The sequence below is a fragment of the Talpa europaea genome, assembly GCF_964194135.1.
Source record: "Talpa europaea genome assembly, chromosome: 9".
Classification (NCBI taxonomy): domain Eukaryota; kingdom Metazoa; phylum Chordata; class Mammalia; order Eulipotyphla; family Talpidae; genus Talpa; species Talpa europaea.
The window spans coordinates 15,864,001-15,986,555 of NC_140076.1; the positions used below are offsets into that span (position 1 = coordinate 15,864,001).

The 122,555-nt window shown below is 44.3% G+C and overlaps 5 protein-coding genes across 10 annotated transcripts in view; 4 read left to right on the forward strand and 1 right to left on the reverse strand.

Annotated features, from left to right (window-relative positions):
• The window catches only part of FAM76A (family with sequence similarity 76 member A), a gene marked incomplete at both ends in the record, with an annotated part of 18,720 nt that extends 1,017 nt beyond the window's left edge, over positions 1 to 17,703 (forward strand). Inside the window, 9 exons of one of the 5 annotated variants that reach the window (XM_084241531.1) lie at positions 312 to 376; positions 2,586 to 2,640; positions 3,444 to 3,596; positions 8,183 to 8,340; positions 9,776 to 9,862; positions 10,409 to 10,540; positions 14,367 to 14,502; positions 16,954 to 17,055; positions 17,617 to 17,703. In XM_084241531.1, the coding sequence (XP_084097657.1) occupies positions 312 to 376; positions 2,586 to 2,640; positions 3,444 to 3,596; positions 8,183 to 8,340; positions 9,776 to 9,862; positions 10,409 to 10,540; positions 14,367 to 14,502; positions 16,954 to 17,055; positions 17,617 to 17,703 (975 nt within the window). The remainder of the gene's footprint in view (positions 1 to 311; positions 377 to 2,585; positions 2,641 to 3,443; positions 3,597 to 8,182; positions 8,341 to 9,775; positions 9,863 to 10,408; positions 10,541 to 14,366; positions 14,503 to 16,953; positions 17,056 to 17,616) is intronic. The other 4 variants (XM_084241532.1, XM_084241533.1, XM_084241534.1 and 1 more) reach the window with 4 other exon arrangements.
• A 6,101-nt stretch (positions 17,704 to 23,804) lies between these two features.
• STX12 (syntaxin 12) lies at positions 23,805 to 54,477 on the forward strand (the record flags this gene model as incomplete). Its single annotated transcript, XM_084242881.1, has 9 exons — positions 23,805 to 23,922; positions 40,270 to 40,339; positions 41,817 to 41,916; positions 47,060 to 47,197; positions 50,519 to 50,562; positions 52,062 to 52,167; positions 53,148 to 53,220; positions 53,759 to 53,841; positions 54,385 to 54,477. 9 exons carry the CDS (start codon positions 23,805 to 23,807, stop codon positions 54,475 to 54,477), a joined length of 825 nt encoding a protein of 274 aa, XP_084099007.1.
• A 4,756-nt stretch (positions 54,478 to 59,233) lies between these two features.
• Positions 59,234 to 76,807, forward strand: PPP1R8 (protein phosphatase 1 regulatory subunit 8; the record flags this gene model as incomplete). 2 transcript variants are annotated; one of them, XM_084242157.1, is made up of 7 exons in its annotated part: positions 59,234 to 59,289; positions 61,000 to 61,060; positions 66,779 to 66,932; positions 68,182 to 68,402; positions 70,153 to 70,297; positions 74,916 to 74,980; positions 76,454 to 76,807. In XM_084242157.1, 7 exons carry the CDS (start codon positions 59,234 to 59,236, stop codon positions 76,805 to 76,807), a joined length of 1,056 nt encoding a protein of 351 aa, XP_084098283.1. The 2 variants fall into 2 exon arrangements, with proteins under 2 accessions (XP_084098283.1, XP_084098284.1); XM_084242158.1 differs by having other exon boundaries at positions 76,457 to 76,807.
• A 17,899-nt stretch (positions 76,808 to 94,706) lies between these two features.
• On the forward strand, positions 94,707 to 108,403 carry THEMIS2 (thymocyte selection associated family member 2; the record flags this gene model as incomplete). The annotated part of the gene is made up of 6 exons (XM_084244118.1): positions 94,707 to 94,800; positions 97,260 to 97,400; positions 99,741 to 100,151; positions 104,590 to 105,656; positions 107,775 to 107,928; positions 108,330 to 108,403. 6 exons carry the CDS (start codon positions 94,707 to 94,709, stop codon positions 108,401 to 108,403), a joined length of 1,941 nt encoding a protein of 646 aa, XP_084100244.1.
• Positions 108,404 to 112,595: 4,192 nt separating this feature from the next.
• RPA2 (replication protein A2) lies at positions 112,596 to 121,679 on the reverse strand (the record flags this gene model as incomplete). The annotated part of the gene is made up of 6 exons (XM_084243431.1): positions 112,596 to 112,680; positions 113,646 to 113,740; positions 113,917 to 114,009; positions 118,889 to 119,005; positions 119,734 to 119,808; positions 121,635 to 121,679. 6 exons carry the CDS (start codon positions 121,677 to 121,679, stop codon positions 112,596 to 112,598), a joined length of 510 nt encoding a protein of 169 aa, XP_084099557.1.
• Positions 121,680 to 122,555: the final 876 nt, after the last annotated feature.

The window sequence follows — 122,555 nt, forward strand, 5'->3', positions numbered from 1 at the left end:
CTTTCATTCCACAAATGAGCCAGCTCAAATATCACACAGTGACAGTGGCAACACCTGAATTAGAATCCAGGGCTTCTAATTTCCAGTCTGAGGCTTATTCATACAAACTTTGTTTTACAATTTATAACTAGTTCCATATAAATTCTTACTTATTTCCCATATCACTATAGGGCAGCGATACCACTATGACAGGGAAGAAGTTGGGTCCAGAAACTAAGTAACTTACTCTTAGTACTCAGGTCTTTAGTCCCCTGCTGGGGGCTGTTTCCATTTCTGACTGCCTTTCGGAATTACATTCTTTTTCATTTCAGGAATGTCGGATTGCTCACCCGGTGGTGAAGTGCACCTACTGTAGGACTGAGTACCAGCAGGAGAGGTACCATTTTCCTTGACGGTGAAAGATGTTGATGGGCATTTTCCTCTTAAAATTTGTGATTGATTTCAATGTACAGATCTGTAATCAGTTACATGTAAAACACAGATCTGTAGTCAATTGCATTTCACACAGATTTCAGCAGTTTCCTATTTTAACATACTGATGGGTATAACTTGCATATTGTTCCCTATTTATTGATTAAATTTTTTAGTTACTTGTTTTTCATCTTATTAATTTTTTGTGTTTTGAACTTTTTGACACTAAGAAATCAATCCCACAACAATTAAACATGAACTTCATGTTCTCAGCATGTCTCCTGAGAATTCAGTGATCATAACAATACAAAATGCCTGAACTGATAAATTGCCTTGGGGAACAAATCATCTTCAAATTAAAATAGTAATGTTCACTATTTTGGTAAGCATTTAGGCTTACACAAATGTATAGTATTTGTAAAACTCCTTGAATGATGTATTTAAGATTTTAGTATTTCACTGTGTGCAAATTTTATCTCTTAAAACATAAAGAACTGTAAAATATTAAACTCTAGTTAATGATATGCATGTTGAAATGTATAGGATCAAACATATTGATAGCCACATTTTAAAATACATTAAAACAAGGTGGATTAAATACACTGATGAATATAGAACTTGAAAAATTTTAAGTGAAGACACTTTTGGAAATGTGACAATCCTGACAAAGGGTTTGTTAGCCCTAGTCATATTTGAAACTCCTTTGTCTTTACACTTGCTTGTGTGAATCTCATTTTTAAGAGTGTGGAAAAAACACTTTGGTTTGTGTGAATACACATCTTTTCAGAGGGATTTTTCAGCAAAGTGGTTTATTGGTTTAATAAGTTCAACTTTTGTGGAATTGCAACTGTAGGTGATTCTGCCTTAAGCAATGTAATGATCTTACAAGTAGGCCTAAAAGCCCAATTTTTTTTTAAGTTTATTTATTTTTATACAAGAACTGGGTTATAGACCAGAGTTGCGGCACAGTGAGAGGATTCACCAGAGATAGAGTGGGGAGCAGAATAGGCAGATGGACTGAAAACACTGCTGAGGGGAGCAGTGGGTGAGACAGGAGAGGTCTGCCACGCCATGTGGGTATCTCTTTGGCGGACCGGTAATCGAATCCGTGCTGCAGAGGCTGCAAACAGTAAAAGCCCCATTTTAAATCAGCTGTAATTTTAACCATAATTAATATATAGTTTTTAAAAAATTGAAAGAGATAGTAAATATCCACTACTACGATTCTATAATTTAGGATATTTGCATCTATCCATATTTCTATATTTATCAGTGTATTTAATCTATCTTGTTTTGATGTATTTTAAAATCGTGGCTATCAATATGTTTGATCCTATACATTTCAACATGCATATCATTAACTAGAGTTTAATATTTTATAGTTCTTTATGTTTTAAGAGATAAAATTTGTACATAGTGAAATACTAAAATCTTAAATACATCATTCAAGGAGTTTTACAAATACTATACATTTGTGTAAGCCTAAACGCTTACCAAATAGTGAACATTACTATTTTAATTTGAAGATGATTTGTTCCCCAAGGTAATTTATCAGTTCAGGCATTTTGTATTGTTATGACCACTGAATTCTCAGGAGACAAAAGACTTTTTTATTGTCAGTACTTATTTTCAAGGAAATATTGACAAAATATTTGGTCATAACATCTATTACTGCTGAGATTTTCATGTGCTTTTGCTTACAGAGGAGAGTGTAGACAGGAGTAAGTCTAACACGAATAGAATCTCTGAGTTTACATTCCAAATACATTTACTTTTTTCCTTCCTCACCTCAAATTTCTTAACAATTCAGCTGGATTGAGGAGAATTAATTTCTTTTCTGCTAGTCCATTTTGGTGTAACATAATATTCTTTTGGAGATTCTCTCTGTATCTAGTAATTTTACTTAGTGATACTTGGAAAAGTCATAATCAGAAAAACCTCACTTTTCATTTTAACCAAAACCTGGTTTTATCTGAGTTAATAAAAAATTAATATCCGCAAAAAAATTTAAAAAATGGTGGCCACATATTGACCTTCAGTTAACCAACTGTCCAGACTATATTTCCCTTAGGCACTTAACAATACGTATATTCTTTGGGCTTATGTAGGAGTCAGATATTCTAAATAACATGACTTTTTTCTTATAAAATCCTTTTGTCTCTCTTCCTTAACAGTAAAACCAATACAATATGCAAGAAATGTGCTCAAAATGTGCAGTTGTATGGAACAGTAAGTAGAAATTCTCTGTATCTAACAGTGAGTAGTCAGGTCTCTTAGAACCTTGCAGTCTATAGATCACTAATATAACTACAGTGTTTTTATTAGAAGAACTTGTTATATGCAAAAACTTTCTCAGAAAAATTGAGTGTTTTAGCTTTTTCAGACTTAGCAATACTTAGTGCTAAGGAGTTCTGTGTGTGCAGTCACTATGGCAGAATTATGATTATAATTTAATTTTCCTTGAAAGGCTTCAGTAACCAGTATGTAAAGAGGAGGGGGAAAATGAATCCTATGACTTGTCTTCTTTGTTTGATAACAGTTGACTATTCATTTTGATGCTTTTTTTTTTTTTGTCTCTCAGTGTTAGGGTTCGGAATACTATGTCCTTGCAGCCATTCTCCCAACATGTTTATACACTAATAATGGCAGAGAGGCCTTTTCACAAATTTGCAAACACATGCTGGTTTCTCCTAAGTTCAGTTGATATATATATAGTTCAGTTGATATATTTCTCATAGAAATATATGCTAGTATGTTTTCGTGGTTTATTTTAAAAGCAGTAGGATAAACAGTGACGTAAGAAAATAAATAAATTTAATAATAAATAAAATTAAAAGCAATAGGCTTGTGCAGAACAACACTTCATAGTATTAGGAATTGGGCTTTATTTCATCAGTATAAAAATTAATTTATGAAGTTGGGGATTCATTTTTATCATGACTAATGAACTATGTAATAGGAATAATTACTTTAAAAATTGTCCTGGTATTTTATGATATATTTACTTGACCCTCTTTTTTTTTCTCTTTAAGCCCAAACCTTGTCAGTATTGCAACATAATTGCAGCATTTATTGGCAACAAATGTCAGCGCTGCACAAATTCAGAGAAGAAGTATGGACCACCATATTCTTGTGAACAGTGCAAGCAGCAGTGTGCATTTGACAGGAAAGATGACAGAAAGAAGGTAAATCTCTTTGTTTTTCTCTTTCAGAGAAATTAAGGTGGACCCATTGTGTTAAAGATGTATAACAGAAATATTTCTGTTTACCTCCTACTTCTCTTATTGACCTTGAACATGTTTAACCATTATCTTCTTTTATCATATGGAGACCATTATAATCTAATATTTTATGAACTCATATTTCATAAGAATCTGAATTATAGTGATCAATGTCCCCTTTAAGTGAAGTGGTAATTGGCAAATTTCTATAGAACACTGTAAAAGAGAAATTGTGACTTAAACAAGATAAGTAGTCTTATTGTCAGTTTACTATCTAACTCTTTAAGTGTTTCTGTTGAAGTTAAGGTCACAAGATGATGGCATAGACTTTATGTGGATTCATGGTACCTTGGTAGAATCAAAATGGTGTAGCTCTGGTTTGTTTAAAACCTTCCAGTGGCTTCCAGTTACTATTGGAATAACTCTTTGCATGGCCTGCAAGACACTTACCAGACTTTCAGTGACATCTTCCATCACATTCCCCACCTCTCACGTTATTCCAGCTGAGCTAACCACCTTTATGTCCTTCAGACATGCCAGTCTTATTCCCACCTATGTACTGACTATCCTTTTACCCGATATACCCTTCTCAACTGGTTCCTCATGTTAGGTCTCAGCATAGATACCATTTCCTCATAGAAACCTTTAATAATTTCTTCAGTCACTCTATCATATTACCCTTTTTATTGTCTTCTTACGTGTAACATGAGATATTGTTCATTTGCTTACATATTTGTCCTCCCCCATTATATGGATCTTTATCCATTTTGTTCTCTACTATATTTCCAGTGGCCTGGCACGTGGTAGGTGCTCAGTAAATTTTTAAATGGAAGAATGCAGTATAGGGCCTCCCCTGGTGGCGCAGCGGGTGAACTCTGGGTTGCGAGGCTGCCCGCAGCCTCTGCAGTGCCAGTTTGATCCCCGGCGAGGATCCCACCAAAAAAAAAAAAAAAGAATGCAATATAGAAACTCTTTTAGTGTCCACAAGTGCTTTGGGGAGATGCTTAGGTTTTTAAGAACTGGCTCTTGCTAACTAAATTCATCAATTTACAGTGGGAAAATATAAATTCCCAAAGACCAGGATACTCCTACCTGCCAACCAAGCCACCTCTTACCCTGAATCAAGATATGGAGAAGCTGAACTCTAGTAATCAAGCAGTAGCATGTAAAATTTTGCAGTCCCACAGACCTAGGTCCCATCCTACTCCTGGGCTAACGGACTGATCCTGGGCAAGTTATTTATCTTTGTTATGCATTAATTTCATTACCTTTCCAATGGGAATAACAGCAGCATCTTCACAGTGACATAGGGAGATTTAATTGTGATAAGTATATGAAACACTTCATTTTGAGCCTAGCACACAATGTAACTCAGTAGTGATACCTACATTATTATTAATTGGATTTCACTTTAATTTATTTTCTACTTTCTTAGTTACCATCCTATCTTTTAAGGGTTTGGGTATTTTTAGGCATCCATAGTCACATGTTCATAAACTTTAGGAAGGCTGAGCTTAAGGATTGAGGTTGAGTGATCTGGACTCAGAATGCCTGATTTAAAATCTTGGTGTGACTTTAGGCAAGTTAATCTCTCAGTGCCTCTGTTTTCATGCCTGTAAATGAGGCTGATTAGACCTCATCATCGTTATGAGAGTTTTTATGTGTGACGTCCTTTGAAAGGAATATGGTCCATGGTAAGTACCTAATCAGTGTTATCTTTGGTTATTTCATTATGATAATTCAATTCTCAGACAGCAACTTTATACTTTTAAAGTTAATTTTTGAAGACAAGCTCTGAAATAGTGTCCAGTAGTTTGGTGTTCAGTTTTTATGTTCAATGCTGGTTCTCTCTTGTTAGAGTTGCCTTATTTTCAAATGTTTTTTCAGTAAAAACTTTCTCCTGGGTAAGGTATTCCAGAGTTTTTTTTTTTTTTTTTTTTTAAAGCTCCCATGTTTTCTTTTTTTTTTTTTTTTTTATTTATTTGTTTGTTTGTTCGTTTGTTTTTTTTGTTTATACATGCACTGGGTACAGTCAGAAGCGCGGGAGGGTGAGAGAATTCACCAGAGCCAGAGCGAGGAGCAGAGCAGGCAGAAGGACCGAAGTACACTGCTGAGGGGAGCAGCGGGCGGCAGGAGGGGTCTGCGCGCCATGTGGGACCCTCCTCCGGTGGCCGGGGAGCAGCCAGGAATCGAACCGGCGCTGCAGAGGCTGCGGGCAGCTTCGCAACCCAGCGCTCAACCGCTGCGCCACCGGGGAGGCCCTGTTTTTTGTTTTTTTAATATTTATTTTTTTATTTATTTATGCAAGCGCTGAGTACAGTCCGAAGCGCGGGAGGGTAAGAGAATTCACCAGAGCCAGAGCAGGCTGCAGAGCAGGCAGAAGGACCGAAGCACACTGCTGAGGGGAGCAGCGGGCGGCAGGAGAGATCTGCGCGCCATGTGGGACCCTCCCCCGGTGGCTGGGGAGCAGCCGGGTGCGCGCCATGTGGGACCCTCCCCCGGTGGCTGGGGAGCAGCCGGGGATCGAACCGGCGCTGCAGAGGCTGCGGGCAGCTTCGCCACCCAGCGCTCAACCGCTGTGCCACCGGGGAGGCCCTTCCAGAGTATTTTGAAATCAACCTCTTAAGGGCCTCCCCGGTGGCGCAGCAGTTGAGCGCTGGGCTGCGAAGCTGCCTGCAGCCTCTGCAGCGCCGGTTCGATCCCCGGCCACCAGCGAGGGTCCCACATGGCACGCAGACCTCTCCTGCCGTGCCCACTGCTCCCCTCAGCAGTGTACTTCGGTCGTTCTGCTCCCTGCTCTGGCTCTGGTGAATTCTTTCACCCTCCCGCGCTTCTGACTGTACCCAGTGCTCGTATAAATAAATAAATCTTTTTATTTATATAATAATAAATGCTTATGTATCAAACACTGTCCTCCTATTGGAATACACTGATGGAAATACACTAATGAACTGAACAGAAAAGAACTTGCTCTTGTAGAGCTTATATTCTTGTGTGTAGGTGAGTACAAAGAAGGAAATAAATGAATACAAATTTTATGTGTGAAGAAATGGAGTGCATGGTAGAGAGTGGCTGGAGAGGCTAGTTTAGATTGGACAATCAGGAGGACCCCTGAGGAATAATATTTGAACTGAAAGTTAAAATGATGAGAAGGAAGCAGCAGTAGCAATCTGAAGGGTGAAGATTTCAAGGAGAAACACCAGCTATAAAAATTCCCTGGGTCACGAATGAGCTTAGCACAGGGGACGAACCAAAACAGAGCAGAGTCAATAAGTAAAAGAGAAGGGAGTGAGGTTATACAGGTAGGCAGGGACTGCATCTAAGTCAACACAGGCCATTGTAAGAAGTTTTGGATTTTATACTCATCATGATAAGAACCAAGTTTTAAGGACAGGAGATATAATCAAATTTACATTTAAGAACCCCTCTTTGGCAGCAATGTGAAAATGGTTTATAAGATAGAAGTAGTGAGTCATTTGGGTGACTCTTGCAGTGAAAGATGAGGACCAGCAACAATGTTACTTCAATTTAAAAAAATTATGATCACATTTAAAAAGTCAGCTTTAGGTGGATGGAAGCAGTAGAGTAGTTGGAAAGAGGTAGATGGATTCAGACTGATGGATTGAGGGGGCATTATGCAAAGAGGGTTTGGTAACAAGATAAAAAGTACATTAGATAAATGATGGACTGTCCTACCCATGTTCTAGATGGGTCACAAGATCTAATTTCAGGAATAAGACTTAAACACTAGAATTCTATAAGGTATCAGCACACTTCTTCCCCAACTTGAATAATTTTAACCAGCTGTGCTCCCTGCCACCTACAGCAGGCTGCCCTCCAAAGATTTTGCAACCTGAGTATTACACAGAGATGTCCCAGCTTCAGAGGATTGTGGGTGTCCCATTCTGCTTTCCTATCCCTGAATCCAGGATTCAGGGGCAGAGCTGCTTCTGCCCAAAGGGATCAACTCTTTCTAACACAAAGTGATATGGTGGGCCATCACCAGGGACTGGGGCCTAGAAAGCTGCTAGACCATCAGTCTTTCTCTGAGTACATTTTTTTCTATTTGAAAAAAAAAGTTGAGCCTTTTATAAGCCATTTATAAGGTACTAAAACAAGTATACATTTTATATTTCATCTCTCCTCTCCCTGCTGAATTTTCCTTAATGAGTACCATGGAGATATTTGTGTCTTTAGAAATTCTTGTGGGAACTTTGTTCTAGTCTGTATTTGTTATGGTGAAGAAAAACAAAATAAAAAGATGTAAAATTAGCAGAACCTTTTTATTAATCAACTTTTTTTGTGCCCAGCTACTGAGCTTTACCTATATCAATAAATACTTGCAACAGCCTCTGAAGTAGGTGCTGTTATCCCTCATTTTGTAGATTAAGAAATTGAGCCTAAGAGAGCTCAAGTAACTTGCCCGAGGTCATACAACTAAGTTGCAGAGATGGGACTTACCCTAGAGGTTCTAGGACCTAATACCAAAGTTCTCTGCCACTGTACTTACTACATTCCCTCCTCTTTATCTTTGTTTCCTCGTCTTTCAGGTAGATGGGAAATTGCTGTGCTGGTTGTGCACACTTTCATATAAACGGGTCCTCCAGAAGACCAAAGAGCAGAGGAAACACCTGAGCAGCTCTTCCCGCGCCAGCCATCAGGAGAAGGAGCAGTACAGTCGACTGAGTGGTGGCAGCCATTATAACAGGTAGTCCAAAGATGCATGAGCGTAGAACTAGAAGTACTTACTCAGAGGTCAGATGTAATACACAGCTAGCCATGGAAGATATACCATTTGTTAAAAATTTTCCTATTCTGGGCCTCCCTGGTGGTGCAGCGGTTGAGCGCTGGGTTGCGAGGCTGCCCGCAGCCTCTGCGGCGCCGGTTCGATCCCCGGCTGCTCCCCGGCCACCAGAGGCGGGTCCCACATGGCGCGTAGACCTCTCCTGCCGCCCGCTGCTCCCCTCAGCAGTGTACTTCAGTCCTTCTGCCTGCTCTGCTCCCTGCTCTGGCTTGGTGAATTCTCTCACCCTCCCGTGCTTCTGACTGTACCCAGTGCATGTATAAACAAAACAAACAAACAAATAAAACATGCCTCTATTAAAAAAATTAAAAAAAATACTTAAAAAAAAATTTTCCTATTCTTTTTTTTCTAGTTACTAACCTCTAGAGGAATCACGTTTGTCATGTTTCATAATTTGTGTACCTTTCAAGGGCCAGAGAGACTTCCATGAGCTATCAGGATTTCTCTCACTTGGTTTGTATTGTGTCTGAAAAGGTAGTGGAACTTGCTTCACTGTCATATGTAAAATTCTCATCCTTAGAAGAGTGGTTTTTCTCCCTAGAAGAGTGGACATTTCACTTTCTCAGAGATACAGCTTTTTTATGCATTTTTGGCCAGGGTGTGGTTAGAGGTTGTTAGGTTTGTTTTGGTGGTGTCCAGTCAAAAAGATGTCCTCTCATTGTTGTCTTACACTTTGTTCCAGAGTATCTTTAGTGTTAGTAGACTTCTGACTCTGGAATGAGTACTGTCTCTGCTAGGCTCTCTGTGTGGGATCTTGGGCAAGTTCTTTCATTGGTCAAATGAGGATTAATATTATTATCTCCTGGAGTTGTGAAGATAAAATTATGTGATGTATATATAGTGATTCATTTTATAACTGGCTTATAGGAAGCATTCAATACATTTTAGTGATTCATCAATTAGTATTGCCATTATGATTTGGTTTGTTCATGTAGCATAGATTTTTAAGGGCCAGAGACTCTGATAGGAATTCAGCGATAAAAGAATTATGCTGCTCTCCAAGAATATGCAGTGGAAAGTGAGTACCATGTCAAGATACAGGCATGAGAAGCAGTTGTAATTAACTGCTTATTGAAGTTTCATTAACTGTTCTCCTAGTTACTGATAAAGCAGGTAATATTTAATTAAGACCAAGAATCTTGGGGGGCTATGGAAATGAGCTACTCGTATATCCAGGACCTATGAAATCAACACTTTGGTGAATTTTTATAATTAAAGAATCATTAGCTCTCATATAGGAGAACTACAATATTATATTAGTCCCATTTGATACACTTGCATTGTGATGTTTTATCAACCTTTGATTTCTAATGTGCGTCTCTATTTTTGCCATTAAAAGCCAGAAGACACTTTCTACGTCTTCAATTCAAAATGAAATCCCAAAGAAAAAATCCAAGTTTGAGTCAATCACAACCAATGGAGACAGGTAAGCCCATTGGATTGTGTGTGAGTGCTTCTGTTTGAAATGTATACACAGTTCCTGAAACAGAGAAACACTTTAGAGTGTGTCTTGGAGTTAGTCTGATTGTCAGTGAACCTCTTAGAGTCATTACACTAGCCACTTTCTTTATATGTTATAAACAGGCAGTACTGATATTTGTTTATAAATCTAATCTTGTCATTAAAGACAAGAACATATAACTGCATTTAATAGCAGTTGAAGTTTTCAGTCTACAAATAACTCCCTTACTAATTTAGAAGTCAATTGCTGGCTGCTTGTCATTGTCATCTGTACCTGTAGCCTCCTTCAGGCAGGCCAGGAGTCAGTCTGGAGAGGCAGCACAGAGATAAGTTGGAGTTAAGGCAGAATTTCTCCACCTTGGAGGGATAACTCATGTTTTCTTAGCATTTATATAGCCCAATGCAGACACTGGATCAGGAGAGAATGAGATGCATTTAAATAATTTTTGTTTCATTTTGAGCCTGTCTTAAATGCATATTTTTATTCCTCGCTTTCCTCTCTTCTTCTCAGCGATGCTTCCTCTTACGAGCTGCTTTGTCCTAATATCCAGAGTGCCCCATCCGTGTTGGTGCAGTGGGCTGCTTCCCAACAGAGTCTTGGGGCCAACCATTTTCCTGTTCCTCCAGGCCCGGGCATCCTGAAGTGAGACTACCTGGCACACTCTTCCCTAAAATCCTTGGAATCATCTTCATTCTGAAAACTCCCATTCTCCCTCCCAGCCAATGGTGGATATGGGACCAGAGCAGCATATAGGTTTTCCAAAGGAATTTTGTTTATTTAGGGGAGTACAAAGCATCTATGAAGTTTACTCTTTCCTGTTACCATTTTCATTAACTTGATTTCAGACTCAGTAAGGTGTCTTTTTAACAACTAGTATCATTGATTTTAAACTTCTTGAATTGAACCTTCTGGAAATGCTTAATTTAGATATTCAGGTTACGTGGGGGAAGGACCATAATAGCCATCTTTCTGATCAGCATTACTGAGTACTAGTCTGGCCATTCTGAACAAAAAGATGTAACACAGGTTGTCCCATCACCTCTACCTGTGTGCATAATCCTGCAAAAACTACTTCAAGGGAGGGACCTTTCTAAATACCCTGCTTTATAAAGGCCTAAACTAAGAACTGCAGCCTTTAAACTCATCATTTTTGTTTGTGCTGTTTATGACCCAAACCAAAAACTTAAGCCTTCTATTTAGTGTGTTTTTTTGCATCCAGTCACGAGCAATGATTGTTCTCCCCAAGTAGGATACTGATCTTTAATTTAGGTACATGGTCTTTCATGTCTTCTGGAAAGATCTTTAAATACCATTTTTTTCTTGAAGTGTACACAGTAACTTAAAAAAAAAAAAAGACCCTAATTACTTGAAAATTTGGAAAAATTTTTGCTGCCACAAAAATTACTTTCAGACATACACATGTTCCATTTGAGTGGTCCTGTATTAGCAGTCTTAACAGTCTAGTCTACTTGTTCGCTTTTCTTTTAAATATTCACACAGCAAGGTAAATTACATTTTTCCTTTTCTCTTACCTTTTTGTGGTTTTCCCCCTTTTCGTTCACTTTGAAAACATTCTGACAAGCCATTTTTTTATGGTACTTTTTTACTCATTCTTTTTTTTTCCCTGAATATTTATTTTGAGTTCAGTTCTACTAAATGTTACCAGTCTTGTTTCTGAACTATCTCTGTAGCTATTACCCAGTTTTTAATTAATCACAATCCACTTTCCTGCTCCCACTTTTAAAATATCCATGTACTTTTACAAGTATGCTCTTATTCTTTTGGTTTTTATTTCCTCATGTCTTCTGCAGGTTACTCTCTTTGCCATTGACCACTCTATACTACCACAGTCTCCTTTTTAAATACTGAGGCATATTTGACTCCATTTTCTTTATCTACTAGGCTCTCGTATTACTGGTCCTTTTCATTACTGTAGAGTTTTTAAAATAAGACCATTTCTCTACTAGTTTTAGACCTATAAAATGCCTTAGCATTTTTATTTTTTTTAAAAGATTTATTTATTTATGCATATAAGAGCTGGGGTACAGGCCAGAAATGCGGGGGGGTGAGAGGATTCACCACAGAGTGGGGAACAGAACAGGCAGACTGAGTGAAATACACTGCTGAGGGGAGCAGCGGGTGAGACAGGAGAGGTCTGCTGCGCCATGTGAGTTTCTCCCTGGCTGGCCGGGGATTGAATTTGTGCTGCAGAGGCTTCAGACTGCTTCATAGTGTGGTGCTTAACCCCTTGCGCCACCAGGGAGGCCCAGCATTTTTATTTTTTAGTATCATAAAATTTACAACTTCCCTTCTTGGTATTTTCTAGTTTGTTGAAATTGTAACAAACATTTCAATTTGAGGAAAACCTGGGTTCATTTCTAGCTTTTGTTCCCTGTGAACGCACCAACTACTTTTTGATCATACTTGTTTACTGTCCTCTTGGCAGTGAAAAGGCACTCTCGACAGTGGATGAAGTCTAGGCACACCTTGTGATTCATTGTTTCTAAAGGAATTTTTTTCCTTTCCCTGTATTTTTTTCTTCCTCTGAAATATGCTGGGAAGATTAGACTTAATTCTGTGTGTCTTTTGAGGACAGACTCAGGACCCATGAATAGGAATGACAGGGTGGCAGGTTTTGGGTCAACCTGAACAAGACTGTTTTTATACTAAAAGTTTTTGGAAAAGACAAGAAAATTCCTAGAGAAGTAAATTTCCTGTCATTGGAGGCATTTGGAAAGCAACTGAATCTGATTTTTCTGCCTTGGTAACCTAGCTTGCTTTTTTATTTTGATTCCCAGCAATTTTTATTAATCGGGAATTAAAGAGGTCAGGCCCTACATGGGACAGACAAAACTGGTTTTGTCAACAGTTTCTTGATATCAGAAGAATCCTGTCTCCAAAAGCAGCTAGAACAGAGCATTCAGAGCTCTGGGATCAAGAAGTTATTTATATTAGTCTCTTAATATATTTCACTCATTTCTCTAGTTATGGGTTTAAATAGATTCTGTTAGGTTGAGGGAAGATAGTCCCATGGTGTATTGAAACCAGTGGAGACTGTGATAGGTCCTTTCAGTATTTTCTTGTGCATGTCTTATTTGCTTTTTGTTCACTTTGAAACTTGTTTTTTTAATACAGTAATATTTTTTGCTTTTATTTTTTCATTATCCAGTAACTCCGCATATTCATCAGTTATGGAAACATCGATCCATTCTTCCTCTGACATCCTTCTTACATGTTTCATTTAGACTGAGAAAGGGAAAATTCTTACCAATGGACTGTGTCTTCCCATTCTAGCTCTAGAAATGTTTGACTTGGTAACTATGAAGAAGTATGTCCAGCGGTTCCCCGTGCTATTTGGAGTTTATCCCTGTGTAGAGAAATGCTGGTTATTAGATGTGGCTTAAGATGCAGGGAAGAACCAACAGTAAGAGTTAGTTCTGTATTGATATTGGGAGTTGCAACTGCATATTCCAGTTTCTTCTTAGGAAAAGCAGGTTTGTATTTTATATTAAAGGTTGCCCTTGGAGAACTAAAGAGCTTCCTTGGGCAATCTCTAGAGAAAGGCATGATTTGACCCTCTTGGCAGTGATTCCCTGTGTTGGGCCTAAGATACTTAGGCCAAGCCACAGAAAGCTATGGATCCTCATCCTAGAAATCATCCATTGTATGTACATACAGTTGTATCCATTGTGTGTGCATACAGAATTGTACATACAATTTCAGAACTTTTACAGATTCCCTGAAACTGAGCCCAGGTAAAAGATAGGAGTTCACCTGGCACTTGGACAAAGTGAAGTGCTCAGATACTGGGAAGAATCTGTTGAAAACCCAGGTTGTGCTGTGACTGTAGCTTGCCATCTCTTTGTCCTTTCCTCATGAAATGTCACAGATGAATTCTTGATATTGAAAGTGACAGTCAACAGGCCAATTGTAGTGTAGGGAAAGTTTTCTCCTTCCTATTAATTTAATCTTCTTTTTGCCATTCTTAAAAAGGCTTCTTAGCAGCTGTACCTTATCTTTGGAGCAGAAAACAAAGAACCAAAAAGACATGGTCTATGGGGAGCTTTAAAGAAAAATTAGTGCGCTTATAATTGATCTAAAGTCTAAGGAAATTGTCTGATCACAAAAAGTTATGACTGTTTCAATCATAAATAACTGGGTATCTTCAATTAACCTGAAACAATATCCTTGCCTTTTGGATGGCATTTATTTTGGTCCTGAACATGAGAAAAGATGCTGCAGGAGTGCTGTGGGCTGTGGCTATGGCTGGTGTCATCATCTGATTAGCACCTTGCCTGTGCAGTTAAGCACATGCTGTTGAATCTGAGCATTCTGCTTGATGCTGGGGATGAAAATAATTGCTCCTACTTGGGAGCTTGCAGTCAAGTGGCTTATGATGTGTCCTCAGGTAGAAAAATGACTGTCCATCCAAGTTATGATTTTATCCCCCACCATTTTTTCCACTCAGCTTTTCCCCAGACCTGGCTCTGGACTCACCAGGCACTGACCACTTTGTCATCATTGCCCAGCTGAAGGAAGAAGTAGCTACTCTGAAGAAGATGCTTCATCAAAAGGATCAAATGATTTTAGAGAAAGAGAAGAAGGTATGGCTTAGTCAATGTCTATCAGTCGAGAATGATGTCAGAGGGTAAGATAAGTGGTATTGGACAGGTACTTTCCATTCATTGATGCTTTGAGAGGGAGGTCAGATGACAAAATTGGGATATCATGGGACAAAGCTTGCTATCTGCCAAGGTGATTCATGTCATGGTATTACCTGGGTGGATCTATCTCAGTCGAATGGGTTTAGAAAGTTGATTTTTCTTGGTATTTGGGGGGAACTTCCACTTCTGAGGGGACAACTTGTGTTAACCAAGCTCAAAGATATGATGTATAACACTGCAGTATCCCCATATAGCAGACTACAACGCTTCTCAGCATGAGCTGCCTTGGAAGGTATAATCAGAAGGTGCTGAATGAGCATCGAGTTGAGACAAGAAGAGGTAGTCATGTAACTGGAATTTTCCTTTTTTTCTAAATGATTTAACATTGGTTACAACACTGTATATGATTCAGTGTTGTATGTATGTATGTATATGATCACACCCTTCAGATGTCTGTTACCATACCACACCCACCTCCAGGCATCTATAGTCCTCCACCATAGTCCATTGGGTCTCCTGTAATTCAAATTTTTAATGCTATTAGGCTAAGAGAACCTGATGCCTCCATCTCTAGTTTTGGAATGGCTATATCCATGGGACAGTAATGCTCAAAATATGTGGGTCAGGTCTCCCCCTTCCTTGGTCAATGTTCAGGTAGGCCTTCCTCCATGACTCTTACATCACTTGGTTCCATTACTGACAACTCCCTTCCTGAGTGACCCACTCTTTAAACATGTTGATACTTTCAGTGAGTTTTATTTTGGTCTAAGAGTCATCCTTCCTCTTCATGGAAACTTGTATATCTTTGTTCTAACTCATGTCTATTATTTCTTTTTTTTTTTTTTCTAGATACTTAGAAAGTATCTCATTTTTGCCTTAAAAAATTAGTAACAATAATATTAATAGCTCATTTTTATTTAATGCATACTGTGTGTCTGATTATTCTAAGTGCTTAATGTATATTAGCTCATTTATCCTCATAACAACCCTTTGAAGGAGGAATTATTATTAATCATCATTTCATAGATGAAGAGTGCTTCCAGTGTGTTTTCTCTCAGGGGGAAGTCAATCCTTATCAAGGGAAAGCCCAATCCTTTTCCCTAGCTCTGTTTTTTTCCTTAAGACCATGTGTTTTTTTTTGCTGTGATTCATTCTGAAGGGCTAACAAAAACATAACATTGAAATCACATACATTCTTGCCATCACGTTTCTACCTAATTTTACAGATAATGAAATGGACCCAAAGAGATTAAATGATGTGTCCAATTCACACAGCTAGTAAATGGCGGAACAAAAGGAACGAACCCAAGTCTTTCCGCAACTACTGTTCTTTCTCTTGTGCTTTCTTCTACCAGTAAGAAGGCATTTCATGGGAAGAGACCAGTATTCTTTCTACTTCACTGTATAACTGCCAGATGAAATAGGCCCACATAGATTTTTTCATGAATTAGATCAGTATGGTATATAAAAGGATTTTTGTGAACTAGAGATAATGTGAACACTTGTGTCTACTGCTTTGCAAAGTTAGGGTTTTAAAAGGAGCAAAAGTAAATACTGTGGACTGTTCCCTATAACTTTCACAATCAAGAAGGTCACACTCCTTGGCTTAGCACACAGGCTCTTCTGCTTCATGCCTGTCTCTATCCCCTCTCCGGCCACTCATCACACTCCTCCATCATTTGAACTCTCAGTTGTCTTGTACTCTCTGCTACTTCTGTACTGTTTCCTTTGCTTGATGCTCTTCTCCTTACTTCAAGTTCCAGTTGTTGTTTGTACCTCAGAATTCATCTCACACATCACTTCTCTGATTTCAATAATCTCTTTTCTGCACACCTTGAATAGCATAGTGAATAGAAGATGGCCTGAGGTTTGAATTCTAGCCCTGCTGCTTGCTGACATGTGATATTGGCCACATTACTTAACCTTTTCTAAGCCTTGGTTTTCCCATTTGTAAAATGGGAAGAATGTATAACCTACTACAGAGTTATCATAGAGTGAATGAAGTAAGGTTATCAGTTTGTAAGAAAGTAAAAATTTAGTAAATGACAGTAACTGTTACTCTCTGGACTTCAGCCATCAGTCATATTGTCTTGTAACCACTGATTTGTATGGAGGTGGTATTTGGAGGATTATTGGCATTTATTAAGTAAATGAGATTTTAAAAGTTGTTTGTAGTTAAGTATCAGAAATAATACTTCAGAATCTTGTGTAATTTTTAGGAAGTATTTAGGAAAAAACTAGGATACAGAATTCCTTGGCTCTGTTTTAGGTATGGATCTTTAGGAGAGCTCTGGATACCTATAATTTGGGGGACTATTTAGCTCTCTGCTACTGAAACATTTTTTACTGCCCAAAAGTTTCTTCTGGTCACTCTGCCTTTTTTCCTTTCAGATCACAGAGTTGAAGGCTGATTTCCAGTACCAAGAATCTCAAATGAGAGCCAAAATGAATCAGATGGAAAAAACCCACAAAGAAGTAACAGAACAATTGCAGGTGACTCTGTTTATCTTTTGTGGTAGCTCTGGTATATTTAGCTGGTGGTATTTTAAGTGATCATCTCTTAGACTTCTTTTTTCTCAAAGTATTCACAAATCACATTATTTCACTGTATGGCTGTCTTTTATTGTTTCATTTTTGGATGTGTTCTCATCTTTTCCCCCAAAAAACAGTGAAATTAAAATATGTTCTTTGATTTTTTGAATGAACCAGATGTGAACCCAGATGTCTGAATTATAAATTCTGTTTATCCAGCCCGTTAAGGCACACCATAGTTTATTGTTGCATGAAGCATCCTTTTGTAACAGTGTATCCCAGGAGACTGAAGTACTCTGATTAACCTCCAGCAAATGCTTTCTTCCTCCTGAACCAAGCCCTAGAGCTTTCTGTTATTTTCTGCCTCTAAGAATTTGCTCATCTCTCCCCAATCCTCCATATTGCCTGCCGTAGTATCTGCATGAAAACATACCCTATCCCGCTAAAACATCCTTTTTAACTGGTATATACATACGTATATATATATATATATATATATATGTATATTTTTCCCTCCCCCAGGCCAAAAACCGAGAGCTCCTAAAGCAGGCAGCTGCCTTGTCCAAGAGTAAGAAGTCTGAGAAGTCAGGAGCTATAACCTCTCCGTGAGAGACCACAAGGAGGCTCCCAGCTACAGCAGATGGATTCCTGAGTTAGGGTTGGCAACCTTGCTGTTTTCTGGGACTTGCAAACTTTCTTAAGAAATCTCTATTTTACTACATTTCTCCTTTGTGTGATTGCAGTGGGCTGAATGGAAACACCTGGTTTGTGCTGTGTTATGTACGACTGCATGCTCGAATGTGTGGGGCTTCAGTCTCTCTCCTTTCTCTTTCCTCCGCGCCCTCCCCCCCTTCACAGTACTACTTTCTCTTGTTACCTTTTTGTTTTGTTTTTTTTTTTTCAATGTGGTGGTCACTGCTCAGTGCTATGTGCAGAAAGATTTTTGTGTGTCCATCATTGCATCCTGCCATACCCATGAGCAAATCATTTGGCATTAATTACATATCACTGCCACCCTCTGAACTTTGAAAACTGCCACCTTAAGACTTGGTACAATGGAGGAGACTTTGTCTCTCCAATAAACCTTTTGCTTCAGGGTATACTCTTGGGTTTTTTTCCAGGTATATTATGTATGAACTTTGTACTATGTATAGCCAGAGTTTTTATTTATTTAAAAAAAAAAAAAGAAACTTTTTCTTGATAAAGGAATAACGGTAGCCTGGCTTGTTTTTCTTGTAAAAGTGATGCCTCTTTAAAAAAGTCCTACTGGAGTTTTTAGTAAAAGAATTAAGATTTTTCTTTCTTGTTACCTTGGAGTCTTAAAAACTGATTACTAAGGTGAAACAACTCAGTGCATAAGTATGGAGTTAAGTGCCTTTTGGAGGATTTCTGAGAAGAGTGTTTAAGATACTAAAGGGAGGTAGCAAAGATTTGAGCAGTCTGTCTTTTTAAGCAAGGACAGAAAGAAAGGTTGTCCAGGTTGTACTGGACAGTTCCCTCCCCCACCCCTTTCCTGATTGTTTTATGTGATTGATTTTAAATTCTCACACTGCCACTTCTTTTTTTAAAAAAATACCCTTTATTTGCTTGTATCAATTGTCATACTGGGTCATTGTCAGAGAAGGTGTTTTTTGTTTAACATGAACAGATTCAAAATGGGATAATATTTGAACTACAGATAATTTCTGAGGTCAGTACCAGCTCTTAAATATGGACTAAGACCTGTTGGAAGAAATGATATCATTATATCTTCTCTGCACTCCTCACCCACCCCAGCCTGTACACTCCGTGCTTTTAATGGAAATATATTGAAAACAGGTACTTCTCAGAAGCAGGTTGGCCTCAGCCAGAATTGTTTGTGCCATGTTTTCCCTTCTTGATCTAATAAGCATGTGGAGAGGGGATAGATTTGAATTCTAGTCATATTCTCAGGTGTCTTCTGTGATGTTTGTGAAAGGAATTAGGAATGTGTAGTGTGCCATGAAGCAGTAAAACCAGCTACCTTGGAATCATTAATATAGGGTGGTATTAGAATTAGAGGCAACCATGAGGACAGACATTTGTACCTCAGTCTATCAAAATTGTAGCAGTGAGTTTAACTTGCTAGGCATTTCCTAGAAGCAGATGCTTATAATTTGTGTTAGCATTGTCACAAGTAAAGCCATGAGCATAATTGGACATAGATGTGGAAATGGGTGGCTTCCTTCTGATAAGAATAACAATGGACCATGTTGCTTATATGTCTTTGTAGTAGGGGATATAATTTTCCCTTCTAAGCAAGGGAAATGGCAGTGCTAAATAGTTTTGTAATTTTTTTGAATGAGAAACTTTTAGGTAAAGAAAAACTCAGATAATATTTTTCAGACGTGTTTACGTTGACTATGGGGAAGAGATTGTGAAAAAATGACAGTCATGGTTGTTTTTTTTAAAGACTTGAGAAATTCTGTTACATGAAGTGACAATATAAAAACATATTTAGTTTTATACTATGTCTTTTTTTAAGGTCTTGGCATATAATATAAAGCAAATCCACACATTTTCTAACTTTCACAAATTCCAAAAAGGGAAGGAAGAAACCTCAGTCTTGAAATTTTGGTTTTTAAAAATCATGACACTGTTTTACCATGAAATTGAGTAGCTAACTTTTGGTAACACCTTTTGTTTATTTGTATGTTTGTAATAATGGACATTTTAAAACACAGGAATGTTTTGGTTTGTACAGACTTTGACAAATGTGTGTTAATAAAAATTCATATTGATTAAAGTATAATTGTTGGGTTTTGTTTTTTCACTTATTTCTTGCTGGCTTACCAATAGCCATATACCATTATCCCCCTAGCCCCTTTTTTTTTTTAAATTTTTAAATTTAAAAATTAAATCACCTACACCTCTGGGTGTAGTCCACAGGTGTGGGGTTAGGGGGAGGGTTGAGATGATTCACCAGAGACAGAGGGGGGAGCAGAACAGGTAGATTGACTGAAATACACTGCTGAGGGGAGCAGACAAGAGAGGTCTGCTAGGCCATATGTGGGTTATCTCCGTGGCCTAGGATGGAACTCAGACCACAGTGGTGATAGCGCTGAGATCTAACCTCTAGGCCACCAGGGAGGCTTCCATTATCCCCTCAGACCTCAAAAAAGTTTGTCCTGCTTATAAACATAAAAAAAAATTAAAATAGTCTAACTGTGCTAATAGGGAGTTTCATTTTCATCAGTGAATGAACTCATTCTCTAATGTGATTTTATTTTATTTTTTAAGTACTTGCTTTGTTCAGATGCAGTGCTAGGCCCTGAGGATACAACAGTGAACAAAATCAACAGTTCGTGTGGGGCTTCCATTTAGTGTACAATTGGACAACACTATTGTTCTTTGATTTCTGTATTTGCCATTACTCAAAATATAATACAGGGTTGGTTTTCATAATGAAAGCCTTTCAGATGCCATTTCAAGAAAAAGAGGATCTATGAGTTTCACATCTTGGTGCTAGTCAATTTTTAAATTAGTGACAGGTACTTTAAGATATTTTCACTGTCATATCCTGGTCATTCTATTCTATAGACTCCATGACAACTTATTTTCTCTAAATTAAATACAGTTTTACTTTGCAGTACTATGGTATGAATGCTTGTGTCTCTCCCTCCTAAATATGTTGAAATCCTAGCACCCCAAAATTATAGCAGTAGGAGCTGTGGGTCCTTTAGGAGGTGCTTAGGACTTTAGGGTAGAGACCTCATGAATGGGATTAGTGCCCTTACATAGGAGACTCCAGTGAGTGCCCTTACCCCTTCTACCATTTGAGGACACAGCAAGACATCATCAGCTATGAACCAGGAAAAAGGCTGGCACCTTAACCTTGGACTTCCCAGATGCCAGAACTGTTAGAAATAAACTTATTTATAAGCTACCAGCCAGGACAGACTAAAATGCAGGCTATATTTATGACCACCTTTATTGTGTGAATTATCATAGTTTACCCATTTACTCAATTTTAAAAACCACTGTAGGGAAACTATAGTATAAACAGACATCTAGTTTTTCAGGATGCTCTGACTTTTTTCATAGTAGCCTAAACACTAATCCAAATGTCCATCAATAAGAAAATGGATAATCAAATTGTAGTATATTCATTTCATAAAGTGCCACCTGTTACCAAGGAGCTAATCTCGCCTTAGAGGGTACAAACCATGAAAACTTTTTGTTTGTAAGTAAGTGTCAAAATTCATGTTAACTATATTCTATTTTATGTCAATATACATCAATAAAAATACAGGAAAATGCTCTTCAGTCCTAAAAATATGTATGAACGTTCCTGTACTTGGAATACATGTATCATATCTGAGTATCTAGATAGGATCCTCAGATAGGATGACAGGTTATGTGTAGAAATCATGGCTCTGCAATTCAACAACTCTGACACTAGGCAAGTACCCAGAGCTTCTAGAGAACACCCATTTCCTTACCTGTTACCAAGGAACTAATCTCACCTTGAAGGGTGCAAACCATGAAAACTTTTTGTCAATTAACAAAAGGACATAATGCTGAAAAACCTCATTCTCTGAAATCAAGGATTTAAAAAAAATGCTTTTAGAAAGATCAGTAAGAATTTAATATTCCACTCTTGCCTGGAAGATCTGAATAACTTTGACACAGAGAAACAGCCTCAATTTCCAAGCCAGGTGCAGAGCTTCAGATAAGGGGTTTCTAGAATACAACATTCCACATTTATCTTCATGTTGTAGTTTCCAAGGAAACAGGATCCTGAGTCCCCTTGTTAGCTCAGGCCTGATGATAATCCCTTTACACATAGCCTGGTGTGCTTTGAGGCTATCAGAACACTGCTTCTTTTAAATTTTACCTACATTCCTTCTTTCTCCCCAATCCTAGAATAACTCTATCTCATCCTGTGCTTGGTGAGATGCCCCTTGATTCCTCAGGTGTGGAGTCTGCCTTGTAGCAATGTTAATAAATTTGTCTGACCATAGGTGGTCTTTATCAGGTGGATGTTATCTTGGGGATTATGGATAACATTTGTAAAACAAAGTCACAGTGCCTGGACAGGCATTTAATGAATGGTAGTTATTTTTTTATTATCCCTGTATCAATTCAGTAAGTGTTCATTTGACTAGTATTTGATACACACACACACACACAGAGCTATGAGAGATTCACAGATGTAAAACCACTTGTTATTTTACATGGAAAAAGAAAACAAGCATAGTATCTTCAATTCCTAGGGGAAAAAAACCTTTACTAAGCTTCACTTTAGAGTCAAATGTAAATATTCCGAATACTATTTTATGGGCTAAAAAATACAATTTACATGATTTACGGTAAGATTTGACATTAAACCAAAGATTCTAAGAAATGGTAGGGTTTTAATAACCTGAATGAAAGTCCCCAAATGTCACTGATGTTTTTTTATAAGGAAAAAAAAAATGCCCATTTACATGCTGCAACAACATTCTTACTCACAGAAATTCTATGGTAGAACGCGGGGTTCATTCACCCACTTGTAGTTCCTTCCCAAATAGGCAAGCAACTTCCTCTTTGCCATTCCCCAGAGATTGCAAAGTAGACTGGGTGGGGTAGAGTGAGAACACCGGAAACAAGCACTGCCAGTTCCCCTCTGTACTCCCCATTTTGATCTCCTCTTAAGTCCTACCTCTGTCTCTCCATTTACCATAAGCTCACTAAATGTCTTTTTATGGGAACTGAGATCATCCACCCAAGTTATAAAGGAAATCATTTTCAAGTCTAGTTATCTAAGAAATCCTGGTTTGGAATATAGTTAAAGAGGTTATTTGGGCGGGATTTAGATGGACAATGCATTTGGGAATATGAGAATTTGTTTTAGGGAAGTAATAAGACTGTGGAATTAGTTCAGTGTATGTAATTTTGCTGTCAAATCTCAGAAAAGCAAATTAACCTCTATGGCCTTACTTTTTTCATCTGTAAAAGGGAAAACAATAACGCATTCTTTGCCGAGTTACCTCAACATTTTACAAATCGATTGTTCTGAAGATAAAAATAGAGTCAGAAATTGTCCTTGGCCGTGAGCTTACGAACAAGTGAATTGCTGTGAGGATGAACACAAAGAATGTGCTGAATATTACTATCATTTTATTGTTTGGTTGAGAAGAAGGATGTAGGGAGAAATGTAAGTGATTTGTAAACCATAAAAGTGCTCTGCAAATACGACCAAAGCCCTAGAGGATGGAAGCAGAGAGAGGAATTTCAATGGGGGCGGGTGGTAGGGATCGGAATTCCAGGGCTGCTGATAGTTGAGCCTGAGTTTTCAGAATTGAACAGAATAGGAATGTCAGGGCTGAGATGGTCGGTACCGTTCTATGCTAATCGAAATTTCTCGCCGGTTACCGTGCTCTGGAGAGAAACCACTCCGGCACCCAGCACATCCCACCCCAGCCCCCAACCATGACGTCATCGCCCCGCCCGTATCCCCACGCCCTGGGGCGTCCCGTATCCAAGCGACTGTCCCCGGTGCCAGCTCCAGCGGCGCCTGCGCACTGCGGGCGGGGCGGGGCGGGACGGGCGGCGCGTGCGCGCTGCGGGCGGGTGGGGTTAGTGCGCACGCAGCCGCGGCCCCGGCCCCGCCCTTTCTCTTCCCGGTTCCCGGTCAGCCTGCGGGTCCGGTCTGGCGGCTGCTTCCGGCCCGAGCGCGGTGCAGGGCTCGTCCGTCTCAGCTCCTGGTCATGTCCTACGGCCCTTTAGACATGTACCGCAACCCCGGGCCCGCCGGGCCCCAGCTCCGGGACTTCAACAGCATCATCCAGACATGCAGCGGCAACATCCAGCGGATCAGCCAAGCCAGTGAGCTGGGCACCGAATTGGGGGGCGGGGGCGCGGGTGAGGGGCCAGGGCCGTCCCGAGGGCAGGCCTGGGGGAGACTCCGGGCTGCGGAGCCCGGCCAGGAACTCGGCCAAGGCCAGCCCTGAAGCTGTCTTGGGCTCTGCACTCCGGGGGCGGCGACTGCCATCCCCGAACCTGTCAGGCCCGGGGTTCCTGAGAATCCGGAGCCCCAGCTGAAGCTGTCTTCTGAGGAGTTCTGTCCTCGGAGATGGGGCCAGATGCCCCGACCTGGCATCCTCGGGTGGGAGTGGGAGGGGGTGTGTGTCACTTCGAGAGCAACGAGTGAGTTGACTTGGCGCAGTGGTCAGCCGGGTTTTTCCTGTCATCCTTCCTCCCACCCGCCTCTCTTGCCTCTTCGGCCGATTGGGAGCTGTTTACTGACTCTGGCTTTAGGTGTACATTCTGCTGAGTCTCTGGTTCCTTGGCAATCAGCAACTTTCAATTAAGGGAAGTGGAGAGTGTGTGTGTTTGGGTGACTTAATACACAGTTCTTTCTGTAGTGACACTGGAAATCAGATACGATGACTGCTGTTTGAGGGCTGAGATGACTTCTGTTTAAATAACAAGAATTAACCGAAAACATCTCCACTGACCTTATTTTGTCTGTTGTAGCTCAAGATTTGCATATACTTTTGGTTTTTAGACCGTGAGACTTTTGTTTTCCTTCCTTATTTAGCTACTCTTTTGAACGAAACTGATACATAGAGAGAAGCTCAGGGACTTGGCCACAATCACTTAACAAGTAAGACATGGTAAAGCTGGTGGTGGATTTCAAAATGTCTTGGTTTAAAACTCCTTTTCTACCACTAGGGTTTGAGTGAGACTGTTGTAGCGTGAGTCAAATACTGTTTGGTCTTTGTGCCTGAAAATCATCTTTTAGGTCCCCTGCAGCAACTTTACTTGGAAAGAATGGTGATCTTTTTTTTTTTTTTTATAAATTTTATTGTTATATTCCCCATACAATTGCAGCCCCCCCATTCTGACCCCAATCCCTCCCCTCCCGCCCCCGCCCCCCTAAAAGTGTCTCTGGTTCATAGTTTTTTGTTGATTTTGATTTTCACTTTCTTATAGTTATTCATTTTCCTGGTCCCTTATTTAAGTTTTCTAGATTCCTGCTATGAGTGAGACCATCCGGTACTTTTCTTTTTCTTTTTGGCTTATTTCGCTGAGCATGATCCCTTCCAGCGCCATCCATGTTGCTGCAAATTGCATGTGTTTATCTTTTTTGAATGCTGAGTAATATTCCATGGTGTATATGTACCACATCTTCTTGATCCAGTCATCTATTTTTGGGCATTTGGGTTGTTTCCAAAGCTTAGCTATTGTAAACAGTGCTGCTATAAACATAGGGGTGCAGGTGTTCTTTGGAATTGATGTTTCTGTGTCCTTTGGGTAAATACCTAGGAGTGGAATTGCTGGATCATATGGAAGCTCTATGTTTAGTAGGTCCAGAAATCTCCACACAGCTCTCCACAGTGGTTGGACCAGTTTGCACTCCCACCAACAGTGCAGAAGAGTTCCTTTTTCTCCACACCCTCACCAGCATTTGTTGTTGCTAGTTTTTTTAATATGTGCCATTCTCACTGGTGTAAGATGGTATCTCATGGTAGTTTTGATTTGCATTTCCCTGATGGCAAGTGATGTTGAACATTTTTTCATATGCCTGTTGGCCATTTGCATTTCCTCTTCAGAGAAGTTTCTTTTTAGCTCTTCTGCCCATTTTTTGACTGGATTATTTTCTTTGTTGTTGTTGAGTCTCATCAGCTCTTTGCAGATTTTTGTGATCAGTCCTTTATCATTAGTGTTGGGTGCAAAAATGTTCTCCCAGTCAGTGGGGTTTCTCTTTGTTTTTGTTATTGTCTCTTTTGCTGTGCAGAAGCTCTTTAATTTGATGTAGTCCCAGCTGTTTATCTTTGCCTTCACTATCACTGCTTTGGGTGATGTGTCTGTAAAGATGTCTTTGATGTGCAGATCACGTAGTGTTTCGCCTATATTTCCTTCTATATATTTTATGGTTTCAGGTCTTATGTCTAGTTCTTTAATCCATTTTGAGTTGATTTTTGTGTATGGTGTGAGGTAGTGGTCAAGCTTCATTCTTTTGCATGTAGCGACCCAGTTTTCCCAGCACCAAGGAATGGTGATCTTCATTGTTGTTATTATTGTTTTTGTAACCTTTGTCTTACTCTGTCAATAGGGAGAACTAATTGGCCCTGAATGTCCTATCTTTTAAAGAACAATTTATCAAAATGTAGAATTTAAGAGTTGAATGTTTCTTTTTCTTTTTTTAATATCCAAAGGACAGGTTTATTATAAAAAGAGAGAGAAGAGTAAAAGACACCTGCACAGACATAAGCATGTAGAAAGAGCTGCCCCCCCCCAAAGGGACAGGTTTGTTAAAAGAGAAGCCTGCATAGTCACAGGCGGCAGCCCTGGGAGGAGAGCTGCCTCTGCTGCTTTGCAAAGGGAGAAGGTTGGTGAAGAGAAGCACCTGCATAGGCACAGGCGGGGGGAGCTGCTGCCTAAGAGATGAAGTTTCTGATGGGAAGGGATTGAGACCATGATTTGGAAGTGGAAAGAAGACTATGAAACCTGTTGAAATCCAGAAATTAAAAAATATATATATGGCCACTCATTAGAAAGCATAATACTTTGTATTCCAATTACCTTTTGTGAGGGAAGTGTTATACTAGTTAGATCAGAAAATTCTGGTTCAAGACCAAAAGTTTCTTGTTGAGGCTAAATCTAATATTAATACCTATTTGTGAAATATTCATTCTACATGTATTTGCTTGAGTATAAGGCTTAGTAGTAGGAAAGCATGAGCTGTATATAGAAAAGTAGAGTAAGTCAATTTAACTAGAGTGGTAGACTGCAGAAAGTAGTGCAAAGTAGGATTGGAAAGGTAAGTTGGGACCTGCACATGAAGGACTTTTACTACTAAGCTAAAAGGGCTTGGATTGAATTCTTCAGGAATATATAGATTAAGTTGGAAGGAAGAGACTGGAATTGGAGACACCAGTTGAGGACTGTGAAATAAAGGAAGGAATGAATAGGTGGCCTCCCTGGTGGGGCAGGGGTTAAAGTCTCAGCTATTGCCAGCCACTGTGGCTTGAGTTCGATCCCCACTTGACACAGCAGACCTTCTCTTGCCTTGCCCACTGCTTCCCTCAGCAGTGTATTTCAATAGATCTGCCTGTTCTGCATGTGAATCCTCTCACCCCCATACCTCTGGCCTATACCCCAGTTCCTGTATGCAGCAATAAATAAAATAAATCTTTAGGGCTTCCCTGGTGGCTCAAGGGGTTAAGCACCGTACTGTGAAGCAATCCACAGCACGAGTTCCATCCCCGGCCAGCCAGGGAGCAACCCACATGGCGAGGCAGACCTCTCCTGTCTCGCCCGCTGCTCCCCCCTCCCCCCTCGCCTGCTGCGGTGTATTTCAGTCAGTCTGCCTATTCTGCTCCCCACTCTGTCTCTGGTGAATCCTCTCACCCCCCTATGTCTGGCCTGTACCCCAGCTCTTGTGTGCATAAATAAATAAATCTTTAAAAATAAATAAATAAATCTTTTTTAAAAAAAAGAAGAAGGAATGCATAGAAAGGTTCTTTGGTGATAGAATTGTTAAAATTTAGCTGTTGATTGGGCATTGAACTCAGCGATCATTGAAGTCAACCACTAACATTACTAGCTAAATGTTAGCTAGTATGCTTACTTTGTGCTGACCATATGGAAAATGCTTTACATACATTATCTTACTTCTGTGAATTTATTATAGAATTTCCATTTTGGGGGTTAGGAACAGACTGAAAAAGGTTAAATAATTACCCTGCAACCAAGTGGCAGTACCTGAATTTGAAAGTAGGTCTGTCTCATGTCACCACCAATTAGCCTTTCTCCAATTTTTAATTAACATTACATTTTTGAAACATTTAACATTTCAAATTACAAATTTTTTTTTTTTTTTACTTTCTTATAGGAATACATGAAGCTGCGGAGCATTCTCTTCTTGTAGTGTTTCTTCCCCTTCTAGACTGTTAGTTCCTTTCAAGCAGGGAGACATAACTTACTGATTTTTATGTTTCTAGTACTTATTTAAGTCCCAAGCATATGGTAGATTCATTCATTCACTCTTCAACAAAAATTCTTTGAGTACCTATTACATGCTGGGGATAGAATGATAAACAAGACAGACAAAATTCCTGCCCTGAGAGTGTGATTATATTTGTCTTTGTGTATGTATATGTATATGTATTGCACACATATGCGTACATACACATGTATAACTAATGTCAAGTATTAAGTGCTATGAAGAAAAATAAAACGGGGAAAAGGGACAGAGACTGAGGAGAGAAAGAAGGTGGTGTGCTTTATTTAGTAGGTCAGTTGGTCAAGGAAGGCCTCCCTGAAGAGGTGATATTTGGTAGATGCCTTAATGACCCAAGGGGAAGTTGGGTAAGTCTCTGGGAGAAGGCATTGTAGGCAGAAGGACTCGCAAGAGCAAAGACCTTGGTGTGTTCAAAGATTAGCAAGGAGAATAGTATGGCTGAGTTGCAGTGGAGAGCATAGTAGGAAAAGAGGGGGCCTCCCTGGTGGCGCAAGGGGTTAAGACGCAACTGATGAAGCTAACCACAGCCACTGCAGCACGAGTTCTATCCCTGGCCAGGGAGCAACCCACATGGAGCAGCAGAACTCTCCTGTCTCGCCCGCTGCTCCCCTCAGCAGTGTATTTCAGTCTTTCTGCCTGTTCTGTTCCCCGCTCTGTCTCTGGTGAATCCTCTCACCACCTCACCCACCCCCGCACCTCTGGCCTATACCCCAGCTCTTGTATGCATAAAAATAAATCTTAAAAAAAAAAAAAAAAGAGGTCAGGGAGGTACCCAGGGATTTTATTATATATATATATGTATGTGTGTCTTGATGCTTAATAGATTTGAATGATTGAGGTTTTTCTACCATCTTAGAACTCTTCATCCTTCTTTCTTTTTGTTCTGTGTGGTACCTACCACATCCTATGACCCTAGGCAATGGGAGTTGGAGTTCATCCCTTGGCATTGTTTGGTGAAGAATTGAGAATTTGGGGCCTCCCTGGTGGTGGCACAAGGAGTTAAGATGCAGCACTGTGAAGCTGACCGCAGCCACTGCAACACAAGTTCGATCCCTGGCCAGGGATCCCTTGTGACCCACAAGGTGCAGCAGACATCTCCTGACTTGCCTGCTGCTGCCCTCAGCAGTGTATTTCAGAAGAACCGCCTGTTCTGCTCCCCACCCTGTCTCTGGTAAATCCTATTACCACCACCCCCCACAACTCTGGCCATACCCTAGTTCTTGTATGCATAAATAAATAAATCTAAAAAATAAAGAATTGAATTTGAAATTGATAGGGTGGCATTGCTCCTACCCAGTTATCAGGCTAGTGCCTGTTGCCCCAAGCTTTCCAAGACTTGGCCGGGGTAGCTAGTATAATTCTGAATGTCACTTCACAGACATGTAACCACATTCATATAGCCCTGCAAGAAAGGAACTGTACCCATTGAAAGTTTGAGAGATTATCTGTTCTCTTTTTCTCACCTGATAAACCATAGACATGAGTTTGGATTCTGAGCAGATCAGCCCGAAATATGGCAGGCCACTGTATGGGTGGTTATAGGTACAGCTAAGGTTGACTGCCCAGTACAAGAGGTTGTTACCAGTATGTGAGGAGTACAGAGGAGAAATACTTGACTCTGTCTGTTGCGGAACAAAGGGTCTGGGCAAGTATTGCTGAAGCAGATAGAGGAAATAGCCTCCAGGTTAACTTTAAAAAGATTAAAGAACAACACTTCTGTTCTTTAATGTTGCTCATCTGTTGATATGATTTTGTTTACTGAAAAAAATGTAAAGCTGTTGAACTTAAAACCGATGATCATGATATCCTGTGAGTTATTCTTTCAAAATTATTTTCATATTTGCCGCTTGCTTTTTATTTCATTGCTACCTTAAGTCTCCATGATCTCAACACCTGTACCAGTAGCACACTCTGTGTCTCTGTAGTTGCTCTCGTTCTCATCTTCCTGGTAATGCTCCAGCAGTGTGTCTAAAATCCTGTTTTCATGATGCCACTCAATGCCGAGAGCCTGTAGTGGCGCTCTATTGCCTACTCTACCAGGTCTTAATATTGCCTTGCTTTCCTTTGCTCTGCCATCCTAACTTATATGAACCACACTTTTCAAGTCCCTTCCCCCTTTGCTATAGGCAGGCTGTTTTTCTAAACATCTCTAAACCTGGTTTTTGCCCATTCTTTTCTTCTTTAATATCTTTCCGCTCCCCACCTCCCTAGTTATGTAAAAGCCCTGAGTAATTAATTAAGTCTTCCTTTACTTTTGAAAAGAGTGAAGTTGGGGGCCTCCCCTGGTGGCGCAGCGGTTGAGCAGCTGGGCTGCGAAGCTGCCCACAGCCTCTGCAGCACCGGTTCAATCCCCGGCCACATGGCGCAACAGACCTCTCCAGTCTCGCCCACTGCTCCCCTCAGCAGTGTATTTCGTCAGTCTGCCTGTTCTGTTCCCTACTCTGTCTCTGGTGAATTCTCTCACCCTCCCACGCTTCTGACTATACCCAGTGCTTGTATAAATAAATAAATAAATCTTAAAAAGAAAAAAGAAGAGTGAAGTTGGAAAGAACATGGGCTTTAGGATCAGCAGATCTGTGACCGAATCACAGTTTCTTTGTATACTGTTAACCTTGGCAGGCTGTCTCCCTCTTTTTGTCTGTTAACCCATCTGTAAAATGGATTTATTAACGTGGCATGATTGAAGGTGTCTAGTGGACATGTAGTTAACAGTGATGTTCTTTGCTAAGACCCCCCGCCCCCGCTGTAAGTCAGTAGTTGGACCCACAGGCTCAGGAGTCAGACTGCCTGGGCTGAAGTCCTAAGTCTTCTTACTAGCTGTGTAAGCATTGCTTTACTTCTCTATAAAATGGCTATTATCTATTTAGGATTATGAGGATAAGATGAGGTAATTTATGTAAAATGCTTACAATGGTGCCTACAACATAGAAAGTGTTTAAGAAATATTAGCTATCATTTCTTTTCCTTTGAATTTGTAACCATACTACTTACTTGGCTTTTTGTATTCTTTAACTAATTCATGTCTTTTGACCTTATCACTCCTGTTAGAGAGATCACTGTTAGGGGATAGAGTGACCATGCATTACATATTTCTCTTTAACTATAGTGCCTGGCACAGCAATGGCTATGTAGTTGGCATTCACTATGTACTTAATTGATTTCATCATTGCTGAGTACATTTTTCTTGATCTTGAGTTTGATAATAGCTATCCTTAATTGAGATCTTTTATGTGCCAGGTACTGTTCTAAATTTAGCTTCATCTTATTTCATCTTCACAACCGTTTGAGGGCTCTTTTGTTATTCCCATTTTTTTAGGTGAGGAAATTGAGGCACAGTAAATGATTACAGCCTTTTGCTCAAGGCCATGAAGCTAGGATGTGGTGGAAGCAGGAACAGCACATAGGCAGTCTTAATTCAGAGTCTGTGCTCTTAACCATCACACACTGGTATGGTAAATGGAAGCTTATACCTTTGATATTTAGTATTCATTTTCAGTTTAATTTAGAGCATTATTGTAATACAGTGGCTACTTTCTAAAAGTCAGGTCTTTATGTAGCTACATAAAAACCTAATATTCAGAGTAAGACACTGAGATGACTTCATTGTCATAATCACCACATAGGCTATCATTTTGTCATTTGGGGTAAATAATTTTTTTCCCGAATTCACATGTATTTTTTTTTAAGATTTATTTATTTATGCATGCAAGAACTAGGGTGTAGGCCAGAGGTATGGGGGTGAGAGGATTCACCAGAGACAGAGTGGGGAGCAGAACAGGCAGATGTACCGAAATACACTGCTGAGGGGAGCAGTGGGCGAGACAGGAGACGTCTGCTGCGCCATGTGGGTTAGCTCCCTGGCAGGGAGCACTGAGACTTTAACCCCTGTACCACCAGGCCGAATTCACATGTTTTTTTTTTTTTTTTTTTAAAGATTTATTTATTTATTTCTACAAGAACTGGGGTATAGGCCAGATGCGCGGGATGGTGAGAGGATTCACCAGAGACAGAGCGGGGAACAGGACAGGCAGACTGACGAAATACACTGCTGAGGGGAGCGGCGGGCGAGACAGGAGAGGTCTGCCGCACCATGTGGGACCCTCACCAGCTGGCTGGGAATGAACCGGTGTTGCAGAGGCTGCGGACAGCTTCACAGGGCTGCGCTCAACCGCCTGCGCCACCAGGGGAGGCCCCACATGTATTTTCTAAATAGACTGAATTAGAGCATTAGAGTCTGTCGAATGAAGAGAAATTTTTTCCCATTACTTTTTCCCACTTCATTGGGTTATAGTAAACTACAGTGATGGTGGTTGCCTTCTATATGACTAGACTTTGATTTGGATTTAGCTTCATTTGGAGGTTCAATTCTGCTTAAAGCTGATATCAGCTAAAAGCACATCAAGAGTACTCAATTTAGAGCAGTTCCTAGTGTGGATGTTAGCAGTAATGTACAATAAATTGATTTGCTTCCGAGTCTTTAAAAAGTTTTAACCAAGACGTGCTCTTAAAAATAAGAGGTCAATGATAGGAGAAATTGAGGCCTAGTTTTAAGAATAACAAAATTGCTTACAGAGACCTGAAGTTGCCTTTTCCTTTGCCTAGTCATCTGGTCTCCAGGAATATGGAGCATTTCGGTTATTTCTATTCAGTGTATTGTAATAAGTCAACTTGAAGTAAAACTCCTGGTTACTAGGATGCTTGGAAAATAAATTTTCTCATTGACTGATTTGACTAGAAAACCTTTTTATTGTATATTCAACCCACTTTGATAAAAATCCTTGCAAAAAGTATCATTTTACCCTTTGACATTTAAGTACACGCAAGTGGAAATAGCATATATATAAAATCATGTTTCTTTTTGTCTTTAGGTTATTATAGGATACAGTTCTTAGATGTTAAATAGATGGGTCATTGAGTCAGTATTTTTTTTAATAAATCTCTGATGTTGGTGGCTATGGAGGGTAGTGTACAGAAAGTTCTACTTCTTTGAGTTACGGTAAACTAAGACGCTACTGTCCCTATGATTTGAGTTTTGGGGTGTGTGGTACCTGAGTCTTACTAGACACTTTTAGAAAAATATCTTAATATTCAGGAATTTAGGAAATGTTGGTAGAAGTTTAGATTAATTGGTTAGTTTAGTTCTTAGTTAGCAAACGGCCCTATTATGTCCCACTGCCTTGTGTTTCCCCAGCCCCTCACCTCACACATATAACTTCAGGTAATCTCAATAAACACAGTGCAGAAAAGTCTAGGTGAAAATAAGTTCTCAGCTGAGACTATACAAAGAACAGCTGGTTATTTATAGATTTTTATATTCTATAAACATCCTTTTTGCCTCTCAGTTATTTAATATATTTTGGTAGATAATTAATAACTTGACTCTTTGTCATAGTATTGGAGTTTGTAAGGAGAGTGCTCTTTTATAGAGACAGTCAATAAAATGAGTTGTTTCCTTGACCTTTTTTTGTAAGATTTACCTTTTTTTGTCATCATCTATTCAACCAAGTATTTTCTGGAGGAGTGTGTGTGTGTGTGTGTGTGTGTGTGTTGGTTATGCACATACAATAAGTAGAATATGGTCCGTGTGTGTGTGTGTGTGTATGTTGGTTATGCACATACAATGAGTAGAATATGGTCCCTGCCCTCCAGAAACACTCCCTGCTTACACAGCATCACTGGGAGTAGAGGCCTTCGTTATTACTGAATTTTAGAACGAGCAGTGGTGTAGTGCTAAGAGCTCATTTAGTCCTCCATCGCTGCTTTTATGAGAAAAATAAAAACCAGCCTACACAAATAGTAACTGTGACAAATAGTAAGTAATGAATGTGTTAGTCAAGCTTGAGTATCATATACAATTGGTGTAAAAATAACCCAGCAAAATGAAATGACTTGCCTGGTGCCATACATCTAATTAGCATGGTCAAGTCTGACTTAGAGTTCAGGTCTCCTAGCTCTTATTCATTTATTCATCTCTTTTGCCTAAAGAAAATATTATGATATAAAAGTGAGGTTAACTGAATCAGTCCATTTATTTATGTACCCATCGAGTACCTGGCACTCTGCTAGACTCTGGTGCATACACTGGAATATTCCTGCAAATGGAAGGAAGTTGTAGAAGGAACAGGTTAGAGCAAGGACATCAGCCTATCTGGAGCAGGGAGCTGTTAAGCTAGGGAGGTATCAGATAAGCAGGGTGGAACTCAGAAGTGAAGTTCTGCCCTTTGTTACTACATTTTATTTCCTTTCAGTGTCAGTCTTTTAAAGAACATAATGTGGCTCAAAGAAGATAGCCATTGGAGTCAGCAGTGACACTTGGCTCAAAACTCTTCCGTGGCTTCCCATTTCATTAAAATTTGAAGTCCTCGCAGTACTTTACAAGGCCCCATACAATCTGGCTCCCCTGCCTCCTGGGCTGCTTCTCTTTATCTCTCTTTGCTTATTCTGTTCTAGCCACGCTGGCCTCCAGCACACCAGCCTTCTTGCCTTGGGAACTTTGTACTTAATACCCTTGCTGCTAGAAAACCTTACCAGATATTTGCCTGGTTTCATCTCTCACTTTAGATCTTGGCTCAGCGCCATCTTATCAGAGACCTCTCTGGCCACCTGTACCGTTCCTGTTCCCTCCTACCCCAATGTATTTTAACTCTATCTCAGTTAATTTTTCTTTATAGCACTTAACACTTTGTTGCTTTTTTAAAATACATCATTTTATTTTTATTTATTTATTTATACAAGCATTGGTTATAGTCAGAAGCGCGGGAGGGTGAGAGAATTCACCAGAGCCAGAGCAGGGAACAGAGCAGGCAGACTGACCAAGAAATACACTGCTGAGGGGAGCAGTGGGTGAGGCAGGAGAGGTCTGTCGCGCCATGTGGGACACTTGCGGTGGCCAGGAATTGAACCAGCGCTGTAGAGGCTGCAGGCAGCCTCGCAGCCCAGTGCTCAACCGCTGCGCCACCAGGGGAGGCCCGATAGCACTTATCACTTTGAATAAGCTTCTAGATAGCATTTGTTTTCTAGAGCTTGAAACAGGAGAGAATGAATGAATGAAATCTGTAGCTCCCATGAGCCTCAGTGTGCCCATCCGTAATATTGTATGGGTGCTTTTTAGAGGGTGGTTGGTATCAAATAATGTTTTTCAAGTATAAAGGGAAAACACTCCAGTGCTTCCTCTACTATCAGTATTTTATTTATTTATTTATTTTAAAGGATTTTTTATTTATACAGTAGCTGGGGTACAGGCCTGAGGTGCAGGAGGGTGAGAGGATTCACCAGAGACAGAGTGGGGAGCAGAACAGGCAAACAGACTGAAAGCACTGCTGAGGGGAGCAGCGGGCGAGACAGGAGAGGTCTGCTGCGCCATGTGGGAATCTCCCTTTCCGGCTGGGAATTGAACCCGCGCTGCAGAGGCTGTGGACAGCTTCACAGTGCTGCGCTCAATCCACTGTGCCACCCCGGGGGAGGCCCTACCATCAGTATTTTAATCTGACACCAGATATGTGGGTTTTCCAAGCAATTCTCAGATTTTCCTGACACCTTTGGAGTCACCTACAATTTATCTCAATTCTGACACTACCTGCCCAGAGTTAGTATCAGATCCCACAGGCTCAGTGTGCCCTTAAGGTTACCCCTCCCCTCCAGATGTCAGCTGCAAGTCCATGTTGTCACCTGTGCTTCTGACCAACAGGATTATAAATTGGAGGTTCCCGTGACTTCCTCCTCAGGTTACATTAGTTTACTAGAGCGACTCACAGAGCTCAGGAAAACATTTCCTTACTAGAGTACAGGTTTATCATAAATAGTAATTCAGGAACAGCCAGATGGAATAGATGCCCAGGACAAGTTATGTAGAAAAAGGCTCAGAACTCCTGTTCTCTCTCTAGTACAACACCCTCCTAGCATTTGTGTTCTTTCACCACCCAGGAAATTCATCAAATCTAGTTATAAGTTTTTATAGTTTAATCTGCAATCCCCAACCCCTATTTGCCTTCACAGAGGTGGTCAGGTGGGACTAATGATGTGATCGTTTTGGGGACCAGTCCCACCCAACTTTAGGCTGTCTAGGGGAACTACTTTAAGTCACCTCGTTAGCATGGACTCAGTGTGCTCAGAAAAGGGCTTTTTATGAATAACAAAACATACTCCTATCACTCAGGAAATTCCAAGGATTTACCAGATCTTTGGGCCAGGAGCCAGGACAAAGACCACATACATTTATTATACTACATCAAGTACCTAACCCAGTGTCTAGAACATAGTAAATGCTAAGGTCTGCCTTCTTTCATAAATTATTTATATGGCTCGATATTTGATAGCTTTAGTCATCCCCATATACCAGGTAAAAAGGAAATTCCTCAAGTTAGTGGTATTTATAACTTATATAATGCTCTCTTAGCAGAATGCAGTAATTATAGTGCTTACATTTTCCTATGGAGCCATCAAACTAGAACATCCTCAATAGAGGGCCTCCCTGGTGGCGCACGGGGTTAAGACGCAACCTGTGAAGCTGTCCGCAGCCTTTACAGCACAAGTTCGATCCCCCAGCTGGCCAGGGAACAACCCACATGGCACAGTAGACCTCTCCTGACTCACCCACTGCTCCCCTCAGCAGTGTATTTTGGTCAATATGCCTGTTTTGTTACCCACTCTGTCTCTGGCGAGTCCTCTCACCCCCACACCTCTGGCCTGTACCCCAGCTCTTGTATGCATAAATAAATAAATCTTAAAAAAAGGAAAAATCCTCAATAGAATATGTGTGTATATGTATATATACACACAATATGTGTGTATATAACATATATATAACTCAATATATAATATATAATTTTAATTATATATGATATTAGTATTAATATATTGATATTAATATCAATATTATATTGATTATATTAATTATATTGATATATGTTATATATGTTAACATAGATTTTATATATGTTGTATGTGTTGTATATATAACATATATGTTATATATATATAACACATATATATATTAGGGAGGTTTATTAAAAGGCAAATTTTAAATCAAGAGAATCCTATATCTATCATAAAATTGAAGTTAAATTTTTGCTAGAAAAACATAGTCTCAAAATAAGATAAAATCATAACTTGAAGTGTTATAAACCCATATATATATATTTTTTAAGATTTATTTATGCATACAAGAGGTGGGTTGTAGGCCAGAGGTGTGGGGGGGAGGTGTGTCAGAGGATTTACCAGAGACAGAGTGGGGAGCAGAACAGGCGGATTGATGGAAATACACTGCTAAGGGGAGCAGCAGGCGAGACAGGAGAGGTCTGCTGTGCCATGTGGGTCAGCTCCCTGGCCAGGGATGGAACTCGTGCTGCAGTGGCTGCTGATAGCTTCATAGTGCTGAGACTTAACCCACTCTTCCTGGGAGGCCCAATTCATACATTCCTGACTTTGGAAATGGTTACTCTTTAACACCCATGGTACAGTGACTTTACCTAGAGTGCAGTAACTTGTACATACTGCTAAGGGCAGTTGAATGGGTTCCTGGGACCAAGTCCAACATGAGTGAGTGTGTAGGCTTCCCTGCCACAAAATGCAATTCTTGAGAATTCAACTCAATTCTGTACTGTCTACCTGGAGACAGCATCAGGTTCGATACTTGATACCTACAAGACTGACTGTCCCTCTCCCCCATATCAGGTGCCAGTTGGAATCACAGGTTGTTATTGCACTTCTCCCCAATTGGCTATAAAATCGGGTTCCCAAGTCTCCTCCTCAACTTCTCTTAATTTGTTATAACTGCAGGATACCCTTGTACTCAGTAGATGACTGGTTTGTCATAAAGACACACAACTTGGGAACAGATGGAAGAGATACAGATGGAAGAGATGCATAGGGTAGGCCCAGGGAAGGGGCGCAGAGAGGACATGTCCTCTCCAGGGCACCAGTCTTTCCGCACCTTCCAGTGTTCAGCAACCTGGAAACTTTCTGAACCTTGTCCTTTTGGGTTTTTATGGAGACCACCTTACTTAGGCATGATGGATTATAATCATTGGCCATTGGGGACTGATTTCACCTACACCTCCTTGGAGGCCTGGGTCAGGGGTTGGATGGAACTGACAACTCTAATCCCCTAGTCACACTGGTTGGTGCTTTTGGCAACTAGCCCCCATCCTTAGCTGAATTCCAAAAGCCAGCTAATTAATGTTAAAAAGACATCTTTATTACTCTCAACATTCAGGTAATTTCTAGGGTTTTGGAAGCCAAATCATGGATGAAGACCAAATGTATAGAGAAATATATTTTGATCATCTGAATCATCAAATATATTTTTCTTTTTCTTTTTTTTAAGATTTATTTATTTTACATAAGAGTTGGGGTACAGGCCAGAGATGTGGGAGGGTGAGAGAATTCACCAGAGACAGAGTGGGGAGCAGAATAGGTAGATGGACTGAAAACACTGCTGAGGGGAGCAGCAGGCGAGACAGGAGAGGTCTGCCGTGCCATGTGGGTATCTCCCTGGCTGGCCAGGAATCAAACCCACGCTGCAGAGGCTGCGGACAGCTTCACAGCGCTGCATGCAACCACCTGCGCCACTGGGGAGGCCTATATTTTTCTTATAAATCACAAATATTGCACTAGGTTTTCAATTTCTACTTAGGAGTAGTCGCCAAGCAATCAACCAGAGGATTCTTGCTAAATTATTGTTTCTCTTCAGACTTAGAGGCTCCTAGTACATCAGTGTTTTGTAAGGTAATTGATGCTTCATAACTCTAGCTTGCCTTTTTACAGCTCTTGGAGACCAAATTAGGGACAAGATAGGACCATGACCCCCAGATTTTATTTTTAGGTGTATGCTAAGGAACAATTAATTGTTTTAATTAAAAACTCCAATAAGTGAGGGTTCTTTCTCATTGACTTTGGAAACATTATATGTATATTGCCCCTATAATGTATACATAAATTGTATAAGATGCCTTGGTTTTCTCATCTTCCATGAAGCCAGTAATTGAGCAGTCTGGTGTTTCACAAGAGAATTTTTCACATTAATCCTGAGAAAATAGAACAGATCCTTACAGTGGAGAATGTCTTTTGGCTGGAAGAGTCATATACCTGTTGTATATATTATCTCTTGAAGTGCTCGTGAAACTTGAAGATAAATGTGTTTCCTCTGGGCAAAAAGTACTATTATGTTCTGTACTCTGGCTACTTGTAATTAGGAAACAATGAATGCTTTTTAAAAGAAGCAAGCAAACACAAAAAGCCATACAGCAAAATACCAACGTCTACAAATGAATGGTGAATAAATGAATAAATCTCCCTCAACTCTCTCTGCCAGCCAGAGAAACTATAAAGCAGGGCCCCAAAGAGATCAGGGGCTCTATTCCTGTTGCAGAAACCCATGAGCATCAGGGATGCTGATTCTCAGGCAGGCTGTTGTTGGTGTTCCTCCCTAGATAGTTGGTTCCTCTGGACCTCTGACTTTCCTGGTCCATGACTAGGGCCTTAAACACCCAGGATTCAAACATGGCCACTCCTACTCTTAGTAGAGTATCTCGACCAGGTAGAGAGTTGTCTGAACAAAACTGTAGTTGTAGGCAGCATTGCTGAAAGAACTCTGGCATCGAAGTCTGATATGCCTAGGATTGAAGTTTTTGGTTCTGCTGGTTCATTAATTGCATACCCTTATATAAAATACTTCCTCACATGCAAACTGGAGATATAGCTACTTCAGACTGTTGCTGTGGAAGTTAATGAGATAAGATATGCAAAATTCCTAACACAGTGCCTCACACATAGAGGTGCTTAATCCGTTGTAACTTGTTATTAATAGTAAATATGTAATATCTTTCCAAAAATGTTTGCTCTAGAGAAGTGGTTGAATATTAGTGGATTTAATTTTTATTGTTGCAGGCTTGATATCAAGACCCTTCCAAAGACATAAAAATTTTAACCATGGAAAATCTGGAAATCTGGAAGTTCTTTGGGGGTGACAAAAAAACCCTGCCACCCTCTACTTAGTGACATAGTTAATCTATAGGGGAAAAGTGAACCTCACAATTAGTTTTAGGAAGGAATGTATATGCCAAGGTTTTGATGACAGCATGCTTTCTATTAGTTGTGTATACTTATTTGGGGTGTGAAGAGACCAGCAATCAGAGAAGTAGGGTGCTCATGATCAGTGTATTTTTCTTTCTAATAAATCTTCCTCCCCCGCCCCCTTTTCCCAGCTACACAGATAAAGAATTTGATGAGCCAACTAGGAACTAAGCAGGACTCAAGCAAACTACAGGAAAATCTGTGAGTAACTTCCTAAGAAACCTGGGGCTTACAAGAGCCCTTTGGGGATACACTTAGTGTCCTGGCTGCGTGGCAATTTATGTTTCTGTGAAGTCAGAATAAGCAGCAACAGGACATGCATGACAGTGGGTTCTGGAAGAGGGCAGTGAGATAAATGAATGGGTGTGATCTTCTCTGCCTCTCTAAGTCCTTGAATTCTGCTTCTTTTTTTCCCCTTGGGCAGTTCAGCAGAACAATTTAGGGAAGTAGAAAACAGCGCTCCTACCTTTCTAAAATAAACTATTTTGCTTAGCTGAGCCTCATAGATGGCAGACGACCCCTGATAATCTGCAGGGCTCATCTGCCCTAGTTGGATTTCCAACTCTATTACTGTTAGAAAATTGGTTCAGAATGTGAGGGAGACAACAGTGGGCTGGTCATAGGGACTTGTGATACTCTTAATTACATCCTTCTTGAATCCATATCCGCTTTCAGTTCTATTCTTCATCCTTGAGATGAATAACCTTTGTTTCCTGTCCTAAACAATAAAGTGAGAGAATGAGTAACCACTTTGAGCTTTTTCCAGGGAGATGTGAAATACCTCTGGATATGTTTATACTATCTGGGATGTACAGGCTCCTTATTTATTCCCTCTTGTTTTCGACTCTCTCCTTGTTTTACCTTGGAGAGCTCATAGTAGTGAAAAACTTTAACAATTGGTAGTGTGGTTTCTCTGACCTCCCTTAGAACCTTGTATAAATGGCCACAGAGGAAATGAAACCAGGAGTGGGAGGAATCCCCTGCCTTTATACTACTTTCCAGTCCCACTTAACATGTTACATATTCTTCCCTCTTTAATTTCCTTTCCTCTCTACCCCTTACATATTTTTACACAGCATAAAACTTCTTTGTTTTGGAGGGAAGAGCCAAAAAGTCAAGCACAAAGGACAGGTAGCAAGCAAGCCAAGCATAAAGCTGAACAAACCCCACCATTAAGCAAGGATGTGGGAGTTGAATTCAGAGGTTGTTCCCAAGGTAGGAGCTCTGCTCTTGAAGCACGTTTCCTTCAGCCACCAGGACCTGGCTTCTGTCCTAGTCAGTGACTGTGACACGGAACCATGCAGAGCTCCTGGGCACTTCAGTCCCAGAGTTTCATGAGTTTCATGTATTAAAACCATTAGATTGAGGTGAGGGGGCAACTGGTCTTACAGTCTATCAGAACTACTGATGGGCTTTTCTTTTCTTCCCAAAGAGTTGAAATTCCTGACCTGTGCTTCCTTCAGCAGGTTTCATTGAAGCAGATTCTTTCTACTCAGTAACATGAAGATACTTTGAAGTGGGTTTAACTAGATTGTATTTCTGGGACTTGGGCATCTAGGAACTCGTGTTTTCAAGTGCTCTTTCATCCCCTGCGTTGTGGAGGTGCTGCTAACTGTCACAGCTCCCAAGAAATGAGAATGTCCTAAAACACATCTTATTTTTTTTTTTTCCCTCTTAGGCAACAGTTACAACACTCTACAAATCAGCTTGCTAAGGAAACAAATGAATTGCTAAAGGAATTAGGATCCTTGCCTCTCCCCTTATCTACTTCTGAACAGGTTGGTATTTTGTGGGTATTGTGTGTTTGCTTTTTAATAGGAAAGGATTTTGTTTTAATAGAAAGACAGGGGGTAAAATTGAAACAACTTGGCTCTTGGTTAGGCCTCTGAACCTCAATTTCCTTATCTGTAAGATAGGGGTAGGTGGCTGTTGTGACTCAAGAGCCACGTACATTACAGATCTAGGCACAAACCCAGCGTCTAGGAGGCCTTCATTACATGGTGGCTGCTGCTGCTGTTATTAGTAATAACATATTATTGACCTATTAATAAAATGACTTTAAATGAAGAAGAATCTCAATGTTGTATCTCATTAGGGTTTGTCTGCAGGCTTGGTCCTCATTTTTTTAGATCTAGTCTCTGTAAATTTCAAATGTCCTTTAATATTTTGCAGTCGTTTTCATGTCCATCTTGAGTATTCATAGGTCTCAGATTGAGAAATGCTCAGGGAGAAAGATTTCTTTCTTCACAACATTTTATTCAGTAACCATTGAAATCCTTTAAAAACACATAATTTTTACTGGGTTTTTTTGTCGTTTCTGCACACATTCCTGAAGCCAGATGTGCCCCTTCACTTTGGCTCTTGCTTGTCATTCCTGATCTATCTCACATCCTCTCTCCCAGTAGAAAAACTGTTTCCATCTACCTTAACCACTGTATTCCATTACACTTTTAGCTCTATCCCATTATGGGGGGCACTCATGTTGCTTTTGATTATAGGTTTTTAAAATGATGTATTTCTTACGGCTCTAAAGACAAAGCCTACAACTACCCTATCCTGTGTTATTTTTCAGCCTATGAGTTGAGACTGTTACAACATAAATTTTAGTGTGTTTTTATCATCATTTATTTTTTTAAAGATTTTATTTTATTATTTTTTTTTTATTTTTTTTTAATAGAGGCATGTTTTTATTTATTTATTTGTTTGTTTGTTTTGTCTATACATGCACTGGGTACAGTCAGAAGCGCGGGAGGGTGAGAGAATTCACCAGAGCCAGAGTGGGGAGCAGAACAGGCAGAAGGACCGAAGTACACTGCTGAGGGGAGCAGCGGGCGGCAGGAGAGGTCTGCGCGCCATGTGGGACCCTCCTCCGGTGGCCGGGGAGCAGCCGGGGATCGAACCGGCGCCGCAGAGGCCGCGGGCAGCCTCGCAACCCAGCGCTCAACCGCTGCGCCACCGGAGAGGCCCTAAGATTTTTTTTTTTTTTTTTAAGGACTTTAGGTTTTTTGTTTCTGGTTTTTTTTTTAAAGATTTATTTTTATTTATTTATGCATATAAGGACTGGGGTGTAGGCCACAGGTGTAGGGGGTGAGAGGATTCACCAGAGACAGAGTGGAGAACAAGACAGGTGGATTTACTGAAATATACAGTTAAGGAGAGTAGCAGGAGAGACAGTAGAGGTCTGCTGCACCATATATGGGTTAGCTCTCTGGCTAGGGATGGAACTCAGGCCACGGTGGTGAGAGTGCTGAGACTTAACTCCTAGACCAGGGACTGCCATTTTTATCAACATTTAAAAAAGGTGAAATAGTAGCAATATCAGCATGTATACCATGTAACAAGAGTAAATATTGTTATGTGAACCTTTTGTTGCATACAGATGTGTGTATAAGGTACTAGGTCAAGATGTCAAATTCTTACTGTGGGTTTCCATCAAAAAATTTTGAAAAAACATTGGTTCTTGGCCTTTTGACTAAGATCAAGTATAAAAGTTTGAAAATTGCTCGTTTAATCCACACATGGCAAATATTTAATGGTGTAAATATTCAGTGTTTGGAACTTGGGTCCAACCTGGCATAAAAGAGAAGAACCAAGACTAGATGCCTTATCATTGTGCTACAAAGGAGTTATGATAAAAAGTAATCTTAATGGACTCACCCTGTGTTGTTGATATGTGTGCTGTTTGGCTTAGTTGTTACCACACTGTACCCAAATTGTTGTCATATCACGCCTCTCCTTCTTCCAGCTATGTACCTACAGAATCCACACTTGTGGATAGTCTTAGCAGTAACAAAAAAGGAAGTCTAAGATCTGATGCAAAGAGAATATTGAAAGTACTTAAGAGTTAAATAATAGCCTAAGCAAAATATAAATAGAAAGTTAAATCTGCTACCACCCAAAAAAAAAAGATGCATGTAATGTATTCTAAAACCAAATAGAAGTTATTTTTGGATTATGTATGCTACCATTCCCTTGCATTATCTTGGCTCATTAGCAATATGAAATAGATATACAGACATACTCTCTCTGGTGAAATATAATTCCCAATTCCCTTCCTGATAGTGCTAAATAACCTTTCCTGTTTAACTCTTTCTTCATCTAATTGCTGTCCTTTATATCAAACCATACTTAGGTACTTTAATCAGTGGTCATCTAAATTGCTAAATTTAGTGACCATTTTTGAATTTTTATTTACTTTTCTTCTGTTTTATTTGATCCTATTCCTCATCCCGTCTCCACTGAAACTTTGTTCTTTCTAAATCCCCTTTCATTCTGTCCTCCAACTCTGGTGGTGCCTCCCTGGCTATTTTTCCTTACCTCAGGTTGAGTCTCATCTTCATCCTTTGACTCTAAAGCTTCTTAGAAGTGGGCAGTGCCACAAGGGTCTGCCATGGGCAGTATGATTTTCTTGCTCTCTGCTTTCTCCTTCGGGAATCTTTTTTTTTTTTTTTTTTTTTTTAGATTTATTTATTTACACAAGAACGGGGTACAGGTCAGAGGCGCAGGAGGGTGAGAGAATTCACCAGAGAATGGGGAGCAGAACTGGCAGACTCACCGAGGGGAGCACTGCTGAGGGGAGCAGCGCACAAGGCAGGAGAGGTCTGCGCGCCATGTGGGACCCACCTCCGGTGGCCGGGGAGCAGCCGGGGATCGAACCTGCACTGCAGAGGCTGCAGGCAGCTTCGCAACCCAGCGCTCAACCGCTGCGCCACCGGTGAGGTCCCCAGATCTTTCTTTAACCAGTTGCTAAGCCTCTAAGTACTTGGACCATATTGGCAATTTCTATTTTAACATCTCTGAATATACTCGTTTCCTCTAAAATTGAGCATGTTTCTCATGCTTCACCCACTACCTAAACTGATTGATAATGCTTATTTTCAGACATCTGCCTTTTGACCTAATGATATTCCCACTAATGCAAATTTATCTTTAGGTGGGGAAAGAGGTGCCTGCCTACTCTGGAACCTATTTTCTGTATTTAGATTCCACCTCTAACACTTTCTGTGTGATCTTGGGCAAGTTCCTTAACCTCTCTGTGTCTTGGTTTTCTGATGTATAAAATGGGTAATGTAGTAGTACCTAATTTATAGGTTGTTGTACAGAATAAATGAATGAATGAATGAATTAATTAATGTAATATTACATGGTAAGCACTGTATTGGCTTTTACAGTGGGGCTCAATTTAGCTTAATCTATAATAGTTAAAAACTGGGAACAATCTAGAAGTAACGTTTATATATAATTACTAAATCACATTGATGGAATATTATAGTAACATAGAAAAAAGAAAGAAAATGTTTATGATAAATTTAAAAGGTAGTATTTTTAGATAGTAAGAGAGGGGAATGATGTTTTTTCCCTCTAATTGTTATGATGTTACTTATGCAAAAATCCCCAAAAGAGGAAAATAGCTCCTTATCTGAATTTACTTACAATATTACCATTCCAGTTTTGAAATTTGAGGAATTGTTGATGTTATCACCCTTCTCTCACAGACAGTCACTAAATCATGTTTCTTACATTCATTTCTTTGTGTTCCTATTACTGATACCATGTCCTCTTAACCTTAAAACTAAACTACTGCAGTTAATTTTTTTGACTTGTTTCATTTTTCATTCCATCTTGTACATTATCACAGACTAATTTTTCTAAGTTATCACTTTGTACTCACCATGTTCCCTGCTAGAAATATTTATTGTCCTTTGTTCTTTAGAGGTTGAATCCCAACCTCATTAGGTTGGCATTTAAAACCTGCTATGGTCAGCCCCTTGCCTGCCTTTCCAGTTTTAGCTACGCTCATGAAAAGGCTTTATTTCCAACCAAACTATCACCCTATAGATCCTCTTCAAATTCCTACCACTGTGCCACTTTTCTGTTTGCCTGGGTTTCTCTTCCCTTTCTGCCTAGTCACACCTCACTCTTCAGAGGCCACTTCCTCTTGAGGCCTTTCTTGACCACTTGAGTCCTTACTGATTATTCCTGCCTTTGAATTCCTATAGTATTAACTGCATATGACCGTTATTTATAATGATGTTATTACTTGCCTAACAATATCTTCTACCTCCAAGTAAGTGGTAAGCTATAGAGATCAGGCTGAGTGTTTTACTTCTGTGTTTCCAGTACACAGCATGTGCTCTCAGGGTGTTTTCTGAGATTTACAATCAGTAAAGGTAGCCTGTAGCTACACAGTAGTTTTCTGGTTCTCAAAGATTTTAAACCATGCTAAACTGTAACGAAAATGATTCTTGCTTTTCAGAGAAGCTGTGAACTAGTATAGATGACAGTTTTAATGCTGTAGTCAAAAAAACAACACCTGGGGCCTCCCTGGTGGCGCAAGGGGTTGAGCACCGCACTATGAAGCGATCCGCAGCCTCTGCAGCACGAGTTCGATCCTTGGCTGGCCAGAGAGAGATCCACATGGCAAAGCAGACCTCTCCTGTCTCGCCTGCTGCTCCCCTCAGCAGTGTGTTTCGGTCGGTCTGCCTGTTCTGTTCCCTACCCTGTCTGGTGAATCCTCTCACCCCCACCCCGCCCACCGCTGCCATCTCTGGCCTATACCCCAGCTCTTATATGCATAATTAAATAAATCTTAAAAAAAAAAAAAAACAATATCAGGGTTTGAGTCCAAGGGTATCTGTTCTGCTTTTAGATTCTCTGGGGAACCAAAATTTTGAATTCTGACATTATTTTACAAGGTGTGTGACTGTCAGTTCCCATGTTTGTTGGAATGAAAAAAGGAAACTTTTGATTTGGCCTGTACTATTAACCAGGGATTTAAGTTAGCAAAGAACAAATTTATAATTTAGAGACAGCCTATTTCATAGTAATTTTCCCAGTTGGAAATCTTTAGGGGTATAATTTTTCTTTTAAAGGGAATTCAGGGTTAATGTAAAATTTCAAGTTCTTGTTTAATTTCCTCAGCGCCAGCAGAAACTTCAGAAGGAACGCCTCATGAATGACTTCTCTGCAGCCTTAAACAGTTTCCAGGCTGTGCAGAGAAAGGTGTCTGAGAAGGAGAAGGAGAGTATTGCGAGAGCAAGAGCTGGATCTCGTCTTTCTGTAAGTTTATTCCCAAAAGAAGATCTTTGCAATTTAAGGTTGTCCTTTCCCAAGGTTATTTTTCCTCTTTGACCATCAGCCTTTGTTTACTATACCCCGACATAATAAACATAGACATGAGCCACTGTGAAAATGCCAGCTTGATAGAACCTATGTGAAAACTTGAGTATACCCAGCATCAAAGACTAGAAAGGAGCACAGAGGTGAAGAGAATGACAGGTAGTTTTCTGTGTAGTACTCTTTTCTTATTACACTGGCCTTCACTTGAAAAACTTAAAAAAAGAAAAAAGAATGATTTGTTTCCTAGAATGTAGTTCATTTGTTGAAAAGAAGTAATAATAAGTACTACATGTTCATAACCTAACTTCCCAAAGATATCAAGGAGCCATGAAAACATTAAGGTCAAGACCTAAGAGAAGATACGCACAGCACTAAAGCTGCCTTTGCCCTGAGGACATTTATATCATATGTCATGTAATGTTTCATTCAGCGACAGACCATATACACCAGGTGCTGCCAGACTACACGCTAGAGGCCCACTGTGTTATAGGCTTTAACACCAGATTTGTGTAGTTACCCCACAACATTGGCACAATGACAGAATCACTGAATAGTGCATTTTCAGAATGTTTCAGATATGTTTTTTCAGAACATATCCCATGGTTACGTGATGCATGACTGATGGCAAATTTGAACTTTGGTTTTGATGTCCCCTTGACATGAGGTAAAACAAAAGTCAAACCTCAGGGTCCATGCAAGGATGGAGGATCTAAAGACGGTGCTCCTTGAATTAAACTGGTACTAAAAGATTGTGTCCACAGGGTATGAGTAAAACTAAAGTACGCCCTTTCCCTAGCAGACAACAAAAAGATTGCATTAGTACTGAGCGGAGCATTAGTGCTGTGTGGTGGAGGAGGGCAGGAGAAGGGGAAATCCAGACAGAAAGTTGTATCAGTGATCTTTAGCACATTTACTCTTACATATTAACATAAATAAGATTTTAATAAAAAAAAATTAACTTCCCAAAACAAGAAAAAAAATTTAGGGGGAAGAATGGCATTGTTTCATTTTTGCAAATCTTTTTGTATCTGGCTTAGCAGAAGGTAACTAAGATTTTCACATCTACTTCTGTATTCAGTCTGTTCTGATATGTTATTTTGATTGAGCTATCTGAATAAAATCCAGCCTTGCAGAGATATATAATTGGAAAAGGAAGGAGCATTATAATTAATCTCTTCAGATCACTGTTTAATACCCCTTATACTATATCAAAACATGACAAAAGTTTAGTTGCATTTCAAAATCTAAAACTGTATTAATGATTTTTTCATACTCTGTTACAATTAAAATCTGTTTTGCTTTTATATTTGATTGGGTCTTATTCTATGTGTTATTCTGTAACACCATTTTTTTTATCATTTGGAAAATACTGGTTCCCTGAGTTATACAGATTTCCCAAATGTTGATATATTTCATTATACAATATCAAAAAAATCACATATTGGAGACTCCATCCACAATATCGTAGAACAGGGAGGTTTTGATAAACCTGTCCCCTAAGAACAACTAGAAAAAGCTAAATCTTGCTCAGGAAACTTCTCCAGATCATAACCAGCACTGGGGGATAGACCCATGGATATTTTACTCAAAAGAAGCATTCACTTTTAATGCCTTTTAAAAAAAAAATCACATCTTCAGTTTTTAAATATTGGGGAACTTTCTGTTTCCTAAGTGATTGATAACAAGTTTTCTGGAATTTGTTTTTTTATCTGAAAATAAAGAGATTTTTTATCATTGGCAGTAAATATTGTCCTTGGTTTCGTTAAAGTGACAAGCTCACATCGTTTATTTTTAAGAACTTGTTTGCCAAATATTCATCTGAATGGCCATAGGTTGTCATTCTTTTATTTATATATGTATATAGGAAATATACATATATATTTGAATATAAACAAATCTTATTATAAAGTTTATAAAGGTGTTATATATACTATATTGAATAAGTAAAATGGTGTTCCCTTAAAAAAGTAGCTAGTTTATTCTGCATCTCAGTTACACAAGTGCTTTTCTTTAAACAAACATATTCTGTTTGCCACAAAAGTATTTGAGGTAAACTTCCTCTTTATACAGAAAGTTGACTTGTCTTTAAGTGTTGATTTAATTAATAATTTTAATGGCTTCATAAGGAAAAAATGGCCATGTGTATGTGTCTGTGTGTCTGTGTCTGTGTGTGTGGTGGTAGTGAATATAATCCTAGTACATTTTGGTGCCTTTGCCTTGTCTTATGTTAAGGTGCAAACAATTTCACTATTCTTTTCATTTCCTGACTACAAATGCCAACACAGTGAAAAACATCTTAGTATTATTTTTGAATAATGGTCAAACAAATGGAAAGGTACTCAACATCTTTAGTAGCCATGGAACTGAGGATTAAAAACCACTGTGAGATACTATTTCATGTCCACAAGAAGGGCAAAAATTTTTAAATCTGGGACACTGAGGGTGGTTGTTATGGATCTAATACAACTTTCCTATCTGGCTGGTGATAGTATGAATTGGCACAACCACTGGAAAACATTTGGGCTGTATCTTCAGCACACATGTATACCTATGACTCAACTGTTCTACCCTAGAGAAAACTATATATCTGTTACCATGCCATGCCCACCACTGAAAACCATCATCGTCCTTTGAATCCTCCCCACTTTGCTGCCCACCCTCCACTTTCCACCCTTTGGTAGCGTGAGTTCTACAGTCCAGTTTCGGTTCTGCAGGGTTTGTTTTGGTTTAGTCATGTCTTTCCCTTTGCTTTGTTTCTTTATAAATGGGGAAATGTTTTAAAAGTGGGAATAGATTGTTCTTTTAATATTTTTTCCTTAGTTTGTTTTCAATACATGCACTAGACTGACTTTTAAAGTGAACTGACCACTTTAGAACCTATTATGTTATAAATATCCATTTAATAAATATTTACAGGTTGTATAATTTTGTTTCCTTGCAAGTTTTCTACTCTTTCCCTTAATTTTCTCCTTCCAAATTTTAAAATAGGTTATTGTTGTTATTTTTTTAATCCCTCTCTCCTGCCTGTTCTGTCCATTCTACTCAGTATGGTTTCTGTTCTGGAATATCAGTTGCTTTCAAATGCTTCTCACCCATCTCCTAGCTGAGATAGATGGCGAGAGCCTAGTGTCACCATACAGATCTTGTTGGAGCCAAGGGATATTGCTCCTTTATATTGTAGCTAAAGGAAGCTGTTGTTTTATGTGTCTGTCTGTGACTTATTTCTGGATAACAGCAGCAATAATGCCATCTGCTTTCTAGGCGGAGGAGAGGCAAAGAGAGGAGCAGCTCGTCTCATTTGACAGGTAAAGGGATTATTCATAAAACCTGCTGTATAGTTGAGAATGGGAGTCTATACTTTATACTTATTTTAACTTTAAAAATCAGAAAAATAAAGGGAGACCTGGGTTGTGTAACTTACAAACCACCAAATAAAATTTAAAAGTCAAAACCATGGACTTTCCCAAGATTTTTGAATTATGAAGGAATAATTTCATGGTGAATAAAAATGTATTAGAATGAAAAATTGATGTCTTTGTGATGGGGCAAGAGCTTGCCTCACAAGGAATAAAAACAAACCCACAAACCTGTAGGATAAGAACTCTAAATCATTTACCTCTAATTCAGGTATTAGATATTCAGAGTGACTGGGTCTCTGTTTACTCTAAAATGAAAGCAATTCATCCTTCTAGGCAGAAGAAGGATGCTTTTTCCTTTTGCTAAAAGGAAAAATAAAGAATTTGTATCTGAAAAAAAAAATCTGCTTTCTTAACTTCTCCAAAGCAAATTAACTAATTTCATAGAAATGTAGTCATGGTATTAGTTCAGCACTGAAAATGTTCTGTCATAGATATGTTATCTGTCTCAGGTGGCTACACTGTGAGCACTTCAAAGGCCTGGAGGACTCTATCTTACTCAGTTTTTTATCTGTATCACATGGAGGAAATTGTTTAAATATTGTGGAGATATTTTATTCATGAACACTGTTGGGAAAATGCTAAATACTGGACTTTCAAAGCACCTCATGTCTAGTATAACATGTGGTATGCCTTTTTTCTAAATATGGTACTTAAAGATGAGTTGTAACATTTTGCTAGCTTTTTCTTTGTTTTCGGTTAAGAGACATTTAACCCAAAGCTGAGCCTCAAGGGAATTCCTAAAAACTGGGAATATGATTCTTTACCTGCTCTGTTTTTGTCTTGGACCAGTTCACCTTTCCTTAGATAACCTGGTGGTCCTCCAGCCGTGGAGGTCACCATATGGATGCCCAACTTACTGCAGACTCCCAGTTGGCATAGCGCACCACAGCCCAGAACTCCTGGGCTCTAGCCATCCTTCTGTTCCGCCTCTGGAAGAGCTGGGATCACAGGTGCATCCGGCAAGATGGGGCTCTTTTGGACTAAATGGCACAGTCCAACAGGTCACTTAGCCTGCATTCTCTAACCACTTAGTACTCAATATACCAACTCAGCTTACACTTTGACACTGCTCTGGAAGAGGATGATCTAGTAGTGTTCACTCACTTCAAACTTGTGTGTTCTTTCCCTTGCCGGCAAGCTCTCGCAAGATTGCAGCGTGTACTCCTAAGTAGAAACAGCAAGGAGTCTATCCCTCATAATCCCACTTTATCTTAGTTGCCCCTCCGGAAGCAGAAACTTTGTCTTCGGTGCCTCTGGATAGGAAGGGTGTGGCCCTGAGGAGCTGGAGCCTGGGCAGTCCACGGCTATGTGGCGGAGACATTGTAGATGTGCCTCATGCACACCCCAGGGTGGAGGTGTCAACCAGTCTGCTTGTCCCCCTGCAGCCATGAGGAATGGAACCAGATGCAAAGCCAGGAGGATGAAGTAGCCATCACTGAGCAGGATCTGGAACTTATTAAAGAGAGGGAAACAGCAATTCGGCAGCTGGAGGTGAGAGCCAGATCACGTTTTTAGTTTGACTTGATAGATCTGCGCTTTGTAATCCAGTGATTATGAAAAAGCATGAAATGAGTCATTGTGTGGTGTGAACATGGTGTCTCAGAATAATCATGGTGAATGTGAACTACTATTAGCATGGTTTCAGCCATGGTGCCCCAAAATGCCCAAATTCTTTCCTCAGTCACTACCTCATCACATGATCCCCACGTAATATGCGTAGAGCAAGAACAGAGCAAGGCAAACAAGTATTTTATTGCTTACCAAGATTTTGTCCCCAAACCTCAGTGCCAACCTCTAGGTTAGGTTAAGCTCTGTGGAGAGCCCCTTTGCTTAGTTTGAATAACCCAGAATAAAAGCAGACAAAAAGTTGGCTCCAAATGTGTGCATTCCAAAGTCTAATCCCAACTTGTGGCTATCATTTCAGCGAGTTTGAGAAATAGAAGCAGTTTTTGAGGTGAGAGTTGAGGGAGAGGGGTCTCTTGGCCTTTCTCACCTGAGTTTCCAACTTTGCACAACATGGGTAAAAGATCCTTAAGCTGGGATAGTTTCTCCTCCAGGGAGGTAGAAGGCTTCCTCCCCTGAGTGGGACAGGTGGGAGGGAGAGGGGAAAAAAGTTGAGCTCTGTCCTCACCTTCATCTGTGCCGGTGGCTCTGAACATTGACTGTACACTGGCATCACTTGGAGATTTTTTTTTAATGCCCCAGTTCTCTGCCCACCCCACACCTGCCAATTATTAATTTGGGCTATGTGAAATTCCTATTTTTATAGCTTAAAAATGGGCATGTGCACATGTGAGAAGTGAAGTTATTCTCCCAGAATTGTGTAGTTTAATGTTAGCAATTGGCAAATCAATAAAATTTGATTTAAAAAATTAAAAAAACAACACCACTTTATTTGATGGCCAAAACTGTTGGTAAGTAGAAGAAATGAATCTTCTGATATGTTAGTTAATTGCTTTTTTGTTCCTTAGGCTGACATTTTGGATGTTAATCAAATATTTAAAGATTTGGCCATGATGATCCATGACCAGGGGGATCTGATTGGTATGTATTATTGATATCTTTAACCTGAAGGTGAGTTGATAGTGTTTGTGTGCAAAGAAGTCAGTAAAATGTGTTCAAGGAACTTAGTGTTGCCATTTAAAAAGTTACTAAATTAATTTTCTTAGCAATTTTCTTATATTATCAAATGTAGACGTTAAATTAGGCCCCAAGAATACTCAGCTTCATCACTTGCCTCTCAGTAAGTCTTTATTTAGGGAAATATCTCTCAGCTTCCCAGCTTTTATCTCCAGAAATGTGCACGATTATAGGATAAGTCACTTTTTTTTAAAGTTTTTATTTGGAAATAATTTTAAGTTTATGGATGAGTTGCTTACTTTAAAACCTTTTGCCCCTAAATACTTCCCTGTTTATTTCTAAAGAATAGGGCTGTCTTCTTAAGAAGTTAGTAACTTTTGAGTTCATGCCTGGATAGTGGCGTGGCAGCGATGAAACCACAACCCACACATAGATTCTGTTCAGTTTGCAGTTTTGAAGTAACTACGTGTGGTACAACATCCGATGTCCTTCTTTTTTGCAGATAGCATAGAAGCCAATGTGGAAAGCTCAGAGGTGCATGTAGAAAGAGCCACTGATCAGTTACAGCGAGCTGCTTACTACCAGGTAAAAGCAGTTACTACAGGAAGTCACTTGGGGCCATGAGAGCATGCTGACAAGCTGAGCACAGCTGCATCCTTTTCCTTAGGCTTAAGCTGAAGGCAAGAGTCATGATTGCAGTCCCAGTCCCATTTTAGTATTTTTCTTTTTGCAAAGATATCTATCAAAAGGCATCACACCCCGTATAAACTTACATGAAAGCCTCTTGGCCACACAGCTAGCCTCTTCATCAAGCATGTCCCTAAGTCAGTTGTAAGGCTAATCCTACATCCTAAACCACTGACTTTTGTTTCAGTTAGGACAGTACCAGGTAGGTACATACTGGGGCTTTGCAGATACTTTATGTTGACCGTTGTTGCTGAGGATGGATATAGAATCAACCCCGACTGCTGCTTCTGGGGAGGCTGCGCGCAGCCTTGCAACCCAGCGCTCAACCGCTGCGCCACCAGGGGAAGCCCTCAGGAGGCAGATTTACGAAGCACTCTTGAAGTCATAGATGTACACGTTTTTTTTTTCATGAGTGTCTTGTTCACATACTTCTCTCCTCAGAAAAAGTCTCGCAAGAAGATCTGTATCCTGGTGCTTGTCCTGACAGTGACTGTTGCAATCCTGGCATTTATTTTGTGGCTAGTTTACAAATGAAGCATTGCCTGAATCTTCTCCCGCTCAGCTGTTTGCAAGGGCAAGTGCTTGTTGGAGTCTTGCCAGAACAAACTGATCATAAGAAGAGAGCATATACCAGAACGTCCTGTAATAATTTCGTTAGAAACTAACTACTAACTAGTCCTTGGAATTAGTGACCTATGAAGACAGTATTTATCAATTTTATGTATACATTTTATTGATTTCTCAAATTAAGAATTAATTTATGTGGATTTTGCTTTCTGTAGTATTCTGATTGCCCTTCATCCCAAGTGTTTACTGAAAATTCCATTCTAGATATTCTTGTTTTGACAGGTGACACTACAGTCTTGTAATATTGTCTTTTTACATGTATACAGATTTACCTTTTTACTAGCAACTGAAATAGAATTACTTTCTGGCATCCAGCATATTGGAGCCTGTCAGAAATTGTTTAAGAGTCAGCAATTTTTATTATTTAACATTTTAATTTGAATTTCTAGGCAGGCTATTCTTTATCTGCTTTGAAAGTTTTTGCAGTGTGTTTAACTGGAGAGTAAAAAATTGCACATGTGATCCAAATTAAATGAGAAGTATCTATCTGGGATGACCAGTTGTGGGGCTACATTGTTAATTTGGGTTTGAAGTTCTCTTCATTATCTGCTAGTGTCGTCCACAGCAGGTCATCCATATACACACTAATCCATCTTGTTCACTTTTTGAAGAGGTTAATTTAATTAACATTACTATACTCTATGGGGTCTCTCTCCCACCTGTCTGTATAGAAAGGGAGAATTAGACAAAGCATGCTTTTGGAAAGCAAATAGGGATTGTTTGGAATGATTTAATATTTTTGTTGTTGTTCATTAGTGGTTCTACATTCCTGGTGAATGATGAATGTTGCTGTACAAGACTGCCCCCTATGCTCTAAGGGTTGCTGGGCATTTGATGGCAGGAAGATTTTAAAAGCTAAACTGAAGTTGGTGTAAAATTTTGTCCTGTGAACCTGGTGATAAAGCAAAGAACAGGTTCATATTTGTAAATAATACTGGTTTGGAATAGTGAGTGATGTTAGACTTAGCCTAATTTATGAAAAAGAGAGTAATCTCTCCATGCCTAGTTTTAGACAAAAAATGTTTCAATAAAAGATTGCTGTCTTGTAATATCAATGTCGTCCCCTTCCCTTTTTCACAGGTCTGGAGCAGTTAAAGGAAATGTAAATACTTTAGGCTCTCACATAAATTTGAATTGGGCCAACAATTTCAGTTCATCTTAGTAAATTAGAGGATTTGATTACTTGGGACATATTTTTATGTACTACTTCTAATCCCTTCAATGTTACCTAATAATCTTTTACTAACTAAAATGAACAGTAAAGAGACTAGGACCCAAATGTATAAGTTTCTCTGCACTTTAGCACCATTCTTCCCACTTAATTCAAATAAACATTTAAAAACCTTTTGTAGTAAGTTTATATGAGTTAACATCCTATCGTGGTAGATTCTAGCTGAAAATGTGCTGTCCTGAGTGAAAATGAGACCTGCAAGAAGACTGGAGATCAGGTGAGGATTGGTTGGGGGTGGAATAGGTGTGGCTGCTGTTCTATCCTTAAACAACAGGATGGAGCTATTGGGATATCACTGTGACCCAAGGAACAGCTTCAGGGCTAATTCCTTGGTTTTATGGTCACTGTCCCTTCAGCTCCAAATTAACCCTGGTCTTGGCTACATCATCTCTAACATTCCAGAAAACAGAAAACCTTGATTGTAAAACTGGTATTTCAGTTTGGTAAAATGAAGCCACCATGGTTCTGTTCTTTAATACCATGTAATCCAATGGTGGTAACAGGGATCATGGGTAGCAAACCTGGAAGTTGAATGGTCTGGAATTTGTAGTAGTTTCTGAGAGGTTCTTCTAGATACTTCTAATAAATCTGTTTACAGAATCCTCCTTAGCTGTGCTTTGTTCATCTTTCAAGATTATAAAAGTAAAAGTGATGTTAGATGGAAGTCTCCTTTTTAAAGTCCCTATATTTGGCAAAATAAAAGTTGATAACCCCTGTATCACTCATTTTTCCCAGTCCAAGACATTTCTGATGACTGAACCACTCATCTAGGCTAGGCCATCAGCTCTGTCACTTTTCAACTGAAAAATCTGAGACCAGAAATAGAAATTAATGCAAGAATTAAAGACTTAAATTCTTCATAGGCAGTGCTTTGCGTGTGGTGGTCATTTATGGAATAATATTTGAGCTCCTGCTACAGCAATTTATTATGTTGAATGTTTTACATTTGCACAAAATCATCTAGTAGATGTATTTTTCTTATACTTTTTTTTTTTTTTTCTGGATTAGGAAATACGCGAAGTAAATCAGTAACCTGCCCACAGGCACGTAATTTAGGAGTGATGGAGCCTGGATCTAATCTCAAACACTCAGGCACAAAACCCACTGTCTCCATCTCGGATAACAAACTATCTCATAACAAACTATCCTAACAAACCACCTCTTTCAGGAAGATTTCCCTAAAAATCTGTAGTAGTGGCAATTTTTAGCCAACTTTTCAAGAACATCTATCAGTAGTTTGTAAACTTCATTGACTCCCCTGCTAAATGAAGCCTTCTGCTTATACTATTTATGCACAAAACAATTTTTTGTGTCTTCATTCAATCACTTTCCCATCAAAAATGTTTAAAGAACGTTTCTGACATCAATATTGCTCCTAATGTCTTTAGATTCTATTCTAAGGAAGTCTCAAAGTCTAAGAAAGTAATCTTTGTTGAGGTAACAAAATCCAAAGGCAACTAGCCCATTAGTCTACTTCAAAAGATTAAGGGCCTAGACTGTTGCCCTCCAGTTTGTCTTTACTGACATCATTGGCGCCCAAACAAAGAGCATTTTGCTTTATAAGGCCTAGGTAAATGTAAGGTGGGACTCTATCAGAGGCCAGTGTGAATATCAACTGTGCTGGTGACAGGGAACATGGCCGAGGAGAAAAGAATTTTAAGGGTAAGACTATAGCTTTAGCTTTCTTGGTGTATAGTCAGTACCAAAGGGGATTAAACAATGGGACACACACACAAACAGCAAAGGCAGAATTGACATGTTATCAGTTCACTGACAGTTGGAAATGGCTTCATTACCTCAGACCTGAAAGGGCATGGAACCTCAAGGGCCCACACAATCTCGGTACTTTGATGAAAGTACTGTGTACTTTTTTGTTACACTTACACCACTTCTGAGACTATTTAATTCCTCTGAAGTCCTTGTGCACAAAGGAGGGAGCCACAGCCTGTTTTAGCCTGTTTTCCTAAAACCAAGCTTAAGAGTTTGTATTTTTCCCATCACCCTAGTGTTTTCTTTGGAATCACAAGGTTGAAAAGAAGATATTAATAGGTCATGTGGTAAGTGATCTGATGAGTTAACACTCTTGGATGAGTTTACTGTGCTTTTGAAGGTCAGAATCATGAACCTACCCAATCAGTTACCTGCCCAAGAACTGATAACTTAAAATCCAAGTTAATAGTATGCTGCAGTTAAATCTTGAGGCCTAGAGATGTCACCAGGGCAACAATCTTTTCAGTAGGCTGATATTTAAGATCTAGAGGACCAGGAGCAAGGGAATCAAGAAATGACTCCATTATAGGAAGAGATTCCATAGCTCCCTGTGCAGTTCTCCTTACTCAGTAAACTGATTTTTCACCTGGTTTTGTTTTTTTTTTTTAAGAAACCTGTGGGTCAGATAATCCTCCCAAGTTCTCTGTGCAAGTGAGAAAGTGTTGGGCATCAGCTGCATGCTAATAATAATCACAATTGTACCAACATCTAAGTGTGACCGTGGTAGACAGTGAATGGCCCTGGGAATCGTACATTTAGGTTTGAGTCCCACTCAGCACTTGTTCTAGGGTGAGGGTGGGCACCTTGATTCCCTCAAGGAAGGATTGGGCTTCCTTGCGCCTCCCCTCAAGTGTTGTGCGGATTACATGAGACGACCCATATTAAATATACCTTTTGACCGAATAAGTGACACTCAATATACAAAGCCATTGCAACCAGAGGCCCTTATATTAACGGTGTTTTCAGCAAACTGGTAGCCTAGGGCAAGGCCCAATTCTAAAGTTTCCTTGCACAAACTAGTCATTATGAACGGAATTTAAAAATAGAAAAGGGCTGTAACTTGATTAACCATTTCAGTCATGCAGTGATTTGGACGCCCGCCTTCTCATTGAACCTGCCCTAAGGGCCAGCTAGTTCAAAGTTGTCATAAAGACTACATGGTCTCCTTAGGCTGCATCCCAAGTACGGAAGCTCGCAAGTCCCAGATGTGAATTAGGAAGAGGAAATGAGTAGGGCGCAGCTCCAGGAAAGGGCAGAAGGGGAGAAACTGGAGGAGTGGTCGCCCCAATCTCCGAGCTCGGCCTGCTAGTTTCCTCTAGAAGGGGGTCACAGGCTGACGATGCAAACCCAAAGCAAGGTTGGACTCGCAAGATTTTAGAGCCCAAAGGCATGTTTGCAAGACGGCGGATGGGGAGGCCGATTCCCCTCTTTCTCACCTGACTCCCGGCCAAGAAAAGCCCCACCCTTCCAAGAAATCCAACTCTCAAAAGCCGAAACAGCCATGAATGACACCCCAGCCTCCACCACCATAGAAGCGCCCCATACGTGAGTGCGTAAGTGCGCGCGCTTACGCACAGGCTGCTGGGATGCCGTCTCCCCCGCCCCGGTCTTCCAGTTTCCCGGCGTGCTTCGGGCCCGCCAAATGGGAGGGGGAGACGCAAGATGGCGGCAGCCGCAAACTCCGGCTCCAGCCTCCCGCTGTTCGACTGCCCGACCTGGTGAGTGGCGGGGCAACCGGGGATGGAGTGGCCTGGCCCGCGCTGGCCCGGGCTGAAAGGGCGACTCATTTTTTTCGCGGCGAGCCGAGCGGCTCCGAGACCCTGGGAGTGATTGAGGGAGAACTGCCCGTCGGGCCGGGCGGCGTGTGGAGGAGCCGGGAGCCTGGAGCTCGGGCCCAGGAACTGAGAAAGCCCGGTGTTGGGGATTCGGAGGCCCTCGCTTTGGTATCCTCTCGGGCGATCAGGCGGGCGCCCGGGCACTTCGGCGTTTGTCCCGAACTTACCCCAACTCCTGACTGAATGCCTGGTGCTCTTGTGGAACACCGTACCTGCCCCCCTGTTCTGTCCCGAGCGCGCACGAGCCAGCTTCCCGCCCCCAACCCAGCCTCAGAGCCCCGCATCCCGGGTGCGGTACTACTCTGCCTCTCGCAGACTGGGAGCTCCCTGAGGGGAGGGACGGCTCTGACCTACCTCCGCGTTCTCGGCCCCCAGCGCGAAGTCGAGCACAAGTGGACATCAGTAATTGCTGGAGTGAACCCCTTTCATCCTTCGCAAGTTCCTGAAAATAATGGAAGAAATTAGTCTTTGAATAGGGTACAAGGTGAATTAATATGCATTGCCTTGCATGGAGACCCTCCGAGTTAGACCGTTTCTGCTGCACATCATCACAGTGTATTGTGTGTCACTGCTGTCTCCCATTACATTGAGATCCTCAAGGGTGAGGGCTTTCTGGTGCATCCTCATGTTCCCAGCTTCTAGGCCTGAGTCAGACACACAGTAGGAGTTCAGAAAGTATGCCTTGGATGTAACTTTCTTTTCCCTGTTTCCCAGACAAAATGGGTTTTAATCTGTTGTTTTGTCCTTTCAACAGTTGCCTTTAGGAGTTGGGACCTAGGATGAGGTGACTATGTTGCATATGCAATTAAATGGAAGCGGGTGCTTTTTGTGTGCAAATGTAGGGACTTGGACAAGATCAAAGGCCCAAATACAGAAAGAGTGAAAGTGTGTCCCATGCTGTGCTGATTTCAAAACCTGCCATTTCCTCAGTCTGGTGTGTACCAGCCATTGTTTGGTACTTTGACATGCGTATCCTCCTTGAATGGTGTGGCCATAGGGTTATAGAGAAAAGGTCCCTTATATGCCATTGTAGAAAGACTTGCTGAAGGGCAACACATTTCTCTTGTATTTATTTGGCACCTGGATTCATGGGCATGGTTCTTTGTTGCCCTAGTTCCCTAATTATGCTCCTCTTGATTTGGTCTCAGAGCTCAGGACAATATCCTGTGCTTATTCTGCAATGAGAATAATCTCCATAATCCCAAAACAGCAACCCATTTGTTCTACCTGTATGGTATTAGTAATAGTGGCAAATCTTAGAGTCAGTCTCCCAGTGACCAACTCTCCTGGCTATAGTACTTGTACTTTATGCTCTTTCTCTCCAAGGTAGATAATCCAGTGTTAAAAATACAGGTTTCTTCGGTGCTACTCTAAATACAGATCCACCAAAATCTGTTTTAGAGCAATTGAATCACTGGGAAAGTGTCAATGTAGAAAGGAGCTGAAATAACAGTGAAGTAGATGACATTTCTGCTTGAAATTGAACTAATTATAGACTGGTAGGATCGCTGCAGTGTTGAATGGGACAGTGATTGTAAATGGCATTTACAGTGAACTCATCCTGATAATGTTTTTTTCATTCTTATTTTTCAGGGCAGGTAAACCCCCACCTGGTTTACATCTGGATGTAGTCAAAGGAGACAAACTAATTGAGGTATGGAAATGTATGTCTTCCCCTTTTTTTCCGTCACACTAGAGGTTTTGCCAGTGACTCACTTTTCCACCCCCTCTCCTGTGCTTTGTTTTCCAGCAATGCTACTTTTGTTCATCCTTTTTTTTTTTTTCTATTAAAAGCACATAGTGACATAACACATTTAAACCTCATATCTCCAACAGACACTCAGTTTTTTGTGACTTCTCTCACCTTCCAAAAGAAGGGTTTTAATATATCATGGGCCTATTGGCCCCCATAAAACCGGAAGCCTTGTAACTTGGTGAATTTCCCCCCTGAGGCCATGGACTTGCATGGAAAGTGCAAGATATGCAGTGGCTGAAGGACAATGATGTAGATTGAGTTTAACTTTTGAGTCTCTTTTATGAGATACGGGCTCAAACTCTTCAAAGGAGGATAGCAAACTAAGATACTTGTTCAAAAAGATAATGAAATAGTGCCAAAATTCATTCATTTAAAACATTTGAGTGCTTCCTATGTTTGGCATAGTACAACAGTGAACAAAACAAATATGGTTCCTGAACTGAAAGACACTGTCACAAAAAAAATTTTACATGAAATAAGCATTATAAAGAAAAATTTAGCAGCATTCCAGCTTTTATAATCTCTTCAGAGTGAATATCACATAGAAAGTTAAGAGAACATAAATTTTGATTAGCTAGGTTGTATGAGGTTTTTTCCATCTTTATGGGACCATTTATCAGGAAATGGAGATTGAACCCATGATGACCATGGAGTTGTGGGTTTCCATGTCTAAGACCAACTTTATATTTGCTTACTCAGAATTTACATTCAAGGCCCCATTACTGAGTGCAGTTGTTTTTCTCTGATTTATATTAAACACATTTCATTCCATGGTTGAAAACTGTCTGTGCGATCTCCTGACAGATGTTATGTAAATATGTTGTCATTTTCAGGATGTTAAAGAGATTCCTAGGTATTTTGCTCTTTGTCATGGATTCTTATACAAGAATCTTAAAGCTTACAATAGATATTATTCAAGGAGATAATTTAGACTGTTCCAAAGAACAGTAGCAATAGCATGAAGCTTTGAAGACCTATAGAAATCTTTTTTTTTTTAAAGATGTATTTATTCATGCATACAAGAACCAGGGTACAGGCCAGATGTGCGGGAGGGTGAGAGGACCCACCAGACACAGAGCAGGGAACAGAACAGGCAGACTGATTGAAATACACTGCTGAGGGAGAAAAGGGCAAGACAGGAGAGCTCTGCCGCAACATGTGGGTATCTTCTCGGCTGGCCAGGATCAAACCCACGCTGCAGAGGCTGTGGACAGCTTCATAGTGCTGTGCTCAGCTGCCTGCGCCACCAGGGAGGCCCGACATACAGAAATCTATTTTGTTATTAGAATTTAGTAAATCTTTCCTTTTCAACAAGAAGACTAACCTTAAAGATAATATATCCTTTTGTGAAATAATTTGTATCTTCAAAACACTTAACTTGTCCAACATCCCTCTGATTACTGGTTTCCATTAACTGATAATGTTCTCTGTCTTTCAGTGCTCTTAGGTGTGCTGATTTGCCTCATGGTTGTCAAGTTATAATCCTTAGAGATCTCTGTATTGTTTTTGAAATGAATTGAGATATGCTTATTTTTAAGGATTTAGACAGCACTTGATACTAACCGAGCTATCTATATCCTAGCCTTGTGCCAGAGGCTTGCGATGTGTTGTGATAGCTGGGTTTAAGAAGTGCAATATTAAAACAAAAGCCATGAGTCTTTTAAGCCCAGTGTGTAAAGACACACACTGAGTTATAACTCAGAGGCACAATTGAATAGCGGTACCATAACTTGTCAAGAAATTGTGGGCTTAATGATTGTTAATGATTGATGCATATTTCATTCACCTGCACAGAAGAGGCACATTGTCCAACAATTCTAAGACACAGTATTTTTCCCCTGCATTTTAACCTTTCTGCAGCTGAGATGTCTTTAGTAATGAGTGAATGTGTATATTTAATTTGAAGGCCTTCTCTCTTATTTTCCCTCTCAACACCGAAATCTCTGTTATGACTTTGCACCTTAGAATCATAGAAATTTGCTCAGTGTTATATTAGAACCCAAGACCTTGTGGTCTTTGAAACAGCTGACTCTTGGATAACATGGATTTGAACTGTGTAGGTCCACTTATGTGCAGGTTTTCTTTAAGTAGACATGGTAATCATGGTATTGATAAATATAGTAAAGCACTTAAATGTTACTTCCCTTGTGGTTTTTCTAAATAATATTTTTTTCTCCAGCTTACTTTATTGTGAGAATACAGTATATAACAAAATAGGTATCATTGGACATATCAGTAAGACTTCTGGTCAACAGCAGGCCATTAGTAGTTAAGTTTGGGCGGAATCAAAAGCTAGACACAGATTTTCTACTGCACTGCAGTGTGGGGGCCTCTAGCCCCCACGTTGTTCAGGGATCAACTGTATTGTCTTCCTTGAGACCAATCTCTGAGCACTTTGGCTAGCAGATTTTGGTTTGTGAAGACATAATCTTTGTGTACATAAATATGAATGAGAAATGGCAGAGGGATTCAACCTGCATAGTATTACCTAGAGAGAGAAAGATGTTGATATTTCAGAGCATCTCAATTCTAAACCAGTGTCTTATTTTTCACCAAAGTCTTAAAACCTGGGTCTAAACAGACGTGGGGATAGTTGTCTGATTGAGCTGTCAGGCAGTTGTAAAGTCTTGGTGCCCCTTAGCAGTATTGGCCTGTGACCCCAGAGGTAAGCCACCTACCTTAACTAATTGAACTAATGGAGCCTTAAGACTAAGCTTGAAAGGAACTGGGTAAATGATTATTTAAAGAAAAATTAAGAATGTGACCCATACTATTTGTTCACTCTTTTAAATGTTTCTTGCCATAAGGCGAAGTTTTTGATGTAGGTAGAATGAAGAAAACATATGGTGCGGGGCCTCCCTGGTGGCACAAGGGGTTAAGCATTGCACTATGAAGCAATCTGCAGCCTCTGCAGCACGAGTTCGATCCCAGGCCCGCCATGGAGCAACCCACATGGCAAAGCACACCTCTCCTGTCTCTCCCACTGCTTCCCTCAGCAATGTATTTCAGTCAATCTGCCTGTTCTGTTCCACGCCCTATCTCTGGTGAATCCTCTCTCTCTCACACACACACACACACACACGCACACACACCCCCCGCATCTCTGGCCTGTACCCCAGCTCTTGTATGCATAAATAAATAAATCTTTAAAAAAAGAAAAGAAAAGAAATGGTGCAGTGCTTTAAAAAGCTTAGATTCTGAAGTCAGACCAGAATTTCTAATCCAGCTTACAAATACCTAGATATATGATTTTGAATAGGTTAATTAATTTCTTAATAGCTCAATTTTCTCATCTACAAAAATAGGAATAGTACCTCCCCATCTCCCAGAGTGCTGGTGAGGATGAAATGACAAAGCATAAATGCGTAGCACAGTATGCATGGTGCATGAGTGCACAACAGTTGTTACTGTTAGCAGTGCATGAGGTTCATTTCTGGCTTTGTAGGGGGGGACACTGAAGCATAAGGGAGAATAGTAGCCCACTGTGAGTTCAGTGACATAAACAGGAAGGAAATATAAACCTCTCAATTCCTAGCCTGGTACAGTGCTGACTTAACTGTCCTCTACACAGCTTTGTGCTGCCTTCTCTCAGGAATTTTTTTTTAAAGATTTACTTATTTATGCATACAAGAACTGGGGTATAGGCCAGAGGTGAGGGGGGTGAGAGGATTCACCAGAGACAGAGTGGGGAGCAGAACAGACAGATGTAGTGAAATACACTGCTGAGGGGAGCAGCAGGCGAATCAGGAGAGGTCTGCTGAGCCATGTGGGTAGCTCCCTGGCCAGGGATCGAACTTGTGCTGCAGTGGCCACGGACAGCTTCATAGGTTGCATCTTAATCCCTTGCGCCACCAGGGAGGCCCCCTTCTCTCAGGAATATTAGGAGTAGAATGTGAATGTGAAATACAGCTTAATGAGACTTTGTGTTTAAAGGGAAAACATAACAAACCCAAGTGAGGGTTATTCTTCAAAATGGCTATAGACTTTCAGAACTGGAGGAAATATGCACACAAATTCATCTAGAGTCCTTCATCTGTGATAGTCCCTGTCTAAACCAATCTCCTACAAAGGCTTTACTGATGTAGGAGTAAGAGAAAAATAAGGGCAGTGTAGTTTTTCATAAAGCAAAATTCAACTGAAAAGAGTGGTCCTGGCTCTTCCTACTGTTAAAACGATTGTAATGATGCTAAATGGTGGCTTTTTAAGTGTTTTTATTTGGCAAAATAAACGATTAGCAATGCTTTATCAGCTCCTTCTCCTGTGTAATTGTTTTAATAACAGTTCACTGATCTGTAAAATCCCCTTTCCTGCTATTATATGGGGTTTGGGGGGGCATTATGTAGTCTTATTTTTTCCATTGCCACATCAGAGGCTGGTGACATTTTGGAGCTCTTCTCTTAGAATTATTTCAGACCTGTGGTACATTGTTTAGCATATTAGCATTGCATGTCATTCACACCTGAGGTTAGATCCTAGATCTGCCACTTCACCAGCTGGGCCACCTTGAATGAGTGACTGACTTCTCTCAGAATCTATTTTCTTGTCTTTAACAATAGAGGTGATACTTCTTTAACAGAGTTGTTTTGAGAATTAGGTAATGCTTCAAATACCTACATTAAGGTCTTTCAATAAATGTTAATAATCCCCACATGCCCTTCCCCCATCTGGAAAATCTTTCCCTTGTGTGGTAGTTCCATATTTGGACATAGCAAACGCTCATTTAGAGGTAACCCTGAATAATACTTTTCTTGTGGCCAAAATGAAATGGGGCAATAAAGTTAAATGTAGAGGTTTGTACAATGTCTAATGTAATTCCGGTTCCTGAATATTTGGGGGCTGTGGCTGTATGATTAGAATATAGATTAGGTGTTTCCACCCTCTTCCTGACTAATCGATGATCTTCATTTGAATGTTTATTTTCTGAAAAGCATTTTGTTACTTTATATAAAAGCTTTGTGCTTCTTGTTTCCTGCTTGACCTAAAATTAAGATTTAGTGAAATCTTAAATTTCCAAAGGAGAGAACGATAACTCTTGCAGGCTATGTTCATCTAATAGAATTAAGAAAACTTCTTTTCATACGAACACTAGACATTTGACCACTATATTTGGGGAGATTAAGTATTATTTATTTCCCCCCCCCAAAAAAATGATAGTAAATCACTCTCAGCTCTTTATCTTAAAGAATAATGGGAAATAGGGCCTCCCCGGTGGCGCAGCGGTTGAGCGCTGGGTTGCGAAGCTGCCCGCAGCTTCTGCAGTGCTGGTTCGATCCCCGGCTGCTCCCCGGCCAACGGAGGAGGGTCCCACATGGCGCGCAGACCTCTCCTGCCGTGCCCGCTGCTCCCCTCAGCAGTGTACTTCGGTCCTTCTGCCTGCTCTGCTCCCCGCTCTGGCTCTGGTGAATTCTCTCACCCTCCTGCACTTCTGATTGTACCCAGTGCTTGTATAAATAAATAAATAAATCTTAAAAAAAAAAAAAAAGAATAATGGGAAATATATATATTTTTTTTTACCTTGGCAAAGAATTTTATCTACTCAAGATCCTTTAGTTACTTGACTGGAAGAATTTTTGCTGAACCCTGACTTAAGTAATATTTAATTTAATATTTATTTAGAAACTGATTATTGATGAGAAGAAGTATTACTTATTTGGGAGAAACCCTGATTTGTGTGACTTTACCATTGACCACCAGTCTTGCTCTCGGGTCCACGCTGCCTTGGTCTACCACAAGCATCTGAAGAGAGTTTTCCTAATAGATCTCAACAGTAGTAAGTAACTCACATCCCATCCGGTTTCACACATTCCCTTTTGGGCAATGTGAAAATGCTCTTTGGGTTCCTCAGTTTTGAAAACTTGTTTTATTGCTCATCAAGGATGTTTACATATGGTTTTTAAATCAGCCCTTCTCTCTCCCTATAATTACTCCTACTGAAATAAATGATGACAAGGGAGAGACGAGGGCTTTGGGGTGTACTGTCCTGGAGGCAGCAGTAGGTGTACAGAGAAAACAAAGCCAAAAATGCACCCAGAAACTAGGGACTGTGGGTATTCACATATTGTAGAACCATAAGAAATTGTGTTCCAATTTAAGCAGCTGTGACTTAATAGGGTAATGGTACAGAACATTAAAAATATATATATATTTGTTTTGAGCAAAATTTAACTTTTTATAATGGGACCTTTATCCCAGCTACTTTTACTTTGACTACTACTAATAGTCAACTTTAATTCCATAAGCACATGCTGACTATTAAGTTTTCAGCTTTGTCAAAGATAATCCACAAAAATGCAATTGAGACTTGACTGCTTGGGACCAAGGATCCTGCTTCTTGGGTTGGTTGTGTTCTAGCCCCACCTTCTCCCCCAGCACACGCACACACATAATACACACACATACACATACCACCCCGATCTATTTATATATTGGTTTCGGAGAGCTGTTTCACAAGTGCTTACTTGCAAATTTATCTCATTTTTTTCTCCATTTCATAATACACAGAATGCAGACATGGAAAAATATTCAGAATCTCCAGTAGAATTTTGGCTTGTCTTGGCATTGATATTGCACCTGTTTCAGCCAACCTCTCTCCTTGTCCTGGGGAAAGCCCCGGCATAACTGCCACCAGGCCTGTGTTCCTTAGACTTGGGGCTGGAGCGGTCAGACCACTGCGATGCCTGTCTCCTGCCTTGGAGGGCCATGGCTGTTTCTGGGTTGGAGCCATTCCTGCTGAACCCAGAATGGAGCCAAGCCTGTCTGCAGCAGAGAACAAGCAATGGTATTTGTTACTTGGGGTGCAACAGGTCTGAAGATGTGTAAGAAATCCACTGAAGAGATTCAAGACCCAGTGAAGGAGTTTTCCTTTTTATTGTGACCCATGAAAAGGGATGCAAAGTGGGCCCATTGCCATTTTCACTTTAAAAAGCAAAACTGATGTGCTGGGAGGAGCTGCTCTCCCTTCTGAGACTCAGGTTGGTTTTGTTTGTTTTCCCTCACATTTCTGATTTGGTTATTCTCAGCACACGGCACTTTCTTGGGTCACATTCGGTTGGAGCCTCACAAGCCTCAGCAAATTCCCATCGACTCCACGGTCTCATTTGGCGCATCCACAAGAGCGTACACTCTACGTGAGAAGCCTCAAACATTGCCATCGGCTGTGAAAGGAGATGAGAAGATGGGTGGAGAGGATGATGAACTCAAGGGCTTACTGGGGCTTCCAGAGGAGGAAACCGAGCTTGATGTAAATCCATGTTACCATTTTGTCTTTTGGATCTCTGGTTTTTGTGCCCTAGTGGTTCTGTGTAGCTTAAAATCTCAATGACTTAGCAGTAAGTAGAGGTTTTCCTCTTCTGCAGTGTTGGATGGGCATTTGTGATGCTCCTCAGAGAGCCGCAATGTGTAGGTTTGGTTATGTGCGGCCGGAGTTGATGAGGAGACTGCCTCTCTGTCAGTAGACCTTTATGGTTGTCTTGTGCACTGTCACTGGATGTTAGAAGCCAAGGCTTAGAGTTAACGTTTTTCTATAACTGCACTGTCCAATCTAGTAGCCACTAGCCACATTTGAGTAGTTACATGTGACTAGTGACTACCATTTTCAAAAGCACAGAGAACATTTCCATCATCCAGAAAGTTCAGCTTTACAGTCCTGACTTGAGAGGCTGAAGCTTTCATTCATTTGCATAGTTTGTTACTGTTGTCTGAACATCCCCGGAATCTTCTGGAAAGAGCTAGATTACTTTTGTTCTTATGGGCCTGACTGTCCTGCGGCTATGAGTTTTAGAAGATTTCATTTTTTAATTATTTTTTATAATTGTTTTTTCTTAATTTTTGCGAAGAACTGGGATGTAGGCCAGAGGTGCCGGGGGTTGTGAGAGGATTCACCAGAGACAGAGTGGGGAGCACAACAAGCAGATCTACTGAAATATGCTGCTGAGGGGAACAGCGGGCTAAACAGAAGAGGTCTGCTGTGCCACATATGGCTTAGTTCCCCGGATGGGGATCGAACTCAGTGGTGATAGCACTGAGACTTAACCCATAGGCCACCAGAGAGGCCCAGAATTTCATTTTAAAGTGTTTTCCTTTTCTAGAAACTAGTCTAGAGACTGACCCAGTACTTTGTGATGTAATAACAGTCCTTCATCTGTCTGTCGCTGCTCTGGTGGTGCTTGGTCTGTTCAGCCAGTCAAAGCAAGAATATCCATAACCACCCACATACATTTATTATTCCTGTTCACCAAGGTAGTTCCCATCCCTTACAAAGAAAAACAATAGAAATCTTACAGTTTAGAAGTTGTTTTGTTCTCAAGGAGTAGCCTCACAGCCACAGACCTTTCTGGCATCCTTGCCCATTTCTTCTCCAGAATGCATTCATGCTTATGTTTAGTTTAACATTTAGGTCCTGCCTGAGTTCTCATTCTCAATACCTTTGAAATATCTCAAGCTGCAGTGCAGACTGGAATAAACCCAGAGGACTGGGAGGAGGCGGATAGCAATGCTGAGGCCAAGTTAATCATTGAGATGGGGTTGGGAGTAACAAAATAGTAATGCCAAATATTAAATGCACTGGTGATGTCCTTATGAGTTTGCTGTGCAGTTGTCCTTTCTCATCTTTGTTTCATTAGAGACAATTTTTGGAGTTTCTCCCAGTCATATTTCTTTAATTCTCAGCGCGAAGACATGATAACCTTCCTTCAATAAAAGACAAAAACCTTCACTCAAAGATATTTGCATAGATGACCAGTTCTCAGCTCAAGGCCCTTCTTTTGAATGTCACTGCTCCACTAGTTAATGTGGACGTTCACATTCTGTCAGATGAGACTCATTAGCATTAGCAGTCTAGGGACAGTAGCAAATCTTTTGCAAATGCCGAAGAAAATCTTGTCTGCCGTGGGTCAAAGTAAGCTAATGCCTTCCTGCCCTTTATTTAGTGTTGTAATTTCATAATTCCCTTGGTACTGACTCCTGTCTTTCTTGTGTGTGCCCTGGCGTAGAACCTGACAGAGTTCAACACTGCCCACAACAAGCGGATTTCCACCCTCACCATAGAGGAGGGGAATCTGGACATTCAGAGACCAAAGAGAAAGAGGAAGAACTCACGGGTGACTTTCAGTGAGGATGATGAGATCATCAACCCAGGTGAAGTATCTTCCTGGTTTCTTTGATGGAGAAGCTGTGGTCTGAGAGCATAGTGTGTACCAACTTTGGGTCAGTTGTGATGTTTCTCAATAAGGTTTAGGACAACAGGTGCCATATTAAGGGGAGATTTTTTTTTTTTTCTTTTAAAGATTTGTCTATTTATTCATACAAGCACAGGGTACAGTCAGAAGCACGGGAGGGTGAGAGAATTCACCAGAGCCAGAGCAGGGAGCAGAACAGGCAGACTGACGAAATACACTGCTGAGGGGAGCAGCGGGAACGGCAGGAGAGGTCTGCGCGCCATGTGGGACACTCGCCGGTGGCCAGGGATCGAACTGGTGCTGCAGAGACTGCGGACAGCCTCGCAGCCCAGCGCTCAACCGCTGCGCCACCAGGGGAGGCCCAAGGAGAGATATTTTTGTACAGTTCATTGGTGGGGGCCCCTGGCCACTCAGGCAGTATGTAGTTGAAGGATAAAAGCGGGGAAGGAAGGACCCCTATAATCAGTCTACAGGACACAGCTGCAGTTCCTCCCTGCTGATCTGGCATGTGGCATAATGGGGGTTTAAGTGGAGTACAGGTGTTGGCTGTCTTTACCTGAAATTATTGTCTTGATGGTGTTCTGAGTATGACTGATAACTCTTACGATTGGGGTCCTCCCACTGCTACTATTTTTTTAAAAAAGATTATTTATGCCTACAAGAACTGGGGTACAGGCCAGAGGTGTGGGGGATGAGAGGATTCACCAGAGACAGAGTGGGAAACAGAACAGGCAGACTGAAATACACTGCTGAGGGGAGCAGCAGGCGAGACAGGAGAGGTCTGCTGTGCCATGTGGGTAGCTTCTTGTCTGGGGATTGAACTCGTGCTGCAGTGCCTGCAGATAGCTTCATAGGTTATGTCTTAACTCCTTGTGCCACCAGGGAGGCCCTCACTGCTACTATTAATTAGCATATTAAGACTTTCCTTTCTGTAAGGAAGTAACTTATGGTTTCTGTCTGAAGATGTCAGAAGATACAAGCATCAGTTTATAGGAAGACCACTAAGTTTACCAATTTGCTCCATCATTCAGCATTCATTTATTGGGCTCATGTTGTTGCCCAGGTTTTCAGGTAGGTGGATGACGTGGAGCTAGGAGATACAGTTTATACAATGAAGACAGAATTGGGATTCAGAAAACCTTGTTTAGAAATAAAGATGTCAGACTAACAGGTTGCTTTTTTGTATCTCTAATCGAAATGGAATGAATGAAAATAACTTTGACATCCTGCATTTAGATTCCAAATACCGATTACTCAAATGGAGATATATTCCAGCAACCGCTCATGAAAAGAAACAAAAAAGATCTAGGGATTTTACTTAATTGAAAATGTAGCCTGAGTCATCAGGGGGGGTTGGAAACTAGCCAAGTGCATTTTAAGATTGCATTACTAGAGAACTCCCACTGGCCTGTGTTCTGAGCAGAATTCACCCAAGAGTGTTACCAAATGCAAGTGTGGTCTTAACCATCAATGTGTAATGTAGTCCTGAAGATGAGGAGACTCACAACTATGGAAAATGGTCCCCTGAATGCTGGTAATATTGGGGAATCTGGAGAGCAGTTGGTCTGCCACTGGCCAGATGTTTGCATGGCTTAAGGAGGAAGGAGAGGACAAAACCAGAGCCAGTCAGCAGCAAGTATTTGACTCATCTTAGAAAGCAATAGTGAATTCTGGTTTATGTTCAGAAGAAGAATTCAGAGGATTGCCGTGAGAGTGGAGCATTTGTTCCAGTGACTGCAAGTTTACTTTCTGGTGGTGTGTAAAGTGTACGGGATTACTCTTTAGGCAATGAATGCCTAAGCAGCTTTCCCAATACGGGATGCTTATTTCTGGACCCCAGAACTGATTGAATGTAATTTTTAGGGGTTAGACCCAGAAATTTATAGATTTAAACAAGCTCTTGTTTGTCCTGATGAATAGCAATTTGGGAACCATGGACTTCACAGTATTTTAAGTCTCTTTTACAACTTAAGGTCTGATCTGATCTGTTCTGTTTTTCTCCTTAGAAATTATTGCCCTGAGCTTTATTAAGGAAGTATATTCATATAGTATTGCATAGCAGTTAAGAACACCAGTTTGGGGCCTCCCTGGTGGTGCAAGGGGGTAAGCATCGCACTATGAAGCAATCTGAAGCCTCTGCAGTACGAGTTCGACCACTGGCCCACCAGGGAGCAACCCACATGGCGAAGCAGACCTCTCTTATCTTGCCCGCTGCTCCCCTCAGCAGTGTATTTCTGTCAGTCTGCCTGTTCTGTTCCCCACTCTGTCTCTGGTGAGTCCTCTCACCCCCCACATCTCTGGCCTGTGCCCCAGCTCTTGTATGCATAAATAAATCTTTTTTTAAAAAAAAAACACACCAGTTCTGGGGCCTCCTGGGTGGCACAGGGGTTAAAGTCTCAGTACTATCAAAAGCTAACTAACCCACATGGCACAGCAAAATCCCCTTAGCAGTGTATTTCAGTCAGTCCGCCTGTTCTGCTCCCACTCTGTCTCTGGTGAATCCTCTCAACCCTGCACCTCTGGCCTACATCCAGTTCTTCTATGCAAAAAAAAAAAAATTTAAATATTAAAAAAAACACAACATACCAGTTCTGAAATAAGAGAGCCTAGGTTTGAAATCCACCTCTCTTAGTAGCTATGTGACCAGCCAAGCGACTTAACAGACCACTGACCTCCCAGGATTGGTGGGGAGAGTAGATAATGTACATATATATGTACATGTCAGGTCAGTGTTCAGCACTCAGTGAGCTCATGATGAACATAAACCCTTGTCACCATCATCTGCTGCTTTTTACCCATTAAGTCTTTCCTGTCCTAGAAACAGTTCGTAGGGGCCTTGTCAGCAGATAACCCTGGAATGGGTGTGTCTTCTCTAGGAGTAGAAAGGCCAGAGAGAATGAGAAGGGAGAGTGGCCTGAGCACCTCAGCCAGCACAGGCCTGTTGCCTGTGCAAGGTGCATTCCAGCTACTGGGCTCTAGTCGCTCTTGTATTTCGTTTCACTTGCCTCACTGAAGAAATGATTAGAATAGAGCTCCTGTGGGGATGAGAGAAAAGAGGTTTCTTTTTTTAGAGACTTGATCTCTCTCCTAATGAACCTTGTTATCTTTGCCTCCTCTTCCCTATAGAAGTCATTTGTTCATTCATTGAGCTAAGATTGGTTATGAATGTAATAGTAGGGTATATTCTTTAAAGGCTTCCTAATTTGTGAAAAGCCAGTCTTAAAACAAATTAGGGGTTTATTCACAGACACTCTATGGGGATTGGGGGGTGGGGAAAGGAGGGCTTGGGTCAAAATAAGGGGGTTGTAATTGTATGGGGAATATAAAAAATAAAATTTAAATAAAATGTGGAAAAAAGACAAATTAGGGGTTTATTATTTGTTTTCCACAGGAAAACAAATGACAGTGTTGCTTTAAATAGCAAGTGCCTTCCATGAATTTAAAATAAGATGTACAGCATCTAGTAGAGAAATAGGTTCTTTCCTGCCACCGTAAGATAAAAGGGGCTTAGAGTTATTTTTCTCGTAATAAGTTTGGCCTGCCTCTTGCCCCACATTAGGCCTGCTGCATCTTGGGTGATGCAGTTCCGTCATCTCTACTTTGCAAGCGCTCTTCCCCACCTCTGTGGAACCACTTCCACTGTGTTGTAGCCTCTCTGGCTTTACAGCTGTGAGTCTGTGAGCAGGGTCTTTGTCTTTGTTTCCATGTCCAATGAATGAGACCTGAGAGGTTCATTGGCTCTATGCATGTCCTTTACTTGGTCTTTTTTTCTTTTTTTTTTTAAGATTTATTTATTTATTTATATAAGCACTGGGTACAGTCAGAAGCGCGGGAGGGTAAGAGAATTCGCCAGAGCCAGAGCGGGAAAAGAACAGGCAGACTGACGAAATACACTGCTGAGGGGAGCAGCGGGTGCAGCAGGAGAGGTCTGTGCACCATGTGGGACCCTTGCGGCGGCCGGGGATCGAACCGGCGCTGCAGAGGCTGCCCAGCGCTCAACCACTGCGCCACCAGGGGAGGCCCATCCCTTACTTGGTCTTAATGTTCTCCCCCCGCATTGCCAGTGAAGCTAGAAGGTCTGTGGGGTACAATATGAGGTGTGTACGCTGTGCAAAGGGACAGAGGACTTCAGGTTGTTTAGTGGAAAGTCTTCATCATATTTAGTTGTGCAGGTAAAAAGCCCAAGTTAAGTTAGTAGTGCCAGGACTGAGTTTTAATTCTGTGATTTGCTAATAAGTAGGCATTAGCAAGGTACGTGGGTGTGTGGCCTTGTGGGATTTGATCATGTCTGCTCTATTTTTTCCCCTCTCAAAAGAGAAGTTATATGGCACACACCACAGCCTATTTCTGGCTACTGGACTCAAATCCTGCCTCCTGCACTCTCCAGCAGAGCACAGGGTAGTTCCTCATGCACAGTTACTGTGAGGATTGGACACAGTGCCTGGCCACGTGAAGTGTCAGCTGTATTTCACTGTTTTCTTAGGAGCTGCTGTGATTGCTTTGTTCGCAGTGTTCCCTGGACCCCAACGCCTCCTAGCAGAGTCCCAGCCTAACCCTTTCCTCATCTCTTTTTGCAGAGGATGTGGACCCCTCAGTTGGTCGCTTCCGGAACATGGTACAGACAGCAGTGGTCCCGGTCAAGGTAGGAAGTAAACTGTAACAATGTCTGAAATACCATACAGCCGGGTTTAAGACCCTTTTTTATGTGTAGTTAAGTGCTTAATTTTAAAACACACTCTTTACTCTTCATTTTGGAGTCTCTCAAAATACTTTCACCTGTCTACGTCTAGAATTCCCTAGAGTCCCATAAGAAGGCTGCAGGTGACCATCCACTTTGATACATGTAAATTATGATGTGACGTGAGTCTGTAAATTTACCTCCCAGTAGGATGCAGCGAAGCCCACTGACCTTCAGCCTTTCCCTTTTAATTCAGAGTAAAAGCCATTGTTGCATTTCTGCAACCTCTGACTTTTGCTATACCTTTTTGTTATGAATGGAAATAGCACAAATAGGAAAGCCAGCCCAGATCTGAATTAGATTAAAGATCAAGTTTGTGGCAGAGCTAGGGGGTGGAAATTACACAGATGTTCTGATTGTCCAACACGTAGATGAATAACCTGACACAGGGAACAGCTGCCCCTCAAAGTAGTGAGACCCCTGTCAGAAGAACAGTTCAAAAAGTGATTGGAAGATGCTAGACAGAGAGGCTATAGAGATTTTTATTTTAAAAACCTCTTTAGAATAGACCATGGTGTTTCAGATTCCTGGTTAGTCTTTGTTTAATCTGAGGCACAGGCGGGTGAGGGGGTCTTCTGTGAGCTCTAGTCCAGTGTGAAAAAATGCAAGGTGACATTTTTCTGTGCAGTTCCATAGTAGTCAGGTCATATTTCCCCTTCAGCTCTTTCTTTTCCTCCTTTTGAAATAGTCTATTGTCATTAAAGTATAAAACCAGCAGATATTTATACTTTCATATCAATTGCATTTTGCTATAATTCACATAAAATGCACACATTTTGACAGATGTGTCCATGCAGGTAAGCACTACCGTAATCAAGATGTAGAAAATGTCCATTTCCCCAACCCCACCCCCCAGAAAATTCCTTCCTATCCCTTTGCAGTCAGTTCCTTCCACTCAGAACCGCAGGCGGCCAGTCAACTGGTTAGTTGCTACACATTTGTTTACAAATTGGACACCCGTATGAAGGTGTTTATCCCCCAAAGGAAGATTTAAACGCCCTCGCCCATCTGCCACTTCCTGTCACTTCCGTTTCCTAAGAGGGATTTTACCTTCAAAGAGAGGGTGTGTGACCTTAGGATAAATAATAGTCACTTAAACCAAGGAAGTTTCACTTTCTGAAGAGCTCGCCTGCTGTCTCACTTTTCTTGGTGTGACGAGGGAGGGACAGCTTGTCTGGCGCCATGTGTGGGAGCCAGCGTGTCAGAGGACCACTCTGCGGTCTCGTCAGCCCCGCGACGTCAGCAGAGCTGTGGGTTGTCCAGGAAACAAAACAAGCTAGAAGTTTAGGGTCCTTCCCCAATCTGTCTAGGACTGGACTAAGAAAGACTAACACTTCTCTTGTGCTCACCTCTTCTCTCTGTTCGTGTGATCCACAGAAGAAGCGGGTGGAGGGCCCTGGCTCCCTGGGCCTGGAGGAAACGGGGGCCCGGCGCATGCAGAACTTTGCATTCAGTGGAGGACTCTACGGGGGCCTGCCCCCCACGCACAGTGAAGCCGGCTCCCAGCCTCATGGCATCCACGGGACAGCACTGATTGGTGGCTTACCCATGCCATACCCCAACCTTGCCCCGGACGTGGACTTGACTCCCGTCGTGCCATCAGCAGTGAACATGAACCCTGCACCAAACCCCGCAGTCTACAACCCCGAAGCTGTCAACGAACCCAAAAAGAAGAAATATGCAAAAGAAGCTTGGCCGGGCAAGAAGCCCACGCCATCCTTACTGATTTGATATTTTTGGTCATGGAGAAGGGTGGGATGGGGTGGGATTGGGGTGAAGGGTAATGGGGGAGTTAATGAACTAGGGAGAAAAACTTTCCATGTGTGCAGTATCGTCTTTCAGACGTCTCCTGGGGTCCTAACCATGTACTATTAAAACCGGGGGTGGGTTGAAATATCCTGTGAAGACCTGTCTTCAGGACACTTTCAGCGTGGAGAAGTGTTTCACGTTTTCCTTTCAAGAGACTGCCCTGGCTCTTCCCCGGGCTTTCCATTACCTCTTCTTTCTCTTCTCCCTCTTTCTGTTTCTAGGATAACTTTTATTTAAAATCACACGCCCTAAGGAAAGATTCCAGGCTTTCAAGGTTGAAACCAGAGCTTTGGAGGCATCACATCTCCTGCCTAATTTATATTTACTGTCCCTGCAAGTTCCAGGTAGCAAAAGGGTTGCCACAGATCTCAGGTTGGCTTAGAATTCTTCAGTTAAACTAAGGTTTAAACTCAGAAATGTTTTCCTGGGTCAGTGGTTTGGAGGTCCAGTGGTTAGACACTCTCCTGTCCTTTCTGTTGGACTGGGAACATTTTGATTTTCCTCTGTCTGTGACCAGTGCCATAGACACAGGTTGATGCTTTTAAACTTAAGTATTGTTTGAATCTTGCCTGTTCTTGTCAGATCTGAGTCCTCTACTTGCCTAAGTTCCTCATCTGATTCCAGACTACTTATCCTCTACTCCAAAATGTTACTTTTCTTCTCAAGTGTGCTGTGAAGGCATTTTTAAAGGATATGGCCAGTTAGAGAATTTCATTTAAAAGGGAAACGAGTTTACTTTGCAAGTGACCGCCGTCTCTAAGAGGACCTCTTTAGTTGTTGGCGTGGAGGCTCTTCCCCCTCGACAGAGCTCTCGTGATCTAGAACTCCAGGTAGACCTGGCTAACAGCACAGGAGACCAAGGTAGGAAACATCGACATGAGATTTGTACAGAGATTTGTACATTTGTGTAATAGGCCTTTTCAAGCTTTATGTGTAGCTTTTTACCTGTAACCTTTATTACACTGTAAATTAAATGTAACTTTTGTCATTTGGGTGCTGTCTGACTCCGTTGCCATGACCACTGCCACTGGGGAGTGTTTGTCGGAGGTGCGCTCGCAGGCTTGGGAGGTGATACACTGTCCCCGTTTTATAGCCACAAATAAAGATGCTCCTGATGACTGCAGAGATTCTAATTAGATTCCAGTCCCCAGACTGAAGCCTCATGGAGCAAAGTGGGTTAGGAGGTGCCTTCTGCCCTTCATCAGGAGCAGATGGGGCAGGGCGGGGCTAGGCTCAGGCACTTGTCCTGGGGTTAAGCCTGGTCACCCACCCTCGTCACAGCTGCACGCATTTGAGCGATAGCTCAGGTGGCACAGGAGCAAACAGAAGCTGCAGTTGGGGAAGTTTCGAAGGGGCTGCAGCTGGAGATCAGATGGAACGGCCGTGCCTTGTAGGCTAGACCTAATGTATGTGGCTTTGCGACAAACATGCCACCAGGAGCGTGGAGGGGCGGGGTAGCCCGCTAGAGGGTGGGGTCCATAAAGTCACCCTCTCTTCCGAGGAGACCTTCCTCATCCCAAAGGCTCCTGATTGTGCTGGTTACGGGGCACTCACTGAGCACCCCCTGCCATGCCACGAAGAGAAATACTGTTTTTGTCCCCATTTCACAGAAAACAGGCTCAGAAGCAAGCTTTCCTCTAACCACACTGAGCGGAGTCAGGTGACCTGTAGCCTGCTCAGAGCCTGAGGTTACTGCAGCCTCCAGGGTGTGGGATGCGCTTGGCCAACAAGTGACACAGCCTGTGCTCCACGGGCTGCAGCTCGGGAGTGTTTATAAAGTCTCCCAAGCGGAACCATTCATTGGAAGGTAATATTAAGGGATTTAGATCTGGTCAAGATAAATCTTTCCTGGTAAGAGATTGTAGGGTAAGGTAAAAAATCATAGCAGGCTTTTCTGCCTCCCGCCATTAGGCTGGATGATGGATCCCCGCAATCCTGAATGCATGCCTGATGGCGGGCACCTGGAGGAGGGTGTGGGCATGCATGAGTGGATTCACCTGGGCTCAGACTGGGCTTATAAGGGCGGCGGCATGGGGACGCAAGCAGAAGAGGAACAAAGAAGAGGAGCAGAGAGAAGGCCAGAGAGCCCAGAAAGAGTGAAGACTTGCTGGGGCCGGCCCCCCAGCACCCCTGCCTGCTGTGTATCTGGTAAATCCCAATAAAAGCCTGAAAAGCCACCGAGGGCTCCAGGACTCTCCTTTACCCGTCTGCTCGGGTCATAGAGATCCTGCTCCGTCCCTTCCTGCCATCACAGGGATGGCGCTGCACCTTCCTTGGCTTCAGAGTGTTTGAGCAGCAAAGTGAAACTCACTCTGGTGTCCCCACAAAGTCTCAACAGGAAATGTCCAACCTGCAGGCTATTTCCGGCCCCGTTGAGGGCCCAGCTCACTAGTGGAAGCGGGACTGGCCTGGCCAGGGAGCTTCACCATGTGAGGCCTGTCTGGGAATCCTGGCTTACCTGGCCCCCAAGTCTGATGCATGCACATCGTATTTTAGTGCCCCTCAGAGGTGAGCTCCCCCGGAAGGGCTCAGGGCAGCGCTAGGTGAGGAGGCCCCTCCCATTCACCACAAGAGCCGGCAAGTGATGGTTGCTCAGGTGAGCACAATGTTGCCGAGGAGCTCAGCTTCTCCCCTCTTTGGTCTCAGGCCTACAGTTTCCTTGGAGTCCTCTGCACACTTGCTATGGAGGGAAGGGATGACCCGCGTTCCTTCCCCTGGTGGGGGAGGGTGGAGGAAGACACCTGACATCCTGGCTTCGGACCCTGATGGTGTCATCACTTGCCTAAAATACGTACATTGTTAGATGACAACTGGAATTTTAGGGCCCAAGGGACTTAGGGGATCTTGTCTAGATCATTTTGCTTGTGAGCAACCATGCCAGGGGGACTCGCCTCTTTCCATCAGTGGCTTGAACATGTGTGAGCCGGGATGTGGAAGTGTCCTCCCTACGAGGGGCTGTCTACAAGGGGGACACGCACACTCCCCACTGCTGAGCACCTTACTCAAGGTGTAGACAGGGTCAGGGCAGTGGAGATGAGCAAAGCCCTGGGGGTCAGGGAGGCTTCTAGGGAGAAGCTGACATTTGAACTGATCGTTGAAGAGTGAGCAGGATTAAGCTGTGTTGGAAAGTGTGGACCAAGGTTGTCCTGGCAGGAGCCAATGTGAGAGGGACATGGAGGACGCAGGCATGACTGGTGGGGAGGAGGAGAAGGAATCAGAACGGCAGAGACCCTTTGAGCTTTGCTGGGGAATTTGAAAGTACCAGGAACCTCTGAAGGAATATTTTCTCTACTTAAAAAATTAGCAAAGACACACTCATGAAGAAATCTTGGAAAGTGCAGATGACTCTCCCCCTCCTACACCCTCCTTACCCAGAGCTGGGAAGAGCTCGTCCAGAGTGGGGGAGACTTCTTCCTTGGGGAAGTTTCAGATGGGACAGTTACTGGTCAGATTCAAGTGTTAGAAAAAATCTTCTAGTAGCAGATGAACAAGGCCACCCTTGACCTCTAGTGAGTCTTTTCCAAGCTAGGGGGACATGCATGCTCTGCCATAGAGGTAAGTCCAAATGTTGGAAGAATGTGGAAGAGAATGTTCCTCAGTGGTTTCGTCTGCAGGAAGGAAAGGGGCTATGAGGAGAAGCTCCTAGGTTCTCCCTGGTGGCCTAGGGTATAAGTCTCAACTCTATCACTGCTGAGGCCTGAGTTGGATCCCTGGCCAGGGAGCTACCCACATGGCGCAGTAGACCTCTCCTGTCGCACCCACTGCTCCCCTCAGCAGTGCTTTCGGTCCGTCTGCTTGTTCTGCTCCCCACTCTGGTGAATCCTCTCACCCTCCTCACACCTCTGGCCTGTACCCCAGCTCTTCTACTCAAAAATAAATAAAATCTGGGCCTCCCCGGTGGCACAGCGGTTGAGCGCTGGGTTGTGAAGCTGCCCGCAGCCTCTGCAGCGCCAGTTCGATCCCCGGCTGCTCCCCGGCCACCGGAGGAGGGTCCCACGTGGCGCGCAGACCTCTCCTGCCTCCCGCTGCTCCCCTCAGCAGTGTACCTCGGTCCTTCTGCCTGCTCTGCTCCCCGCTCTGGCTCTGGTGAATTCTCTCACCCTCCCGCTTTTCTGGCTGTACCCAGTGCTTGTATAAATAAATAAAATCTTTAAAAAAAAAAAAAAAAAGCAGCTCCTGGAAAGCTTCAGAGGAGTGACCTTTGTTTTTTCTGTTTTTTCCAAGTGGTGGGGTGAGGGCACCTCAAGCAGGGGCAGCTGCGGGCACAAAGGGAATTAAGGTGGATTAAAGCCCCAGCATACGATAGAGGTGGTGGGAAGCTCTGAGCGCGCGCCCTGCGGACTGGGGTTGGTATCTGTAGCCACGGAATAAAAATCATGGCTGTTTCCCCAGAGCTTTCCACCTCTGAGCTGGGGCCGAGGCGCAGTTCAGGAGACAGCCAGCAGGCGGGGCCCTGCTCCCATCCTTGGAGGCAACGTGGTAACAGCTGTGGGGGGCTGGGGGGTGCCGTGGAGTGCGAGGTGAACGAAGTCAAAGACTCTGGCCCATGGCCCCACAGGCCGTCTGCACTTCACGCATCTTACCCTCCTCAGTTCTTTCAGCAACCCTGAGAGGAGGCTGGTAGTGTCATCTACCCCGTTTTAAGGGGTGCACAGTACCCCACCAAGGCTGACAAGAGACTCCAGGAGGGACACTCATGTTCTCAGGAGGCCGTGGGCTGGGAGCTTTCCCTGAACCACTCCTGGGGGAGGCAGCGCTGGCCCCAGCCGCCTGCCCTGTGACTGCGAACTCTCAGAGGCTGAAGCCCTGGCCACTCGTTTAGCTATTGCCAGGAGAACCCTGTCCTTGCCAGACATGCTTGATGCGGGGACCCTTCCTGGAGGTGACGGCAGACTCTGGCGGAGAGACTTTCTGAAAATAATCCACAGAGCAATTTTTTGTTTCATTGCAACTGCCAAGACCGGATTGTTTGTGTATCACTGATGATGGTTTTGAAGGTTCCCAAGCCTTTAATTTTCTGAAGGAGGTAAAGAGGAGCCAGACCCCTAGAGTTCCAGAGCACAGACAGAACCCCATGCACCTCAGGTACTCGCTGCTCTGGGAAGGCTGAGGGGCTGAAGGGGAAGGTGCCCAGGAGTCCAGGCCTGCGTCACCAGCAGTTCACAGACAGCACAGCCGCAGCTGGGGCAAGCCTGGCATACTCCTCCCTGCGGGGCCATCCACCTGCTCCCCAGACTCTGCCCAGAGCTGCCATCTGCTCCCCAGACGCTGCCCAGACAGGAGCGGAAGCCCCTTAACCCCAGGGCTCCACTGCCCTTCTGCCTTCCGAATGCGCCTCCCAGGCCGCCAGGCCTTCCAGCCCCTCCTCTGAGCAACTGCAACAGCCTCCTGGGCGTCCCTCCCGGCGCCGAGTCGCCTTCCAGCTCTCACAACAAGCACCGGTCTCCTTGTCCAGATCAGTCAGGGACTCATGCCCCAAACCTTTGGGTCAAAATTCGGACTCCTGTATCTGGGTCCCCTTCATTTTGCAACAACAAAAAACTCCTCCAGGGCTTCCCTGGTGGCGCAAGCAGTTACGCACAACGTTGTGAAGCTTCCCATCCCCAGTGAGCCAGGGAGGTGACCCACATGGCGCAGCAGACCTCTCCGGGCTCGCCCGCTGCTCCCCTCAGCAGTGTGTTTCAGTCAGTCTGCCTGTTCTGCTCCCCACGTTGGTGAATCCTCTCACCTCCCGCGCCTCTGGCCTGTACCCCAGTTCTTGTATGCATAAATAAATAACTCTTTTTTAAAAAAAACCTCCTCTAGATTAAAAATTTAGTAATAAATGTAATGAACTGGGAATGAACTGCCTTCCCTCTAGAGGACGAACTGTTAACTCGCTGAATGGCCCCCCCTCCCCCCTCAAGATTAGGTAAAGTCAAACACCTGGAAATGTCCCTCCGCACTCCACCCCAGCGCCTCCTGGGGCCTGGAAATGCTAACCCCCAAATTTCCCTGACATTTCTTCCTTTCCTATAAAGACCCAGCACTCCCGCCACTCAGGGAGCCTGTTGTCTTGGGGTGCCCATCCTGCAAGACTCCCTCGTGATTTAGTTTGCTTTGAGGGCTCAAGCAAAAGACCCAGTTTAGATGTTGACACCTCCAGGCCCCTCTAGGTCTGCGCTATCCCCCACAGGGGCCCCTCAGGACCGCTCCCAGCCCCTGCCCGGGCCTCCACAGCAGCTCTCACTTGAAACATCTTTCGGTTCCTCAGTGTACATCCTCCCGCCCTCCCTCACACCCTTTCCCCTTCCTCTCCAGCTCCCCACCAGCACAAGCACCACTTCCTCTGGGGCTCCTCCGGGTCGCCTCTATCTGCAGATGGAAGATCTGCTTAAGGGAAACTTTCACCCACTGGGTTTTCCCCACCTGGGTGCTCGCAAGGCAGAGACCGCGTCTGCTGTGCTTCCCACCACTTCCCGACCACCCGAGCAGGCGGCCGAGCGCGGGCGGCCAAGCGGCTTCCAGAAGCCCCGTCACGCGCTTTCTGCTCCTTGGATCCTGCCTGCTGGGGGTGTCCCTTCCTCCCAGCTGGAAGGGGCAGGCTGAGTCCGGAGGCCATGACCCCACTCCTGTACCCCCCAGATGCTCTCAGCTCCAAACCCGGTGACCTCCCAGTGGTTTGGGGAGGAGACACCTCCAAAGGGAAGTCAGGTTTCAACAAAAGTCCCAACACATTGGGGAAGTCAGTGTCATGAAGAGACAGAACGGGGTTCCTGAGAGGGGCCCCTGAGAAAGAGAACTCACCCCAGGGTCCTGCCTGCTCCCGCAGCATGGAGGGGCCTGGCGCCGGCTCTCGGCCGCCGCCGACGGGATGTGGGCACGGGCAGTCTCCTAGCTGTACACTTGGGAGGAGGAGGGCGCCTGCATCCCAGGTGTTGTGAGTTAAGGAGACCGTGCACGCAAGACCGCGGGTGCATTGTAAGCCTGTGGAGTCAAGTTCCTCTTCCCAGCCCCCCAGCTCCCCATCGCCTCCAAGAGCATGACCTTTGGAGTTTCTGCAATTCCCAGTTGGGGGGTGGGTGGGACAGACCTAGCAGAGGCGACAGGGGACAGCAGGACAAACATGCTGCCCTTGGCCTGTGGGACAGGGCGTGGGGCTGAGGAAGAGGAGGAAATCCTAACGGACAGGGGAGGGGGGCTTTCACCTCTTCCTTCAATCCCTTTGCAGGCGGCAGCAGCTGTAGTGCTGGCCCAGGTGTGACTTGGAGGCAGGCTGGGAAGCGCAGCTCTCCTGCAGGTGCGCATGGAACAAAAGTAGCGAGCACCTCTGGCAGCCGCGCAGGGAACGGTGAGGGTGGCTGGCAACGGCATCCATGTTGGCCATGCACACCTGACGGTGCTCCAGGTGGGGAAACATGCTAGGAGGGTGCCATGCCTCTGTCCCTGAGGAGAAGCCCTGCCCGGCGCCCCTCCCAGACCTCTTCCTGGGCGTCTCTGCGTGGGGCTGTTAGTCTGGGCCCTTATATCATTTAATAACCTGGTAAATGTGCTTTCCTGAGTTCTGTCAGCAGCTTTCACAAATCAACAGAGGGCCTCCCCGATGGCTCAGCGGTTGAGTGCTGGGTTGCGAAGCTGCCCGCAGCCTCTGCAGCGCCGGTTCGATCCCCGGCTGCTCCCCGGCCACCGGAGGAGGGTCCCACATGGCACGCAGACCTCTCCCGCCGCCCTTCTGCCTGTTCTGCTCCCCTCTCTGGCTCTGGTGAACTCTCTCACCCTCCCGCGCTTCTAACTGTACCCAGTGCTTGTATAAATAAATAAAGATATATCTTTAAAAACAAAAAAAATCAACGGAACCCAAGGTGGGGGCCACAGCAATTTCCAATCTACCACTGGTTGGTACAAAGCACAGGTGACAACCTGGAAAACTGGCATCGACACGGTGCAGGGACAACCTTGGTGGACCGAGCGCTGAACCTGTAAAATCTGACACCATCTCTAGGAAGACAGCTGGTGTCACAGAACCGCTTGGTGTGGAGAAAATTCCCCAGAGATAAGTTTTTCCCAACGCCACCCAGGCCAGGTGGTAGCGTATGGCCCAGTGAGAGGGAAAGACACACAAAATAACACAATCTAGGAAAATCTGCAAGTTTACTTTTTTTTAAAGATTTATTTATTTATGCATACAAGAAATGGGGTGTAGGCCAGAGGTCCCAGGAGGGTGTGTATGAGAGGAATTACCAGAAAGAGTGGGAAGCAAACAAGCGGATCTACTGAAATACACTGCTGAGGGGAGCAGCAGGTGAGACAGGAGAGGTCGGCTGCGCCATCTGGGTCACCTCCCTGGCTGGGGATTGAACTCGTGCTGCAGCAGCTGTCAAGATAGAGTCATAGTGCTGAGACTTAACCCCTTGCGCCACCAGGGAGGCTCCAAGATTGACTTTTCAAGCTGGTAGAAAGAAGCATCATTCTTTTTCTTGAAAATTACCCCCACAAGTGAGGAGAACAAGAAACAGAAACTCCATGTTCTAAGGAGATATTCCTGACCTCAAATTACAGTACTGTAGGAAAATATAAGATTCTTAGGATTCCGATATGATTAAATAATGGAGTTATCAATGGTCTTTAGTTCTAGATTTTGTTCTCCTCAGGCCTGTTCTTCCTCATCGTGTTAACCAATAAAATTCCAAGGTCCTGAGGATGAAATCTTCCTTATGAGCAACTGCTACCAAGAAAAGCCTCAGAATGATCAGAAGGAGCTGTCCTTTTGTAACAGGGTGGTCCCCAGGAAAGGGGGAGTTTCCCTGCCCCACCCAAGGGAGGGTGGAGCTGAGCAGGAAGAAGAGAAGCTGCAGAAGAGACTGAGGAAGGAAGCAGGATGGAGCCAGGAGACCTGGAGGAGGCGCGTGGAGCCTAGAGACATGTGAAGAAACTGCACTTGTCTTTTGGTCGTGGACTGGGTGACACAGATGTGGGTGAGACCCGTGGGGAGGTGACCATGGCAGCTTTTATCTTGATGTTGATTTTGCTCTTTTCCTTCCGCGCTTGTCTGGTTGTTTCTGACCCTTTTCTGTGGGTCCCCACTGGAAGGTGCTTTAGACTTGTGGCAGGCTTTGGGGCCTTGCTCTGGGCCAATCCCATTTGGATGGACTTTTACCCACGAGGGGACGGGTAACTTTGGGTGCTTCACTTAGAAACTAGACTCTTTGCCTTACCTGTATTGTTTCCTAGTTTTATTAAAGTTCCTTCCCATTAAAGTCTCATATGTTTTGTGTTGATGCGGCGGATGGCAGAACCCATTTAGAATAGGCAGGTTTGCGGGGTTTGGGCTGCCCCTCTCCCTGCCCTATAACACTTTCTGTCCTGAAGCTACAAAACATTGAGTTTGAGAATCAGACGTGGAAAAAAAAAAAAGAATCAGACATGGAGTCCTCCCTGGTGGCACAAGGTGTTAAGTGTCAGCACTATGGGGCCTCCCCTGGTGGCGCAGCGATTGAGTGATGGACTGCGAAGCTGCCCACAGCCTCTGCAGCGCCGGTTCAATCCCCAGTTGCTGGCAAGGGTCCCACATGGTGCAACAGACCTCTCCTGTCGCGCCCACTGCTCCCCTCAGCAGTGTACTTCATCAGTCTGCCTGTTCTGTTCCCCGCTCTGGCTCTGGTGAATTCTCTCACCCTCCCACGCTTCTGACTGTACCCAGTGCTTGTATAAATAAATAAACAAATCTTTTAAAAAAAGAAAAAAGTGTCAGCACTATGAAGCTATTGGCAGCCAATGCAGCGAGAGTTTGATCTCTGGCCAGGGAGCTGACCCACCACATGGCACAGCAGACCTCTCCTGTCTCACCTGCTGCTCCCCTCAGCAGTGTATTTCAGTAGATCTGCCTGTTTTGCTCCCCACTCTGCCTCTGGTGAATCCTCTCACCCCCCTGCACCTCTGGCCTACACCCCAGACAGGTTAGGCGTCAAAACCAGAGCTTTTGCAAGAGCATCCTATTTGCTATCCTGCCTGGTGTGAGAATCTGGGGGACTCTTCTTTAAAAACATGTTAGCTCTGTTAATATAAATCTGTCCCAGGAATGACAGCCAAATTTCAGACTGTACAACACTCTGCAGAAATAACTTTAAATTTCAAAAATAACTCATCATGGCAGCTGGCTATCTTAACTGATTGTTGGAACCATGATAATTGCATGACAGTTGTAATTATCTTTTTTTTCTCAGAAGGGCTCAGTCAGGGTAGAGGACAATCTTTGGAAACCCCTTTACCCACATATATATCAGATCTAAGAACAGGAAGAGTTAAGAATTTTGAAAGTGGGGCCTCCCTGGTGGTGAAAGGGGTTAAGCACAGCACTATGAAGCTATCAGCAGCCTCTGCAGCACGAGTTCAATCCCTCGGCCAGGGAGCAACCCACATGGTGCAGCAGACCTCTCCTGACTCACCCGCTGCTCCCCTCAGCAGTGTACTTCAGTCAGTCTGCCTGTTCTGCTCCCCACTCTGTCTCTGGTGGATCCTCTCACCGCCCGCCCCCACCTCCCCGCACCTCTGGCCTGTGCCCCCGTACTTGTATGCATAAATAAAAATAAATCTTAAAAAAAAAAAATCCACACGTAAGATGGAAAGACTCTGCAAGTGGCTGAGCTTGTGAAATATCCGAACAGCCTCAGAGGGGAGGTTCCCACGCCTCACACACAAAGCGCCTAGAACGAGAAAACCATTGGATTTCCCATCAGCTCAAGACGGGCCCCCGAGCCTTGCTTCTGCTTTTGGTAGGACATTGTTTACCACCTAGACCGTTGTTTACCACCTCGTGCTGCCGCTGGGTTTAGATCAACTCTATCAAGATGGTGATAAAATAAGCATCACGCAAAATCTCCCCTCCCTGCCATTTTTCAGCCGCGGGAGTGGGGTGTTCAGCGCAACCGCAGCACTGTGCAACCACCTCCAGGACGGCTTCGCTTACAGCATCGCAACCCGCTCACCTTGAACAACACCCACTGAACCCCAGCAACCACCATGCAGCTTTCTTTTCTGTGATTTTGACCACACTTAGCATCTGCTAGAGGGGGAATCCTACAGTATTTCAGTTTGTCACTGGCTTATTTCACTGAGGCATCACCACGCCCTCAGGGTCCTGGTGTGCTGTGCCCTGTGCGGGGGTCTCCTTCTTTTTAAGGCCATAGGGTATTTCTACAGAGATCACTTTTTGTTCATCTGTTCACCTGTCCATGGACACATGGGCTGCTTCTACCTTTTGGGTCTTGTGAACACTCCTGTGAGGATCATGGGTGTGCAAAGATGGCGTCAATTCTTTGGGTAAATACCCAGAAGTGGGATTGCTGGATCATGTGGTAAATCTTTTTTTTTTTTTTTTATAGAGGCATGTTCATTTATTTATTTATTTGTTTGTTTGTTTGTTTATACAAGCACTGGGTACAGTCAGAAGCGCGGGAGGGTGAGAGAATTCACCAGAGCCAGAGCGGCAGGCAGAAGGACTGAAGCACACTGCTGAGGGGAGCAGTGGGTGGCAGGAGAGGTCTGCCCGCCATGTGGGACCCTCCTGCGGTGGCCTGGGAGCAGCCGGGGATCGAACCAGTGCTGCAGAGTCCGCGGGCAGCTTCACAACCCAGCGCTCAACCGCTGCGCCACCAGGGAGGCCCCGGTAAATCTATTTTTAAAAGAGTTTCATTGAACCTCTGCTGGAGGCGGCAGGCCCAGCTACTGTCCAAGCCCACATGTGACGCTGAGGTTCCTGCAGCGTTTGGCGCACAAAGCCTCGCTCAGCCCTGCTCCCAGAACTGGGCCCACTTCCCTCCCGCCCCTGGCTCGCCAGCCATGCAGACCAGGCAGAGCTTCCGTGAGGGGCTCTGATGCCTGCGCAGGTGGTTTGGGCGCCCCTGCAGGCCCAGGTAGGGGCAAAACCAGCTCCCTGGACTCTAACCCACTCCCACAGGCAGGACATGGTTTACTTTGTCCCGCTCTGCCCCCGGCACCCCTTTGGGCCCTGGCGGTGCCCAGGCCTGACCAGGTGCCGCCCGGCCTCCCCAGCCACCACCTCTACTGATCGCGGCCTCTGCAATATGTCTTGGGAGCCCTCGCCCCAGACCAGCGCCCCCTAAGCCTAAGCTTCTCAGGGAACCCCACCCCCACCCGGGGGTTCCCAAAGCTCCTCGCTCACCCTCCTCCACTCCCCTCCTCCCCTCTCCATCTTCCCCTTTTTTCCCCTTTGCTTCTCCCCACACCCACCGGCCCTCTTCCCCCTCCTCCCCACGTGCCAGGCTGTCCAGTGCCCTGTCTGCGCCACTCCCGTCCTTGACTTGACTCTCTTCGCTCAGCGCCAGACAGGCCGTTCTCCCCAGGACACGCAGGCGTTGAGTATCCTTTTCCAGAAGTGACTTTCCCCCCAGAGAAAGCTGCAAGGGAGGGAGCAGCCCTCCAGGAGGGTTTCTGCAATGGTCTCTGGGCCCTGGGCAGGAAGCTGTTGACACCATCCATCAACCGCATTCTGGAAGAGAGACCGCAGGCTGCCCCTTTGGATCTTGCTGCCCTGAGCGCCTCCGTCTCATCCGTTTTCCCTCCCGTGTGTCTCCTCAGGAGACGGGCTCTGGCCCTCCCAGGGAGAGGGTCACTCGCAGCAGCCTGGGAGCCCATGGGTGGCTTGTGTCTGCTCTGGTGGGTGCCCTGGCCACCCAGAGGTATCCTCACAGGACAGAGTGCCCTGGGGCTTGTGGAAGTCAAGGGAGCCTCAAAGCAGCCATCAAGGTCATTGCCAAGAGGAAGAAGCCCTCAGGGGCCTGGGGCAGTCCCTCCAGCCTGCGTGAATGGGGCTGAGGGCCTCAGGGCTGAGGCTGTTCTCCCACACCCCACCCTGGTCTTGACCTTCCCGAATGCAGTGTGTTTTCCACCTCCTTGGGCCAACCTGCCACGTGGATGGACAGTGAGTGGCCAGCTGTGCCCCACTGTCTAGTCCTGCAGCAACATCAGCCTCCTCTCCTCCTAGAAAGGACCAGGTACCCCCCTTGTAGGTCACCTGAAAACACCAGGCCTCGGGGTCCTGAAACACCCGGCCTCAGGGGATTACGGGCAACAGTGTGCGCAGCTGAGGTGCACGCAGCCTGCTGCAGAAGAGGACCCCATTCATTCACCCTCTTTCTGGGAGAGGCTGGGACACGAAAGGAGGAAGCCCAGTTCCTGGTGGTTGCACATCTCCTTTCCAGCTTCCTTGCGTTGCCTCTGTGTGGGCACGAGCCTCCCGCCCACAGCCTGCTCAGCTCTTGAGGAGCAGGGGAGACCCCATCCGACACCTCAGCATGGGGTGTAAGGGCTTCAGGGATGCGCCCACAGGCCTGGCTTTGAATTCCAGTTCCTCCATTGCATGTTGTGCAACAGCAAGAGGGACAGTTTCCCATTATGAGTTTTCTTTTCCTAGAATAGAAAATAGGGTATCAGAGAAGCCAATGCAAGCTGAGATTATGGAGAAAGGTCAGCGGCCACCTGGCACACACCGTGGGGACAGATGTGGACTACCTGGCACGTGCCATGTGCCCGTGTCACACTATCACTCTCACCAAGACACACAGTCTCATTGTCCAGAGGGCTCTGAGTCAGAGAGGCTAATGTACCCACGACCGCACAGCTAAGTGGGGGAGCCAAAAATAAATCTAGAGAAAAAGAAAGAAGAAGTGATGGAACCACCATCTGAGCTCAGCTCCATCTCCACAGCCCCTTTTTATTCTTCATCCTCTACTGCAGTTTGAGGCAAAATTGGGCTGAGCAGAAACCTGTCAGACTTACAGGGGCAGCTGCAGAGGGGAGAGATGGTCTCCAGGAGGAGCCCAGAAGAGTCGAATTAAAATCCCAGCATCTCCACTTTCATGGTGCAAGATCTTGGTCAAGTCCCTTTACTTTTCTGAGCCTCAGTTTCCTCATCTGCAAAATGGGAAGGACTACACTGGTTTTGCTGGCTTGCAGGGAGGATGAAGTGAGAGTGTAGTTATCCAGGGCCTGCTCAGAGTAGATGCTCCTAGAATCCGACGTTTCTGGAAATATAGAAACCACTCCCCACCCCCAACCCCGTTCCATCTCTGCTGAGCAGACATCCCTCTGGGGTCAGGGCCTGCTGCCTTCCTCTTCGTGCTATTCCTCAGCTCTTACAAAGGTCCTTCTCCTTCCTTATTTTATGGGATCAGAAGAGGCTCGTCAGCCTTTCAACAGGACTGAAATGCACACTTGGAGGCTATGAAGACACACACACCCGTGGGCCCAGACATCCTGCTTCAGGCATCTCTCCCAAGGAAGTATTTTTCACCCAATCATTCAATTGAGCACCTCCTGTTTATTGAGCAGCTACTGTATGTCAGGCTTCATGCAGTATGCCGGGGGTGTACTGGGGCCTGAAAAGCAGACTGTACCTCATTCTCTTCCCCGGGAAGCCAACTGTCTAATTTCAGCAAATAATCACACCAGTAAATCTATAACACAAATTGCAAGGGAGAGAAAATGGTTTCAGTGTCAGTTCTAGTAGGCTGACCAATTTTGGTAAATCCACTTTTGTGCCCAGGAATCAGGGGAACCTGGAGAAATGCTCACCAGATAAAGACCAAGTGAAAGGAGGGGAAGCAAAATTTTCTCTGAGTGTCATCACCCACCAGCTTCTCCTGGAAGGTCAGGGCTGGACCTGGTTTCGGTGGGTTTCCGGGGCGCGGGGGTATCTGTGGATGTTCCTACAGGGAAAGAGAAAGACAAAGGAAAAGAATAGAGAACCAGAGGCAACGAGCACGCTGGGGCCAGGTGCAGACACGCTTCTCTTCTGGGAGAAAGGGCTGGTAGAAGGCGGAGCACAGGGAAAAGCAGAACTGAGCCTGGAGCAGCCGCTCCCAGACCCACGAGCTGCTCCCAGACCAGGACAGAGGTGCCTGGAATTAGGTCCCGGGAGCCAAGCTGAAGGCAGTCCCAAAGCTGGAACAATTTGGACAACAAAATAAATAGTATTAAATTAAAAGTCAAAGTAAAAAATAAATGTGTAGGATACAAATAAATAACAGAATAAACAAATCACCAGGGGAGAACAGACAAACCTTTCTTTTTTCTTTTTTTTTTTTTTGGAGACATCTTTTTTTTTTTTTTTTTTTTAGATTTATTTATTTATTTTTATTCAAGCACTGGGTACAGTCAGAAGTGCGGGAGGGTGAGAGAATTCACCAGAGCCAGAGCGGGGAACAGAACAGGAAGAGTGACGAAATAACTGCTGAGGGGAGCAGCGGGCGGCAGGAGAGGTCTGCACGCCATGTGGGACCCTCGCCTGGTGGCCAGGGATCGAACTGGCACTACAGAGGCTGCAGGCAGCTCTGCAGCCCAGAGCTCAACCACTGTGCCACCAGGGGAGGCCCGAGACATCTTTTCTTACAGAGGAATGTTCTAGAAGTTTTTCGGATATTGCTCTTGCCGGGAAGGGGCCGCCTGAGGATTCTTTCCAACACACAGTGTAGAGACGAAAACTAGGTTTTGCTGTGGAGAAACCTGGAAATCCTGTCAGAACCAAGTGGTCTAGGTTAGCGTCACAGTGAGAAAGCATTGTGGCCCTCCCTGGTGGTGCAAGGAGTTAAGTCTCAGCACTATGAAGCTATCAGCAGCCACTGCTCCCCTCAGCAGTGTATTGCAGTAGATCCGCCTGTTCTGCTCCCCACTCTGTCTCTGGTGAATCCTCTCACCCCCCCACACCTCTGGCCTGCACCCCAGCTCTTGTATGCATAAATAAATAAAAAAAAATCTTTAAAAAAATAAAATCCAAAACCCTAGTCTTGTTATGAGGAAGAGAGTCGATCCACGGTGGGGAAAGTCACTTTCCTCTCCCAGCCTCCGTTTCTGCATCTCTAAAATGGGGTGCAAGCTTACCTCTCAAAGTCAAATGTCACATTGCAGCACATTCTACGAAATACCTGACGCTGCTCCTCAAGTTGTTCAGGTCACAGGAAGAAGGAAGACAGAGAAGCTGTCACAGGACACAGGATGACTAAGGGGCAATATGGAGTCCTGGAGGGGATTCTGGAACAGACAAAGGACCTTAGTGGAAAAACAAAAACAAAAAAATCCAAATAAATCCTGTAGTTCTGTTACTGTAATGAAGCACAGCTGGCATCTTTGTTTTGATAAACGGTCAGATCAGTAGTTTTGGGGGAATATGAAACTAACTGTGGGATAGATGGGAAATTGCTACTTTTGCAACATTATGGTAAATGAGAATTTTTTTAAAACCACACCCAAGCAGAATATAGACTAGAAAGAAAACAACAGTAAACTAGTTACAGCAAGTGTTTTTTTTTTTTCTAATTAGAAGTCTTCTATTTCATAGCGGCAAAGAATGAAATAAAGCATTTTGCATAATACCTACATCACCTCTGGGCCTCCCTGGTGGCACAGGATTTAAAGACAGTGCTATCAAGCTACTGCCAGCCACTAAATCAAGTGTTCAATCCCCGGCAGGCCAGGGAACTACCACATGACGCAGCAGACCATTCCTGTCTCGCCCGCTGCTCCCCTCAGCAGTGTATTTCAGTCAAAACAAACTCACGAAGTCAAAGTGATTTTGCCCAAAGTGATGTAATAAACAAGAGGAGTAACTGGGATTTGAACCTCTGTTGATCTCTGAAGTAGGGAACTGGGGAAAGTTTCATTCCAGGAGTTTGTCTTTCTCCTCCGCCGGTTCTGCTTCAATCCAAGGAAGATTTTTTTTCCCTTTTTTTTTTTTTTTAAGAATTATTTATTTATGCATACAAGAGCTGGGGTATAGGCCAGAGATGGGGGGGGGGGGTGAGAGGATTCACCAGAGACAGAGCGGGGAGCAGAACAGGCAGACTGACGAAGTACACTGCTGAGGGGAGCAGCGGGAGAGACAGGAGAGGTCTGCTGCGCCATGTGGGTAGCTCTCTGGCTGGCCGGGGATCAAAGTTGTGCTGCAGAGGATGCGGATTGCTTCACGGTGTGGTGCTTACCCACTTGCACCACCAGGGAGGGCCCTCTTTTTCCTTTTTTTTTTTTTTTTTAGATTTATTTATGTATGCATACAAAAACTGGGGTACAGGCCAGAGGTATGGGGCCGGGGTGAGAGGATGCACCAGCGACAGAGTGGGGAACAGAACACCCGGATTGACAGAAATACTCTGCTGAGGGGAGCAGCGAGCGAAGCAGGAGACGGTCTGCTGCGCCACGTGGTTTAGTCAGCTCCCTGGCCGGGGTTTGAACTCACGCAGCAGTGGCTGGTGCTCGCTTGACTGCGCTGAACTGCGAAGAGTTCTTAACCGGAACTGCCCCGAGTGCTTGGGTGTCCTGAAAAGCTGACGAGGTCCCCGTCAGAAGAGGTCCAAGCCGTGTCCCCCAAGGGGACTCGGGGGTCCCGCCCCCCAAACGTCCTCCCCACGCCCAAGGGGAGAGTGAGGTCTCTCCTAGGAGACCCAGAACCTCTCGAGGTGTGCTGGCAGGAGTGGGGGGTGGGCTGGGTACCGGTCAACGAGTTCCCCTCCATCATCACCCTCCCCCGCAGGGGACATCACCGACGGCTGGGGGCGCGGGCACCAGCTTTTACGTATTTAGAGCCCCCCGACTTTGTCAGCTCCTGATCCAGATCTCCTACGCCGTGTGCCAAGCGGGGGTTGCACCGGGTTTTAGAAATGCGAAAACCGAGGGGAGCAGGGAGCCACCGACCCGCGAGCCGAGGAGGCCGCGCACCCCCCCCCCAGCAGGCGGGGCTACCCCGGACCGCGCCCCGCGGGGGCGGGGCGGGGCGGCTGCGGCCGGGCTGGCGGGGTCCGGGCCATTCCGGGGTCCGCGGGCCGCGCGCACCATGGAGCCCGTGTCGCTGCAGGATTTCGCGCGCGCGCTGAACCCCGCCTCCCTCCCGCGCGTGCTGCGGGTCTGCTCCGGGGTCTACTTCCAGGGTGAGTGTCGAGTCGAGATCCCCCTGGGGGTCGGGGCCTTGGGTGTGGGGTCGGGGAGCTGTCCCTGCATTAAAAGCTCAGGAAACTGCTTCCCGGGTCCAACTCCCCGTGGCCCTGTGCAAGCTATTATTTGGGGATCACGCTGAACTTTTTTGGGCTTCGGCTTTTGCTTCCGTGGAATGGGGGGTCGCCAATTGCCCCGCAGGGTGGTGATGGAAATCAGTGAGCTCGGGCACAGAAGGTGGGTGCAGCAGCGCCAGGCTGGGGTGCACCCGCGCGTGTCTGTGCGCGGGCACGCGGCATTAGGGCGCGCAGGACACGCAGCTGTTGCTTGAACTTTAAGAACCAGATTACAAAAAATTAAAAAGAAAAATAAAAGAACCAGATCAGCCTTCCCCCTCCGCGGCCTTGCCTTGAGGCCCCCCCACCCACTGACCCCTTGGCGCCCGTCTGCTCCGCCTTCCTTCAGCCCCCCAACCCTCCCTTAACCCTGTACTTGGCGATGGACGCTACTTGACCTGACCAGCTCTCCCACTCTCAGCTCTAATTGTGTTTTTTTTCAAGATTTATTTCCTTAAGCGTACAAAACCGGGGTACAGGTCAGAGGTGAGGGGGGTGAGAGGATTCACCAGAGACAGAGCAGGGAACAGAACAGGCAGACTGACGAAACACACTGCTGAGGGGAGCAGCGGTCCAGTCAGGAGAGGTCTGCTGCGCCATGTGGGATTCTCACCTGCCCCTGCGCTGCAGAGGCTGCGGACAGCTTCACAGCGTGGCGCTCAACCGCCTGCGGCACCAGAGAGGCCCTGGCTCTAATTGGTCTTCCCTCAGGAAGCCATCCTGGCTCTCCCCACTCCTTGCAGGAGACACATTTTCCCACTGGCCACTGTCCCCCTGGATCACAGGGATGGGAACCCAACAGGGGTGCGGTCATTATCCCCCAAGAGCAGGCGATTGACAGGTGGTGGAAGAGAGGATGGCTGCTCAGCAGATGGGAAGCCCAGCGCTGCCCTGAGGGCTAGAGGAACTCTGAGCAGAATGGGGCAAGAGGAAACAGGGCAGGGGAGGGGTGGGGTGGGGCTCCCCATGCTATTCCTGTCTTGTCTTGCCACCAGAGCTTCCAGTAAAGTGTTCGAGGCCCCAAGGGGGGCCCAAGGGTAAGACCCAGGGGAACCACCATAGCGGGGCTCACTGGGTCTGCTTGGAAATCTGACCCATCTGGGTTGAAAAGCCACTTTCTCCTGCAGGCCCTGCGGTCTATTTGCATCCCCCAGCCCGAGAGGCTCCATCCTCCCAGAACCCCTCCTAATAACCTGCGCTTCCTCATTCTGCCTGATGGGGCGGTGGGGCCCGTGGGAAGTTAGGGCAAGAGAAGAGCCTGTGGAGATGGGGGTGAGTGTGGAGAAGGCAGGGGGTGTCGCTGCGGGGCAGGTGGCTGCGGTTCGCTGCATGGCTGGCATCTGCAGCTTTGCATGCCACCCCCCTGCGCTGGAGCCCCCACTCTGCCTCCTATTGTCTGATCATCTTGGGCCACCCACGCAGTCTCAGGCGTCTTGGGGCCATGCAGGAAAGAGAAATAGCCGTTTACTCCAAGGACGGTCGTGGGCCTCCAGGGCGGCGGCTGGTCCGCGGAGCTGAGCGCTGCGCTGGGAACACGGCGGCCGCCCAGCCGTGTAGCTGTTCTCACCGCCCAGGCCCGGGCCCTGAGCCTGGAGACAGACTGTGCGCCTGGGGGCCGGAGCCCATCTCCCCTGGGGATAAGGAACCGGCTACTCGGGGAGTCACCAGGTCCTGGGGGCTGTGGTGAGCGCCCCTCTGGGGCCTGCAGGGAGGGGCGGGCTCAGCTGGCCTCACTCTCACCTGCCTGCTCTTTCCTGTCCCTCCTTGGCAGTGGGGAGCACTCGTGAGCCCCCCTCCCCGCCCCCCGTGAGAGGTTTTGTCCAGCACCCTCTGGACTCCAGGTGCTGCTGCTTTTAAGCACATTAAACCCTTGCTTCAAAGAAAGTTGGGCCCCAGTGCCCTAGGGAGGGGTTCAGAACCCTGCCTGCTGGCCGCACCCTGAAGTGGTGGCTCTGTGACTCAGGGGGGCTGCTGACTCCCTGGGCCTGACCTTGCAGCCAGGCGGTACCTCTGTTCACTCCATGACTTCAACATGTGCTTAGAGCCCCACCCGTGCCAGCCGCAGCGACGCTCATACGTATCAGGATCGGCCCTGCCGAGAGCTCAGCTCTGGACGCAGAAGTGAAGAAGGCCGAAGAAGAGGCCCCAGAGGAGACCAGCAGGCTCCAAAGGCAGGGATTCTGCTGTCCCCGGGCGCTGCTAGGCAGGGAGCCAGGGAGGGCGCTGCAGGCAGCAGGAACACCGTGAGGTCTGGCAGAGCAGAGCTCGCTGGGGCGTAGAGCACAGGCACCTGGTGCTTGGCCCTTGCTGAATGGGGAAACTGAGTCTGTGTCCCATAGGCTCCATCTACGAGATCTCTGGGAATGAGTGCTGCCTCTCCACGGGGGACCTGATCAAGGTCACCCAGATTTGCCTCAAGAATGTGGTCTGCAAGAACCCAGGGACGGGTCAGACCATAGAGCTCGCCCTCAACTTCCAGGGTAAGGCCTCTGTGTCCTCTGTCTCCAGGCACATCCACAGCCATCAGCTCGCGGGCCCAGCGCACTCTACCCTCTGGCTTGGCACATGCCCTCTGACCACCACCTGACCGAGCCTCTGGGCCAGGCAGTTCTCAGCTGGTCTGAGATGCCCCAAGGCTGACACCACTGCGCTCACCCCACCCCCCATCCAGCTCTCTGATCATGTGTGCCTCTAGGCTGGAACTTTGTTCCAGGTTTTTGTCTAGTGTCTGTCTTTGTGTTTGCACTCGTGTTCACTCACCAAACTGTTACTGAAACTCCATGGTGTGCCAGGTGCTACTTTGGCCGTTGAGGGTGAAGCAACTGCGGGCTTCTCTGGCAGGAGCGTCCAGGATGGCATTTGGACAAGGGCAACAGCAGGAGCAGGCGCAAGTTTAGGATGGGGCGGGTGTAGCCTGCTGCAGGGGTCTGTGCAGACTTCCTGGAGGAGGTGGCACCTGAACTGGAGGAAGGATCTGAGCTGGCAGGAGTAGCAGGTGCAGATTCAGCAGTTATTTCTCAGTTGTTGCAGGAGGCACGTAGCAGGGCCCAGATGCTGAAGCCAATGGCTTGGCTGGGCACCTCAGCTTTGCCAGCTACTAGGCCTTGGCGAGTTCCCATGACCACCCCAAGCCTCAGCTTCCTCCTCAGAAAGTGGTGATCAGCGTTGATGTGAGGATTAAGAGACGGGGCACTGCCAGTGCCGGGCGAGGGCCTCCCCTGAGGGAAGATTCCCCGGGACAGGACGGCCCAGCTGGGCCAGGAGAGCAGGAGCCGGCCCACCTGGCGCGGGTGTGGGGGCAGACACGCTCTGTTCTTCACCTGGAGGGCACGCAGGAGCCAGTGGGGGCTTTACATATGGAAGTGGTGTGTTTTATTTTGTATTTTAAGGATTTTGTTTCTCTTTTGAAATCATTTTTAAAGGAAGACTTGCTAGAACTGTGATACACCTTTTATCCAAACTCACCAATTTTTGACCCGTGTGCTCCACCTGCCCTCCCCGCACACACGCAAGAACACGGATTATGACCTGCGTGTATATAGGGATATAATATAGTTTTTTCCCCGAATCATTTGAGAATTGCAGATGTGATACCCTTTGACATTTCAATACTACTCTTAATATTTTGGTGTCGCCCCCTAAAAACACGAACATTCATCCGTGAAACTAGAACTCAGTGATCAAATTCAGGAAATGTCATGCTGACGCACGACGCCTGCCCAACCCACATCTGTCCGGATTTCAAAATGACCTGCGTGGCGCCTTCCCCCTTGAGCCGGGGTTGGATCCCAGATCACGTGGTTGCCCCATTTCTTCTGTCTCCTTCAGGCTGGAAAAGTTCCTCAGCCTTTCTTTGTCTTCACGCTGCCATATTGGAAGTGTCCAGACCAGTACTTGGGTGGAATGTCCCTTGTCCACATTGTGTGCTCCTTCCTTTTTTTCATTTTTTTTAAAGATTTATTTATTTATTTATACAAGCACTGGGTACAGTCAGAAGCGCGGGAGGGTGAGAGAATTCACCAGAGCCAGAGCGGGGAGCAGAGCAGGCAGAAGGATCGAGGTACAATGCAGAGGGGAGCAGCGGGTGGCAGGAGAGGTCTGCGCGCCATGTGGGACCCTCCTCCAGTGGCCGGGGAGCAGCCGGGGATCGAACCGGTGCTGCAGAGGCTGCGGGCAGCTTCGCAACCCAGCGCTCAACCGCTGCGCCACCGGGGAGGCCCTGTGTGCTCCTTCCTTGATCAGATTTGTGTTGCCTGTTGGGGCAGGGAGATGTCAGAAGGCAAGTTATGTTTGGGTGTGTGTGTGTGTGGGGGGGGTATTTTAGGCCAGTCCTGGGCTGGGGAAGACTGCTTGGGGGGAGAGTAGTTGAGCAGCCAGGATTGGAGGACGGGCTGTAGAGGCTCAGGGGGCGGCCACTTGGTCAGAAGCTCCCAAGTTTCCATCTGGGAGAGACAGACAATGGCCCTGGCCCAGCACGGGGTGCTAGGTGTGGGGTGAGAGGGATTGGAGTGGTGAACGGGCATCTGGAGGCCAAGACAGCGGCAGGCGGGGGTGAGGAGATGGGAGCCCAGCAGTCCTGTGCTCTGTCCTGTCCCTGGCCAGCGTCTCTGCGTCCCTGCCCCTCCCCGTCTGCCCCATGCGGTCACTGGCTGCCTCCAGGCCCTCAGCGCTGCATCTTGCTGCCCCGATGCTGGCCTCCCTTGACACCTGTCCTGGGGGTGCCGGTGGGGCTTTCTGTGGCTGGACTGGGGCCTGGAACGTGCCACCCTGGGCCCAGCAGAGGCCTGCCCCACTCTGACACCCTCTGCTGTACCCCACAGGCCCCTTCACCCCCATTGCCGGCCCTCACAGCTACGAAACCCTGGAGGAGCTGGTTTCTGCCACCACCCAGAGCTCCATGCAGCTGCCCATTGACTTCATGTCAACCCGCAGCATCACCACAGAGGCCAGGGTGGTGCCTGGGGACCAGCCACTCACGCTCGACGCCATAGAAATGCAATCCGGGGTCTGCTATGCCCGCTGTGTGCTGACCACGCAGACACCCTGGGTCGTGGTGCACCTGCCCCTGTCCCAGAGGGGGCCGTTCTGGAAATGGGATCCTGGCACCCCTCGGACTCTGCTTGAGGCCCTGCAGGACCCGGCCCTGAGTAACCGCCTTCTCACCTGCCCAGTCCTCCCCTGGCGCTCCGTGACCCTGACGCCCCAATATGAGATCCACGCCATCATGCACAGTGAGTTGCCTGCGCCGGTGGGTATGGTGGGTGTGGCCGAGGAAAAGAGGAAGCTGGGGAGCCGCTCTAATGAGAAACCTCTGGTCCCCAATAGTCTGACACTCTGGGGGCTTCCCGGGTATATACAATGCCCACCCTGCCGGTGGGACTAAATCCATAGGTATGAAATAGGTAGATACAAAGAGGTAGGAGGAAAAGGGACAATGGAAAATGGAAGGGAGGTCCCACTTTTTTCTCTATTTTTTAAAAAAGATTTATTTTTATTTATACAAGAGCTGGGGCACAGACCACAGGCGTGGGAGGGTGAGAGACAGAGCAGGGAGCAGAGCAGGCAGACAGACTGAGAGCACTGCTGAGGGGAGCAGCGGACGAGCCAAGAGAGGTCTGCTGCGCCATGTGGGTAGCTCCCTGGCCGGCCAGGAATTGAACCGGCGCTGCGGAGGCTGTGGACAGCTTCACAGCGCTGCGCTCCACCCCCTGCGCCACCGGGGAGGCCCCTACTTTTTTACTTTATAAAAATTGGGCAAAAATTAGATGGTGATCTGAAGAGGCACAGAGAAACACAACACTGTAACAATAAAGCCATGCCCATTTGCTCAGGAGAAACATACTTTCCCGTCCCTGGGGAGAGGGGCTGTTCTAAAGCTCCCTCTGCCTGGGAGCTGTTTGCTGAGTCCTTTCTCAGGACAGCCTGGGGGCAGCAGGCAGAGCAGAGTGGGTGAAACAGATGTAGCGCCAGACCAGGCCCGACCAGCCAGAGGCCAAGGGTGAGCAGAGGCAGGAGAGTGGACCTGGGGCTGCCCCGCTGGATGGCAGAGGGTTTGGTTTCCGTTCCCTGCCCGTGACTTTCTGAGCAGCAGTCAGGGTTGCTGGCACACGATGCACAGGAGGCAACAAGCAGGGGTTCTCTTCTCTTTTGAAAACTACTTTATAGTGGAAAAATGCGAAGCTCTATGAAGCAGGTATTACCTCGAGATGGACTTGCTGCCTGGTGTGTGACACCAGCTTTTGAGAAAGCATTTTATTGACTGGCAATGAAACAAGAAAAATACTCAACACTGCCTTCCCAGTTAAGAAAGGGAAGAAGTTTGTATAGGTTTTGGGGGGCAGGATTGAGAATAAAGGAGTTAAATTTTATTGGCCAAGGAGTGGGCTAAGGGCAAATAAATGGTGAAGTTTATTGGCTGGTTACAGGGCTGTCCATCCAGACAAGTGTGAAGAGGCCTTTTTAGATAACTGGAGTGTTGGGTTTCTGGAGGACTCCGTATCTCTGGGCAGCCCCTTGCATTTGTGCTGTCCCGCTCCAGCCAACCTAAGACTCAGTTCAAGGTTAGTTGCTTCTGTGCAAGCTCCAGCTGTTTCATTTGGAGATAAGCACATGAAAGCAAACTTCAAAGGCAAACTTAGGTAAGTTGTGTGTTGCATGCTTTAGAATCTAGGAGTGGGCCTCCCTGATTGTGCAGGGGTTAAAGTCTCAGCATTATGAAGTTATCTGCAGCCACTGCAGCACAAGTTCGATCCCCAGCGAGGGAGCTGACCCCATGGCGCAGCAGACCTCTCCTGTCTCGCCCGCTGCTCCCCTCAGCGGAGTACTTCAGTCAGTCTGCCTGTTCTGCTCCCCACTCTGTCTCTGGTGAATCCTTTCAGCTGCTGCAACTTACAACAGATGCTGTTTCACATCTCCCATCCCCACTCTCCCCACCCCATCCGACCTGATGATTTCAAAGCAAACCCAGGTATATAATTTTTTGGTAAATATTCCAATATGTCTCTTTTAAAAATGACTTTTTAACAAACCACAATCCCATCATCACACCAAGAAATTAATAATAATTCCTCATAGCACCACTTAGTGGTAACATCTACTTAGTGTTCAAATTTCCTCTGTTCCCTCTTAATTTTTTTTAGTTTATTAGCATCGTCATCTGTATAAGGTCTACAATATTGCTGTTGTTTTGTCTCTTTTTTTAAAAAAAAAAAAAGAGATCTATTTATGCATACAAGAACTAGGGTACAGGCCAGAGGCGTGGGGCGGGGTATGAGAGGATTCACCAGAGACAGAGTGGGGAGCAGAACAGGCAGAATGACCGAAATACACTGCTGAGGGGAGCAGCAGGTGAGACAGGAGAGGTCTGCTGAGCCATGTGGGCAGCTCCCTGGCCGGGGATTGAACTTGTGTTGCAGTGGCTACAGATAGTTTCATAGGTTGTGTCTTAACCCCTTGAGCCACCAGTGGTGCCCGTTTTGTCTCTTAAGTCTTTTTTTAAATTCCAGGTTCCCTTTCCTTCTCTATTTTTCTCTTAATTTATCTGTGGAAGGAACTAGGCCAATTTGTCCTGTAGTCTTTTCTACATTTTGGCACCAGAGTGCTCCTCTGTCACCTGTTTTTTTCTTCTTGGGTCAGACCTGAGACGACCCCCAGGATCAGAGATTTGCTTGAACTCACAGAACCCAGCATAGAGTCAAAATGCTCACAGCTGTGATGTGCTTTCATGACTCAGTAAAAGCGAGGAGTGTAGGGCAAAGTCAGGAGGAAGCCAGGCCCAGCTGCCGAGAGTCCTCTCGGGATTATTTAGCATTTTTTTTTAATCATCATGAACTCAGAGAGGAAATTATTTAGAATTTTTTTTAATCATCATGAACTCAAGAGGAAGTGTTTTCAGTGCCTGCTCCACTGAACTTGTTATTTTTATTCATGCTCAGTCTCAGTTTTGGCCAATAGGAGCCCGTTCAAGTTGGCGCCTTAATCCTTTTGCCATCCTTACCTGGTCTTGAATAGATTTGCCGTGCCTTGTGAGTAGCTCCCTGGCAGGCCGGGATTGAACTCGTGCTGCAGAGGCTGCAAGTAACTTCCTAGTGCTGTGCTTAACCCCTTGCGCCACCAGGGAGGCCCCACTTCCTACTCCCTCAATCATCTCTTGAGTTTATACACGAGGTTACAAATCAATGCCCAGGGACGAAACTAGTTGCCCGAGGTCATTTAGTGTTTTTCTTGATTTGTTTTGGTTTTTTTTTTTTTAAGATTTATTCATACAAGAATTGGGGTACAGGCCAGATGCGCGGGAGGGTGAGAGGACTCACCAGAGACACAGCAGGGAGAACAGGCAGATGACAGAAATATGCTGCTGAGGGGAGCAGCGGGCACGACAGGAGAGGTCTGTGCGCCATGTGGGACCCTCGCCAGCCGGCCAGGATTGAACTGGCGCTGCAGAGGCTGCAGACAGCTTCACAGCGGGCGCTCAACCACCTGCGCCATCAGGGGAGGCCCTCTTGGTTCATTTTTATCTTTGTAAATTCAGAAAGGATTTGAAAAGGCAGCTTATAAGATGATATTCAAAATTCAGTTGAAATTTGATCTAGGACACCATCATTTTTTTTTTTTTAAGTTATTTTTGCATAGAACTGGGGTCCTGGCCAGAGGGGTGAGGGGTGAGAGGATTCACCAGAGACAGAGCCGGGAACAGAACAGGCAGACTGACTGAAATACACTGCTGAGGGGAGCAGCGGGTGAGACAGGAGAGGTCTGCTGCGCCATGTGGGTCACCTCCTTGGCAGGGGGGAATCAAACTTCAAACTCATGTCACAGTGGCTGGCGTGGTTAGCTTGATAGCGCTGAGACTTTAACCCCTGCGCCACCAGGGAGGCGTGATACCATCAGTTTAAATGGACGATTTAATTTAAAAAGTGTTTGAACTAATTGGATATTTTATGATACTAAAGGATTATCAAATAAAATCATTATTTAGATGTGGTGATGGCACTGTTGAGTTTTTTTCCCCCATTTTAATTACCGTTTTAGAGACACAGAAATTGGCAGAGCGTGACGTGGTTGTTCTGATGAGAAGTAATCCAGTGGAGGGGGAGTCCCTAGATGAGGGGATAAATGAAAAAGGAGTTAAGGGGCCTCCCTGGTTGTGCAAGGGGTTAAGCGTCAGCACTATGAAGCAATCCACAGCTAACCCACATGGCGCAGCAGCTGCTCCCCTCAGCAGTGTGTGTCAGTAGATCTGCCTGTTCTGTTCCCCACTCTGTCTGGTGAATCCTCTCACCCCCGCACCTCTGGTCTGTACCCCAGTTCTTGTATGCATAAATAAATCTTCAAAAAAAGAGAAAGGAGTTAAGATATTGAAGCTGAGTGATAGATACATGAGGGTTCATTCTACTAGTCTACTTTTTTTAAAAAGTTGAAGGGGGGGTGGGGGGCGGGAGGGGGAGATTGGGATCAGAATGGGGGGGTTGCAATTGTATGGGTAATATAAAAATAAAATTTATTATTTAAAAAAAAAAAAGAGGTTGAAGGGAAAGCGTAGGCAAGGAATCTTCTACAATAGAAAAATGCTGATAGGAAAGAGAAGGGAAGGAGGGTGGCTTTGCCAAAGGTGGGGTGCTCCCCGAGCAGTGTGTGGTGCCCTCCCAAGCTGACCTCCCTGCTCCACAGTGCGCAGGACCTTGGTCAAGATCCCCTCCACCCTGGAGGTTGATGTGGAGGATGTCACCGCTTCCTCTCAGCACATCCACTTCATTAAACCTCTGATGCTGAGTGAGATCCTGGCCCAGGGAGGCCCCTTTCCTCTGTCTATGGAGATCCTGGAAGTCCCTGAAGGCCCCCCCATCTTCCTCAGCCCGTGGGTGAGCTCCTTGCAGAAAGGCCAGCGAATGTGCATCCACGGGCTGGCCTTACCACCCTGGCGGATCCTGGCCTCCACCAAGGGCAAGAAGGTGCCCAGACACTTCATGGTCTCCGGGGCCTACCAGGGCAAGATGCGGCGGCGGCCGCGTGATTTCCCCACGGCTTATGACCTGCTGGGCGCTCTCCAGCCAGGCAGGAAGCTCCGGGTGGTGGCCACCAAGGACTGTGAGGGCGAGGGGATGGACACCCCTGAGTTTGCATCCCTGGCTATGGGTGACAGGCTGGAGGTGTTGGGGTCTGGCCAGGCCCACGGGGCGCACGGCAGGGACATAGACGTCTTGGTGTGTCAGCGGCTCAGTGACCAGGATGAGGAGGACGAGTCTGAGGAGGAGGTGGAGGACCAAGAACGGATTCTGCTGCCGCTCTACTTCTCCGGCTGCTTCGTGGAGGAGATGAATGACGGCCGGCGCTACAGCCTGGCGGACCTGACTGCCCAGTTCTCACTGCCTTGTGAGGTCAAGGTGGTGACCAAGGACGCCAGCCACCCCGCTGACCCTCTACCCTCCTTCCTGGGCCTGCGGCTGGAGGAGAAGCTCACAGAACCGTTCTTAGTGGTCAGTCTGGACTCTGAGCCTGGGGTGTCTTTTGAGATCCCGCCGCAGTGGCTGGACCTGACCGTGGTGGAGGCTGAGGAGCTGCCGGGCCAGCTGGCTGGGTCTGTCCCCACGGCCACAGTACAGGAGGTGACCGATGCCTTCTACTATCGCCTTCGGAAGTTACCTGCCCTCAAGAGCCAGGCACCTCCGCCCAGGCCCCCGAAGAGTAAGGGCCTCATGGAACAGAAGAAAGAGACCAGCAAGGAGGGAGGCTTCAAGGTACCATGTGACTGAGTGGGCGGGGGGTGGGGGGGTGGCTGGGGTCCTTGCACAGGCTGCCATTCCTTCTCTAGCGACACGTTCTTCTTACGATTGTGCAGAACTTGGGTGTATCGCATTGCACACTTAGTAACTATTATTCCTATTTGGTCTTGACAATTCTGATGTTGGTGGTATGAGATCCGTATTTTGTGGTTGATGAAATGAGCTCTTGAGACCCTCCCAGAGTTGCTAACAATTGGGAGGCCAGAACTAGAGCACAAGCATCTGACGCCAAGGTCACAGTGCTCCACCTTTCTGCCATCCCTGCTGACACCCCTTAGCTCAAGAGTGACCATTTTTCACCTAGACTGTTTTGGCAGCCTCTTCTACTCTCCAGAGTGGCCTCCCAGACCCTCCCTGGTCACTGATGGGTCTTGGCCCCATTTTCTAAAACCCCCAGTGGCTCCCCATTACTAGAGCATAACGTAGACCCTTAACGTGGCATCCAGGGTCTTTTGGAAGCTGACTTTGGTCCCGCCTTCCCAGGCCCATCTTCTACCACACACTCTGCAGGCCACACTCTCCTGCAGTCCACAGACTCCTGAAACGCCCTCAGCACGGCAGGATCCCCGCCTCAGCACTTTACACATCCTGACTCTCGAGTCAGAAAGGTCGTTTCTCCCGGGCAAGGCTCCGCGGTCTTCCTCTGGGCGGTGACCTCCTTTCTCTTCTGTATTTGTGCTGCATGTTGTAGGGAGCTTGGGGGTAAGGGGTGGGGAGCACATCATTTTTAGTTCACTTAGTTGTACTCAAGTCTCTGGCTACCTGAGGGTCCCCGGGGGTAGGGACTTCCCCACTGCAAGGCGGGCAGAGAAAGTGCTGGAGGGTGATGAACTGAACCAAAGTGAATCACAGGGATAGGGAAGGAACCAGGCGCAGGCAGAAAGGCTAAGCTGTGTCCCTGTTGGTTCACTCTGCTCTCTACCGCTCTAGGCACTGCTGAGCCTGGGGTAGCAGCAGTAACTCACAGAGCTGTTCGGTCAGTTGCTCCGCTGGGGCTCGCTCTGTGGCAGGCATCTACCTCTGTGCATTCCCCCACTTAGCTTTCACCATCTGTGGTGGGCATGTCTGCTTTTCTCCTTGCTGAGAAGACAAGCACAGAGAAGTCAAGTGGTTTACTCAAGATCACACAGCTAATAAGTGGGGTCTGAAATTGAGCCAGACTCTCTGACCTGAGCACGTAACTACTGTGCTCAGCTGAGAACAGGAGGGGGTGATCTACATAAAATGCACTCTAGAACCTGACAAACATTTTGCTTTGGGGTTTGGGGAGACTTGTATTTTGTACCATGTGGGCAGGCAGAGGCAGTGAAAAGGCTGCATGGTGAGCAGGTCCAGAGGGAGCTCCTATCTGCAGGGGAGGAGTAGGCTGTTGTTTTCTGATGGGTCAAAGAATGTAAATGCAGGCCTTGTGACAGGGCTGTAAAGAATTAAGAGGCCTCAGTCCCTGTCTGAAGAAGTGACTCTGGGCCCAGTCCCGGCTTGCCCATAAATGGGCCACTTTCCTCCTCTGAGCTTCAGACCCTCTGCTGCTGATCAGGCTCCAATATGTTTGCGCTCCAAAGCATGACGTGGTGGAATGACCTTTAGAGGTCACAGACGTAATTCTGGGTCCGAACCCTGGTCCAACTAGGATTCCCTGTGCAAGGTTTGACACGATGCACTCTCACGGAGCCAGACTTAATCAGCTACTCGCAGGATGAGATGAGCAGATGTGCCTGTAGCACAAGGAAGTTGAGTGAAAGTCCGCTTCCTTTTGGGACCCCTCTCAGCTCTGGCACTCTGTTCTGGAACTTTGTGACCATTTCTTTCCCTTCAGCAATAAACTGGAGAGCCATGGATTAAACCCCTGCGGAGAAACTCAGGGACTCCCTGTCTCCAGTCCCCAACCCTGTCATTCTCTTCCCTGTCCTTTCTCTCACCTGCCAAGGAACATTTCGTGTATTTGGAGCAAAAATATCTAATGTCCTAAGAAAGCCTACCCTGAAAAGGAAGGAGGGACAGAGGAAGTGACACTTGAGGAGACTTACATGAACTCTTGAAACCCTGTTGACTTCTGTTGCTTCTCCCACTTAGCCTTTTCAAGTGTTAGAACCACAACCCCCTCCGCTGCCCAAATCCAAGGTGATGACCTTGCCAGAGGTTACCAAGGACAAGTCAAAACTATACAGCAAGATTCCTGACAAGAAGAAGGACCGCAAGCAAACTAAGGCCAAAACAGAGGATCTAGGTGAGTCTCTGTCACTTATTTCTCCCTTCCCCACTCTGCTGCATTTGTCTCCAGTGGTGCTGGCCCTTCCCTCAGCACTGCTCCTGGGCAGACCCTTCTGTGGTTCCAGAAGAATGGACAGGTCTATATGGTGTAAACTTAGGCAGCAGGGACCCCACTATCCCTGTCCCAGGGTCTCCAGAGTCCTGGCAAAGAAAATGAGCTTATCCCCCAACACACTACAGTCTCCAAAGCCTCCAGGGGGAGCATTTAGTGCTCAGAGAGCAAATTGTGCTTCTGGGCTAGCAAGGATCTTAGAGCCTCTGGACCAACCCTTTCCCTGTCCGGGTAAGGAAAATGGGCCCTCAAGAAGGGAAGAGACCTGAGTCCAGAAACCCTCACTGACTCGGACTCTCTTTCAGATGCGGATGATCATGATTATGAAGACGTAAACGATTATGAAGTAGTATCTGAGCGCTTTCGGAAAACCCTGTAGGTGTTGAAGGAGTCATGCTTCTTAACTGCTGCTTCTCAGGGAATCCTGATACCAACCAACCATTGCAGGCCTTTAGCAGATCTTGGATAAGGTCTCACAGATTAGATTGTGGGCAGGAAGTGGTATTGTGGGCACTGATCTGCAATGGGATGGACATTGCACTAGCTTCCCTCAGGTTCTAGGTTCTTGCCACTGAGGGCTGCTCACTTGGGCCCAGCACCTTACACTGACTCCCTCGCCTCAGAGATTTGGTATCCAGAGGAGCCACTGGGTTCTACCCAATCCTGTGTCCGGTTGTTCCCCTGGTCGGTACACACGAGAACCAAAGAGACCGTCCACCACAGTGACTCTTGCCTCCCGGTAAAGGAAATGATCATGATCACACTGCACTGAGAGCCCTTTTTTACATTTGCCATCCCCTCCCCACCAAGGCTCTAAGCTTCTGGGTCCAGAACTGTCTTCCTCATCTCCACAGCACTGAGCACCTAACAGCTGTAGTCACTGTCCATGAGGATTTCATTCTAAGACCATGGAATAAAAATGACATCTGAGCTTCTGGGAAAATGTGATATCACTAAGTTCTGCATGCCAGATCCTCTACAGGCCCATCTAAACGCTCTACTCTCTGAGACAGACAGTGGTCTTATTTTAAAAGTCAGGAAACTAACTTGAGTGGCCAAGTGCTTTAGAAGGCAGACTAGTCATGAGCCTGGAATAAACAACCTATAAACAAGTTATTTAACCTAAGCTTCAGCTTCTTCCCAGGTAAAATGAAACTAAGTTAGCTATCTCTCAAACTGATTTTATCGAATGAGATAAGCTTGGTAAAGCAGTCAGCATAGTGCTTGGTACATAATAGTCAATAAACAATAGTCTCATTCTTGTTGACCAAGATCACGTAGCTGTGCCTATCTCCAAACCTATCCTCTTTCCACATGCCTACACCATCTGCCAGTCATGGGATTCGTCCCAGTGCTTAAATGTATGAGACCAGAGACAGAGCCCAGTAACTGGCTGGAGGGCCTCACCACCTAGTAGAATGGAAGTAAGAGAACAAATACAAGCCTGTGTTTACACAGAGGCTAAATCAGCTTTTGAGGTCAGTCCATGCCTGCTCAATGAGGTAAGACCACAGGCCTTATTTCCTAGAAGTGGTGGGACTTTGGTTTCCTGGGTTGATATAGTCACAGAACTAAGTACTTGGTTGGCAAAGATAAGAAAAAACAGGATGATCTGAGTCATCAGCTGAGGTGGGACTACAAGAGACAAATTTCCAGCTCCTGGATTCTAGGCACTGCACCTGGGTATGTCCTTCCTTTTCCTGCTAACATCCCTCTGGCCTGTCTGGACCCCTGTACTTCCTAGGCCTAGCCTCCATACCCCTGGACACACTTCTCCAGATCGCTGAGTGGCTACTACAGACTGCTGGGCCAGTCCCCAGTATCTAGCGCCCCATCCCTTACCTTCTACCAGTTTTCATGCCAACCTCCAGAGACAATCTAACCTGTGCAGGACAACCCCAAGGAAGAGAGTACTCTGGGACAAGCTGTAAGCAAGCTCCTCCTTCGCACAGAACTCCTAGGAACCTAGCTCACATGCAAAATGTTGCTATTTTTCGCTTTCACATTTGCATTTAATCTTGACACCAAATTGAGCAAGATCACAAGCAGAGAGGGAAGAGGGCTAGCAGTTGCTACAAAAGGTCATTTCTGAGAGGGCAAACACTGCAATGAGAAGAAATGAAGCCATTTCACAGCAGGGAAAGCTGGGCTTAAAAGGAAACATTTGAAAACCACAACTGTGAATGTTTTATCAGAGAAATGGGTGGGGGAGTTGGCTGGTAGGGGACCATAGGATACCAACCTCAGGGAGCTCTTGCCTTTTTGCCTCTGGCCAGGTATTCTAATGGGGCTGGGGGTTCCCCCAGAGCAGTGGTCTCCAATGAGCATACATATCTAAGGTATACAAGGTGATCCCCTGGGAAATAGTATTATCCTTTCATATTTATTTTTAACATCCTTTTAAATTTCTATTTGTGAATGTTTTGTAATGTGTAACATACAATGATAGCTGTATATCACTGCTAAATAAATGAATATAAAAACTGGGGATGCTTGCTCAAAAATATTTACCAATGAGTTTTGAATGTCCTGCAACTGCATTTTTAAAAACAAATGACCCATCCACATCAGGTACTAATCTCCTGAACTTTCTCTAGTTAAGCCATGTAAAGTACTGTTTCTTGTTTCCCAAGAAGACTCACTTCCTAGCTCCATTGCATCTCCGGAGAGCAGGCTGGACACTGTTTGGCTATGACACGGGGAGTTCTAAAACTTGAGCCATACGGTCCGTTGTTGCTGACTCAGTAATAGGCAGTGAGAACATCTGTCTGACATCCAGGTGACCACAAATACCCAAAATGCAATGCTCCTGCAAAGGCTGGAGTTCCATTCTGCTGAGGAGCGGCTGGCCTGTCCCACAGGCTCCCAAAGTGCTTGGGAATTCAGAACCAGTGAGCAGCCCCACTGTGCTGCTGGGAACATGGACCCACAAGTCCAGTGACACCATTCCTAGTACCTGACTAACAGGGACACAATAAACACTTGCTGAATTAATTAGTAATTTTTAATTGCTAAATCAAGATTCAAAACCAAAAGGTATTTCCCAGCACTGCTACTGCCTTGCCAGCTTGAGGGCACTCGTCTGATAAATAGAAAGAGAAACTCCACCAACCATGAAAGTACCTATCATGCACTCTAAATTCACATTTACTTGTAAATAAACATATTGGCTTGGCTGACTTCCAATATCTGTGTGACTGTTCAGATTGTGCATACAGAAAATAACTGTCAAATTATCAGAAACTGGGAGGGTGGAGGCTTCTCCACACAGCTGCTGGATCTCATTTAGAAACAAAGCAGTTATAGAATCCTTCATTTGCATGTTACACATCATTAACTAGTCTCAGAATTAATTCTTCTTTTCAAGACAGATTACTTTCGGATTTGTGAAAAACATCTTTGAATGAATTTCCTCTCCCACAAGGTAACGGAACTGATTAAGTAGGCCAAAAAATAGTCAAAGCTTTTAGTCTCATCTTGTGGTCAAAGAGTAGATACTCCATTTAGTTATGTGATCACATACTGCCAGAAAATCATTTATAACCCTATTAATGGCAATGTTATTGCCTTACAAACTTTATTTCATTCAATTTTCATAACAAACCTGTAAGGAAATAACTCCTCTTTTCATAAGTGAGGAAACAGAGGCTCTCACAGCAAAGTAGTTTAAGATCCTAACTAAAAAGGAGAAGAGCCAGGATTTTAAATCCAAGTGATCATCCGTTACACTGCTGTTACACCAGTTTAAAAAGAAAAATAGGGCCTCCCCTGGTGGCGCAGCGGTTGAGTGCTGGGCTGTGAAGCTGCCCATAGCCTCTGCAGCACTGGTTCCATCCCTGGCCGCCGGCGAGGGTCCCACATGGTGCACAGACCTCTCCTGTCGCGCCCGCTGCTCCCCTCAGCAGTGTATTTTGTCGGTCTGCCTGTTCTGTTCCCCGCTCTGGCTCTGGTGAATTCTCTCACCCTCCCGTGCTTCTGACTATACCCAGTGCTTGTATAAATAAATAAATAAATCTTAAAAAAAAAAAGAAAAAGAAAAATAACATTTTCACAGGTCACTGCAATAATAGAACTATTTTATTAAACATGAATGTACTTACTTTGTACAAAACACAATAACATTTCTTCTCTTCTACTCCCAAGTCCACTGCTCTAGGACCTCATCTTTATAAAAAACAAGTCCAGGCAGCAGTTCTGACAAAACGAAGGAAAGTGCAATTCTGAAAGCAACACCATATAACCAAAGTGGGGAACAAAAACTGGCAGAAGTTAGTAGATTCTTGGTTAGCGCTCTGCTAACAGACCCATCACCTTCTGCAGTCCTGCTCATTGTCTCTCAAGCACTTCAGTCATAGAGAACCCCTTCTGGTATTTTAGTAATACGAACTCACTCTCGTAGCACCTCCCTTTCAACTCCACCTATCCTGATGTTGTAACTAGTTTCTAACTTAGGAAGTTCGACCCTGGTTTACATCTCTTGGAGCTTCAAAAAACTTAAGCAGTGAGTTAAGACAACAGATTGTGAAAACAGGTCCAGTTGGAAAATATCTCAGGGGCCCAATAAGATCCAGTTATTCTGCATCTGTGGATTTAAAATGATCATCATCCACAGTGGAATAGATGTGGCCCTCGTTGCTTAGAAAATCCACAGCTTGCCTAGAAAGAAAAAAGGCACATTTTGTAACCAAGAAGAACAGAAGACCAGACACTGCCTTTGGATACCATTAAATATGTACACTTCACTCAGCCCCTCATCGTCTCAGAATTCATACCATTTTGGTCAAAAAGGATCATGGAGGGAGAAATGCCAGCAGAATCACAAAACTGAGGTACTCCAGAGAAACAATGACTGGGCTGCCTAGCACCCCTCTCCAAACTGTGTAAAAGCAACAGTGCCTCACCCTAAGTACCAGTCTAAACAAATCAAAACAGGGATCTAAAGCTACAGTTCCGTGTGTACATAAAAGCTCCTATAAACAGCTCTTTTTGTAAGTCCTCTCTTCCCCACCCCCAACTGACCCAGCAGCTCCCCCTCTAGGAAGTGGACTTGCAGGAAATAAAGAAAAGAGCTCTTCAATATGGTTTGGCACCTTCAAACCCCTCTCAAGGCTGTCAGGGTCAGTGTCAGCAACAGTTAATGACAGTCATTCTGTGCCTCATCATAACCACAGTGACAGAGAGAGAAACTGTTATCCTAGTTTTATATAAGAAATGGAATTAGACACAAGCATTTCTTTTCTAGTTAGAAAAAAGTCTAATGCCATCAGATCTAGAATGCCTGATAGGACATACCTCCCCGGCGGGAGCAGTACCACAGATGGGCCTGGCCAACTGAGCACCAGGAGCTAAGGACCTTGCTCCTTCAGAATAAATTCTGGCAAGAGGCACCAGGTCAGTTTTTATGCAAAATTATTTTCCCTGTACATCATAGGCCTTAGCGTATGTTGAATAAACAAACAAATGAGGTTTGTGACAGGGAGGACCACCTTTGTCAGTTCTTTTTCTTTTCCTACTACTAACAACTCCCTTCCTGGGATGGGAGACAGTTTGGTTTTGTTTTTTAAAACTCATTTCTCATTACTAGGAAACCCTGGTGAGGTGAAAGGGGTACAAACACTTACTTGATTGAGATGGTAGTCATATGGTGGAGTTGACTCTTGAGCTCCTCAAAGTTCAATCCTTCAGGTCTTGGACAAGCCTTGATCAAATCCAGTACCTAAAGAGTCCAATGAGAAAGATTTTAGCAACTACTCTGAATCTGCTCCTCCATATAAATATGAATCCCTTTATAACAAAGAAATGAGTCAGGTACTTCACATTAGAATCATTAAGGAAGTTATAAAATTTAGGATTGTCTGTGTTTTGCATTCCTGGAGCCACTCAGGTGTTTACCTGGTTTTGGGCCACAGTGAGGCCATTTGCTGGCGTGAAGTTATTAAAGTTTCCTGCTCCAGTCATTCCTGGATCTGGTCTGCATGCTGGGGGCTGAATTAAATTCACAACATTAGAAAATTCACCAAACACAGTCCTACTTATCAGCTTAAGAAAACTTAAACAGAGTTTCCCCCAAAACAAGTATCTATATGGGGAGACCAAATAATCTAAAGAGTATTTCAAACTGATAGCAAATTAATTTTGAGGTCATTCTATTCACTCTTCTTCCTCACAGTTTATATTTTTGATGTCATTTTTTTCAACTCCTTTTTTCATGTTTCCCTTAACTGATTATTATAGTTTTCATTGCTATTGCTCCTTTTGTCTTTTATTTTTAAATTTTTAAAAAAGATTTCTTTATTTATGCATACAAGAGCTGGGGTACAGGCCAGAGATGCGGGGGGTGAGAGGATTCAACAGAGATAGAGCAGGGAACAGAACAGGCAGACTGACTGAAATACACCGCTGAGGGGAGAAGCGGGTGAGACAGGCGAGGTCTGCTGCGCCATTTGGGTTTCTCCCTGGCCGGCCGGGAATCAAACTTGTGCTGCAGAGGCTGCGGTTTGCTTAACCCCTTGCACCACTAGGGAGGCCCTCCTTTTGTCTTCTGAGTGTTTCAGAGGAAGGACAAGTAATCCTCTGAAGCACATACTATCAGAGAGAGAAAAGGGTACCTGCTGGATCCTTCTTTCCTTTGTGATGTAAGGAACGAGAGGATAACTTGGGCTGAGAAGAAAATTACCTGGAAATTGGCTACAGTGATATCCCTGGTGATCAATCACTCAAGCATTGAGTGTCAATTAGGCATGAAGTGATACAAGGAGGGTAAACAACAAAGGGCACAGAGGAGGACTACTGGTGCATTGTTGGTGCCTGTGGTGTGTAACATACACCTGCAAAGGTGGGAGCCTCTATTTCCGAGTCATACAGTATTGCAAACCAGTTAGTTACCTTAATAAAATAAAAAAAAATTTTTTTTAAAGATTTATTTTATTTATTATACAAGCACTGGTTACAGTCAGAAGCACGGTGAGAGAATTCACCAGAGCCAGAGCAGGGAGCAGAACAGGCAGAAGGACCGAAGCACACTGCTGAGGGGAGCAGCGGGCGGCAGGAGAGGTCTGCGCACCATGTGGGACCCTCCTCCTGTGGCCGGGGAGCAGCCGGGGATCAAACCGGCGCTGCAGAGGCTGCAGGTAGCTTTGCAACCCAGCGCTCAACCGCTGCGCCACCGGGGAGGCCCCCTAAAAAAATTTTTTTAAGGAGTGTTCCAATCACCTTTTTTCTTCCTTTTCACCACCAATTAAAAAAAAAAATAGTTGACCACAATCATGGTTTTCATTCTCCCAATACACCTCTGAAACTGTTGTCAACAAAGTCACTAATGACTTTTCAAATATACCCAAGTCTCTTTCAGTTCTCATAACACCTGGCCTCTCAGAAGCAGACACCACTGACCACACCCCTTTCAAAATACACTCCTCTCGAAATACACTCCTCTCCTAGGCTTCATGATACCATATTCTTCTGGTTCTGCAGTTACTTCTCAAACTATACCTTTGTACTATCCTTATCAACAGCTTCTTCTGTCTCCCAAGGGCTGACAGTCCCCCCAGATCTCATCTGGAACCTCCTCTTTAGGCCACAAATCCTTGTTCACAGACACCTTCCACAGAGACGGGCTCACACGCTTTACGGTAAAATTATTTACTTTTCTCCCTAAACCTGCTTTCTGCGATAATTCCTCAATTAATAAACCCAAACTCAGGTCTCCCCTGGTGGCGCAGACGGTTGAGCGCCACGCTGTGAAGCTGTCCACAGCCTCTGCAGCACTGGTTTGATCCTGGCCAGCCGGCGAGGGTCCCACATGGCGCTGCAGACCTCTCCTGTCGTGCCCACTGCTCCCCTCAGCAGTGTATTTCATCAGTCTGCCTGTTCTGTTCCCTGCTCTGTCTCTGGTAAATCCTCTCACCCTCCCGTGCATCTGGCCTGTACCCCGGTTCTTGCATAAATAAATAAATAAATAAATAAATAAATAAATAAATAATCTTAAAAAAAAAAAAAAAAAAAACCAAAAAACCCAAACTCAATCCTGCACACATTAGTTGTCTGAGTCTCCATTCCTTCACCCTCCAAATCTGCCCCCACAGCCCAGTAATATAACCTTCAGTGCAGCTCAAGTTCATCTGCATGTCTCTGGTGAATCCTCTCACCCCCCGTACCTCTCCTGTATCCCAGTTCTTGTATGCATAACTAAATAAATCTTTAAAAAAATATATGTTAACTACCCATGACAGATACAGGAGGGGCACTGTACCTGTCAGGAGTTTCATTCATTCCCCAAACATTTGTTAAATACCCAATACTATGAGGTGATGAAAAACAAAAATCTAGGCCCCCCTGGTGGCACAAGGGATTAAGTCTCAGCACTAGCAGGCTATCGCCAGCCACTGCAGCATGAGTTTGATATCCAGCCAGGGAGCTGACCCACATGGCACAGCAGACCTGTCCTGTCTCGCCCGCTGCTCCCCTCAGCAGTGTATTTCAGTCAATCCAGCTGTTCTGCTCCCAACTCTGTCTCTGGTGAATCCTCTCATCCTCCCCAACTCCCCCTGGCCTGCACCCCAGCTCTTGCATGAATAAAGAAATCTTTAGAAAAAAAAAGAAAAAAAATCAATCATCATTCCTTGTTTTGAAGCTAGAAACTTTCACATTGCTTGCTGGTAAAACAGAAATCTTACATTTTATGATCTATTAACACTGAACTGAATGCTATTTTTACCCAAACACCTTTGCTGAAAAAGCCTCATGTCCTGTTTCAGGTGCCCTTGCCTCGTGGTTTTAAAGACATCACTCCCTCTAGGGGTCAGGTTGGGGAACCCTTCTTTGTGGTTCCATGACACAAGCACTTGCCACTTATCAAGGCTTTCACTGCTTAAGTGAGCTGAACCTTCAAAGCTTAAAGCAAACTCTTTGAGGGTGAGGACTACTTTATTTACTGCTCAATATAATTGTCTATATACCTAGTTTTCACTCCCCAACTACCATTAAAGCCATTCTGTTTTTATCATATATTTGATACATACATACACAAGTTATAAAATACAGTAATGAAATAAATATCCTACACTTTCTATTCAACCCCATTCTCTAACTCACTTTTCCCCACCCTCTCCTGAAGCCTTTCTTTTGAAGACCCATGTTTTCAAGTGTGATAGCAGAACATTGTCATCTTACTTGGTTTCCATGCAGCACTCCATAATTTCCACTCGACCTTCTTAAAATACTCTTTCCAAAACATTCTGCAGAATCATATTTCCTAGTTAGGAAAACTGGTGATTTTTTTACTTTCACTGGTCCTGTTCTGCTCCAGACTTCCAAAGGTTAGCATGTTCCAGAGCTCTCACTCCTAGTGTCTCATCTCATCCGAGGTGATGTGTGACACATCACCTACATGACAATGGCTCCCACAGCTCTATCTCTAGCCCTGACCTCTCTTAAGCCCCAATCTTATATATTCAATTACCCATTTTATTCTCCACTTAGAGCTCTAGCTGGCATCTCACCCTGGGTAAAGGGCCAAAATAGGAGTCTCAATTTTATCCTCCAAACTTGCCAGCTTCATCAAGTCACCCCTGCCCCAATCCTAGGGGCTATTTTTGGACCTTCCCCTTTTTTGGTGTTTTCTATCTAACCCACCAAAGTCCTGTTGCTGCTACCTTCAAAATTTATCAGAATCCAACCACTTTCTATTATAGCTGCTGTTACCATTCTTCTGAATTCTGTCTGCTGCTATTCTTGGTGTCTCATAGTCTGTTCTCCGTAGAACAGCCAAGTGAGCTTTTAAAAAGATAAATCAAACCACATCACTCCCTAGTCAAAAGCTTCTGAATGTTTAGTATCAACTGAAAGAGAGCAGTCCTTACTATGGCCTCCAAAGCCCTACAAGATCTGGGTTCTACCTCTGCCTATATCCCTTACTATTTTACCTGTCACTGGTTTCCCTTACAGACACTCTGGCCTTCTTGTTGGTCTCAGACATAGCCAGTTCATTCCAGCCTCCTAACAGTTTTTATTCCTTCTGATTGGAATGTTCTTTTCTAAAATTTTACCTCTTACTCCTTCCTTTTTCTCTTCTACTCTATTTCAGAGCACCTATAACTACCCAAAATTACATTATTTGTCTTTTTGTGTACTGCCTATTTCTCTCAAGAATCCAAGTATGAGAGTAAACACTTTATCCATCTGTTCACTGCTGTATTATAAGGGCCTAGAATAATTTTTGGTACATACTAGGCTCAACATTTTTCAAATGAAAGAATTTATTTCTGCATCCCTAGTGGTTAACAAAGTGCTTAGTACAGAACAGGATGCAATAGCATCCTTACTGCTTATTTGTTCTCAAGAGTCTCCTTCTGTAACCAATCCTCCAACTTGCCACGAGAATCATTACAGGACATTCTAATATTAGAATCAACAAACCCTTTGTGTGATTCTAGATGAGTTTGTCAAATTGAATTCATACCACAGAAAATAATGTTGAGAAATTTTAGGGACAAAATAATAGTGTATAGCTTCCTAATTAGTCAATAGATTGGAAGGGAAGCAGCAAAATGCTGTCCTCCTTAGGGGTTTTCTCTGCATACACGCTGGCAATCTGGGAGCTAAAGGTTCAGGCTACAGTTATGGTGCTACACTTGAGGATTGTTTTAGGCCTTACCCTTCAACCCAATGGCATCAAAGAAACTCATCATTCGGAGGGCAACATGAGTGCTTCATATGGATGAAAACAATACAGTGAAGTTCATGTAGGAAGTGTTTTGAAAAGTGAGTAAACTCTTTCTTCTGGTTCAACCTCCAAAACGTCGAGGAAATCCGAGCCAGAGCACAGAAACTATCTATATCCTCCCATGGAAGGGAAAAAACCCACCTGGGTGTTAGCTTTGTTCAGCATCATGTGTGCATTGACTACTTCAAGCATATGTGTGGTGAACTCATTCATATCCTCCAGGGGCATAACCTTAAAGGCTATCAGGGTTTTTTTGTTCTATTAAAACAAAGAGAAAAATGTGAATAACAGATGAACACATTTCAGGGCAAAATACTACAGCTCTTTTCTTGGTTATAATATTTTTGTTAATATGGGAATAATGTGTTTTACAGCAGATCCTCAATTAAAAGAGGTCTTACAACACTGATGAGAGAAAAAAACAAATCACTCCAGGCGAGGGTCACTGTGTGGCGTTTATACCCTCTCCTCATGTCTTATGTGCGTTCTCTCAGCTAATTCGGTTTCCTCCCATAGTCCAAAGGTGTATACATTAGGTTAACTGGCACAACTAACTGTCCCAGGTGGAGTGAGTGTGGTTGTGTGTGAGTGGGCCCTGCAATGCAGGGGTATTCTGTCCAGGGTTGTACCTGAGCTACCAAGACAGACTCTGCCCATCCATAGCCTGAAATGGAATAAGCAGATTGGAAAATGAATGAATAAAAAATGATTACTTAATATTAGAGTCATTTGGGGTTTTTAGAAGTTTGGTGACACTATTGTGATCAGAAATGTTAGCGGAAATTAACTTTTTTCTATCAGTCTACAGCAAAATTGGTTTCACTGTGCATAGTTTTGCTTAAAGTCCCAGTATCTAAAAAATTATCTGATAGTGTAATTGTTATTACATTGTAATTAAGTGAGGAATTACTGAATGCTAAATTCAGGCATGAATTAAAAACAATTTCATGTGAAAGTATTTAAACTGTCTTTTTTTTTTACTTTACCTGAAAAGGTGTCAGATGGCCAGCCACTTTCACATACGTTTCTGGAGGAACCACAGTGTTTTCATCACTGGGATCCTAGTAAATAAAATACAAATATATCACTAAGGTTTTAGTAATGTTCATAAAAATCTCTTTAACATTTCTAAATCATATTCAGAAAGAGAAAGTTACAAATTAAGAGAAAGCATACTTAATATAACAAGTTTCCCCTTTTAGAATCTGCTTTTCTGAAAAACCAAGGTTAAGATTAAAAATTTCTTTGGGACCTCCCTGGTGGCACAAAGGGTTAAGTCTCAGCACTAGCAAGCTATTGCCAGCCACTGCAACATGAGTTTGATCCCCAGCTTGGGAGCTAACCCACATGGCACAGTAGACCTCTCCTGTCTTACCCACTGTTCCCCTAGTGCTAGCATTTTGAAATTGCTTGTTTGTTTATTATAAACAATGTTATCATCAACATTCTTACAACTGCATCCCTGTACATATCTTTAAGTATTTCCCTAATGTAAATCTCTAGCAGTGGGGTGCTAGGTTTTAACGATGGGTAATTGTGGTCATCTACTGATTTTTGAAAATGGTTATACAAATTTATACTGATACCATTAGGGTAGATGGTATCCACTTCCTTAAATAAACAATGACAAAACATTCAACAGATCAAGCACCCGGTAGTGGCACTGTACTAGCTGCTGCTTTCACCAGAAGTGGACATTGTCTTTTTTTTTTTTTTTTTTAAGATTTGTTTGTTTATTTATTTATACAAGCACTGGGTACAGTCAGAAGCGCAGGAGAGTGAGAGAATTCACCAGAGTCAGAGCGGGGAGCAGAGCAGACAGAAGGAACGAAGTACACGGCTGAGGGGAGCAGCGGGCGACGAGAGAGGTCTGTGCACCATGCGGGACCCTCCTCCGGTGGTCAGGGAGCATCCAGGGATAGAACCAGCACAGTAGAGGCTGCGGGCAGCTTTGCAACCCAGCGCTCAACTGCTGCGCCACCAGGGAGGCCTGACACTGTCATTCTTTTTTCACTTTGCCAATTTAGTAAGTTAAAAGAAGATAAAGTGGCTTGTTATTTTTGTTGCAACTTGTTTTTCATCTATTATAAATTATTTTTTTTAATAGAGGCATATTTTATTTATTTGTTTGTTTGTTTGTTTTGTTTATACATGTACTGGGGACAGTCAGAAGCGCGGGAGGGTGAGAGAATTCACCAGAGCCAGAGCGGGGAGCAGAGCGGGCAGAAGGACCGAAGTACACTGCTGAGGGGAGCAGCGGGCGGCAGGAAAGGTCTGCGCGCCATGTGGGACCCTCCTCCAGTGGCCGGGGAACAGCCGGGGATCGAACCGGTGTCGCAGAGGCCGCGGGCAGTTTCGCAATCCAGCGCTCAACCACTGCGCCACCGGGGAGGCCCCATCTATTATAAATTAAGCATCTTTGACCATTTTGCTAAACTGAAGTTCTTTTATTATTATTATCTTCTGCTTTGTTAGAGCTTTTATTACTTAAAATTTTTAAATGTGGGGCCTCCCTGGTGGCGCAAGGGGTTAAGACACAACCTATGAAGCTGCCCGCAGCCTCTGCAGCATGAGTTCGATTCCCCACTGGCCAGCAAGCAACCCACATGGTGCAACAGACCTCTCCTGACTTGACCACTGCTCCCCTCAGCAGTGTACTTCAGTCGATCTGCCTGTTCTGTTCTCCATTCTGTCTGTGGTGAATCCTCTCACCGCGCCCCCCTACACTTCTGGCCTGTACCCCAGCTTTGGTATGCATAATAAATCTTTTAAAAAAATTTTTAAATGTGTTATTTTTATAAGCGCTTTTAAAAAGTCAAGACTGAAAAAGTGCAACATGTCCAAAGTCCCAAAGTAACCCCACCCTGATTCAAAAGCCTCAGCTTACTTCCAGGTCAGCCCACTGGCGAACATCCATGGGTGCAGCTGTCATGTCATCTATTTTGTACACAACGCTGCTTGGAGCCTTCTCTGCATGTCTGATTACCCCCACAATAGTGACCTAAATCAGAAGAGGAAAAAAGTTTATTCTCTTGGACCAAAGCAACATTTATGTATATGTAAGTTTTATAAGGGAAGTAAGTTTTAATTCATAGTTACATATTATTTTACACCAGTTATTTTACATACCTGTGAAATCTCAACATTCCCAATCTTGAACACTTCATTAACCATGTTGGCAGAGAGCAACTGAGATATGGTACAGGGTATAATGTGATGGCCTCGGGCTCTCTGGGGGAAAAAAAAAAAAGCAAGCGTAAATTCGTAAATAGTAACTACTTCTGTAATGATAATACTGAAAATAAAAAGCAAGCATAAATAGTAACTACCATTCATTTAACACCTGCTATGCGTCCAGCACTCTTCATAAACTAAATATATGGACAAGTACCTAGAATGCTACCTGATTATTTGTAAGCACTCAATAAATATCAGTAATTATGTCAGCTATTCTTCCTCACTTTTTATATCTGCAATAGCTTTTAATAAGGAGGAATTACTATGTTCCCAACTTTATAGTATTTCATATCATAAAGAAGTTATATGCTCTGTCAGTATTTATAGATTTAAGAATCACTGGGACCCCAGGATTGAGTGCTCACAGTCTACTATATAATTTGTTTTCCCTCATCACTGAGATTTTTACTGTAACTTCAGCATAAGGAAACTAAGGACCAGGGGCTTCTTCCCTGGTGGCACAAGGGGTTAAGATGCAGCACTTGCTCAATCCCCAGCTGGGGAGGTGACCAACATGGTGCAGCAGACCTCTCCTGTCTCACCCGCTGCTCCCCTCACCAGTGTATTTCAG